The sequence below is a fragment of the Planococcus citri genome, chromosome 1, assembly GCF_950023065.1.
Source record: "Planococcus citri chromosome 1, ihPlaCitr1.1, whole genome shotgun sequence".
NCBI classification, from domain to species: Eukaryota; Metazoa; Arthropoda; class Insecta; order Hemiptera; family Pseudococcidae; genus Planococcus; species Planococcus citri.
Window position 1 is genome coordinate 18,034,450 of NC_088677.1, and position 144,179 is coordinate 18,178,628.

The 144,179-nt window shown below is 33.9% G+C and overlaps 8 protein-coding genes and 1 long non-coding RNA gene across 17 annotated transcripts in view; 5 read left to right on the forward strand and 4 right to left on the reverse strand.

The window, feature by feature from the left end:
- Positions 1-25,890: 25,890 nt before the first annotated feature.
- Dis3l2 (Dis3 like 3'-5' exoribonuclease 2) lies at positions 25,891-48,144 on the reverse strand. Of its 2 annotated transcripts, none has more exons than XM_065370087.1 (20): positions 47,317-48,144; positions 46,936-47,244; positions 46,723-46,863; positions 46,539-46,643; positions 46,299-46,451; positions 46,132-46,216; positions 46,010-46,060; positions 45,825-45,926; positions 45,715-45,750; positions 45,406-45,641; positions 45,159-45,326; positions 44,874-45,066; positions 44,599-44,772; positions 44,277-44,518; positions 43,932-44,202; positions 43,642-43,835; positions 43,359-43,551; positions 41,773-43,267; positions 33,820-33,879; positions 25,891-32,847 (listed from the first exon to the last, which is right to left on the reverse strand). In XM_065370087.1, exons 1-18 carry the CDS (start codon positions 47,874-47,876, stop codon positions 43,076-43,078), a joined length of 3,405 nt encoding a protein of 1,134 aa, XP_065226159.1. In that variant the 5' UTR covers positions 47,877-48,144; the 3' UTR covers positions 25,891-32,847; positions 33,820-33,879; positions 41,773-43,075. The 2 variants fall into 2 exon arrangements, with proteins under 2 accessions (XP_065226159.1, XP_065226158.1); XM_065370086.1 differs by having other exon boundaries at positions 25,891-32,919.
- Positions 48,145-48,305: 161 nt separating this feature from the next.
- LOC135849616 (uncharacterized) lies at positions 48,306-50,524 on the forward strand. Its single transcript, XM_065370096.1, has 3 exons — positions 48,306-48,844; positions 49,427-49,556; positions 49,678-50,524. Exons 1-3 carry the CDS (start codon positions 48,432-48,434, stop codon positions 49,825-49,827), a joined length of 693 nt encoding a protein of 230 aa, XP_065226168.1. The 5' UTR covers positions 48,306-48,431; the 3' UTR covers positions 49,828-50,524.
- A 3,065-nt stretch (positions 50,525-53,589) lies between these two features.
- LOC135849618 (uncharacterized) lies at positions 53,590-54,877 on the forward strand. Its single transcript, XR_010559597.1, has 3 exons — positions 53,590-53,912; positions 54,083-54,135; positions 54,648-54,877. It is a non-coding gene; the product is annotated as an uncharacterized LOC135849618 (long non-coding RNA).
- A 2,699-nt stretch (positions 54,878-57,576) lies between these two features.
- LOC135849617 (thioredoxin, mitochondrial-like) lies at positions 57,577-58,308 on the forward strand. The gene is made up of 3 exons (XM_065370097.1): positions 57,577-57,806; positions 57,889-58,012; positions 58,087-58,308. The coding sequence occupies exons 1-3, from the start codon at positions 57,577-57,579 to the stop codon at positions 58,201-58,203; spliced, it is 471 nt and encodes a 156-aa protein (XP_065226169.1). The 3' UTR covers positions 58,204-58,308.
- On the reverse strand, positions 57,626-60,499 carry LOC135849615 (dentin sialophosphoprotein). The gene is made up of 3 exons (XM_065370095.1): positions 60,210-60,499; positions 58,706-60,041; positions 57,626-58,625 (listed from the first exon to the last, which is right to left on the reverse strand). The coding sequence occupies exons 1-3, from the start codon at positions 60,212-60,214 to the stop codon at positions 58,389-58,391; spliced, it is 1,578 nt and encodes a 525-aa protein (XP_065226167.1). The 5' UTR covers positions 60,215-60,499; the 3' UTR covers positions 57,626-58,388.
- Positions 60,500-65,461: 4,962 nt separating this feature from the next.
- Positions 65,462-68,029, reverse strand: LOC135849611 (enhancer of split mgamma protein-like). Its single transcript, XM_065370085.1, has 2 exons — positions 67,657-68,029; positions 65,462-66,812 (listed from the first exon to the last, which is right to left on the reverse strand). The coding sequence occupies exons 1-2, from the start codon at positions 67,714-67,716 to the stop codon at positions 66,177-66,179; spliced, it is 696 nt and encodes a 231-aa protein (XP_065226157.1). The 5' UTR covers positions 67,717-68,029; the 3' UTR covers positions 65,462-66,176.
- A 13,664-nt stretch (positions 68,030-81,693) lies between these two features.
- On the forward strand, positions 81,694-91,367 carry LOC135849613 (vinculin-like). 6 transcript variants are annotated; one of them, XM_065370088.1, is made up of 23 exons: positions 81,696-81,925; positions 82,289-82,396; positions 82,478-82,623; positions 82,703-82,898; positions 82,980-83,124; positions 83,514-83,713; positions 83,806-83,994; positions 84,083-84,301; positions 84,510-84,646; positions 85,958-86,088; positions 86,204-86,533; positions 86,614-86,811; positions 86,906-86,997; positions 87,075-87,147; positions 87,845-87,901; positions 88,409-88,471; positions 88,879-88,932; positions 89,082-89,206; positions 89,309-89,548; positions 89,625-89,715; positions 89,817-89,855; positions 90,474-90,645; positions 90,987-91,367. In XM_065370088.1, the coding sequence occupies exons 1-22, from the start codon at positions 81,869-81,871 to the stop codon at positions 90,641-90,643; spliced, it is 3,060 nt and encodes a 1,019-aa protein (XP_065226160.1). In that variant the 5' UTR covers positions 81,696-81,868; the 3' UTR covers positions 90,644-90,645; positions 90,987-91,367. The 6 variants fall into 6 exon arrangements, with proteins under 6 accessions (XP_065226161.1, XP_065226160.1, XP_065226163.1 ...); XM_065370089.1 differs by lacking the exon at positions 89,817-89,855 and having other exon boundaries at positions 81,694-81,925; XM_065370091.1 differs by lacking the exon at positions 88,409-88,471.
- A 9,650-nt stretch (positions 91,368-101,017) lies between these two features.
- Positions 101,018-121,499, forward strand: LOC135849619 (ATP-binding cassette subfamily G member 4-like). Its single transcript, XM_065370098.1, has 12 exons — positions 101,018-101,443; positions 114,037-114,154; positions 114,332-114,521; positions 114,674-114,819; positions 114,941-115,179; positions 115,274-115,390; positions 115,487-115,614; positions 119,896-120,064; positions 120,149-120,249; positions 120,364-120,519; positions 120,615-120,800; positions 121,216-121,499. The coding sequence occupies exons 1-12, from the start codon at positions 101,305-101,307 to the stop codon at positions 121,393-121,395; spliced, it is 1,869 nt and encodes a 622-aa protein (XP_065226170.1). The 5' UTR covers positions 101,018-101,304; the 3' UTR covers positions 121,396-121,499.
- Positions 121,500-126,526: 5,027 nt separating this feature from the next.
- Positions 126,527-144,179, reverse strand: part of LOC135849620 (glucose dehydrogenase [FAD, quinone]-like) — a 24,141-nt gene continuing 6,488 nt past the window's right edge. The window contains exons 1-3 of one of the 3 annotated variants that reach the window (XM_065370101.1): positions 144,050-144,179; positions 137,895-138,138; positions 126,527-132,291 (exon numbers count right to left, since the gene is read on the reverse strand). The exon at positions 144,050-144,179 is cut by the window's right edge and continues 206 nt beyond it. In XM_065370101.1, the coding sequence (XP_065226173.1) occupies positions 130,573-132,291; positions 137,895-138,044 (1,869 nt within the window). In that variant the 5' untranslated portion in view covers positions 138,045-138,138; positions 144,050-144,179 and the 3' untranslated portion in view covers positions 126,527-130,572. The other 2 variants (XM_065370099.1, XM_065370100.1) reach the window with 2 other exon arrangements.

Here is a 144,179-nt window from a genome sequence, read left to right on the forward strand (position 1 = left end):
TTCAAAGTCTTTTTATTAGATACGATTTTGCTAGAAGAATGGCCATTTGTGCATGCTGGGCCACAGTTGATCAATGGGCGAGGGAAGATAGGGAAAACTGCAAACTATCCGCACAGTTGGAAATAACATGGCCCATGAACGTCGTGTACCAAGATCTAAGAACACCTATTGAAGTTGTCAAAGCACAAACCTAGGTATTGTAATTTATTATCTACGAGAGCTCAGTCTACATCTACCTGTGTAATAGTTCGCGATGACGTTTTGTTGCTAGAAAAATGAAAATACTACAAGGGTTTCAATTCATCTAGAAACGAATGCACCTTCATGTATAAAATAAATACCTACATTAATTATTATTGTTATTATTTAATATATTTCAATGAATTTTCTTGGTATATTTTAATTTTAATATGTTATTATTATTTTTATAAATTTGATAACTTTATGATTCATCATTTTCAATTTTTTTGTACAATAAACTAAATTTTTCAATTGCTAAAATTCTTAATCATTTTTTTTTTTCATCAGGGAACATAACTAAAGCGAAAGTCTGACAATTTTTGGCCAAATGCAAGACTTTAACATTCCTCAAGTCGAGGAATTACTGTATATAGAGGTATCATGAACCATGGGGTAATTTACCTATAACGTACCCAACACTCAAACAATACACACTACGAGTTTATCGACGATCCTTCACAACATGTGTGATTTCTTCAGATTGACGACGTTTACGAAATTTTTGGAAAAAACCAGTTACAAGCAATAAATGACTTCCCTCAGAAGAAAATTTTTAATGAGTAAGACATTTATAAGTTTTTTTTTTAAAAAGAAACTTATTTAGAAGATCAAAAATTGCTGACTTTTCTATTCGTAGCCAATTTTTGCTATGAAAACACGGTTTTTAATTTTGCACAAGACTTATTTTATTCAATTGTAAATTTCGTTTCATTATGGTTGTCTTTTTAATTTTTGTTTGATCTCAGTGTACCATCTCCCCCTATTATCGATTGCTATTCAAATCCATCAATATCCTTCGAAGCGCCTCCCATTTTGAACAATTTTTATTCCAATCCAAGTCAACAAATGGAATTAGGCCGAGAATCATGTACGGTTTCCGTCGGAGTTTTCAATACGTTTTCCGGTGTTTTCCGGTTACGTGGGTCTATTAGACCTGTTGGTTCGAAAACACCGGATTACAAATCCAACGATGATTACAGATCTCTTTCCAGCCCGAACTATATTTGTTGGACTAGAGGCATAGGAATAAATGGTGAGAAAAAATAGAATAAAGAATAATGTTCAAAAGTTGAAATTATGAATATTTAAATAAATACTGTTTACTATTTCAGCCGAAGATGTGACGTGTGTTTTACCTACTGCATCAATCTATGCTATTGACGTCGAAGTCCAAGACATCTATTGAGCGAGAGAATAATGCAATGTTAAAGTAGCCAGTGTGTTGTGTTAACTTGGATTATATAGAAATTTCGCGTTTTGAAAATGGGTTTTATTTGTATTTACATAGACTTTATGGCCGTCGATGACATTCATGTATAGAATGACAATATCAAAACTTATATATTTATTAAAGGAGTGGCCAATGGTGATCACGGCCCCTTAATTCAAAAAGAAGAATGGCCCCCATTAAACGCTCATTCATTTATCGTGAAGATCCCTATTTCCACCCCACAGCGAGGTAATGTTCTTGTTATGAGTTTATTGTCATTTTTGAAAGGATTAATTTGATCACATTTTCATGTTTGTAGTGGAACATGTTGTCTCACACCCCCATTCGGGGAAGTGTGCCCAGGGATGTCGATATTTCATCAATATTTCATGTACTCCGGTGCCTCAAATCGAATGTTTTGATAGGGAAACAGAAACAAAACTCGTAATGACACTAAGTACTGATTGGGGTGGGGTGATTCCAGTGCCCGACCAACCCCTGGTAAGTGTATATGTGAAATGCACAATTTTGCAGTTGTTGTTGTTATTGGTTTTTTGTGGTACATACCTAACGCGTAGTTTTTATAGGTCGTTTTAGAATCAGTGAGACCAGCGGAATGGACGTTGAATCAACTGGCATTGAACGAAAAGGCTCGTTTACACTATGACAGTACTGTCATGAAAGTGCTGTCATGACAGCAACTGTCACAGTATAAATTGCACTGTCATGTACTGTCACACTATCATGCATGCATGATAGTAGAGCATGACAGTAGAGACAGCGTGACTGATGCAATTTTGTGAATGTGTTTAAAAAATTGTAAAATCAAAATTTCAAAAAGAATAGAAAACATGAAGTTGATACGTATTTTCGCTTTCCTTCAAACGCTGGAAACGTTACCATATCTGTGGTATAAGAAAGATCCGTACTACAAAGATCGCACCAAGAGAGATGCGGCTGAATAGTACATGATGGAGTACTTCAATTTTCCCAATGTGAGTGAGCTTTAAAAATAGTACTGTCGTAGTAGAGACAGGTTCAATATCATTTTTGGCTGATGCAAAACTGAAATTTGCTGAATTTGTTTTAAAAAATTGCTAAAATGAGTAGAAAACAAGAAACAAAAGTTGATATTTTTCTTTTCTTGCGAACTCTGGAAACTTTGCCATGTCTTTGGCATCAGCAGGATCCAAATTACAAAGATCGCAGCAAGCGAGATGCTGCAGAGCAGTATATGGCGGACTACTTCCACTTTCCAGATGATGATTAAATTAAGAACAAAAAATCGAAGATTAAATTAAGAAAAAAAAATCGAAGATTAAATTAAGAAAAAAAAATCGAAGCACAAAGTAAGTACATATTACATAATGTGCATTTGTATATTATGTTCATTCATCATTTTACATTGCTTAATACTGTGCTCTATTTTTCAGAAATACATACAATCAGGAAATCAGACATGTAGCCCAGTCAATATGCAATTTGACCCAAACATAATTCACAACAAAGGTTTTTTTGGTGAATATTGTTTAGGGCGGTGTGCTGAATAACATACTAAAAGTCCCCGCCCCTACCACACGAGCTAACCCCGCCACAGTGGATCAAAGCCCCCCAAAATCAGTTTTTCATCAAGAACTCCTGAAATATTGAATTTTGAGTAAAATGAGCTCAGTGATCATTTCATCTCCTCCCCAATACCTATCAAATGAGCTATCGACCAACTCCCTAGCCTCAAGGGGGGTGGCGCTACGACCCCTCAAATGATCTGATTTCAATAATTTTACATTTTATGATTTGGGACTTGTAACCTGTTCTAATTGATAAAATGAAGTCAAACTTGGGGAATGGGATTCTTTTGAGAGCTAGAGTTGACCTTTGGAGTGGGGAGGGTCAAAGTTGAAAATTACAGAAAGGTCATTTTTTTGTAGGGGCATAACATGACCCCAAATGGATGAAAAGGGTCCAAAATCATACCATCGGACAGTACCCTATCTGTGATCAACATATCCAAATTTCAGCTTCCTAGGTCATCCCCACCCCATTTAAAGCGGAATTAAGCTAAAAATCCCCTTATTTTGCCCCTATTTTCGGTGTTTTCCATCTTAAAAGGAGTGGGAATGACCTAGGAAGCTGAAATTTGGATATGTTGATCACAGATAGGGTACTGTCCGATGGTATGATTTTGGACCCTTTTCATCCATTTGGGGTTATGTTATGCCCCTACAAAAAAATGACCTTTCTGTAATTTTCAACTTTGACCCTCCCCACTCCAAAGGTCAACTCTAGCTCTCAAAAGAATCCCATTCCCCAAGTTTGACTTCATTTTATCAATTAGAACAGGTTACAAGTCCCAAATCATAAAATGTAAAATTATTGAAATCAGATCATTTGAGGGGTCGTAGCGCCACCCCCCTTGAGGCTAGGGAGTTGGTCGATAGCTCATTTGATAGGTATTGGGGAGGAGATGAAATGATCACTGAGCTCATTTTACTCAAAATTCAATATTTCAGGAGTTCTTGATGAAAAACTGATTTTGGGGGGCTTTGATCCACTGTGGCGGGGTTAGCTCGTGTGGTAGGGGCGGGGACTTTTAGTATGTTATTCAGCACACCGCCCTAAACAATATTCACCAAAAAAACCTTCGTTGTGAATTATGTTTGGGTTCGGCCATTTTTTTCTGCTATTTGACTGGGCTAATGGATTAATTTTGAAGAAAGTTCACAGAGTCATACAAGTTTCCAATGTTTTCAGGTGCCGGGGTTACCCGTAATGGAAGGTATTATTATCATTTTAATGTTTTGAATTGTAGCGAAGTCGGCGGTTGAAGAGAGGAACAATCTAGACTCCATTAAATGTATCCTCAATAACCTTGAGAGTATCTGGGGAGTCCACGGAGCAAGAAGTGATAAAAACCAAATTATTCCAAAGTTACAAAAAGGCACGATCAAGGAAGCGTTGCTGGTATTGATCGCAGATGTCGATACGAAGTACTCTATCGGGTATCTGAATCGGCAACTGGAAATAGTGATCAATTAACGTGTGAAACTTTTTTTTTTTTTTCATTTCCATTTTCATTATTTTTTTGTATTAAGTATTGATATTAGAAATTCGTCAATTCATTAGCAGGTAATGGAATAAATGATAATGGGTTTTAATTATTTGCGATTGTCAATTCGAGGTTGTGGTCTTGTGTGCTGTGAATTTTTTTTTTGGAAAAATTGTATATGTAAAAAAATGGGTTTGCCATGTAACGACTATAATAATATTCAAGAAGGTGATGTATATTATGATAGCGAAGCTTTTCAACTACAAGATATGCTTGAAGGGGGTGCTGGAGGATACATACAACAGGCATGAAACTCACTATTTTATTTTTTTTTAGTGACTTTAGTGACTGAAAAATGGCAAAAAAGTGACCAAAAATTTCCGAAGTTTTGAGCCCCAATTTTTTAGAAAATGGTCAAAAAAAATCACTGGTATTTTCGTTTTTCTCGCGAAATTTCAACCCAAATTGATAGGTCGCGTGCTGATTTTTCAATTTATTCCAAATTTAATTAAATTTTGAGCACTAATTTTTTAGAAAATGGTCAAAAAAGGTTAATCATCGGAATTTTTGTTTTTCTCGCAAAATTTCAACCAACATTGAAAGGTCGTGTGTTGATTTTTCAAATTTCTTTCACATTTGATAAAATTTTGAGCCCCATTTTTTTTGGAAATAATCAAAAAAGAAAATTACTGGAATTTTCGTTTTTTCTTCGAAACTTTAACCTACGTCGATAGGTCGTGAGATGATTTTTCAATTTTGATGGCATTTTGAGCAACAAATTTTTTGAGAGTGGTCAAAACAGAAAATCGTTGCCCAAAAATCGCATTCAGAGGTCTGTAGCACGCAATTCTGCCCGGATCCCGCTCAAAATGGAGTGTGCTTTATCGAATTGAAAAAATCCCCCCCCCACCATCAATGAGAAGTTGAAAAGCTTTTATGACATAATCATATTTTTGTGGTCTGATTTCATTTTTGAATAAATCGACTATCTCAAAAAATGTTCACCCCCCTCTCACCTCATTTCCCTCTCGAATTCAATACACAGTTTAAAAAAATTACAAGATGAATTTCTCAACATTTTGACCGAATTTTGCCATCTGACAAAAAAATCAGAGATGGAAATTGGAAAAATTATCAATATAAAGTTGATATTTCGAGGTTCCAAAACGAATTTCAATCAAGGAAACAAAAATCACGAGTCTCTTTAATGCATCTCAAAATTTAAATTTCATCAGCTACAAAATGCTCAATTTTTTGGAGATATGTACATATTTGAAAATCCTTCCTTGGATGGGTGAGGAGGGGGGGTGGGGGTTAATGAGATAGCACATGACATCAACATTATTCTTAAGCATAAAAAAAAGGAAAAAACATTATTCAGATTACAATGATACTGTGGCACGATTACGCGTTGATACATTAGGGCTCTATGACTAACCATGCAATAGTACTTTTATTCTACCCTTAGGGAATATAATGATAAAAACTGAGTACTCAAAAAGATTCAAATGGATGTCAAAATTTGAATTAAAGCATTATTACAAACTGATGGAAGAGTTATACATTTTTGATGATTAATAACTTGTGTCTTTTTGGTAATTCACCCTTTGGTGGAACCCCCAGATAGAGATGACAATAGTGAACAGTATACTTGGTGAGTTTGAAACATGTACCGTATTTAAGTAAGTATTTTCATTATCCTAAATACATAGTTTGGAAATAGGTAAAAATGTTATTTATTTATTTAGTTTAAAGTCACTATCGACAGCATTAAGGTCATAATGATCTCGAGAAAAATATGTGAATGGCCTACCTGGCCCAGTTGACGTATTGTCCGCTAGGAGAGGTAGTTGAAAATAAAGATTTGTCATTCGAGACGAAATTTTTACCAGATAGTGGGGGCGACAGACCACTTTGTCAACGACCCTTATGGTTTGTTTAACGTATCGGAAAATATTCATAACATCAGGTGCGCGGGTAATATTTTTTATTAAATGTAAAAATGAAGTGTGATTAGAATACTGTTATTGATAACACAGATGTTGAAAAATTACTGAAAATGGCGCGGAAATTTTATTTAAGGCTAATTTAGCCAATATTTATGATCTAGTATCTGAAGAATCAATTCAATCAATCAATCAATATATTTATTAATTTCTAATAATATTGCGAAATTACAAAATATCCCCCCCTATGCGCAATTACGCGAGCGTTGGACGCTGTCCGAAGGCAACGTGTGGAGTCAAGAGGTCGAGAGTCATTTTTAGTAAGTGTATTTGAAGTTTTAAATCATGAACTAGACTGATCGAGTACTGGAAACGTTGTCTCGTAAATTCAATCGCCTCATTCAGTCATTCTGATCTGAACAGATCAATAGTAGGTAGATAATATGGTTTTTTTGTTGAAAAATAGTTTTTTTTTGTATTGTAAAATGGGACTCATAAATTTAGGGACTAATTCAGAAAAATGTTTCTGAATTTTGAGAGGGGTCTAGGAGGCACTGAATCTGAAAAATTTGTTAAAAAAGGTTTGATTTTTTAAAAGAAAAATCGAACCAAAATTGTTTATTGTGATATAAATGTAGGCAGTTGATTTGCTTTCTCGGTGACTAGTAGGTACATATGAGTGAGAGATCGTCAAGTTTATTGTGGCATCGGAAAATGGCACAGTAATCACTGAATTAACGAGTAATATATGAAAAAAATATTTTCATAATTCCAGAACGACGACGATTAGAAAATGAACGTCAACTACGAGAAGAAGAACGTCGTCGGAGAGTGAATAACCTACGGGAAGTTGCGTATCGAGATAGACAGCATTCTCACCCATCGCCGAATCATGGCAATAAAAGAGCCCGTATTTTAAACCCAATACGGGTTAGGGTATTCGCGTCTCCAGATCAAGTAATTGATCAAATGCTTCGATTAAATGTTCTCTTTTCCGAAGAATTCAAAGCCTTTTGAAGTATTATAGTGCATTCTTTATACAATAAACAGCGAATTAGACGACAAGGTGTCGAAAATTGTTTTACTTGTTGGAATCATATCAAAACTACCAAAATGGATTCGGTATACAGAATCGAGGAACCGGACGCTTCCGAATACTGGTTAAAGGAAGCAAGCAAAGATATTTATTTCCATTCAGCACAATAACAGAAAAATTACGAGGTCTGACAATTTGAAAACGAGACTTTTGCCATTGCGCGAGTTGTAGTTACATTAGAACAACGGACGAGGTCTCATTTGAAAAAGGAGTGGATGTTCTATTACTGTACAAAATTTCAAGTTGATTGGATGATTTTTGTGTGTTTTACAGCCTCTCAAAGTTGGCAACTTTTTTACCCTCGTCCTGAAAATGAGTGTTGCAAATTTTTTCTTGAAGGAATTTTTGCCTCCTCAAGACATCTCAGTGCCTCCTCAGCATTTCTACTCCCCAGATTCAATTCCTAGTAACCTTTACTTCGTTCTCAGAAAGTTTTTAGCTGAAAATCGAAATTCATTTCATTATTGAGCATGACTGAAGGGCCTCCACTCAAATTTTGAGGAAGCTGCCTCTGAATAAGGCCGTACAGATTTTTGAAGGACATTTTGGAGAATAATTGCGGGGCATTCTGTTGAAGGATGACTACGCTGAAGATATATGAGGTCAACCGCCTCCGAAAATTATTTTACACTCACCTCAGAGGGCGTTTCCTCACAACCATTAAGCAACGATTTCCCCATGACCTACTATTTGTGAGGTTTTGATTGAGTGAGCTTCCTCCAACAGTTCCTTATCTTTTTTAAACATCATTTTTGACTTTTTTGGACTTCCACCACTCCTCTAATTCACAGTCGCATCTCCCAGAATCGAAGACCCTCCTCAAGACTTCCCTCAAAGTTTCACGACGAGGGTAAGAAAGTTGCCAACTTTGAGAGGCTGCAAAACACACAAAAATCATCCAATCAACTTGAAATTTTGTACAGTAATAGAAAATCCACTCCTTTTTCAAATGAGACCTCGTCCGTTGTTCTAATGTAACTACAACTCGCGCAATGGCAAAAGTCTCGTTTTCAAATTGTCAGACCTCGTAAATTGAATTATTTATTTTACGCGTAAAGTGTCAGATAAAGTGCCTGATCTTAAAATTTCGATAATTGTGATATACTACATGTATCAAGGCTAAGTCAACACGGTCTTCTCATGGTAAGGATATAGAGACAGCACAATTCGTGTGTTAGAAATCATCAATTATTCTGATGTTCTAGGTCGGTTAGAAATTTGCGATCGTAATTCGGGAGAAGTTCTTATTCAATTAAAACGTTGAAGAATTATAATGAATGGGTGAGAGCTTTTGGCTATTCACCTGCCACCAAATGGATTTCAAGATCTATTGTAGTAAACCAAATGGCATTCAAATGGAATGCATGTAAGCGTTGGAAATTTCTATTCCAAGTTCAACTTCTCCGTTTTTTTTTTTTCTTAAAATGAAATGATTGAATTGCAAATTTTACGCTGTCTTAGGAAACAGTAAACATGTCAGCATAGTTCCATTTAATAAATTCATGACTAATGAGAGGCATCAAAAAAACGTTTGACCGAACTCAAAGACATTCAAGCTAAAAAACGCAAGGTAAGTATTATATAATTGTTTTCAAATAGTTTATCTAATAATTATAGTGACTTATTATTTCAGAAAGCCAAATTAGATTTAGATAAGAGTCCAGCGTGGACTCCCAAGTCGCGATGGTTATAGTAGCCTTAGCGATGGTGGACAGACATTTGTTGACCTTGAATCATCGCCGTTTTCATAGGATGATTCTCGCGTTGACTACTGTCGGAGTCTGTTGTAATTGGCTCTGAAATTTTTCATTTTTTGTCTTCCTCTTGTTTTTTTTTTTGAATTTGTAAAAAATGCGATCGTTGACAGATTGGGAGAAAATGTCGATAGGATATGGACACGGATAAAAACAAATTAAAACAACTAAAATAACTTGAATTAGTGTTACGTAGGTAAGTGAATACTTCTTGTTTAACCCTAAGACGCAACGCTCACCGCTTACCGGGCGTAAGCATGGCCTCAGCCTTAGGTAATTGAAAAAAAATTATACTTAAGTAACTTTCGTATTTTTAGTGTGCGTAGCACACTATTGGTTTCGTTCCGAAAGTTGAAAAATTCTTTGGCTCGAATGTTCTCTTAGAGGAATGGACCGATTTTTTTGAATCTTTCGTAGGTAGGTGAGGCATAACTTGAGGGAGGGAATGTCGTAATTATAATTGCAATTACTCAATTAGCTTCTCGAGTAATTGCAATTAATTACGAAAATTTGTACCAAAAAAAGAATAAAAAAGGGAAAAGGGCCATATCAAAAGGGAAGCCGACAAAAGCGAAGCCGACTTTAAATTTTCAAAATTGAACAATGAGAAAGGTATCAAAAGGGAAGCCGACATCGGTTTTAAAATGTAACACTGCAGGGGTCCTAAAATATTCTTATCTACAGTGTTATCTTTCCAATTGTTCAATTTTAGACTAGATGCCGAAAGCAGGTGGTTACCCTTTCGGAATGAAAACCCACCAGTCATTTGTGAAACACCTGCAGGTGTTTCATTTACACACGTAGATGCTGAAAGCAGGTGGTTACCCTTTCAGAATCAAAACCTCCAGTCATTTGTGATTTTGCTGTGCTCCCAAGAGGTTCTCTCAATCTCTCAGTACTGCAGTGCTTATGCTTTCCTGATATATCACGTTGTGCTCCGGAGCTTTCAGAATAGCATAGCATAGTGTATTCGGAATCGCGTTGTGCTTTTTTTTTCAAAATCGTGTTGTGCTTTTTTTTTGAAATCGCATTGTGCTTTTTTTTCAAAAGCGAGTTTTTTTTAAAAATCACATTGTGCTTTTTTTTCAAAGTTCACGTTGCGCTTCTTTTTTAAAATCGCGTTGTGCTTTTTTTTAAAAATTGTGTTGTGCTTTTTTTTCGAAATCTAGTGCTTTTCAATTCCTAAAGTTTGCATTGTGTTTTTTTTCAAAGTTCGCGTTGTGCTTCTTTTTCTGAAATTGCGTGGTGCTTTTTTTCGAAAACGCGTTGTGCTTTTTTTCTAAAATTCGCTTATTTTTTTATTTTGAAGTTCGCGTTGTGCTTTTTTTTCAAAATCGCGTTGTGCTTTTTTTTCGAAATCGTGTTGTACTTTTTTTTTGAAATCGCATTGTGCTTTTTTTTCAAAATCGAGTTTTTTTTTAAAAATCACATTGTGCTTTTTTTTCAAAGTTCACGTTGCGCTTCTTTTTTAAAATCGCGTTGTGCTTTTTTTTAAAAATTGTGTTGTGCTTTTTTTTCGAAATCTAGTGCTTTTCAATTCCTAAAATTTGCATTGTGTTTTTTTTCAAAGTTCGCGTTGTGCTTCTTTTTCTGAAATTGCGTGGTGCTTTTTTTCTAAAATTCGCGTTATTTTTTTATTTTGAAGTTCGCGTTATGCTTTTTTTCCAAAATGGTGTGGTGCTTTTTTTCAAAATTTTGTTGTGCCTTGATTTTTGAAGTTCGCGTTGTGCTTTTTTTTCAAAGTTCGCGTTGCGCTTTTTTTTAAAAATCACGTTGTGCTTTTTTTTCAAAATTCGCGTTGTGCTTTTTTTTAAAAATCGCGTTGTGCTTTTTTTTAAAATCTCGTTGTGCTTTTTTTTTCAAAGTCGCGTTATGCTTTTTTTCCAAAATGGTGTGGTGCTTTTTTTTCAAAATTTTGTTGTGCCTTTTTTTTGAAGTTCGCGTTGTGCCTTTTTTCCAAAGTTTGCGTTGGGCTTTTTTTTTAAAAATCACATTGTGCTTTTTTTCCAAAATTCCCATTGTGCTTTTTTTAAAAAAAAATCGCGTTGTGCTTTTTTTCTAAAATTTGCGTTGTGCTTTTTTTCCTAAAATTTGCGTTGTGTTCTTTTTTTTTGAAGTTAGCGTTGTGCTTTTTTTTCAAAATCGCGTTGTGCTTTGTTATTAAAAAATCTCGTGCTTTTTTTCCAAAATGGTGTGGTGCTTTTTTTCAAAATTTTGTTGTGCCTTTTTTTTCAAAGTTCGCGTTGCGCTTTTTTTTTAAAATCACCTGCTTTTTTTCTAAAATTCGCGTTGTGCTTTTTTTCCTAAAATTTGCGTTGTGTTCTTTTTTTTTTGAAGTTCTCGTCGTGCTTTTTTTTTAAAATCGCGTTGTGCTTCTTTTTCTGAAATTGCGTGGTGCTTTTTTTTGAAATCGCGTTGTGCTTTTTTTTTCAAAATTGCGTTGTGCGTTTTTTTTCAAAATCGCGCTGTGCTTTGTTTTTAAAAAATCTCGTTGTGCTTTTTTTCCAAAATGGTGTGGTGCTTTTTTTCAAAATTTTGTTGTGCCTTTTTTTTCAAAGTTCGTGTTGCGCTTTTTTTTAAAAATCACGTGCTTTTTTTCCAAATTTTGCGTTAGTTTTTTTTTTTTTTTAAAATCGCGTTGTGCTTTTTTTCTAAAATTCACGTTGTGCTTTTTTTTAAAATCTCGTTGTGCTTTTTTTTCAAAATCGCGTTATGCTTTTTTTCCAAAATCGCGTTATGCTTTTTTTCCAAAATGGTGTGGTGCTTTTTTTCAAAATTTTGTTGTGCCTTATTTTTCAAAGTTCGCGTTGCGCTTTTTTTTAAAAATCACATGCTTTTTTTCCAAAATTTGCGTTGTTTTTTTTTTTTAAAATCGCGTTGTGCTTTTTTTCTAAAATTCGCGTTGAGCTTTTTTTCCTAAAATTCGCGTTGTGTTCTTTTTTTTTGAAGTTCTCGTCATGCTTTTTTTTAAAAATCGCGTTGTGCTTCTTTTTCTGAAATTGCGTGGTGCTTTTTTTTGAAATCGCGTTGTGCTTTTTTTTCAAAATTGCTTTGTGCGTTTTTTTTCAAAATCGCGCTGTGCTTTTTTTCCAAAATTTGCTTTGTGCTTTTTTTCAAAGTTCGCGTTGTGCTTTTTAAAATGAAAATCGCGTTGTTTTTTTTTGAAATCGCATTGTGTTTTTTTCCAACGTTCGAGTTGTTTTTTTTCAACGTTCACATTGTGCTTTTTTTCTGAAATTGTATTGTACTTTTTTTTTCCAAAATTGCGTGGTGTTTTTTTTTCAAAATCGCGTTCAAAATCTCGTTGTGCTTTTTTTTTGAAGTTTGCGTTGTGCTTTTTTTCGACGTTTGCATTGTGCTTTTTTTTTCTGAAATAGCGTTGTGCTTTTTTTCGAAATCGCGGTGTTTTTTTCCAAAATCCGCATTGTGCTTTTTTTTCAAAGTTGGCCTTGTGCTTTTTTCAGAATTCACGTTGAGCTTTTTTTCAAAGTTTGCATTGTGCTTTTTTTTCAAAATCGCGTTGTGCTTATTTTTCACTAAAATTCACGTTGTGCTTTTTTTCCAAAATCGTGTTGTGCTTTTTTTTCAAAATCATGTTTTTTTTCAAAATAGCATTGTGCTTTTTTTTGAAATCGCGTTGTGCTTTTTTTCAAAGTTCGCTTTTTTTTCAAAATCACGTTGTGCTTTTTTCCGAAATTGTGTTGTGCTTTTTTTCCAAAATTGCGTGGTGCTTTTTTTTCAAAATCGCGTTCAAAATCGCGTTGTGCTTTTTTTTTGAAGTTCGCGTTCTGTTTTTTTTTCAACATTTGCGTTGTGCTTTTTTTTTCGAAGTCGCATTGTGCTTTTTTTCAAAGTTGGCCTTGTGCTTTTTTGAGAATTCGCGTTGATCTTTTTTCAAAGTTCGCACTGTGCTTTTTTTCAAAATTGCGTTGTGCTTTTTTTTCAAAATTGTGTTGTGCTTTTTTTTCGAAATCGCGTTGTGCTTTTTTTTAAATCATCATTGCGTTCTGCTTTCAAAATCCCAATTGCTTTTTTCCAAAGTTGCTTTGTGCTTTTTTTGAAAATCATGATGTGCTTTTTTTTCATAATTGTATTGTGATTTTTTTTTAAATCATGATTGCGTTCTGCTTTCAAAATTCCAATCGTTTTTTTTAAAAAGTTGCGTTATGCTTTTTTTTCAAAATCGTATTTTGATTTTTTTCGGAATCTTGTTCTATTTTTGAAATTTGCGTTGTGATTTTTTTCTAAATCGCATTTTGCTTATTATTTTGAAGTCGCATTGTGCTTTTTTCGAAGTTGCGCCTTTTTTTGAAATTTTGTTATGCTTCTTTTCCAAAATTGCGTTGCGCTTTCCAAACTAAAGAAGCTACGCACACTGTTACAGCGCCAATTAAGAAGTTATAATTTATTTATTAGGTAGTAAATATTCATTGGTGTTTTTCGAAGTACATAGTATAAAATTACTAGGTATTCAAAACATTCAATAAGTTATGTCTTAGGTACGCGTAGACATGACCCTCTGGTGGGCAGTCTGGAAATTCTGTTTCAACATCATTGACGAATTAACATTAAAACAACTTGAAGAACTTGAATTGGTGTTACGTAGGTAAGTGAATACTTCTTGTTTAACCCTAACAATAAGATGCAACGCTCACCGCTTACCGCGCGTAAAACTCATAACATGAATTTTTCAGTTGGAAGAACTTTGGGGCTCACCTTGTATGTAATTTAGGTGCTTATGCATGCACGTGAGGTTTTTTCAAAACAATGTTACATGTGGTAAATCTTAAGATAAGATTATAAGATTAAGAAGTTATAATTAATTTATCAGGTAGTAAATATTCATTGGTGTTTTTCGAAGTGGTATAAAATTACTAGGTATTTAAAACATTCAATAAGTTATGTCTTAGGTATGTCGTAGACATGACCCTTTGGTGGGCAGTCTGGAAATTCTGTTTTTAACATCATTGACGTGAAAAAAATAATTTAAATATGTTTAAGATGAGAAAAAAAATATATGTATTATGATGGCGAAAATGGTCCACAAATATGAGCCATTAGAACAAGTGCCCATTAAGATTGAGCCGGTGGCTGGGCCATCCAATGTTTTGCCGGAGACTCACGCAGAACCTGTGCATGACCGGCCTTCAACAGGCAGGGCCTGCTTCACAGAGGGATCTAGTTGGAGAAATAGTGATTTTCCACGATCAATAATTTTTCAATACTTTTCCACATTCTTATACCGAAATTTTTCTACATATTCAGTTATCGAATACTACGATTTCCCTGTCCTTCACACTGGTTGATTTCGAAGCCAGTACAACAGTAAGTGGTCAATTTCTCCGTGCATAAGTTTAAAGTCTGAAACATCTGCGTCCCCCAAGCCTATCAAACAGTCAATTCCGCTTTGCGACGATTATCAACTGAAAGTTGATTGAGGGCAGAAGTTCATGAAATTTTTTTCTAGTTTCAAGGACATAGGAACCACAGCAACGGTTGTGGCAATAATATATGTACACAACTACTAGCATTTTGGTAGCAGTTAGTTCAGATGATGACAAATACTGCGACTCGAACAAAGTTTAAACTTTTCTCACAAACCAGAAATTTTTGATTTTTGGATACTCTTATTTTGAAAAAAAGCTGGTCAAATGTGAATAAATTCGTTAAACACTTCGAGTAAAACATTCAACTCGATTTTTAGCTACCCAACTTCATATTCACGTATTCAGAAGCAAATTGAAAATTCTGTAGAAATTGAAAAATCACGCTGAAGCCTCCAGAATAGCTGGAAATGGCAAAATTCGCTCTCGTGGGTTAGTTCAATGGCAAATACTGCGATTCGCACAAAGTTCAAACATTTTCTCACAAACCAGAAATATTTGATTTTTGGATATTCTTATTTTGAAAAAAAGCTGGTCAAATGCGAATAAATTTGTTAATCAGTTCGAGTATAACGCCACCTCGATCATCGAATAAAACAAATGGGCAATCTGGCCCAGTTGAAGTATCGTCCGCTAGTAACGATAGTATCGTTTTGTTGACATGTTTATGATTCATGTTAACCGGCGTTTGGTGGCATAGCAAACCATATTGAATGTGGTACCAACGGTACCAACGTGTAGATCTCGCCGAGACGAACACAACGCGCTACCTACAAGCCCCTCTATCTATTCATGGAAGGAAACTACGAGCGTCTAAAGTGTACCAAATGAGCAAAAAATGAAAAATTGTCGAAATGAAAAATTCGACCTGGGGAGCTTCTAGAGCATTCTTTCAGCTAAAAATTGCAATTTTTGGCATTGACCTACCTTCATTTTTGAAGAATTTATGCAACTTTGAAGTTTTGAAACAGATCAATTTGAGTAAAATTTGATGAATTTTTTTTTGTTGGAAATTTTACTCAAATTGATCTGTTTCAAAACTTCAAAGTTGCATAAATTCTTCAAAAATGAAGGTAGGCCAATGCCAAAAATTGCAATTTTTAGCTGAAAGAATGCTCTAGAAGCTCCCCAGGTCGAATTTTTCATTTCGACAATTTTTCATTTTTTGCTCATTTGGTACACTTTAGACGCTCGTAGTTTCCTACCATGAATAGATAGAGGGGCTTGTAGGTATATAGCGCGTTGTGTTCGTCTCGGCGAGATCTACACGTTGGTACCACATACGATATGGTTTGCTATGCCACCAAACGCCGGTTAAGATCATCAACGAATCCGCAAACATTATTGTTAATAAGAAATTACATTTTCATTTTATGCAAATGAATTGAGTGAATCATGTAAATTGTCCAGAATTAAGTAAATTGTGTTTTTTTCTTTTATTTATTTAAATTACGTCTATAGTAAAAATTATAGTGTACATTGAACAATTAAAAAAAAATTCTGAGGAAGGCTGTCCACAAAGCTAGAAGAACGGCCATCTGTGCATGCTGTGCCACAGTTGATCAATTGGCGAGGGAAGATAGGGAAATCTGCAAACTATTCGCAGTTGGAAACAACATACCCAGCAGTGTAATGGCAGGCAAAAGTAGTGTACCAAGATTTAAGATCCACTAACTGTGTGGACTTATTCGTTTGGTATAGACATCTCAACGTACGCGCAAAAATGTAACGGTTACCTGGCAGTCCTCAGAGTTACCATGTTTGGGATGCGATTTGTATAATGCATTTGCGGCCGCTCGAAACAGCAAACATTTTCGCAAACAGCCCATCTTTGAGAGAAGCTCAAGTCATAAGATGGATCCGTTGCGAAATATGTGCAAACACCCTGATTGAAAGTTGGAAATGTGGTATTTTTCATGTTTAAATGTAAAAAATCATTGTTTTGTTGCATATCATATGAATAAGTTGTATATTTTTAGACTTTTATTTCGTTTTTTTAGCCTTTTGTACTTCATTTTGTATGGCCCTCCTGCATCCTACTATTGCTATGCCTTGCGGGTTTCTAGATAAAGTTTTGGATATAGTGCTGTTTTTATCGAATTATCGTCCTGAGCACGATTTCGATAGTAAAAATATACAAATCAGTGTATTTTTCATGAAATTTTCGTCAATGTATTATTGCATTAGCCGATATAAATTATAAGTACATGCGAATCGCGCTCCATTGTGTAAAATATCAGATGATATTTTCATAATTATTGAAAAACATTCGTTAGTGCCGTTATTTGTCCATTTTGCTACAAATCGAAAGTGAATTTTCACAAATCGAAGTGAAAATTGTGTGTTGTAATATTCGTGAATATTACATCAGCCAGCTACAATCGAATCCGAATCCGCCGCCGCCATTGTTGTTATTGTTGGTGAAATATTCGACAATATTTCATCATCTTCGAGTAAAAGTCCGTTTTATACCGAAAAAGTCCATTTTTAACCGTTTTCGTGTCAGTTTTCGCCGAAAATCGTTCGTAAGTGATTCCTATCAATATATGGGAAAACCAAAAACTCGTCAGTGTCACGACGAAGATAATTAAGAGATGAACGAAAACGTGTTGGCCAACCAGCTGATTGTGGCTACCAAATGACCGACATTCCGAATTTTCATGGAAACGTCTCTGTGCCGGAAGCCAAAGAGTGGCTATCCAGTTTCAAATTGAAAGCTCCTATAAATCAGTGGACCGCCGAAATAAAGTTAAACACCGCGCGAAGCAAGCCTCGAAGTGCCGCCATGAGTTGGTTGCTCTATAATCAGGACAATCTCTCTACGTGGGGTATAGCATTTGTGTTAAAATTTTTTTTTTCAGTTTGCCAAGAAGATAAAGTTAGAAAAAGAGGAAGAAGAACCAAAAACTCATAAAATACGTGATGCAAGGCGTAAAGAAAGCAAGCTGGTCACCCATAATTCATGTAGGGCTGTATGGCACGACACTCGAGTGGCCACATTGGTGAACTCAGCGTTACCAAGAAGTTCGACCATTACCGTGATTGTAAACAGAACTCGAATGAGCAATCATTCGCTAGAATGGTTGCCGAAAGGCATTCCGTCGCAGCAATGTCCGATGAATATACAAAGGAATACCGTGAACATTATTTTAAAATGGTAAATTACGGTAATTTCCAAAAACATACAAAGAAAGCAAGCTGGTCACCCATAATTCATATAGGGCTGTATGGCACGACACTCGAGTGGCCACATTGGTGAACTCAGCGTTACCAAGAAGTTCGACCATTACCGTGATTGTAAACAGAACTCGAATGAGCAACCATTCGAGTATGTTTATGATAAGTTGCGTTACGCAAAGGACATAGGCATCACGCCGAACAAAGCCTGCTGCAAATCGTCGAATATTATCCGGGCAGGAACTCTACCTCCACCACCAGTATAGGTACCTATTAAATGCAAGTGATCCATAAGTTTTCAATGGAACTGTGTGAAAGAGCGGATGGTGAGCCTGAGGCTTTCCTATGAGCTACCAGAATGTGCACCAAAACGGTTGAAAAAATTTCATGCCCGTCTTATCGGTGTCATTATTTCAACTCCTACTATTGGAGGACATTGTTAATTATAATATTCTGTTGTTTTTTAAATTTTTCGTCATTATTATTATCATTTTTTTTTTTTTTGTATTTTGCAGAACCATATAACCTTATTGGCACAAGCACGAGTAAATGGCAGCATCATACCACAGAATTTTATTTTTTCATATTCTCCCACAATTTTTCATTTTCAGATTTGAAATTTTATTTTCATCAGTATTTTTTTCTTTTCAAATTTGATTTGTAAATGAGAAAGCAAAATAATGGGACAAGTCTTGAATACCAATTTCCAAAAACTTGGCTTTACTCAAGTAATTGCAAGTTCGGATGATTAAAAAAACAATACATGGCGCTTTGCAATACTTGCAGAAAACTTTAAAAAAAAAAACGCCGCCCAAAGATTGCTTAAGCACGGGTACATATGCGGTAAATCTGGGGTAATAAGTATTTTTCAAAGTTTCGGACTCTTTTCTCTTGGATGACATTATCCATTCACCTCCGGGAACACTGAGATTAAAAACTCCGCAGCCGAATTGGCCAAAGATCCACCATGCGGTTGCTTTAAAATATGAATTCCCTTCTGGTGACGATCAGAAAGGGTGAACAGAACAGAAAGCCCAAAATGAGCCTGTACCAGAACCAGAACCTCAACCCGGACCCATACCACGGCAACAACTTGGAAATGGTTATACAAATTTCTTGTTTTTGTGACTGGCCAGTAGCTGTGTGCTTGCGGTAAGTACTTACCTAAATGTGTGTTTCAATATTGAGATTTTAAGTACATGTATATTCACTGTGTGTGATGTCAAGAAGGAAAAGAAGTGCAGAAAAATGATTCTCTAAACAAACAAAAAAATGCACAACCACAATTTGCATTTTCAAGTCCCAACTCAAAAAACGCAAATAGTAAGTATAATATTATAATCTTTTAACATGTCTTCATGATTCTGTGAAATATTATCTGATTAGTAGTATCTTTATTGTCTATTCATTTATTTAGTCAGAAAACAACAATAGCTCGAAGAAATCAAACCAATATTGGCAAAAGAGTTTTATTGGGAGTTCAGCGAAAAAACAACAGCTGACAGCCGAAAACTGGATCGTGTTCGTAGCAGCATTCAAAAAACATTTCCACACTTCACACCGTCCTGCCCTACAATACGTGCATTTGTTTCATGCAATTTTCGTAAGACAAACACATTTACAAAATTCATGGAAGGAGCAAAAAGATCGTTAAAACTAGATTAAATTTTAATATGTGATTTTGATAATAACTGTATACCTATACCAATGTGCAATAGTTTAGCACTGCTCATTGAAATTCATTTTTTACACTTTTGCTATATGCTCATATCCTGTTCACCTGTTGCAGCCAAGGGACGTGAAAAAAAGTGTAGCCCTGAAGTGAATCTGCCTCAGTGTTTGACATGCGGTTTCGACGTGAGCAGCAACTTGAAACCAAATATAGTAGAATATTTTCCAACTGTGGGTCTGGCAAGTGGTAACAGCCTTAAAATGTCTTTACCTTGGCTTTTGAAGAGCGGTTTCAACACACTCGACAACAACTTGGGGATCATCAAAACTGCATCTTTTACAACTGTGGATCTGGCATCTAGTTCCAGCACTGGTATGCAAATGCCTTGCTGTTCAACACATGATCTTGACACAGGTAGGAATTTGGAAACAACTCAATTTGCATCTTCATTTAATCAGGGTCAGGGGTCTAGTACTAGCCCTCTTGCAATTCTACTGCACGCATCAATTGCAAAATCTGGTATGCGGAATATTTCGCAACAATAGATGTAGGAGTTGTTCTGCTCATCAAAACCGTCAGTAGACATTCCTATGAAGGGAGTTTCGAGTTAAACATTGATGTCTCGGCCCAAACATTCACCATATTATGGTTCCGAGTTGGAGAACAACTCTAAAATGACTCCTATCAAATTGTTGCCCAATGAAGGGCCAGTATCTAGTGTTAGTTTAAAAATGCCTGTACATCAGCATTCAACACATGGTTCTAATGTGTGCAACATCTCAAAAACCACTTCAACTTCATTCGCCTCAAAGGAGCAGTTGCCATTTGATTCAGCTTTCAAAGAATGTCCACCATGGCTACAGAAAAATAAATTCAGCTCATTTGACTCAGACACAAAACCTACTACAAGGTCCCTCTTAAATAATCAAATTGCCAAAAGTCACAAAGGTGCCAAAATTCAAACCTAGTATTGATCCAAAACATTACCATGGTAGTAATACTGGGTCTAGGTTGTCGGATCGTTTCAAAATATGCCGTCGCATAAATTCCTCGACTTTAACCTCGCTAATCGCCCTAATTTTAAAGTAAAGTAGACATGATTTTGTCCTTGCGTGTTCCTATGCTTTTTTTTGTTTTTGTTTTCAATTTTTTAATTTTTACTATCGACCATATTGCATAGTTTAGTATACCTACACCTTACTAGTTACTAGATGAATACATACACATTGTTATTGAAACTAGAAAGAAACAATGATTAAGTTCATCACATTGTCTGTGTTTTGCTGTAATATAAGAAAAAACATTAATACTTAAGGGGAACATATCTTCCCACACTGCATTCAATTGATGAATTATTTCAATGGGGATCCAAACAAACCAACATCATCATCAATCACCGCAATACAGAGGAGTCCTGATTTTTGACACAAATTTGTTGCTTCTTTGTTCAACCATTACTTCCTGATTTTTTCAAAGAAGACTACTTTGATGACGTTGCCGTGGGGCCAGCCCCAAGGGAAGAACCTGATGAGCCCCAGGAATAACGTAATTGTTCGATTTTTGTTGGATTGTTTATTTTCAATTTTTCATCTGTGTTTTGTTTCGTTTTGAAAATAAGTAAATTGAATCCAATTTCAAGAAAACTTTCGTTTTTTGTTTTCAATTTTTTTTAGATAACTACAAACTGTTTGAAACCTTCAACTATACTTTTTTTCCTTTTGATTGGGAAATAAATGGAGTGAAGAGGTATATTACAGGTATGTTTTTTATCACATACTTGTAGATATTGAAAATTGATAATGTCGATTTAAAAAAAAAAGTTTATTTTATAAGTGAACATGTTCACATCACAGTTGGTTTTGCTTACACGAAGTGTGTTGGTTCGAAATTATTTAACGCTGATGCTGAATTGCTGATTCAGTTAATTCATAATCACATGTGCCAATTTAAGAATTTATCATAGACATCATCTAACAGTTGGTTCTTTGGTTCTTTTCTTTAATTACAGTTATTTTCAATCTGATTTTTTATATTTTTTGTGATATCCTATACATTGATGACTGATGTACATAAATAACTTGCATGTGTTTGCTATGAAACTTGAATTATCTACATCTAAATTTTGATGGGTATCTCAAAGTAATTTAGAAAATTTACTTCAAATTGTATCATTCAGTTGGAGGACGATAATGAAGATTTAGCATGTTATTTTGAGGTTGATCTTGTTGACATGTTGACGTTCTATCTAATTTTAGTTTGTGGAAACTGGAAAGTGGAATCTAATCTAATCAGATTCGGGTTCGGAAACTGGGAAAGGGAATGTGGGAATTGGCGGTAAATAAATCGGTATCCGTATGAAGTAATGAGTTGACTTGACTTGAGCTTGATGGTTACGATTTCGGTTTATTATTATTAATCAATAATCATGGAGAAATATTTAATAACGAAGAAACGAGTAAGTACAACTAATTGTCAATTGTCCAAAAATCGTATATTGCTCAGCTGTCAGCTCACTAATAAATGTTACACACTTACAATTCAAATAATTGATAATTGATTTATTTTAAAAATCGCAATCATCTGACATACCACCGTCCATTTTTTTTGTAATAATTTTTTTCTAAATTGCAGCAGTACATTCATGACTTCGCAAAACGAATGGGATCCGTCCGAGGACAATTCGTTTTCCCTCGGAGTTTCTTACGAGATTTCCATTATTTTCCGGATATGTAGAGATGTTGGATCTATTAGTGAGAAATGACATTATCTATTCACCTCCGGGAACACTGAGATTAGAAACTCCGCAGCCGAATTGACCAAAGATCCACCATGCAGTTGCTTTAAATTTTGAATTCCCTTCTGGTGACAATCAGAAAGGGTGAACAGAAAGCTCGCTATACAAATTTCTTGTTTTTGTGACTGGCCAGTAGCTGTGTGCTTGTAGTAGATACTTAAATGTGTGTTTCATTATTGAGTTTCAGGTATATTCACTGTGTGTGACGTCAAGAAGGAAAAAGTGCAAAAAAATGATTCTCTAAACAAACAAAAGAATACACAACCACAATTTGCGTTTTCAAGTCCCAACTCAAAAAAATGCAAATACTTAAGTAGTATAAGTATAATTATAACCTTTTAACATGTCTTCATGATTCTGTGAAATATTATCTGATTAGTAGTCTCTTTATTGTTTATTCATTTATTTAGTCAGAAAACAACAATAGCTCGAAGAAATCAAACCAATATTGGCAAAAGAGTTTTATTGGGAGTTGAGTGAAAAAACAACAGCTGACAACCGAAAACCATGGATCGTGTTCGTAGCAGCATTCAAAAAACATTTCCACACTTCACACCGTCCTGCCCTACAATACGTGCATTTGTTTCATGCAATTTTCAAAAGACAAAAACCTTTACAAAATTCATGGAAGGAGCGAACGAGAAGAACTTACCAACAACAACAACAACAATCAGCCCCAAATGCAACATATCATAGAAAATGAACACGTCCTCATTGAAAATATGCTGGAAGGATTTTTCCGGGAACACATGCAATCCTCTTTTGAGGAATTTGGTGAGTTTTGTGAGTTTTGTAACGGCATTGACTAATCCTCATCCTTGTGTAAGTATTTTTAATTTTTTTTTTAAATTTCTCAATACTTAATAATGTTTTTTTTTTTCAGACGGATCAGCTGCATTACTGATTCATTTTTACCAAGGTGCCAATGTGATGCCCCTCAACATCGATGTCTACAACAACAACAAAGACGACGACTACTATGATGCCACTATGACGACGACAACTACTATGATGCAATGACGACTTCAACTACAACTGTCGATTATGAATGATGGATAGACACATCAAGATTGTCCAACATACTAAAAGGGGTAAAGTTAGAGGACCTATCCCGAAGGAATGGTCACTTCGTCATTAAAATGTGTATACAGCATGGCCATCAATCGTTGATGCTGACGCCCAGGGTTGTGATTCTAATTTATTATTAAAAAATAAAATTTGATTTTAGTTGATTAAATTGATGAAATAATTTAAATTAATAAAGAAAAAATATTTAAATAATTGAATTTATTTATGAACTAGAATTAAATACTCTCACGCAACACACAACAACCAGTTTGTACAAGTACCAGAGTTTGTTCCGTATTTCCCCCCCCCCCTCACCCTGGCAAAAATAATTAATTTTTGATTTCGATGTCGTATTAATGATTTTTATTTTGTTTGTTTAGATCCATCCGAGTCGGAAATCGCCGATTTGTTTCCACACCTGTCTGAAAGTATTCCCCTTGAGCTGGTAAGATTTTTCCTGCTGCTTTCATAGATTTCAATTTAAGGCTATTTTCGTGCATCGCCTCCTCCGCAGGTATTGAACGACTATTTTTTCACATTTTGTCTCGTCCATACAAAACTTCGAAACAGACTTGGTACTGAGAAATGTGGGAAATTAGTAACAACGTTTGAGGTTCTTAACCCTAAGAAACACGATAGGAAGAAGAAGAAATCTATTGAAACATCTCAAACATCTGATTCTCGATTTCACAGCGACTTTGAAGAAGATGACGAAGACGAAGTGTTTTATTTTGATCCACTTGAGTCTTGAGTTGATTTTCGAATTCGATTTTTTCATATTATTTATTTTTTTTCAATTTTCTATGAATGAGGAAATTTGAGATTGCAGATTGAGTCAAATTCAGGCATCGCAATTGAATTTTGAAAAAAAATAATGACTTTAATGACCTTTTTTCACCAAAAAAATGACTAAAAAATGACCTTAATATTTTCGATTTCTAGATGTTTAGACCCTATATCAACCAACACAATTCATTTTATTGGCTATGAACTGATAACATTTCAAGCTAAAAATGTACGCGGCAAAAAAGCTTTGAAATTACAGTAAAAGCTCGTTATAACGCTCTTCAATTGATCAAAAAAAAAGAGCGTTATAAGCCAAAATGCGTTATAAGCAAAAGTCTCATTTTAACGCTGATGAGCGTAATACCGCGAATTCTCGTTTTAAAGCAAAAAGAGCGTAATAAAAGAAGTGAAAACGTGAACTTCATTTTGAATTTGAACAACTGTTCCAATTGAAAATGAAAAAAATCTGAAATTTTACTTTGATTTTGAGGTCTGCTATAAATAATAAATGAATATAGTAATGTCAGTTTCACAAAATTGTTTTCTGTGGTCAAAATTTTCAGAAAGCCTTGCATTCTTGTTCAAAATTATCCAAAAAACTAAAAAGTAATCAATATAGCTTACCAACGTTTTGAAAAATTTCACTTTTCAGTTTTTTTCTCAAGATTATGACAAAAAATTTAGAACTCTACTCTTTTGTAAAAATTCTAGATACTCAACTGCCTTTTTTGTAAGAATTGTAATCAAGCTTCTATTAAAGTTTGATAAGGTTATTGAAAAATCTTACTTTTTCTGGCCAAAATCGAAAGTAATTTTACTTGTTTGTATAACTGCAACTGTTGCAAAATTTTGCCATATAAGTTTTTTTTACTGTTTCTAAAATCAAAACTGTAAAAATTGCACAAAAAAACTGTTCTTGCGGCCGAAATTTTCAGAAAGTGAGAATTTTTTACATGAAAGTAAGCTTTTTTGTCACAAAAAATTGGATTTATGTTGTCAAAATCATTTTAAAAATGTGATTTTTCTTAAATTTTAGAGCGTTAAAACGCGATTTATAATCGCTCATGAGCATTATATCGCGAATAATTTTACATTGGTTTAAATGGGGTTGTCTAGGGACCAGAGAAAATCAGCGTTATAACCGAAAGCGTTATAACGAGCTTTTACTGTATTTTTATTTGGAATATTTTCATGAAACTAACAACTAATAGTAACATCAATTTCCATTAAAGTATAAAAATAGAAAAAAATGATGAAATATTTGGAATAACTGTTACATTTTTCTTTTTTTTTGTGTAAAATTAAAAAAAAATTTAAAGACGAGGGAAAACCATGAAAATAAGGACCTAAAAATGACTTTCTCGAAAAAAATGACTTTTAATGACCAAGATTGAAAAAAATGACCAAGTCATTATTAAAATGACCACTTGCGATGCCTGGTCAAATTTCAAAACTATTTCAATTGTTTCTTGTTTGATTTTTTATGTTGTAAGTTTGAGCCAAAAATGTTCTGAATTCTCAAATGAGCATTTATTTCATTTTTTTTCCAATTTTCTATGAATAAGTTCGACTTCTTTCGAAACTACACATTTTAATTGTTTTTTGTTTGATTTTTAACATTGTAAGTTTGTTTCAATTTTCTATGAATAAGTTTGAGTCAAATTTCAAAACTATTTTGATCGTTCTTTGTTTGATTTTTAATGTTGTAAGTTTGAGCCAAAAATGTTCTCAATTCTCTAATGAGCATTTATTTTTTTTTTTTTTTCAATTTTCCTATATGAGTAAGTGTGAGTCAAATCTCAAAACTATTTTAATTGTTCTTTGTTGAATTAAATTTTGATTCAAAGCTGTCATTTACTGCTTTTTTTAGTTTAAAAAATGTTAATATTGCCATAATTCACAATAATATGATGAATTAAGGTAAGATGAATTATGAGGATATTGACAGTTTTTTTTTTGGTTAAATTTGTGTTCGACTTCAATTCTAATGCGTTTCAAGTCGAATTTAGACTGAAAGTGAGAAAATGAACTGAATGAAAATTTTTAAAAAAACACGTTTTTTTTTCAAGTCAAGGAAAACAACGTTTGCTGTCCTTGTTTTGAACACCTCAATTTTTTTTAAAAGCATTTGTGATTTGTTTCATTTTTTTTTTCAATTTCCTATGAGTAAGTTTGAGTCAATTCAAAACAATTTTTTTTATTTTGAATGTTGTAAGTTTGAGCCAAAAATGTTCTCAATTCTCAAATGAGCATTTATTTTATTATCATTTTTTTCAATTTTCTTACATGAGTAAGTTTGAGTCAAATTTCACAACTATTTTAATTGTTCTTTGTTGAATGAAATTTACATTCAAAGGTGTCATTTGTTGCTTTTTTAGTGCAAAAAATGTTAATATTGCCATAATTCACTGTTTAGGAATACATATTCTACTCTGTTATTATTCAATTACAGTCCACTTGGACGCGTGTACGTTTTCGTGTATTCATTTCGTCGTAGATCGTACCGTAATAAACATTCATAATAATATGATGAATTAAGGTAAGATGAATTTTATTATGAGGATATTGACAGTTTTTTTTTTTGGTTAAATTTGTGTCCGACTTCAATTCTAATGCGTTTCAAGTCGAATTTAGACTGAAAGTGAGAAAATGAACTGAGAATTGAATGAAAAATTTTAAGAAAACCCCCTTTTTTTTTTAGTTAAAAAAAAACAACGTTTGCTTTTCTTGTTTCAAACACTATAATTTTTTTGGGGCTGTTTAAAACACTGTTTAAAACATGTCTGTTTTTTTGCCAACCCTAATATTTTCAAAATTTTGTTCCCATATTATTATAAATTTGCTTTTTTACTTTGTGGCTTTAATAGGTACATAACATATGTATGTATATCAGCAGATTGCGGTACATTAGCGATGTTACGTCGATGCAAGGTGAAGCCTTTGTTAAATTACTTATAAGAAATGCGGGGAAGATTAAGGTGTTTTGGCGAGTTTAAGAAACCAAGGGGGGGGGGGGTTCCATTTCCCATTGTGCGTTAATACACGCCTGCACATTTAAACTACTTATACCTACTACGAATACGTATAAAATACTCATCAACAGTACAAAAATCGATGCTCAATCAAGCAAAAATCAAGTATGTACTTTTAATGCTATTATTATTTATCAAACTCAACATTACAAATCTATTTAACATTTTACATATTGTACAAGTTCTTCATTTTAGCTTTAGGTAGTAATGAAAATGTATTTAAAGCAGTGTTATAGCCAGTAAGGTTCGCCTTTATCATACCTAGGTGTCGTCATGTCAATAAAATAAGTAAAGATGACGATACAGAAAAACAGTAAGATGACAGTTATTTTCCCATCTTTTTACCCCAAACCTTACAAAAAGCTCCACAATATCCCTGAACTGAAAAATATTGACTTCGAGAAGAAAAATACAGATATTCAGGAATGCGAGATCTGTATACATGGGTCCAGTTTCGCCATTAAGCTTTCAATTTGGCAATAGGTATACATTAAAACGTATACAGAGGATGCTACTCGATATACCTATTTGAGCTTACCCATTACCGGATAGAAGATCCGTTCATATTGCCGTTTCTAAGCTTCTCAATGATATCGGATCAATAAAAGGTAAAACAGCAAGTATGTACATATTCACGAATTTTGTTTAGATAATGGTACAGTTACAGAGTATCTTACAGAAGATATCAAAGAGTTAGGTTAAAAGGAAAAATTTACTCTAAAACCAGTATCAGCTTATCTCAATGTTAAATTTTAGTCTTCAAAGGTTAATCAGATGTTTAATAATAGATTCAGGTTTTCCAAAAGAAATGTGGGCATGGGCTCTTCAGTATGCTGTTGACATACACAATCTTACACCAAAAGAAAACTCTGAGAGGAAAGTGCCCTTATACCATGTTTGTTAAAAAGCCACGTACTGTAAAATACAATATACTCGTAAAACGGTTTGGCTGTTTGTCACATTTTGTAACAACTTTGTTATTGGCTAAATTCGATGAGAGAACCATGTTCGTGGGTTTCTTGTTGGTTGTAATGGATACTAACACGGTTTTTATTCCAGAAACTGGTAAATTTATACTCGTAGCAAATATGTAAATTTTATAGAAGGGAAAGTGTGTTGATATTAATTATGCTAATGCTCATTGTTCAATTCTGCACTGAAAGAAATTCTATTTTGAAATTAGGAATGGTTCCCAAGGTAAAGTAATGGTTCCATGACAACTAAGCAAAGTGCTAGATTCCTATTCTTTCAAAAAATCATTACTATGGGATTTTGTATTCATTTCTAAACATTCTGTAATGAATTTTTTAATAAAAGTTTAAAAATGATTTGGATATACAAAATTAATGATTACTAAATAGAAAGGGTTGATTCCAAAACTACAAATAAAATCATTATCATTCCAAATCACAGTGATTTCACTTTAGCATCACAGCTGACGCCTCCAATGCGATCCATCATCGTTCATTTAGCGATTACCAAAGAGCGAGAAATTGCTCTGATAAATTTGGAAAATTCAAAATCACTCCAGAGACGTTTGTTCATCTCAGTAAAGAAATCGTTGCCTTATTCCCAACCGAATACGAATCCATGTACTATGTGCATAATCGAGACAAAGCTGGAAATAAAACACTTGCCTGTGGTAAATTAGTGGACTGTTACTCCTGTACAAAAAAACTGGACCAATGAAAGCTGAACAGCAGTTTTCTTTCATAATACATGTGGAGGTTAGTTTACTATTTAAAATACTTTTTTTCTCAATTTTAGGCGATAAAGTGAAATTTTCCACAAATTTTGGTAAAATGTTGGAGTTTTTCCAAATTTTGAGAATTTTTTTTTTTAGAAATTATTGTTTAAAAAAGTGAAAAACGAGAACTAATTTTGAAAAAATACGTGTTTTATAAAAAGTGAGACTTTTTCATTTAAAAATACTATAGATTTCCGCAAATTTTGGTAAAAATAATTTTTTTCCCAATTTTAGTTACAATACATTATTAAAGGGAAATTTTTTTAAAATTTTGAATTTTTTCCAATTTTAACACGTTTTTTTCTCAGACATTTTTGTTGAAAAAGTGAAAATGCAATTGAAAGGCAGTTCTGGGCTAAAATATGAAATTTTTAGTTTTTTTTAGCCAAGAAGTCAAATTTTATGTGAAAATTCAATTGAAAGGCAGTTCTGGGCTAAAATATGAAATTTTTAGTTTTTTTTTTTTTTAGCCAAGAAGTCAAATTATTTCATTTTTTGTTAGGAAGCTCAACTGTTTGATAAATATTTGACAAAAAGTGAGATGTTTAGCTCCAAGCAACACTTTATAGCAATGTGAGGTACCTAAAATCGAGAAAAATATTGATTTTTTGCCAAAATTTGCCAAAATGCTGAATATTTATCTACTAAAAGTTTTGTTTTTTTGGTAAAAAATCACAAAAGTTTTGCTTCTTATCAAAAAGTTGAGAAAAGTATCAATTTCTAGACAAAAATAATTGTTAAAATGGTATCAAGCCTTGCAACAAATGATTTAGGTACTTATTTTTTTATTACTGAAATTTGTTTCCTTTTTGTTTCAGACTGCAAATGACTTAATGACTCTTATACAGTAATTATTACTTTTTGTTCTCCAAGCGCTACGAACTCAATTCATTGAAAGAGAAGCATATAATGGTGAATGTTTTAATTTCTGATGTTAAAAAAATTGCAATGTTACATATTATGTTTTTTGTACTTTTTTAAAAACTTTTTACTTACTTTTTTTCAAAGTTTTAAGTTTTTTTTCAATTTTTTCAATACTATAATTACAATGTTTTTTGTACTTTTTTAAAAACTTTTTACTTACTTTTTTTCAAAGTTTTGAGTTTTTTTTCAATTTTTTCAATGCTACAATTACTTACGATGTTTTTTGTACTTTTTTAAAAACTTTTTACTTACTTTTTAAGTGTTTTAATGATTCTTACATACTATGATTAAAAGTCGTTTTTCGTTTTGAAAAATTTTAATACAAGGACTCATTGTTTGAATTATGTTTAATTTCATTGAATTATTGTCTTGAGTTCTGTCAATCAGTGATTTATGAGTTTCAGGTAATTAAAAAATTTGACAGAGTTTTTAATTGCCTGAAACTCATAAATTACTCATTCCCAATATGTTGAATAATGATTTTCCTTCGGATAGCAATCATTGTCAAACATACTGAGAATTATTTCATCTTGGGAGAGAAATCATCACCAAAATGGTTTGAATTGTTCTCAATTGGAATAGGAGCTATTTCATTGCATATCATAACAATTTCCACTCAGTGAAGTAATTATTCCAATACTGTAAAGTCACTATTTATAATCAGTAAAAGAATGATTCCTTAACTGAATATAAATAGTGACTTTACAGTATTGGAATAATTACTTCCCTGAGTGGAAATGGTTATGATATTGCAATGAAATAGCTCCTATTTTAATTGAGAATAATTCAAACTATTTTGGTAATGATTCATTGACAGCAAGACTTGCATTCCCTCCCATAAAAAAAATCATTCCTTATCTAAAATTTCAACAGTTCATAAAATGTATGAAATCATTGCTATATTTTGCTCATGTCCCACTTTTCCTATTCTGTAAGGGAATAGTTAAGAGTTACTAAATTTCTATTGAATGATTACCATGTATTTCTTTGAGTGTGGAATCACCCGAAAGTATCAACAACTCGGTTATTTCAACAAAAATCAAGAATATAACTATTAGTCAGTGAAGGTGATTTGAAGACGAAATTTAATTCGGTTCTGAATTTGGCGAAAACTAAAGATAATCAAAAGTTGGTAATGAAATATTTGAACAAGGTTCAATTATGCATTGAATTTGATATTTTTTTAAAATCTGCACGGATGTCTGTAAGAAAGATAATAAATCAAATGGTCGTGATTATGTAAGGAATACATATACAACCTCGAGAAAGAATTTATTCAACTAAGAAAAAACGAGCTAGTGCAGCTAAATTTCGAGCACCACAGGCAGAAGAGAAAAGTGTCATTCATAGGATTAGATGTTATGCCATCACCTCGCAACTAAGAAGTTGCTATATAAAAATCGGACGTTATCAGTTGATATCCATAAAATATGGAACATGTGTCACGTTTCAACCTCCGATATAGGTGAAAATAATTAAAATTGATAATTTATCATAAATTACATGTTTGTAAAAATCTGAAATCATCTGGTGCATGTAAAGGTTTGGCATTTATCAATGAATTGGTCGCCAACATGATAAAACGCAGAGATACTCTGATGGAAAATGTTGCCATGCTCAGTGCAATTTATTTAGACTCGCAATTATTCTCTTTTGAATTGACCGCAGATCAAAAACAGGGTATCTAACGGATTTTTTTGTGAAAAAATCACTACTTTTTCACTACTTTTTTCACTACCTTTTTTCAAACAAATTTTCAGAATGCCATCCACTCGACCCCCCCCCCTCCCCCATACACACAAAAAAATTGACAAAGTCGAATTTTTCACCTAAAATTTTGTTTAAAAATTGAAACTGGAAGAAAATTTGTAATTTTAATCAAAATTATTGAAAAAAAAACAATACAAATAAACGAGCTTATTACATTCGTTATAAGACAAGGTGTCAGACAAAATTTCAAAATAAAAAATCAGGACTTTAGCAGGACATTTTTTAAACACTGGAGATTTTATTTAAAAAAGGAGCCGGGGGGAGGCAAAACTTTACATTAAAATTTTTCACTTTTAGTTTTCCAATGTCTTCAACATCCCAAGATTTTTTTCAAGCAAGCGGATGTCAAAAATATAATTTTATCATTTCAATTTTTGATTTTTTTCACGTTAAAGGTTCTTGCTGATGTAATGAAATTGGGCGAATAAAAAACTTTTTTTTCAACAAACCAAATTTTTTATTTCAAGAGAGAGGCACATAATGTAAAAAACGATGATTTTTAGAGTGATGAATTGGTGAATTATAAGAAGCTTATTACTTTGCTTCAAAATTTTAAAATTCAAATTTTTTTTTTTTTGAAAAAATTTAAAACTGAAAAAAAAGCAAACGAGCCCGAGCGAAGCGAGGGCAGAAGCTTTCAAAAATGTGTAATTCAAGCTCTAAAAAAGTCGACAAATGAGCTCTTTTCTATAGAATAAAGATTGAGAAAAAGGAACGAATTTGAATTTTTCATTTTTTCACTACCTTTTTAACAAAATTCACTACTTTTTCACTACTTTCACTACTTGCACTACCTGTTAGATACCCTGAGAAAGAATATGCAGTGAAACACATTTGTGATGTTGAAGCCAGAATTTCAGGTAAGGTAAAATAAAATTTTAAGGATAAATAAAGGCTATTGAGGCAGTAATCATTGGTTTTCTGTGAGTGAATTACTCATAAATTACACATAATTAATACTTAAATTTAAAACGAACACAATACCTAAAGTAAGTATGAGGTAGAAAGTACGCATATTCTAGTACGTCGTAATTGTCATAATAATTATTAATTACTTATGTACAAGAGCAGGATTTCTTGAATAGCAAGTAATTTTCATTTTCTCATAATAAGTAATGAGCGAGGTGGTTTAAAAGCAAATTGATCAAGTAATTCTTGCATTTTACAGGACGTACTGCCATTAACTGTTCGTCATTCATCACTGAAAATGAAAATACATCGTCGTTGATCGCTTTATCACCGGCTAGCCATACAATATGCACGATTCTTCCTCCTAATACAAGTCATTTTTAAAATAATTAATTCATTCATTTCGTAGGTGTTGAGAATAATTGTGCATCGATTGAAAATTGATCATAGTAATGGTGATTTTCGGGTATTGGAAGTAAAAATGTAGCCATATTTACAGAATCAGAATCGTTAAGAGGTCATCGCTGATGTTGGACGTAATATAAAAAAAACAATTTTCTATTAAAAGAAAAAGAATGGAGTCAACTCTTAATCAAGCATATTCATGGAATCTGACATAATTTTTTTAGTTGAAAAAATCACTACTTTTCTTCTACCAAAATTTATAACCTTTCTACTCGACACCCCCCCCCCCCACCACAAACAGAAAAATAAAATCAGGCATAAAATCAAATTTTTCACAGGACAATTTTCAAAAAAAATTGGGTAAATTGGAAGAACTCAACACGATGAAAATGGGGTACTAAGTAACTTTCATTTCTACAGCTCAATTGGGTAAAATTTTGTGGAAATTTCAATTTTCAAAAATCTGCTAGGGTGCTTCAGAACTACTACTCGAAATGATTCGAAACCGTTCCCAATCGATTTCGAGGGTCTAAAACAAGGTACACGCCAAATTTCAGCTTTCTTGGTCTACTTGATAAATTTTGATTTTTTTTTTTTCATTTTTGACTCAAGTTCGATTTTCTAAAAGTTCAATAAAAAACAAAATCGTTTGTTAATAACTCAAAAATTTGATTTACTGTTTCCAAATTCGTGTTCAGAAAATCGGATCACCTCATTTTAAACCTGATGGACAATTATTTCAGCTAATTTTTAAATTCCGAGATTTTTTTTTGATTTGCCATTAAGAATAAAAGGTCATTGGTGTAGAAGTGACTTACGTAAGGTAACTTTTATCATATAATAAGGATTATAAGATTACCTGCTTATTCACATACGCGAGTTCATATCCCATCATTTTCGGAAGGAAATTTGTACTAACCTGAAACGCAAAGAAAAATGAAGGTGGATTAGTTAAAATTATTGATCAATCAACAGATTTCAAAATACAGGGTGACCATAACATAGTTGAAGTAAAAATCAGCATTTCCGTTTCTAAGAGTAATAAGCACAGTGAGAAACTCGGAGGGTTGCATACATGCAGTACATTTCGGAGCTACACAAGCAACGTCATTGAGTTTTCTTTTCCGAAGCAAGGCTTGTTTTGGAAACGCAGTGCTGCCAACTTAACTCTGATTCGGATTTCAATGTTCAAATTAATGAGTAAATTGTCTCACTACAAATTTTAAAACAACAGCAATTTTTCAAGATGGTAGGTGTTTGAACAGTAATGGACCAGGGTGACATGGCAATTTGGTTTTTTTGGATAACTTAATTGGGGAATTTTTGACAAGCATTTTTCTACTTTAACTAGGTACTTGTTGGTCACACTGTTAGGTAATAATGGTCAAAGACCAAAGTAAAAATTCTGACGATTGAGCCAGAAATGAATATTCACAAAAATAAAGCATCATAAACATGTTAAAATTGATTGTGAAAATCACTCAAAATCAAAAATATCAAAAATTGACGGACCGTCAAAAAACGACAAAAATTTGACAATGACAAATTCTGAAAAAAAAATTGAAAATCATTTTTTTTAAAATTGTAATTCAATTTTTTAGTTCAAGTTTTATACAAAATTTTTTAAAAAATTGACATTTTCAATAAAAAAAATATTAAAATTTGATCAAAAATTGACAGATTGTCAGAAAACGACCAGAATTTGAGAAATTCTCTCATTCGGGTGTTTGCACAGACTGCTTAGATTATTTATTGAAAAGTACCAAGAATTAATCGGAAATTCTCAAAATTGAATGACAATTTAGCAAAACTGCAGAAAGTGTCATAAAATTTGTCAAATTGACCCTAGTCGGGGAGCCTGCGCCATTTTGATTGACAGGTCAGCCGAAATCGAAGATTTTGCGTTCCAACATAGGACTTGCTCGAAATTTTTTAAACCGTACAAAGGGAGATCGAAAGATCAGGCAAAAATTCATTACCTGTCAACATTTCAAGTCCTAAAGTGCCTTTTTCGATTTTTGGTGAATTTTTGAAAATCAAAGGAGGAGTCCCGATAAGGCCACTTTTTGGGCTCCAGGGGTTCCCAAAGTTGTGAATAAAAAAATAATTTTTGGAACCACTGAGTATTATTTTCAAAACCTTTTTTAGCGTAAGATATCTGTTTGAACCCGATAAACATTATGCGAGGTAATTTCCCCATTTTCGACCCTCGGGGGCGAAATCGGGGCGGGGGTGAATTTTTAGAATATTTTGAAACCACCATTTTTAACTTACCCCTTCGAACCTCCCTAGAAAGCTTTATATAGTTCATTAGTATCTGAAAGACCTCCATCCTACCAAATTCTGAGCTGAATAAAGTTTTGCGGTGGTACTCAAAAATTCAATTATTCAATTTTTCGTAATTTCGATATTTTGGGAACCCCTGGAAAACTAGAAACCTGCGATTTGCGCCAAACGTAACGTCTTGAGGTATATATTCAATTATCTAGATGAAAAAGTTGAATTAAGCTCTCTGTATATTTGTAATTTTGAACCCCTTTTTCAGAGCCCCTCATTTTAGGCACCCCTAAAAAAGGCGTTTATGCATATTTCTTCAAATAAATTTAAGAATTTACATTTGAAACACACCAACCAGCAACAGCTCGATAATTTTTCATTTGATTTTACCTGAAACTTTCATAATTGAGCTATTTTGGGTCTAATTCTGAGATTTTACGCTTCGAAAAAACAACGAAATAAAATCTCAGAATTTGATCCAAAATAGCTCAATTATGAAAGTTACGGGAAAAACGAAGTGAAAAATTATCGAGCACTTGCTAGTGTGTTTCAAATGTAAATTCTTCAATTTATTTGAAAAAATATGCATAAAGGTCTTGTTTAGGGGTACCTAAAGTGGGGGGGGGGCGCTCTAAAAGAAGGATTCAAAATTACGAATTTAAGGGGAGCTTAATTCAACTTTTTCATCTAAATAATCGAATATACACCTCAAAACATTACATTTGCCGCAAATCGCAGATTCCTAGTTTTCCAGGGGTTCCCAAAATATCGAAATTACGAAAAATTGGAAAAGTGAATTTTTGAGTACCAGCGGAAAATTTTATTCAGTTCAAAATTCGGTAGGATGGTGGTCTTACAGATACTAATAACTGTAAAAAGCTTTATAGGGAGGTTCAAAGGGGTAAGTTCAAAACGGTGGTTCCAAAATTTTCCAAGAATTAACCCACCCTCCCCATTTCTGCCCCAGAGGATCGAAAATGGGGAAATCACATCGCATAACGTTTATCGGGTTCAAACAGATATAGTTTTTGAAAATAATAAGGTAAAGTACCAGTTGTGGATAGGGGTCCCGGTTGTGGATAATCGTTCCTATGGGCTAAAAAAAAAAATTATCGCTCGTATCTTTTTCTGTAACATTTAATCATTTCCTTGCATTCATGACAACATGAAAATTCACCCATGAAGTCTATGTACAAAAGCATTGAAGTTTCAAAATGACAAGAATGCAGATTTTAAAATTTTTTAGAAGGAAAATTTCAATGATGGAGAAAAGCGAGTCAAATATGTAATTTTTCATAACTGCGGAAGTTTTTGGATAGTAATAAGATGAAATAACCACCTCTGCATATTTTTGAGAATTTTTGATTTCATTTAGTACTATTTAGAGCAGTCTTTGTCCGCAACCGGGCCAGGGGGCCCGGTTAGCGGATAATTGGAAGTTTTTAAGATTCTCTACTAAGAAATGAAATATTCTTGATTTTTTTTTTTCCTCCCAAGTATTATGTAGTTCAACAGTTACACTACACAACAAAATCAAAAAAACTTGAAAAAAGTTGAAATTTGGGCTTCTCAGAGCATGTTGAAAAAAGTATAACCACAACTGGTACTTTACCTTACTCAGTGGTTCCAAAAATTATTTTTATTCACAACTTTGGGAACCCCTGGAGCCCGAAAAATGGTCATTTTGGGTTAACTAACCACGAATTCGTATTTGGGAGATTTATTACAACATTTTAAGAGTGGTCGAGTCGATAACTGGCCTGGGGCTAAAAAGTGACCTTATCGGGACTCCTCCTTTGAGCCAAAAATGAGAGAAAAAAATCAAAATTTTACCGAATTGACTAAGAAAGCTGAAATTTTGGATACACCCTATTTTCGAAATGCCAAATCGATTGGAAACGGTTTCAAACAGTTGTGAGTAGCTCTGGAGCCTCCAGCAGATTTTAGAAACTCGAAATTTCCCAAAATTTCATAAAATGGAGATGGAAAGCCGAAATTCAGCCTGCGAACTTATTTCAATACGCTATGAAGTCTACTGCAGGCGAATTTTAAGTCGTTTTGGAGCCTCCAGCAAATTTTTGAAATTTCAAATTCCCACAACATTTTATCAAATGGAGTTAGCAAGCTGAAATTTACTTCGCAAACTAATTTCAATACGATATGAAGTCGACTGCAAGGTGTTTTTAAATGGTTTTGAAGCTTCCAGCTACTTTTTGAAGCTTTAATTTTGTAAAAAACGGCATACAACCTTTCAAAAAGTCGCTGGAGGCCCCAAAACGACTTGAAATCCACCAGTAGTCGACTTCTTAGCGTATTGAAATTAGTTTGCAGAATGAATTTCGGCTTTTCATCTCCATTTGATGACATTTTGGGGAAATTTCCAGTTTCAAAGACCTGCTGGAGGCTCCAGTAATTTACGAAAAGTCGCCGGAGGCTCCAAAATGACTTGAAACCCACCAGCAGTCGACTTCATAGCGTATTGAAATTAGTTTGCAGAACGAATTTCGGCTTTCCAACTCCATTTGATGGAATTTTGTGGAAATTTCGAGCCTCTAAAATCTGCTGGAGGCTTCAAAACTGCTCAAAAACGGATTGAAACAGACACAGTTTCTAATCGATTTGGCATGTCGAAAATAGGTTATATCCCAAATTTCAGCTTTCTTGGTCAATTTGGTAAAATGTTGATTTTCCCCTAATTTTCGGCCTAAATTTGATTTTCAAAAATTCACCAAAAATCGAAAAAAGCACTTTAGGACTTGAAATTTTGACCGGTGATAAATTTTTGCCTGACCTTTCGATCTACCTTTGTCAGGGATGAGGCCCGGCCCAGGACCAGGACCCGAAACGGCCCCGATTATTTCCTTGAAGCCCGAATGTCCAAGCCCCAAAACCTTAAAAACTGTAACCTACAAAGCTCTGGCCCAAAGCCCGAAACCTTTTCCTCTGAAAACCAAGCCCTGAATGTGAGCCCTGAAACCCAAACTGTGATCAGGGCTTTTCGGAGCTTGTGTAAATTTTGTAAATTACTATTGTATGTAATTACCGTTCTGTGCATCTCAAAATTTTATAAGTCAAAAAAGATGATTTTCAAAAAAAAAAATTACAACTTCAGCAAAAAGTTTAATATTTCAAGAAGGGGTTTTTGGTACCTACATCATTAATAATATTCTGTAGGTAGTTCATTGTTCTTTGAAAAATTATACTTAAAAAATTTGGACAATAATTAAAAATTCCTAAAAAAATTAATTCTGATTAAAGAAAGAAAAAAAACTGGTTCCATTCAAATAATTTTGAAAAAAACAACCGGAATCTGCCCTTAAAATATTTCCCCCCCCCCCCAGATTTTACTTTATTCTTCACTGAAATTGAAATTGAGGGGCTTCATGGAAAAGGGGCCTTAGTCAATTTTTGTTCACTGATTTTTATAAGTTCAAATGGACTTGAAAATTTTTTCTACGAGCTAACATTTTCCAATTTGAATTTTTTTTTCATGGAAGAACTGTTCAATATCACTGAATATGGTGAAATTGATGAAAAAAAATTTAATACATATACATTCAAAATATTGTAAAAGCAGGGATGAGACCCGGCCCAGGACCAGGACCCAAAACCCGAAAAAGCCCCGATTATTTCCTTGAAGCCCGAATGTCCAAGCCCCAAAACCTTAAAAACTGTAACCTACAAAGCCCTGGCCCAAAGCCCGAAACCTTTTCCTCTGAAAACCAAGCCCCGAACGTGAGCCCTGAAACCCAAACTGTGATCAGGGTTTTTTGGGGCTTTTCAGGGCTTGTGTGAATTTTGTAAATCACTATTGTAATTATCGTTCTGTGCATTTCAAAACTTCAAGAGTCAAAAAAGATGATTTTCAAAAAAAAATTACATGTTCAGCAAAAAAATTCTGATTTAAAAAAAAAAACTGTTCCATTCCAATAATTTTGAAAAAAGCAATCGAAATTTTTCATCACTGATTTTTATAAGTTCAAATGGACTTAGAAAAATTTTTCTACAAGCTAATATTTTTCAATTCGTTTTTTTTTCATGGAAGAACAGTTCAACATCACTGAATATGGTGAAATTGATGAAAAAATTTTTTTAATACTTTCAAAATCGTAAATGAAAAAAAAAACAAAATCAATAAGGCCCCTTTTCCATGGAACCCCTGAATTTCAACTTTCAAGCCCTGAAAAGCCCCGGAAAGCCCTGAACACTTCATTCAAGCCCTGGACACAGAGCCCTGAAACCCAAACCCAACGTTTCCTGGGCCCCAATCCAAGCCCAAGAGCTAATAAATTGTTGATTGAAAGCCAAAGCCCCAAAACCCAGAACCCGAAAAAAAATCATTCAGGGCCTCATCCCTGTGTATAAGAAAAAAAAACAAGAAAATGTCTAAGGCCTCTTTTCCATGGAACACCTCAATTTCAAGCCCCGGAAAGCCCTGAACACCTTCATTCAAGCCCTGGACACTGAGCCCTGAAACCCAAACCCAAAGTTTCCTGGGCCCCAACCCAAGCCCAAGACCTAATAAATTTTTGATTGAAAGCCCAAGCCCCGAAACCCGGAAACCGAAAAAAAAATCGTTTGGGGCCTCATCCCTGACCTTTGTACGGTTAAAAAATTTCGTACAAGTCTTATGTTGGAACGCAAAATCTGCGATTTCGGCTGACCTGTCAATCATAATGGCCGCCACTTTGTAAGTGGGCCACTTTTTTGTTGAGGACAATGGCTAGAAATGTTCTTTAGGACTCCCCCCCTTTGGATCGGCCAAGGGGGGGTGCAATAGATCCTTAAGCGGGCTCCCCGATTACCTTGATGGCCCCAATAATTGAAAATGACCAGAATTTGACTATATTATTCATCGGAATATTTTGTTGTTGAAAAAAATCACTACTTTTTTCACTAGGTAATACATAGGTGGGTCAGGTCTAGGTACTGTTACGAATAGATTTTACATAAATACCGTTAATGACTTCGATGCGAATTTCTTGCTGAGGTAACGTTGTGTCGAATAGGTAAAAAGGCTGAGTTTGCATATGAACAATCGCGTGATATAACGGTACATCAAAAATATGGAAGGGAAATATTTGGCGAATTATTAAATTACCATTATCGAGTAAAATAGTCGAGAAAGAAAAGACCAACGTTAGAAATTCACACCTCTGATTTTTTAAAAATCCTTCCATATCTCGTTTTCAACGTATTATTAGAGTTATGGTATTTTCGAAGTGATTTTTTTTTAAAAAATAGTAGAAACAGATAAATTTTATTATGTTGCACCTGTGGTAAATTTTAATGAATCGATTTGAAAGTTTGTTGTGTTAAATGAGTTTTATTTAAAAGCTGTAAAGATATTTATCTTTAAATGGTGTCGGAAATATTACGTTGTATTGGCTGTATTTTATTGGAAGAAAATCAATTTGAATTTTATTGTGTCGTTTTGAATTGATTCGAGAATTTTTTCATTGGTTTATAATTAATCGAATTGAAGAAAGCAGTGTCCTATTCGTCAGAGGTTTAAATACTCAATTACAGTTCAAAGATTTCGTCTGAGGTTTGAATATTCAATTACGGTTCATTGATTGAAGATTTGTTTTGATTGGAAGTTCCAAGGGGTCCAGACTCCCCTTACAGAACCTGCTATAATTTTTTCAACCAAATTTTTAGAAAGCTTTTCCCAATGGACTTAGATAATATAATTTCAACTTTTGGCTTGGGCTCGTCTCACGTCCGTACCTTGAATAGAATAAACCAGCGAAGAGGGGTACTAAAAAAGGTGACATAATCAGAAACCGCCTGGCTGGCCATCTTTGTTACCAAAGATTGTGTAATCAGTTGGTTTATTTTACGTATACACATAAACAACTAGGGCCCTATAGTTAGCTAGCCTATAGCTGACTTACATAAACTGTATAGAAAGGTAGAAAGAACAGCGGAAATTCATTGCTTATCTTACCTAAACAAAAGATAAAATAGCTCCGGTGACAAAGATGGCGGTCACTGAGTTTACCCCCCCCCCTCCTTCAGTACCCTACGGCGAACAAAGAAAATTGGTCTCGTAACTATTCTGATCGAAAAGAGTCAATTTCGCCGTGTTTTGGAGATCGATCCTCGCATGAATTCAGCACGTTGTCACGTAGCCACGTTTTCTCGTTAGCAGCATTAATTATTAATTAAAATTACTCAATAATACGTCACCTCACTCCACATTGTTTGGAAAATTCGATAAAAATTGCGTGTCTTCGCACTTCTCACAAGTCACAATTTTGTTCGTACATTATATCATTCTGAAAATTGGTTTCATCAGAAAGATGATGACATGTAAAGGAGGGGTCCCAAAACTGTGATTACCCAAATTTTCAAACGTAAACATTTCAACGTCACAGTAGAAGTTGAACTTTGAGCACACCTTATCGTTCATTCAATAAGACCGAAAACGTATAAGTGGTGCCCTGTTCGAAAAGCATCCCACAAAAACACGATAATAATACACACAACATTGCTAAAAATAGATAAAACACTGAAAAGTAAGTTCACATACCATGACGTTCGTAAACACAAATGATGCAGTACGATGGATTCCTCTGTGACTGCATAAATAAACCTTTTCGTTGAAAGACCGCAGTTCTTGATTCTTGAAACACACTTGGAACTCTGCATTGCCTTACTGAGTGACCAACACTTTATAAAAGTCCAAACATTAAACAAATTACACTACACGATTACGCGAGAACGAAAGAGCGATGAGCGAGTAAAAAATAATACAACCGACACCAGATGGAGGATTTAAACTTTCACGATGAGAATAGTAAAATACCGAAATACGACGCAATAAGGCAACGAGCAACGACTATTAATAATACAATACATCATCAGCACCGGCACCGGAGGCGCTATTCGCCTGATGGCAGTGATGGCTGATTCGCTCCCCTCCACTTCGATAACCGGTTTCGAACGATTCGTTTTCTACTGATTCCAACTTGAAGCATTCCAACTAAAGTGATAATTCCAACAAGTGAGGGATGATGAAATTGAAATGCAATATGTTGGCATAGAATCATAGAAATAATTTCTTATTTTCAGATATTTTTTTCAATCTTAGCTTTCTCGTCTTCGTTTCAAACTTCAACGTTTTTATAGTGAATCCGGAATAGTTTTAGTTATTAAAAACACTTCGTGTGATGGCAATATCACCGCTAGATAGTGCACTTTTTCTACGTGACAATTATTAATTTTCTTCATTTTTTTTGTTTTTAAAATAAATTTATGGTAAACATAAAACTACCAAGTCGTATTATCGAAATTTTTTATTACAATTTTTTTCTGAGAAACGGAAGAATCGAATTTTTGAAAAACAATAATTTACACTGTAACGTTAAAAAACGAACATAAAAAATTTGTCAAAAACTTGTTTAAAAATAATCAAAATATTTCACCCTTGTAAAAAAACAATAAAATAACTCAATCTTCTTCTCTCCAACTCCGTCACAAAACTTCTTTCACGTCGGAATAAAAAAAATTAAATAACAACACGCATAACAATAAAAAATTTTACACGTATAACGCAGGTCAAATAAAAAGAAAAAATTCGATAACAAAAATGTTTTATCAAAAATGAAAAAATTGCAAATTCACAATAATAAATAATACGTCACGAAAGAAAAAAAAATACACAAGATAACAAATTTGTCACTCGACATTATCGTAATATTACTTTCAAACATAAAATAAAAAAATCGTTTTTAAAAAAAATGTATACAAGGAGCGAAGTTGGGGAAGGAGTTTCACAAAATTATACCACGTCAATAATTGGAGAAATATACGTACAGAGATGGGGTTAAAAATCACGATGAAGGTTTTAAAAGCGTCACGGTTAGTTTGTTCAGTGGTTTGTTGTAGGCCATTTGGATGTTGATAATGGTAAACATTTGGATAATCTGATCTATTGTGGGGTTCACGCCGTCTCCATTCCACGTCACCAGTAATGAATTCGTACCTTCGTTATTTTCGAATTTCACTTGAGCTGGTCTTATTTTCTGTTCAAAGATGATTACAAAATTATACATATAAACGTCGAGAATTTTTAAAATAATGATGATATGATGTTCGTTCAGTTTTTTGACTTACATCTACATAAACTCGATTAGCTTTCCTGGTTGATAGGTCGACTACCTCGAAAAATCGTTCTTTGACTTCGATGACCACAGCTCGAACCTGCATAGGACCATGTTTCTCTAGATAAAGCCTCAAATATAAATCGGCACTCGCTTCGGAGGCTCTCTTTGAATCGTTCTTCTTTCTATTGCAGTTATCAGCGATGCTGTACGATTTTTAAAACAAAAATTAAAGATGTAATTAGTTTACGAGATGTCTAAATTAGAATACGAGATGGCAAAATTATTATGGATACCTTTGAACGTCGACAGATGACCATTTGGGTAATTCGCAGTATCCTAGAGAGCTAGCCAATAATCTATGGACTACGATATCGGCGTATCTTCTTATAGGCGACGTAAAATGCGTGTAAAACGGTACGTTCAAAGCGTAATGCCAATATTTCGCATCATCTTCCGTCTCGCTACTCGAACAGACGTATTTAGCTTTCTAAAAACAAAAAAACGAACAATTTTTTACAATTGGAAATTTAATTAAAGGCTAAATATTAAATTTTCGAGCTTCTATGATTACTGGATCACTTACCAACATCGGTTTAACGAGTAAATTAACAATCACAGCCATTCGAGCGATTCCAATCTCGTCACAACCTTCGTATCGCATCATCGAATGATAAATCGAACCAGCATTCGAAATGTCAATATAGATGCCTATTTTCTCCAAATTATCGATAACCGTCGAAAGTGATTTTTCCAACGGAGACGAATGCAGCCTAAGTAAGGCTAAATCGGGGTACTTTTCTCGAATACGATTCGCGGTCAGAATATTTGCGATCAACATGAATTCTTCGATGAGCCTGTCAAAAGTGAATTTCAGTCAGAGTCTGATCAAGATCAAAATTCAATTTATGTAATGTTAAATAATGCTAACCAATTGCTCTCCTTAGGGACAAATAAGGAATAAGACGATGGCACTTGATTATCATCGAAACTGAATACAATCTTGGGCTGATCGATTTTCAAAGCTCCTTCGTCGAATCTTCTTTTTCGCAGTTTTCTGGCCAAAAATTGTAAACTCGTGATCGTTTCGGCGCAGTCGTTCAAAGTGAATCCGTTCTCGATGGGAGGAAAATTCGCCGGATCCAGTTCGTCGAAATCTTTATCCATTATTTCCTGTAATTTTAAATCGAACCATTGATTGTGTAGAGAACAAAATTATAAGATGATTGAAAGTTGGGTAGAGGAGTATTCACCTGAGCATTTTGATAAGTGAATTGACTGCAAGACCGTATCACAGATCGCGAAAATCGATGATCGACTATTTGAGCATCTTTGTTGAACTCGACGAATAATGAAAATGCCAATTTATCCGCACCCGGCGTCAAAGAGCAGTACGAGCAAAGTTCATTGGGTAACATGTGGAATACCTATTGAAATCAAATAGTTGAATTAGACGAGAAGTCTTTACGAGCTTTACGATTGGTTCGGTTTCATCGAACTAACAATTAATGTGTATTTAAATTCGTACTTTTTGGACTAAATAAACGCTGGTGGCTTTTTCTCGAACGTTTATATCCAAAGGTGTATCCGGGGTCAAGTAATAACTTACGTCGGCGATATGTACACCGACTTCAAAATTACCGTTGGGTAATTCGGTACACGATAATGCGTCATCCAGATCTTTAGCTCCGATTGGATCTATGGAAAATATACATTGCGTCCTGGGGAAAAAATTATGTTTCAGAATTTAAATATAGACGTCATTTGAAGGAAAAAAATGAAAAAATGCAGAGAAAGATCTCAAAAATCGAACCTTAAATCGAGCCTATTCTCGAATTCATTTTCACTGACAGCTTCATCGATCGAAGGCAAATATTGTTGATAATTTTCTATATGTTCGACAGCTAGATGATTCTCCAGCAAAATACATTTGGTCTCGGTTTCTGTATCGTTTTGTTGTCCTAGTTCTTGAATCAAAATTCTGTAACGGAAAATTTAGTACCAATTAGGTGAAAAATGTCCATTCGAAGAAGCAATCTGCGAAAAAACAAGGCGTTTACCCTTCGGCGAAGTTGACCGTATCCCATTTGATTATTTTAGCTTCGTAGAGGATATTTTCGTACTGTTTTGGATCTTTTTTCATATTAGGCGGACACAGATTGACGGGTATTTTGATCCTGGGCAGTCTACTGTCTCTGGGACAGAGGATGAATTTATCTATTTTATTTCGTTTGAAGGTTATCTTCAAATGGCCTACGGCTGTTCCTGGATGATTCCTTTTCGATATATAGACGACCTGATAAATCCACAATAAATATTAAGCCAACGAGTACGATAAGTTTGTAGGGTAAAATTGTGTATTGATTTACTTTTCCGCATTTTTGTACTGATTCGTCGTTGTGAACCTGAAACGAGATACAAAGTTGAGTTATGACTTGAGAATGATTCTAATGTCATTTCTGAAAAACGAGATACTAACCTTCCATTTCTCTTCGGGATGCAAAGCGACGAATACTTCATCGCCATCTAGAGCTCGATTACGATCGTATACACCATCGATGAAAATATCACGACCATCATCCTGCACAAGAGATTACAACGAGGTAAAAAAATGACACTTTTAAAAGCTCTGAGTTGAAAAAAAAAACAACTGAACGAGAATACCATGGAGATGTAAGCTTCTTTGTAATTTCTCTGGTTTATCCTGATCACTTCCTGGAAAAAATTCCGAATTGAGTAACTTGATACAGGAAGATGAGGAGAAATGAGCAAGAAATCGTACGTACTTTGAACAGGGTGCCTTCTTGTAATCCTTTCAACGCTTGGTCTTCGGTGTAGAATTTCTCGAATGGTAAATTTGATTCGGATTCGCTATTGAAAAAAAAAAAATAACGATAATAATGGATAATTACAGAGTAGTCTACCGATAAGGTATTTCAGGTATTTGTAATACCTTTGAGATTTAGTCCTCGATTCGTTAGCTTCGTTCTTCCATTTTTTCTTCTTTTTCGATTTCTTTTCGGGAGTGATTTCGTTAGATTTCAGATCTGGTCTTTCTTCTTCGAAATTATCCGCCAATTTTCTCAATTTTTCGTATATTTCTCGACTAAAAAAATCAATTAACGTCGAACATAACTAATTAGTAAGTTTAACGGTTTTCGATAAACACCATTACTGCGTTTGAATCACGTACCTGGTTCTTTCTTCTACGTCATCGTCTAAATCATTCCAGGAAGATTGTAAATATTCTTTAATCTTCGTATCGGGAGCAATTGAGATATTTTCAAGCGTAGGTTTCCTGTAGAATATTTCGAAATGGTTCATTTTTCAGAATTCTTTTTATCGCGCAGACGAAGAAGACGAAACGAAATACGTACTTCTGAGGCTGGAAAGATCTGAAGGAAGGTGGTTGTATTCGATCTACGTATAGTCTGAGATCTTTCAAACGTTCTTTCAAGTCTGCTTCCTCAACTTTACTCGGATCACGAAGTTTTAATAAATCATCGGGTGAAAATTTCCTGTTATTAGAGTAAAGGTTTAATATTCAACTCGTGTAAATCAAATTTATGTACTTCAATTTAGGCACATACTTGAATGGTGTTGTAGTACTCGAGGAAGAAGCTGGAGTGGAAGAATCGGTAGGTTGTTGGTTTGTAGACGTACTCTTCGAGGTATTGGGAACTGCATCGTTGGTGGGTAGTTGATGAACGTTTTGGTTGGTTGTTTTAACCGAACGTTGGGCAGGAACTGGCTCATCTTTGAGCTTTTTGGTTCGTTTTCGTTTCTTCTTCAGTTGAATATTTTTCTCTCTAGTGATCCGTAATAAATGAGCGACGTGGTAAGAAGGACATTCCCGTACATCTTGCAGAGCTACGTTCGCTGGTAAAGCTACTCGAATTCTAGAAAATGAGATTATTTCAGAACTGACGTACGAGTAACTCGTATACTCTGTAGATAGTTCCGTTACTTACTCGTCGTTGAAGGTAATACTGGATAGACTTCGATTATAATTTATCTCCGATGCTAGGCGACTATTAGTGATAACCAAGGAGTTGGTGCTGGTCGAAGGAATACCGCCGGATAAACAATGATTTTGACTTGAGTCCTGTATCAGACGACTGTTCGTTATCACCAAAGAATTTATACTAGTTGAAGGTGCAGGCAGGTCGTCGAAATGATTCGAGTTCGATAAGCTGCGTCTCCAGGAAGTCTTGAAATTCGGTTGAGAGTAATTCGAGTTGATCGTACACGTAGACAGTGTTTCGGAACTAGCTCGAGTTGACGTCAGGTCTTCGAAATCGATCAATCTGATTGTATTTTTATCACTAACGGAAGAGCTTTTCGATCGATTACGAGTCGGAGTACTTGTACGAATAGTGGCCTGATTTTTCACCGAGTTGTGCTGCGAGCGGTAGACTTTGGATTGAGGTCGATTCCCGTTATTCGACGTAACGAAAGGGACGCTTACGTGAGCTTCGTTGTTGTTAGCTGCATTCTTAGCTGCCTTCAGCATACTGGACGTAGGTAACATGGTGTGACGATTAGATTGAACGGTGGTATAGCTAAAGATCGATTCAATCGCTAATATCAAGTTCCAAAATATGCTCTTCTATACATACGATTACATTTCAAATACGACGATTTAGTACGGTTTGAAATCGTTGTAGGCATCGTTACGTTATCTTGCGACTTTCGACGATACACATTTTCATTTAAACGTAATTTACAGTCGAACTATTCCGATTCTTCAACGAGAAAAATTGCTTCATTTGCTGTTTTTCTCTGAATTTCTTATCACGTCTAAAATAGAAAAAAAATTTCCAACGTCGGAGTTCGCCAGGTCGTTTGTTCGCTTCCTGATGAATAATGCTGTCGAAAATAGTTGATCAGCGAAGCCAAAAAGTTATGAAACTTGGGCAGACAATGGGCGGGAGGGGAATGGAGAAGGTAAATGGAAAATTCATAGGAAAACTAACGTTTCTTTTTCCATTTCCTTTTCAAAATGGGACCATTTACTCGACTCGTCTCCTGCTGAAATGTTAATTCGTGTTGAAGCGTGCAGTTGAGTGGTGAAGTTTTGGAAATTATGCAGTGTGAATTTAAATTTAATGCGAAGTTATGTTTTTGCACTTTGATTTTGGTTGTCCTTCTACAGAATTTAGTTCAAGTCGTCAATCCGGCGTCTCCTCCACCACCACCACCGGCACCTAAACCACCTCCAGGTCCGGCGCCTAAACCACCTTCAGGTCCAGTGCTTAAACCACTTACAGGGCTTAATAAACAATCTGCAGTGCTTAAACCACTTCCACTGATGGAACCACCCCCAAAGCTTAAACCTCCTCCAGCGCCTAAATCACCTCTGGTGCCTAAACCACATCCAGTGGATCCAAAACCTATCGAAGGTCCGAATATTGTTAATATTCAAAATAAAAAACAATTTGATGATCGCGTTTTAGGTGCAAGTGGGAAAAAACCTGTAATCACCCAGTTTCATGCGCCGTTAGTAATACCTACATTATTTTTATAATCTTCAATTTATACTTACTTATTAAGTCATAAGTAGAACTCAGATTGAAATTATTTCCCCTCGTTAGGTACTCGTACTTACCAACTTACCTACCCTACACGTTCCAAATTCCAATCTAATTGTACTGAGCAGACAAATTTTGATTATTCGTTACTAAATTCTAAAGGAGTAAGTGGTAAGTGGGTACCTAGTTACCTACCTACAAAAAAAAGTAAAAAGCAACAACATTTGACTTAAAACTGAACTAGAGAAAGAGGAAAATAGGTAACTTTGAACTTGTGCAGTTGTACTTGTACTTGTACATAAATGTGCAATTGGATTGGTAGATTGGGATGAAAATTGTGCTTTAAGTAAGTGAAAGGAAATTGATCTCGATTCAGATAAATTCGTTGTTGAAAAATAAAATAACAACAAATTGGTCTACTCAGTATTGTTATTCGTATGTATAGTCGTACTACGGTACTACTGGTACTTGCACTGAGTTGCACCTACACCTAGCTACCTAGTTCAGAGTTCAGATCTTATTTATTTACACAAAATACATCAATTTTCAGGTGGTGTGCGCCCTGTAACTCGCTTGGCCCAAATCTAGCAAAAGCCGTCAATCCGCATGATGATAAAATTACATTAGCCAGAGTAAATATAGTGCCGAAGGAATTACATAATGTTGCCGTGTCACAAGGAGTAAGTAACCATCTTTTCATATCTCTATTGGGCTTTTTAAAATTTACTCTGGACTGGCTACTGGCTTTTGAGTTCAATTTGCGTTTGTGGGGATCTATTTTAATCTTGCACTTCTTTGTAGGTTTTTAGTATTCCGATTGTTGCTTCTTACAAGGATGGTAAAATAGTTGATAAAATGATAGGAGCACATGATGAGAAAGAAGTTAAAGCCTTTGTTAATAAACAAGTTGATAAGTTTGTTGAAAGGAAGCCAGCGCCGAAGCCTAAATAGCCCATCATTTGCCCACCATATACGATGACAACCAAAGCAAGGATTGATCGAGTTGATTGTGTGATTGAACATCAGTACACAACGATGACAAGAGTTTATTTACTTAATTTAAGAAAAATCTTCAATTTATTTACCCGTTGTTTTGTTTTAACGGCTATATTGTATATACCTAGGCTATATATACCTAGCTTAGCTCACAGCAGGTGGGCTTATCCAAATCATTTGCAGATCATTTTAGCTATAATTTTATGATGACTGATAACTTGATGAGCTATTTGTCTAGCTAGCTAATTCTGCAGAAAGTGCTGATATCTATTTTTGCATTTTTTTTTCGAACTCGAGAACTTTTTCATAATTTATTTTTTGTACTCAATCTTTTTAATTTTTTTGTTTTTAATTATAAATCAAAAGCTCGTGTAACAAAAAATGTCAAGTTTTTTCATTTTTTGTGATCCGTAAATAAATGTTAAGAGTGTCGAGCCTACAGCTTAAAATGATGTAGGTACTTAGGTAGGTATTAAAATTATTAAAAATAAAAAATCTGAATGAGTGGTTGCTATACAGTGTATCATGAATGAGGAATAGATTTAAAGCGTTATAAGAAACATTAATTTGTAAGATAAATATGATAAGTAGGTATTCAATATCTATACCCTCAGGTATATATGTATAAACGTGTTTACGGTGTTCAATTTTATCTCATGTATACTTACGTTTAGTTTATCTATTTAAAATTGATGATACTTACTCAACTTTTTCAGTTAGGTAGGTATGAGAAATGATGAGTTAAGTAATAAATACCTGATAATTATTCATGTCGAAATTCCAAGATTGACAAATATACAAGGACGCCCAAAAGTCAGTTGACGCCATCAAAAATCACATATAATTCAAGAACTAAGCCTCCTAAAGAAAAATTAATGACATTGATCTGATGGGAAATTTTATCCTCTACAATTTTAGTCATGGTAATTTTTCTCTAGGATGCACCGTTCGCCGGAAAAATCAACTTTTATGTCAAAAAACGTGAATTTAAAAAAAAATAAAAAAAATTGGGGGAAAAAATTTAAAATTATTTCAGCAGTTAATTTAAGCTTTTTTCAACATGATTCCTGTAATTTGATGAAATATAAATGAGTTTTTCAAAAAAAAACACGTCAATTTTTTTTTTACAAAAACGGCAGACCCTTGGGGGGGGGGTGCTACCAAAATCAAATTTTGTAAAAATGAAAAAAAAACTCGAGTGATGTCAAAATATAGGTTTTTCGGGTCGAGAAACACGAATCTGAGGTCCTTTTTTCTCCCAAACCCTTTGGGGAGGTGCTACCAAAATCAAATTTTGTAAAAATGAAAAAAAAATCGAGTGATATGTCAAAATGTAGGTTTTTTGGGTCGAGAAACACGAATCTGAGGTCCTTTTTCCCTCAGGTCCATCCGGGGCCATTGAGAAGGAGCTACCAAAATCAATTTTTTTTTACTAAGTATGTAGAAATCGTGAAAACGTGATTTTAACGTCTTTTCGAAGAGTTAAACCTCAGAATTTGACCCAAAATAGCACAATTTTGAAAGTTACTGGAAAAATCATTCGAAAAATTATCGAGCACTTGCTAGTGTGTTTCGAATGTAAATTCTTAAATTTATTTGAAAAACTATGCATAAACGCCTTTTTTAGGGGTGCCTAAAATGGGGGGGGGGCTCTAAAAAAAGAATTCAAAATTACGAATATACTACATTGGAGCATAATTCAACTTTTTCATCTAAATAATCGAATATATACCTCAAAACGTTACGTTTGGCGCAAATCCCAGGTGTCTAGTTTTTCAGGGGTTCTCAAAATATCGAAATTACGAAAAATTGGAAAATTGGATTTTTGAGTACCAGCGAAAATTTTTATTGAGCTCAAAATTCGGTAAGATGGAGGTCTTTCAGATACTAATAAACTTTGAAAAGCTTTTTAGCGGGGTTCAAAGGGGTAGGATCAAAATGGTGGTTCCAAAATTTTCAAAAATTGAACCCCCCTACCCCCCAATTTCTGCCCCCGAAGATCGAAAGTAAGAAAATCACCTCACATAACGTTTATCGGATTCAAAAAGATATTTTAAGCTAAAAAAGTTTTTGAAAATCATACTCAGTGGTTCCTAAATCATTTTTTTATTCGAAACTTTTGGAACCGCGGGAGCCCAGAAAATGGTCATTTTGGGTTAACTGGAGCCCAGAAAATGGTCATTTTGGGTTAACTAACTATAGATTCGTATTTCGGACATTTATTACAACATTTTTAGAGTGGTCGAGTTGAAAACTAGGTGGGGCCAAAAAATGGTCTTATCGCAACTCCTCCTTTGATTTTTGGTAGCACCCCCCCCCCAGGGTCTGGCATTTTTGTAAAAAAAAAATGACGTGTTTTTTTTTTGAGAAAAGATCATTTATATTTCATCAAATTATGGGAATCATGTTGAAATTTTGAAAATAGCTGAAATTAACTGCTGAAATAATTTTAAATTTTTCCCCCCAATTTTTTTAATTTTTTTTAAAATTCACGTTTTTTGACATAAAAGTTGATTTTTCCCGGCGAACGGTGCATTCTAGAGAAAAATGACCGTGAAGAAAATTGTAGAGGATACAATTTCCTATCAGATCAATGTCATTATTTTTTCTTTAGGAGGCACAGTACTTGAATTATATGTGATTTTTGATGGCGTGAACTAACTTTTGGGCACCCCAGTTAGGTATACATTGCCGATTTTCGTAATGAATTAAAATGAAATAATCCTACTGTTGAAAATTTTTTCATGATTTTTAAATTTTGATACCTGTTTGTACCTACTTGACGGAATGTTTCTACGTAAAACATAACCAAAAAGCTCTTCTGAGGAAGAGCTGCTCTGTGAATAAAATTAGGTATGATTTTGAAGAAATTATTTTTAAAAATCTCACTTTATTGTACTGAGAATGGGTGCCCTCCCATAACCTCTCCTCTCCCACAAATCATGATTGGTTCTTATCTAAAACTGACCCCTCGGAATATGAATTTTACCATTTTGAGCAATTCTGTAACCTCCAGCCCGATGAAAATAAATATGACCATATTTTACAGGAAGGAAAAGTGAAATCAACTTCAATCTGTTCGATAATCTAAATCCGTATACCTATTTCGGAATTCTGATAATTAATTCTATGATTGGAATGGATACATAGTACACAGACGAACTCGAATACCTATAAAAGTACCTACTTTCCTGATAAAATTACAATTTTAGGCCTATAGGCGATAAGTGATTACGCAAAAATTACGTTATGATAGTCAGAAATACTTCCCTTTCTTCAGTTTCTTCTAAAGGCTAAGGAAAAATATTTTGTTCAAAAAAATTTCGATTTTCATCAATTTTTTTAAAATTAAAATACGAAAACTGTAATTCTTTTAAACATCGTGTTGTTAAAAGTTGAAACGTTCGAACTCTGCTCCTCTCTACCTTTTTTACCCAAAGAAGATGTTTATTTATTATTTCTTAATTCCTAATTTTTGCCCCTTTCAATGATATCAGACTTCAGAGTTTCATAACTAAGGGTCAGAACCTCAGAAGATGTCAAAAGCTATGATTTTGTATAATGTAACTATGCTGACTGATATAATTATGATGAATAGATCTTTGATAGGTAACTTGACCAACATGCAATCGATCAAAGATGTAGGTAGTGTAGGTTATCTACTGAGCTTTGAATGAAACTTGAAAGTAGGTAACTGCCCAGATAATAACCGAAGAATGCGTAGAAATTTGTGATTACTCTTGAGTCATCATCACTAATACGTATATCATTTCCAACATCTATAAACTAAGAGAGGTTGTCTCATTTTAGAAGATAGGTAAAAAATTTTTCAATCGCCCATCGACTCGTGTGACGTCACTGGAGGAAAGAAAATAAGTAGGTATTGTTTGTTTACATAATTTTGCACTGTGATAATGGAGTTAAGCGGTGTTGATTAAATTTTTACGAATCATTTTTTCAAAAATCCGTTGCATTTAATTAATTAATGTATTTAATCGAAGAAGAAATGAATTGAAGCAGAAGAAGAAACATTCTATTCGGTACGTAACATCAATTTGGCTTAATTATATTCATAAAGTAACATTCCGAGCAGTTGTTTATAAGATTGAGATCTGATTTTTTCATTGGATATTTTCTGCTTCAAATTATTATTATTGAACGTGATGTAAATTGTTAACTGAGCTGTTTTCTTACTTTTCTTTCGTTTCAGTTCCATTCGTTCGTTCTGCTGAACTGCTGCTGAAGATGCGGGAGTTTCTTTGGGTAAGTGTAAGCTGTGTAAGTTGACTGATAACACAGCATCTCTTTTTAGCTCTCTTTTGGATGGACAATTAAGACAATTTTATTAAGTTTTTGCAGCTCACTTTTCAAGTCATGTTCAAAATCTGTCTCTACTAAATGAGCTGAACATATTCGTGCTAGAATAAAATTGAACGGGCTCGGGGCTTGGTTGTAATGACACTATCATGATTCACATTGCATTTTTATTACTGCTTATTTGATTCTAAATTGATTTTTATCTAATTAATTACATTTCTGGATCCAAATTTTGCTTAATGTCTCATCTTTGGGAAATCTGTGAAAACTTAGATCTGTGTTTTTCCGTAATTATTGGTACAATTCCGTATGTAGTTTTGTAGAAAGTGGTGACGGATTTTCATAATATTTCAGTAAAAGATGAAAATGCATTTTCGTGATGTGATTTATTTGATATTATCTTGAACAACACTAAATAAATATTCTAAACCTGATGATGTTTTTTTGCTTTGTTTCAGTGTGATCGGCAGTATCAACGTATGCAAATAAAAGACTAATTAATAGATACAGAAATATAATATCATCAATCAATATCATATCCTTTTTCCTTTCTTCAGAGTTCAGTGATTCGTTGGTTATTAATATTTATTTTTCGTTCAACTTTTTGTATTTCCTGTGTTTTTGTAAAAGTATCTTTATTTCTGTATTTGAATTCCTGATTTTTGCTAATAAATGGATGAATATTGAAATGAACTATTTAATTATTAATCATAATCTCATTCTATAGGATTTTTCTAACAGATGAATTGCGTTTTTCGAGAGAAAAAAACTAAAAAGATCGCTGAGATTCTCTTTTTTTTTCATTAGCTGTGTGTATAATAATTTGAACATTTTGAACCTTGAAGTAGCAACTTTTGAACGGTAATTGCTTAGTTTTCGAATGAAAAACCACGCTACAGAGAATAAAATTATGGACATTATTAATTTTTAAAATACTAGTGTATCCACTGAAAATTTTGTGCATTTTTGATTCCAATCCAAATGTCTATAGTGCACATCATGTTTTTACTTCTTCAAACTTTGAAAACTTTTTATTGTTTGAAGCTAGGGCTTTTAATGATAGACCGTATTAAAGAGCACAAAATTCTGAACATTTTGGATTTTTAAAATACGTAGGTGTTCACTGAAAATTTCGATTAATTTCAATTTAAATTGGACACTTGGTGAAACTTCACGAATGAAAATGCTCGTAAAATCGTCATTATTCCACGAAATTCAATAATTTTTACACCAATCGATAGAAAATTTGAATATCTTGAAATTAAGTTCTATAAAAATTTTACCCAAACCCCTTTGTTTGTCCAAAAAATCGAAAAAACCACGAAATATGGGCTATTACCGCTTCAGTAAGAAGTTGGCTTCCTCCAGTGACGTCACGCGCCGCGGTGCGGAAAAGCGGGGACTGTCAATACCACCTATAGTAAAAGGCCTGAGCGCTGAATCGTTATCACCTTCTGACGTCACCACTAGTAGATGGCTCGATTGTGTTTACCATTTGAATTTTAACGTACATTTAAATGGCGAGTTCGTGAAATAGAGTAAAACTTTCGTTAAAAACGTTATTAAAATGATGACATTTTAATTAATATTCGTTCTAAAATGTGGTGTAGTGATGAGATATTGTTGTTTTCAACTACTGGTGGTGTTGGATTACTTTATTTTTGTACAAAAGTGAATTTTTCGCGATCTGTTTGTGTTGTGACATTGTGTGATTCGGATGTGTAGATATCTTGTGAAGTGAATAAAAATGAAAACTGATGTGTACTAGTGCCTGTGTTTTACTGGAATAACATCGCAGTGAAATGAATAGTGAACCATATAATCTAAAATGCGTTTTAAATCTGCATTGTGAATACAACCATCCAACTACAATGGATGGATAAGGTTATCTAATCAAGAATCAAGAAACCATCAACATCTCAAACCAATTAGATGATTTTAGTGGGATTTTGACAAGATTCGACGATTATTTAATTATATTTCACCAGTGAGTGTTGTATTATCCGCCAAAAGGTATAATTTTGTCAAGTTTATGTATAACTTTCATCTTTAATGTTGAAAAACAGTGTTGTTTATAACCTAATTTCTTCATTATTTTTCATTAAAATCATTCCTACATGATCATAAATTCATTATTCATGTAGATAAAATATGAAAAATAAAATTTTCGCAGGATTTAATTCGTTTGAGTGCATTTTTCATTCAATTCTATAGTGTATTATGATATGTTAGATACGTAAGTACTACCAAGTAGCGATGACGTCACAAAACAGCGCTCAGGCCTTTTACTATAGGTGGTATTGGGACTGTTCCCAGGCGCCAACGCCGAATACGGGTTTTGAGACACTAGACGTTAAAGTGCACTAGTTTTTTTTTCCGGTGCAAAAACTCGGAAGCCGTCGGGTATTGTCGGAGGTACTTCGTTCAACTTGTATTTATCATTTCATCGTAATTCGTAAGGTGCGATGATTTTATTATTTTTATCAATGATGATCTTCCCTGACACTGGTTTTTCAAATTCAAATTTTTGATGTCAAGTATTTTTCCACAACTAAAGCATACTAATGATGTTCATATGAACTTACTCGATAGTTGATGTTGATTGAAAAACCACTGTCACTGTAGATGCGAAGATTATTGACATAATCACCGCGAACTGAGAATGAAAATATGAAAACACAGTAAACAAGTTGAATTAAGTAGATTATTACGTATTTCCGAGCTTTCAACAATTGTTTTTCAACTCATATAATCCAAATTTGCGTACTTATGTGATATGATATTATGTTTTGTGGAGTATGTACAGTTGGTGAACGATAAGTATCACCACTGTCGGGCTTAACTTTATTAAAAAACTACCTTGAAGTGATGATAATTGAACCATCTAACGATTAATATTATGGAAATGTAGTACGTAATGGAATGTTATATAATTTCTTTTCATCTTTATAAAGCAGAACAGAGTTTGAGTTATCAGTTATCACACTAGAAAAATAGAACAAGTCGAACGAAGTATTTCCGACTGTACCCGATGACTTCCGAGTTTTTGCACCGGAAAAAAAAACTAGTGTACTTTAACGTCTAGTTTATGAGACAACCTCTCTTAGTTTATAGATGTTGTATCATTTCTAATTTAATTTAATCGTTTACGTTGATCGATCTCATTTTCACATACCATATTAGCCCTATCTTTCACTCACCTTCAGTCATGTGAATTATCAAGTGTCGACTGGTGTTAGTGTCGTGTTACGTTGTTTGAATTTTCTGAATGAAACGCCATCAAAAATCTCGTGTTAAAAAAGCTCAAAAAATCACCACAATCGAACACCTACCTGGTCAACTTTGACCTTTGCTTACCTGATCTAATTACCTGCAAAATTGTATCATATGTATCATAAAAAATTCAACCAAGGAGTCTGTATTTTGGTGATAATGGCTCTCGCAATAGTTCGAAACCTCGTCAGAACGAATCCTCTGCAAAGTAATTTAGCTCAAGCGATCGCGAAACCGGCTGTTCGTTCTCTCGTTAGTAATTCTTTCGAAGTTCAAGATCCAGAAGATTTTCAAGAAAGGGTTTTGAAAAGCAAGAGCGCTATCATCGTTCAGTTTCACGCACCGTTAGTATTTTTCATTTCGTATTATCTTATCTTTTCATTTAGATTATTCAGCGATAAATTACCACGAGACGTACTGTTTCAGATGGTGTAAACCTTGCAAAATACTCGCTCCCAGACTTGAAAAAGCTGTCGATTCGCTAAATGGAAAAATTAAGATCGCTAGAGTGAACGTTGATCATTGTACCGATGTCGCTTTCGATTACGAAGTAATTATTTATTTTCTCCTTCGGTCACCGAAATATTCGTTTGATTCTTTACTCTAAACCATAACCCATTTCAGGTCGAAGCCATTCCAGTCGTAGCTGCTTTTAAAGATGGTAAATTGAAAGAAAAAATGGTCGGTCAGCAAGACGAAGATAAACTGCTCGCATTCGTTAAAAAACACACCGACGATTAAAACTTTCACCAACACCAGTATCAAGTTGCCAATATATAAGATTACGATGTGATTTACTTAATTTACCTACACGAATAAAATTGCTCGATTTGTTTAGTTTTTCAACGATGGGTTGGTCGATTGTCTGTAAATAACGAATAACTTTATATTACAAAAAAATTATATTATAAAAAAAAAGAACCATCTTATTGTTTATCTTGCATTTCTGGGATAAGTTGTTGAACTGCTCGAGCTCTGGTATAGGCGGTTTGTAGTTCTTTATTCTCCTCCTCCGCCGGTTTCTGCTCCATTTTCTCTTCTTCGATCTGTTTCTGCTCCATGAACGATATTACTTTATTGCACAAATCAATTACTAGTTTTCGAGCAGCACCTTTTAAATCTACGAGATATTCTTGAAAATACTCGAACTCTTCGCCAGGAACCTGAAAACAAACGAAGTAATTTAATATCATCGTTGCTGGAATATCGATGGAATTAAAGTGTAAACACCTGTAAAACTCACCATATCTTCTTGCAGCATGTTTTTTATTAACCATAGTTGAGTAAGTTTCTCGAATTTCCAATTCTGTCTATCTTCTTTCCAACATTTTAAATAAGACGAAGCTTTGACTTTCTTACGAGCATTGGCTGGCGTAGCTGGTGTCTTTTCGATGACTGGTTTCGAGAGACAGTTCTCGATCAATTCGATCTTGACGTTATTATCAAAACTTACAGATCGGTTTGCTAATTTCTTATCGTTATCGAAGCTGTTCTCGCTGCTTTGTTGGCCCGATTGATTTTTCTTTTTCTTCGTTTTACGTTTCTTCTTCTTTAAACATGATTTTAAAGGTATCGCCGATGAATCCGATCCAGGCAAGGTATTTTCCGAAGGCTCGGCGAATACTATTTCTTTCGAGACGTTGGAATTTTTATCAATTTTGTTTTTCTTCTTTTTACTTTTTTTATGAGATATTTTTTCTGGAGATTTAGTAATCTCGCCGGCATCGTCGGATACAGGATGTGAAGGAAGATCAGCATTTGTAGTATTCGCAGAATCAGTACTCGGTGTTGATTCGGATTCGTTGACGTTTTCGTCGATTTTATTCTTCTTAGCTTTTCTAGGAGATGTTCTTAAAGAAGATTCGATCGGTTTGCAGGAGTCTTCGGTAACGTTACTAATATCAGAACGTGAATCAGGAACATTATCAGTAGAATCTGTAGATTTATTACTCGACGTTGATTTAGATTCGTTTAAATTTTCGTTACTAATTTTATCAATTTTTTTTTGTTTCTTATTCTTTTTAGGCGAACTAAGTTCGGATTGTAAAGTGTCATTTTTAGTATCGACGGTGTCAATTTTTTCGTCATCATTTGCCGACGTACTGGCAGGAAAGTTGAGAGATTTGTTACTTGAAAGAATATCGCTTTCTTCAATACTTTCGCTCTTTTTCTTTTTCTTTTTTTTCTTCGGAGATATTCTCTGGTCGCAGGGTTCGGATGGAGTATTTAGAATAGTGGAATTTCCGTCGTCGCAACTACCGATCAATTCGGTAAGGTTTCTCTTCACAGATTTAATATCTGGTGACGTTTCGTTGATTTTCTTTTTAGTGGAATCGCACGGCGACTGCAATCTAGAAGTATTGTTATCTTTAGGCTGATTCTTATCACCTGGTGAGACCTTAGAAACATCTTGTTCGGCAGCAGTTTGTTTGGTTCTTTTTGATGGAGATCTGGTATTTAAATCGTCTACATTTTGATCCGATCTATCGCCTATGGATACTGATTCTCGTTTCCTTTTCTTCGTACGTGTTTCTGTACTATCTAGCTGTTCGGATAATTTCATCGTAGCTACAAGGAAGCTGTGAAAAAAAAAACAGAACGTCGAAAGATGAGTTCGGGGCACATTCATTTTTGAAAATACCAGCGATAAGATGTGAAATGAAATCAAAATACCGAAGAATCTACGAACATTGTTAGAATAAATGATCGCAATGCGTTTAAAAATAATCTCTAAAGGGTAAGCTTACCTCATCACTATCAGCGATTGATGTATTCTTCGAGCTATACCAGGTGTTGAGTGGAAATAATTTTACAGACGGAATAAACCGATGAAACGGCGAGATTAAAACAACATTACTCTGGAATATCTCGAAAAATGAAAATATTATCGCGTTCCAAACTTATGGCAGTATTTACGCAGAAAAATATTCGCATTTGCTCTACATTCGATTGTGTACATCGTAGAGGGGTCTAAAAGTCGCAAAAGGAGCAGCTCAGATTCGGTCATGTGAACTATCCCAGCCATTCCCAACCGCTCCCGTCGGCGTTGCTCAGTTTGTGTTTTAGACTGAAAACACGAGGTGCGCAGTCGCGTTCTGCTTCTCAGGCGCAGATGAATTCTATAAATTTGAATTTTGATTTAGGTACTCAGGTTATAAACAAAATTATTAGAACATTTTGCGCCTTATTAGTTATTATTTATTGAAGGATCGCGAATTCTCCTTTATGTCAGAAACTAATAATTGCAATAATTTTTAAACAAATATTTTTGCACTTACGTTGGCAAAATATGCAGGAGAAATGGATAAAAAATTGATTTATTGAAAATAATTTAAACCTACCTACCGTAGGAAAAGAAATTTTATCCTCATTCCAACGTTGTATTTTTCCGGCTTTAAAAAAAGGAATTATTGATGATCAATTTATTTTATTTGTACTATTATCATTTCATCATAAGTTTTTTGTTAGGTACCAATGCTTTTTTAATTGTCATACTCAATTTTACATCTCGTCTTGTGATAAGTATGTATGATATTCGAAACGAACAAAATAGAAAAATTGTTACTCTTAAAATTGGTATTTCATACCTAGTTTTTTCGTTTTTTTTTTAAATTTCCAATTACTGTAATTTCATAATTTGTTCAAATGTATATTGTACTAATATTGATTTCCCCCTCCCGGCAGTAGTCCAGTGTGTGTGTTTCTTTTTGCAAAAATAACATCAGATTCGTTTTTGTGGGGTTTGTAAAAGCTCGTTTTGAATTGTTGCATCTCTTTCCCACAAGCCTATTCGGGTTTTTCGCAAACGTAACATCAAATTCGGGCTTATAGTGGACTTAAAAACATATTTTGATATGTCACAGGATTGATGTAAAACTCATTTTGAAATTCTGCACCTCCCCCCCCCCCCTTCGAGAAGTCTTTTTGATGGTTTTCGCAAAAATAATCTCAAATTCGTGCTCAACAGTCAGCGCACTCAAAAACGTGTATTTTGATAACTCACACGTCCCTACATCTCATTGAGTTTCCCTACTTAGTCGGGGAGCCCGCTTAAGGATTTATTGCACCCCCCCCCCGTCGATCCTCTGGGACAACTTTTTTCTTAAAGGAGGAGTCCTAAGGAACATTTCTAGCCCTTGTACTAAAATAAAGTGGCCCTACTCACAAAATGGCGACTTTTTTATAGGTAGGGTCACTTTTTTTTTAGTTCAAGGGCTAGAAATGTTCCTTAGGACTCCCCCTTTAAGAAAAAAGTTGTCCCAGAGGATCGACCGGGGGGGGGTGCAATAGATCCTTAAGCGGGGTCCCCGACTATACGATACTCTCTGTGAGGAACTGCTTTTGAGTACCTACATATTGATAAAAATAACCTCAAAAATGAATTTGGCGCCTCAAAAAAAAAACGCATGCTCAATTTGGGCTTTTTCTCTTTAGCTCTTGTAAAAAATTTGATATACAACTTACATAACAAAAAACGAATCGGAAATATCAAAAACTGAAAAACTCCTGCAGAAGTACCAGTTATGCAACTCTAATTACTCGTACAAAAAACTCCGTGCTGTATAAAGACAAGAAAGTGCACCAACTCTACCCTTGGTGACTTATTTTGCTATACATTGTATGTAGAGACACGAACATGCCTAGTGAGGATTGCAATGCAAAGAGACATAACTTCTCACTCTCAGTAAAAAAATGAGCGACTAAACATAGCCCTACATTCTAGGTATAGGTACTACCTATGATGAGTTCGGTGTTGTAAATATCTTCCAAGGAATTGTGCTGGATATAGACACCTTCAAAATACACCTTTTTTTTAGAATTTTGACGCGAACGTCATCTATAATTTCGTAATTTTTCAGACCTCAAGAATGATTGAAAATAAGTAGGTACTAGGTAGCCAATAATTCGAATCGTCCAAATTAATATCTCGAGTTTTCCACCATGTTTTATGAGTTGCATACCCATATTTTCGCAGGCATGTTTAATTTCATCGTTTTAAAAGCTAAATGGATCGTAGGAGGGGTCAAAATAGGGGTTTACCGATACGAGGAATTTAATGGAGAGGTTATTTTCTACCTCTAAAGGAAACATTCGCTGAGTTAACGCCATCCTAAAAATTTTGTCTCAATTTTTTTGAACGTTCATAATTATTAATTAATAATACCATTATTCGGCCACTTTTAAGGTCAAATTGACCATACGAAGGGTCAAAATGGGAGTTTCTCGGTACGAAGAATTCAATAGAGTTAATTGTATGTGTGAGAGGTCCACATACTTACATATCAACGTTCCTAATGAAATCTAAAATTTCATTTACATCAATCGACGATTATTCCCATCTGTAAAAAAAATCCACATTTCGAATAATTTCTGCGCCTCTAGTGTAGACAACTTCTGTGACACTTGTTCAATACTCGACCGTAGGTAAAAGTATATTAATAGTTGTCCAGAGCGATTTTTCAAAGCAATTCACTCGAAATTGAGTAGCTACGTTTGGATACGATCGATTATCTTCGATTCTCGATTATCATGGAATAACCGACATTCGTAAATTAAAATTATTGAAACGTACTTCTATCGTCGTAGGTGAGATGAGGCACTTGTCGGTTGATTTACATAGATAAAATTTAATCCCATTCGCAAAATTATGAGGGTGAGCGGAAAGGGGAGGAAGAAGCGGTGCTAACGTCCTGAAATTTTTAAAATCAAGATCCAAATGTCGAAAAGAGATTTGTGAAAAATTACGAAAAGTTAAATGAATGGCCAGAAGACTTCAGCAAATGTTTTTTTAAAAAAATAAACGCATAAAAAATTTAAATGAAAAAAATTAAGAAAGCAAGTATCAAAATCAAAATTGTATGAAAATTGATCTCCTTCAAACGTGTAGGAAGATTCTCAATAAACAGAACTGCCTTCAAAAATATCCATTTTTTTTCTTACCTGAAATCATTATGATAATATTGTTCATATTCAGTTTCAAACTCGTAAAGAAATCCAATTGAAATTTCGAAGGTTCGTACTCTAATCCGCTAAGATTCATTTGTCTCAAAGTTTTAACGCAATAACTGAATAACTTCTGGACCTGTAAACAATTGAAAGAAAAAATTAATAAATAAGCACCTGCGTCAAAAGAGAAATAAAATAAAATGAAATAAAAAAAGGAAAACTAAGTAGGTATGTAATAGTATCTATTGTTTATTAAAACAATTGAAAACAGCCATAAAAGGAAGAAAAACTTTGAAAATGGCTGAAAATATGACGAATGATTTTTGAAAATTGATGCCAACGATTTTTATTTTTTTCCGAAAGAAAAAAACATTAGGTACCTATCCACTACTTACCCACAAATTGAAATAAAAAGTTCAACTATGCATTTTGCAACTTATTAAAATGAACAAAAGATGCGGCTGCACGCATATAGGTGTTTTAGAGTACCAAAAATGCTCAAAAACTTTATCTTTTCAAAATGGATTTTCACCCAAAGCGCCAACGTTTACCATTCGGGAGTACTTAAAGCTCAAAGTTGTGAAAACCAGCGAGTAGTTCAAGAGCCTTCAATGTTTCTGGCACAAAAATAGAGTACATACTTGTAAAAAAAAAAAAAAAAAAAAAACATTTTGGCGAAAACAATTTTTGTGTTGAACCGTTCAATCCGGAGATGTGATGGTTCAAAGTTTTCTTTTGTCAATTTTACCCCCACTAATATGATTGAAAATTCTGAAAAAAATCGTGATGAAAGAACCAGGCTTCCCCTACTTATTCCGCGTAGTACCAGAATTTTCTCTCCTCTACTCATAGAGGCAGAATTTTTCTCGCAAAAAACACAATATGTCTACATTTACATCAAAATCCGCATCATCGTCGTTATACGGGAAACTCCTAAATATGAAAGGGTAGGCAAATTGTTATTCATCTATAGTTTGAAGGTAGCTTACACCCTTACCGTACATACAAATGAAGGAAAAACCATTAAAAACGGATAATATTCAATCTTTTATTTGTTTGTAGGCATATGAAACCAGCCAAACAGCAAATGGTAACCCTGCTAAAAAAGAAACATGCACAAAACGCACGTGTATGTTCTATCTCACTCTTTCTACTCGTATATTCTCTCTCTCACTCTAATACAAGAAAATATTGCCTTTAATATTATTAGATTATTACGATCATCGATGCTCCTTAATTCTTCGTTCATTTTATTTTATGTGGTATTTCGATGCTATGACATTAGATTTTTATTTGTATGCAACGATTTCATTTCAAAGTTTTTTCTATGCATTCCTTTGTTTCAGAAATTCAGAATAAGGTATTGAGTTGCATAAGTATTCATTAGTTCTAAAAAATAATAATAAATAATAAAAATGTTACTTATTAATATTGTGCTATCTAATTAAGTTTTCCTCTTTTTTTCAAATAAAATTTTGTTTCTATTTTTATCACACTTGGTGTCCAACAAAAAAGCATGGTCTCATTTTATTTTCTTCCTTCTTCTAGTGTTCACAATCACAAAACCCCTACATAAGTATAATGTTTGTAAAATTTGCCTCAAAACTAAAAAAAAAAGTGTAGAAAATTTTTGTAAAACTCTACTTACTTGATTGTTGCAAAAAAAAAACTTCAATTTGCTCATTCCATTATTTTGCGATGACATTTTTATTTGCAAAAATTGTTAAAAAAATACTCGAAGATTATTTTGGCTCTGTCAAAATTGTCAAAATAACTTTGAAATGACTAAAAATAACTCAAAATTTCGAATATTTTATCATAACAAAACTCACTCGTGAGATCTCAACAATTATTTTGTTTCTACCAAAAACTGTCGAATATCTTCAAAACTACTCAAAATGTTGAATACTTCGTTATCACAAAATTTGTTCGTAAAATTTAAAACAATAGTTTGGCCAAATCGAAATTTTTGATTTCATCCATTCAAGTACTTACATATGTATTTTGATTATTTACCCAAAGTTGGGCTACATAAGTAAAAGACGACAACAAATTAAGAAACGAAAATAGTATTTATTTTTACTATCATAGAGTGAACGTTGTAGATAATCATTACCTACATCTTACGCTAAGAAATGAAAAATAAAAAAAAATGCAGAAATGCGAGATCATTGGAGAAATTTGACAAAACGTACCCTATACTTACTAATAAAATATCACAAACACAGAAAGACCTAACAAATACCAACTAACTTATCAATTATTGAGAAAAACACATTACATCAGTCATATGTACCGTACGAGTAGAACACGAGTTTTCGTCATTTTTGATGCGATTTTTAGATTTTTAAATGCACAACTATGAGAATATCTAAATCACGATTTAAAAAAAAAAAAAAAAAATAGCAACGAATTATAAGAATTTCAAAAATAAATTACACATATTGTAACAACATTACCTACATACAAAACTTAAAACCTCAAATTACTAATAAATATACTCGTACGTCGCAGAAGGATACAAAATTAACTTATAAAAATGAAGATCATAAAAGTGAGAACGATTTCCACGGGATGATTAACCATATCGTAGCTAATTCGTGAAAGAACTAAGAATCAAACGAAGCGAAACAGTCCGACGAAATTGCGGAAAACAGAAATGGATTATTTTCGCTCATTCGTTGCGAGAACAAAAAATGAAAGACAAAGGTATTTTGGTAAGGAAATATGGGTAAAAAGACCACAGGACAGGAGCATCATGAGGGAATTTACCACGGTCTCCAGACCATCGGCATCGTCGACGTAGTATTATTGGTGGTACGCATATCCACGACTGTTGGCAGGAATTGCGATTGCGAATACATTTCCGGATGGTAAGGGTAAGGCGATCTGTTTCCAGAGCAGTGATTTCGGCCCGATGAGGTCATCGAAATCGGCGTCAAAGGCATAGTGTACGATTCAGTCGAAGAAATACTAGAAGGCGAACTGGGAGCCGGCGAGTATCTATCAGCTGAGGTGACATGAACGTTGAGGGAGAGCGGTGTGGTTTTTTCCATTTCGTTTAAACGATGACCTAAATGAGTCATTAATTTCGTGCCCAAATTTACATCAACTCCGGGTGTCGAAGCCAGACAACTGGATAATTCGGAGGCGCAATGCGTGAATCCGGCTCGGAATCTGTCGGCGGCATCGGCATCTGTAGTGGTGGCCGGACTGTTGATGAGGCGGTTTTGGCGGCGAAGTTTGCGCAAATGTTGTACCGTGAATTCCAGGATATCGGCTTTTTCCAATTTGTTGACGTTTTCGCCTTCGGCTTGCAGAGTTGATAAGAGGAATTCTTTCAGTTCGTCTAGGCAGCGATTGATACGTGCTCTGCGTTTTCTTTCCAGCATAGGTTTCATCACCTGGATAAAATCAAAGGAGAAAAAAACGATTTCGATTAATTCGCTGTTCGTAATAATTCGTATTAGGCACATTATTTTTGAAAAACGGTCACAAGTGTAGTAAATTCGAGTTTATAAGGAGTGAATTTCATTTTGATCCTATTTATGGTATTTTTTTTTTTTTTTTTTTTTTTGAAAACTGGAGAACTTGAAGATCTGCTAGATGCCCCAGAACAGCTCAAAGCCACGAATGATCTACTCTGGAGGTGGAGAATAGGATGTCAACCAAGTTTCAAATTTTGACGTCAATTTGATCAAATTTTAATTTTTTTTTTCAAAGAAAATTGGCCAAATTAAAAATTATAAATTTTCGTAAAAATTGAGAAATGAATTTCAGCACCTAAAATTTGATTAGGTGGTGTATTTTAGGATCCTGTTTTAATTCAGAAAAAATGTTTCCCTAGTAGTAACATTCCAATCGCACATTTTGGGATTTTGATGTATTTTTTGAAAAAATTTTAACCTCAAAAATAACCATTATCTGCACTTCTTTCAAAATTAGGCCTCTAAATGCGATTTAAATTCAAATGTGACCAAAAATGTACCTTTTTAGAATAATCATATCGTCATTTGAATGATTTTTGCCAATTTCGAACATTTAAAAAAATTGTAAATGGGAAAATGAAAACATCCTGAACCAGTTTCAGTGTTTAAAAGCGACATAAAAATACACCAAAATGAAATTCACAATAAATAAAGTAAAAAAATTGATTTAAAAAATTCGCGAACACGTAATACTCGTAATATTAAGAAAAAAACACAAAACAAACGTTTAAAAAATGTGTAAGAAAATAACGATACTAACCTTCCTATATTGGTAAGTTCTGGAGACTGGTTGCAATTGTTCAACATCGACAGCAGACATAATTATTGCAGGTAAATTGACTGGTACAGAGTATACTGAATAATTACGAAGAAATTCGAAGAATAATAAACTCGACAATGTAATCGATCACGCACAAACACAATAAAATGATACAAAATGTACGAAAAATAAAACGAATGTAATTCAAATGATGCACTAAACAGCGATGAAAAATATTAGCAAAATTATCACTCGAAATTGGTGAAAATTCAAAAAAATAACAACACGTAAAACGAGAAAAATAATATAAAGCGAGAGCAAGAGACTTGAGCACAAACGCTCGGTACGAATGCAATAACAGAATGAGTAAGATTCCGATGGTTAATAGGGGTTTTATAATGATAGCGGTATGCGGCGTGCCAGCGAGAAGGGGAAGGCAGGAGACCGGCTCAGGTGTACGTTTTTGTACGGAGGATTTACGATTAGGTGAGTGATAAAGAGTATCGGATCGTGAGAACCTGAGTGAGTCCGGCGTTCCCACAGAAGCCGGCAGCAGCTGGCGACACGCGTTTCATGGACCACGTGCCACCTCGGCACCGCGCCTCGAACCGCCTTCGACCCTACGACCCATTAGACATGAAGAGTAGGTAGAGGTACATGGGAAGAAAACAACCAGACGAGTCATTTTTTCAAATTTTTGTGTTATGGCGCTTTAAATATGTATCACTGTATTACATAGAATGATCCAACTTTGTATAGTGAATTTGAATTTCATCGAAGTAATGATAATGACTGGAAATATGTATAACATAACATCCCACAAATACAACTCGAGGTATAGAGTAGGAAAAAAATTGAAGAGATACGCCAGTTACGAGTTGAAAAGTCACTATTTTCGTGAAAAAAATCAAGCAAAAAATCGAAAAATTAGTGTTTTGTAACAACTCGAAATCGATCAAAATTGATTAAGTAAGTATTATATGACATAAGTAGGTACCTAATGAAAAATTTTCGTATTCTAAAACATGGTATATCTAACGGATTTTTTTTGTTGAAAAAATCACTACTTTTTTCACTACCTTTTTTCAACCAAATTTTCAGAATGCTATCCACTCGACCCCCCCCCCACACATACACAAAAAAATTGAAATTGGAAGAAAATTTGTAGACAAAGCATTTTTTTATTTCAATCAAAATTATTTTCATAAAAAAACAATACAAATGAGCTCTCATTACATACGTTATAAGACAAGGTGCCTTGACAAAATTTCAGATTAAAAAATTAGGACTTCAGCAGGAAATTTTTTTAACACTAGAGATTTTATAAGAAAAGGGAGCCGGGGGAGGCAAGATTTTACATGTCTTTAAACATCCCAAGATTTTTTTTTCAAAAAAGTGGATGTCAAAAATATAATTTCATCATTTCAATTTTTGATTTTATTTTCACTTTAAAGGTTCAAGCTCATGTAATGTAATTGGGCGAATAAAATCATTTTTTAACGTAACAAATTTTTTAAAAATGTGCAAAAATTTAAAGGAAAATTTGAACGACATTTGGGGGGAAAATATACTTAGATAACAATATTTCGAATAAAACGGCTAGTTTCAATGATTTCTCCTTTTAATTGCGGAAAGGAGAAACAAACGGGTTCGGGCAAAAACTCTAAAAATCAGTATTTCGCGAGGGCAAAAGCTTCGGAAAATTTATAATTCGAAAAGTAGAACAAGGTCAATATTAATGGAAGGATTCGACTTTTCTAATCTCCGCATTTTTCAAAATTGGTGGGATAGCTTCAATTTTTCAGAGATTTTTGATATGAATTTTTCGGAAATTCTGAGTTAGTTAATTATAAAAAGTTTATTGGGGTACTTTGCTTCAAAATTTTGAAATTCAAATGATTTTTTTATAAAAAATTTAAAATTGAAAAAAAAGCGAACAAGCCAGAGCGAAGCGAGGTCAAAAGTTTTCAAAAATTCTTAAATTCATCTCTCGAGAAGTGAAAAAAAAATTTTCATCATACAGAGAGCATTAACTTTCCCGCAGGTTGAAAAAGAGAAAATAGCCCGAACGAAGCGAGGGCAAAAGCTCTCAAAAATGTGTAATTCAAACTCTAAAAAAGTCGACAAATGAGCACTTTTCTACGAAAAAAAAAATCGCGAAAAAAGGACGAATTTGAATTTTTTCATTTTTTCACTACCTTTTTAACAAAATTCACTACTTTTTCACTACTTTCACTACACATTTGAAAAATCACTACTTTTTCACTACTTTCACTACTTGCACTACCTGTTAGATACCCTGTAAAATAGTCGACGATGTTGAAATTTCTTTCCTTGTGCCTCAGATTTGGTCTCGGCTCATTTTTCTCCCCTCCTCAATATGTTAAAGGCCATTTTCACCACTTTTTTCAAAATCTAAAAATGGACCAAGTACATTTTTCCACCCTTAGTGTGAATTTAATAATTCGAGCCTAAACTCATTTTTGAAAATTTTCCACTTGTCTGTGCTTTTTGGTGTATCGTGTTAGCAATTGGTGGATCGAATGTATACTAGGTAAAATGCCATTTTGTAATTTGCAAAATATAAATCAATTTGGTTTTTCACATTTTTAGAGAGAGGACTTTGAAAGGGGTAAAGGGGTGGTTTCCTTGGAGGTTAGCATACTGACCGACACAAAAAAATTAGATCTGGACAAAAAGGAATCGAAACAGGATCCCAAATTATACCATCACCGAAAATTTCAATTAGGTACTCATTTTTTGTTTTCTTTTGAACCGGTTAACCTCCAAAATTTTCCGCGGTGATTATTGTTGAAAAAAATTGAAAAATGCGTCGTTTACGTTGTAATCAGTTCACTCGACTCCATTCGGAAAGGGAGTAAGAAATTAGGTACAAAAAAAATTTCAGTTTTTTTTTCGTTTTTCGCGAACGATGAATTGTTTATTTTTTTCACAAATAATCGCTGAATGAAATGTTTGGATTGGAACCGACACAAATAGATTTTGAAAATGTGTGCCTAAGCCTAAATCGATCGAAAGGTCACAAAGATGGTAAATCCGCGAGTTCACATGGAGATGAATTCCATTTTCATTCGTTTTTTTCCAACACTGCAGAATACGAAAATCAGCTGCTGGAGGCCCCAAAACGACAGTTCGAAACCGTTACAAATCTACTCAAAAGGTCAGAAATGGGCTACAAACTGAATTTCAGCCTTTTACACGAATTTACATGAATTTCGATTTTTTTTTTTCGCGAAAAATAGGCCAGATTCAAATCTTTTGTACAAAGGGAAGCCCAGTTTTTTGACCGCGAATCACGACTTCATTTGTGTACCGATTTACTTGAAATTTTTGAGAAACACGAGTGTGATTTTCTTTAAAAATGAATAATTAAAAAACGTTGGACTCCAATGTTACCAGAATGAAAAACGTTGCAGGAATTTACAGCATCACGAATTGCTATAAAATTATTCAATCTTTTTTCAGTTGGTCAATTTGAAATTTTTACTTACTCCTTGCATTATGAAATGAACCAAAAAATTCTTTAAATGATATTTGAAAATAAGTATACATAGGTATAAAATTTTCATCTCCAATTTAACTTTTGGAACGGAATAAAAAAATATTTTAATCGAATTAAAAAAGAGTAGTTTCGAAATAAATCAATAAAAAATAAGCTATGTGTAAGTACCTTCAAAGTAGGTATAAATAAGTATTGAATATTTTTTGAAAAAGTGCATAATGCACATAATTTCACATTTTCAAAAATGCTGCAATTTATAAATTGATCTAGTTTAAACTTTAAATCTTGAATGTTGACCAGTTTGGCGAATGTAGAAATTTTCATCAAATAATTAAATTTCTAATTATTGGAAAAATTTTCAAATTGTCAGGTCATTTGGTTCAAATTTTGAAATAGGATTGGTTTAGCGAATGCAGAAATTGAGATTAGGTTTGGTTTCAAGTTCAAACTCAACGACCATCCCTGACAACCTTTCTGAAATTCAAAAATTCATAACCCTTCTAAAAAACACCTGCCTAATAAACGAAATCTAAACCTCTCTTTTCATATAGGTGTAATAATCCAGCAGGCATCGTGACCAAATTTTTCTAAAAAAATGTGACTTTCATCAGTGAAAAAAGTACAACCAAGAAAGTGACCATTTTTTTTTTTATTCCAGCGGTCAGAAGAGCAAAAAATCGAAAAACAAAAGTAAAAAACGTTCAATAAGAAATCCCCACAGAAAAATCCGTTTTTTTTAAAATATGAAAACGAGTAGGTACCTAGTTCATTTTTTTACTTTTAAAACTTTATAATTTAAATGATGTTTTTTTGTGAAAATTTGTATTTCGAGATGCATAAAAAACAATGTTTTTTTGTGAGAAATTTATTTTTTGACTTGCAAACTTGACTTAAAAAAAAAAACAAATTTCCATATTGATTTTGAAAAAGAAAAGAAAACAACCCCGAGCGAAGCGAGGGCAAAAGCTTTCGAAAATTGATTGAAACTGAGTAAAAAAATATATAATTTGGATAAAAAACGATTTTTATAAAAATTGAATGATGAAAAAAGTAACCAAAAGTGACTTTTCGTGAAAAAAGTGAGAAAGTCACTTTAAAAGTGACCCGCTACGATGCCTGTAATCCTGCAATTATAAACATCCTAAAAACAAAAGCCCAAAAGTTTAAGTTTATAAATTATAATTGGTTAACTTGATGCATTGAATTTTTCAAAAATGGACAATGGAGAAAGTAAAAACGTAAATTACTCGTAGCTTTGGTCCCTTTCGTTTACAGTAAAAAATGATTCGGATTGTCAAATTAAAATTTAGGTAAGAATTAATTTGAACTTTAAAGTTGTTTGGGTTTGGTTCGGTAAAATGAAGAAATTTATTTAGATTATAGGTTGGTTTCAAATTCACAATTGGGCGAGTTTGTCAAATGCATGAAATTTGAAACTTGACGGGTTTGACAAATGTAGAAAAAGAAAGTTTTATGATTTGCTTTCAATTTTCATAATTTATTTATTCAAAAGACATAAGTAGACAACTTTCACAGCTTCACACATTTTTTTCAACACATTGATAAAAAAAAATTGAAAAAAGAAAAATTAAAAACCAACCGGAGAAGGATCAATTAATTATCCAATAACACTCTCCCTATATCTTTTTTTATAGGTAAGTATAGAGCTCGGATTTTTATGATCTGTCATATTTTCATTCATTAGAGAAGATCGTGCACATCGTGTAGATTTTTGCGATTCATAAAATTCTGAGTAGGTAAAATGAGCCCAATTTGTTGACGCATACTTATTTTGCATATTTTGGGTATAAATGTATATTTCAGGCGTTTTAAGGGCATATTTGCCATATTTTGACCATTTTTTCCATTTTGTAATCATATTTTGGAAACTTTGGCCAAAAAATCCTTTGTTGGTTTTTTTTTTCATTGAAAAATAAAAATGGGAAAACTTGAGAAAACTTTTTAAAAAATTAATTCGAGTAATGTTAACCTAATTAAGCAAGTAGGTAATTATTTAAAGTAAGTAAACTTGAAGGCTTCAACCTCTTTCTTTTGATTTGCTTAATTTTTCTAGCTTTCCTTTGACGTTCAAAATGAAAAATTCTTTTAATAGATAGGTACTCATTTCGATGTTGCTTATAATACATAAGTGCATATTTTATTATATTTTGACAAAAATAAATGCATATAGTGCATAAAACAATTTTTAAGTGCATAACAATCCGAGCTCTATTTATACGACTTGATATGAAGGGTTTTCAATGCGTAAAAACCACATTTTTGGTCATTTTTTTTTACCAATTTATTGTAAGTTCCGAGCTTTTATGCAAGAATGCCGTAATTTTGCTCCCAAATTAGTTAGCCAATCAGAGCGTATATCATACCCTTGTGACGTCACATCGATAATGTCTATTATGTTATCTGAATGTAATTCGTCAAAAATCTGAAAATAAATCTCAGCAAAATCTTGGACGGCAATGTTTTTTTTTTGGTTTTTTTTTTGGTTCGAAAATGTTTGTACCGATTGAGATTCTTCCCTTGTACATTTGTATAGTAAACGTGAATGATGTAAATAAAATTGCAATCTCAACAATTTTTTGTTTACACATTGTCAAATGTGTTTTTTTTTGGTCGATTCTCGAAGCAGCTTTTTGTGAATTTGTTTTTCAAACCTTACAGAATGTTTTTATTCTTGCACCATCCTAGCACGCGAGAGAAAAGTAAACAAAAAAAAAGCGATCGTGGTTAAACTTACGTACCTAATTAACATGACATGTACTCGTACCTCCACACCTGAACCTACCTACACGTAATAATTGAACGAAAACAATCTTTACCTTCCTTACGCGTAGTACGAGTATTATAATGGTTTTTGCACGAGTAGAGTAGGGTCATCACACACACGTAAAAATCTACGGACATACCCCCGCTAGGTATAAAATATAAAGAGTCAAACGAATTAAATAATGGTAAAAAAAAAAAGAAAAGAAAAGAAAAAAAGACGAGGATGAAAAATACGGATACGAATCGATAAAGAATTTCTCCTTCATGGACCATATCTTACACATTACGCATCACATAATAGGTAAGGTAAGGCTGAGGGTAGGGTACCGGGTGGTATACTTCTAAATTCTAATACATAATAATATTACTAAAGCAGAAGGAGAAGGAGAACTAGGAGAAGGAGGGCAAACGTGGTCATGGGAAAATAGGCAGGTGGTGATTCACTCGCAGAAAACTAACATCAACACGTATACACGTATACAGTTCCCGATGCTACCGTCTAGCGATTTAACATTATAAGGCATACCTCTATACCTCTATTACCTACTTGAAAAGTGCACATGGTGCCAGAAACGAGCAATGACGACCGTCTTGTCTTGTGTCTTGTACGCGTACGATACACACGTGAGCCTATTATTTTACTCGTCGGGGTCGTGTATTGTTAATTCCGTGGGAAAAGATCAGCGATCGCGTTCGCGTTCCTTGATCGTGTCAGACGGGTGCTCGGCTACAGCCACATATTATCATTTATGCTATTCCATTTCATTTCGAATCTTTTACCTGCTTTCCATTTTTAATTTTCCAAACGACCGATGTCCCATATCTATCAATAGGTAGTTTAAGGTAGAATGGGCAACTTCACTATGAAATTCTTCGCAATATCAGACCTAAGCATTGTTACTAATTTCAACAAAGTTGAAATAAATACTACACCAAATACAGCATACATGAAAATTGCATCCTTTTATAATGCGAAATAGTTAGGCGTTTATTATTTTCTAAACATTTTTCAAACCACATACTCGAAAGAAAAAAACAACCTGTTCGATTGATTAAATCATTCGTGAAACTATCGAATCATTGCTGCTTGCAGATTGCTTAATGAAAGCGAATGCTAGAATCCGATGATGCGAACCCTTTTCGCAATAAGTGCCAAACTTGTAATTTTTTTTCTCGAAAATGAAAAAAAATGCCAGTCCAATTTTTTGATATGTTATTTTACATGAATAGGACTAAAACTGAGAATTTTTTCAGAATTTTTACTCGCGGACATCGTGGTTATATTTAAATTATAAGTTTTTAAATCAATTTTTTTTTAGGTTTTTGAAACTGGCAACACTGATTTTGACATCATTTGTCAATTATCCTATCAAAGTACTACAATTTGAAAAAATAGTTCAAAATACTATACCACTTACAACCGGAGCGATTTGCAATTGAAATTTTCCATTTTCGCCCATTTTGGAAAACTTTGAAGCCCCACAGCTCCGCCAAAAAAAACTGAAAAAATGTCCAGTTTGCGTCATTCGTCATCGTTTGGTGACCTCTACACATGATCTGATTTTGAGAAAAATCGAAGACCTCTCGTGCAAAAATCCACCCATTTGGCATGGAATGTCCCATTGATGTTTCAATGTTGCCATCTCTAGTAAATTAATATTATGTATCAAATTCAAAATTATGGAATCGTTTGAAAATAGCTGGTTGAAAATTGATAAGTAGCTTCAACGAAAGAGAAAGTTTTCGAGAATTTTCGAAACCAAAAATTTAAAACTAGAATCCGTCAATACGATAAGACGTAAACCCTTCTTCAGTATCTTTCCAACTCCCATATCCTGTTTTGAAAAATATATACGTAACAAAAGAGAAAGGAATACTGAAAGCTCAAAAAAAAAAAACCGAATTGATCTAAGAACTTATAACGACTTTGAATTATGTAGTTTTATAGTTGACATGTCATCAGTTCATCACATAACTATTTCCACATCGTTTTGAACTTTTTTTTAAAATTCAAGGCTGGAGAGGAGCAGAGGGAAGAGTCATTTATCTGAAAAATGACAGAATTTTAAAAACTTGTTGCAGAAAATAATTGACTCACACGTTATAAAATTGTTTACGATGTTTTGGCAACGTCTATAGAGGGGCAGGTGGGGGAGATAGGGTTACGTAAGAGTAGAATCGAAAAAACGAACTTAAACAGGGTGCCCGGGGAATGGTAGTACAAACTTCAGATTTAGATATAACGTGGTACGGTACGTATAAAAAAAAGTAAGATAAGCAAGTTGTCTATCTTGAAAATTGAAGGGGCAAAATACCTACGTTTTCAAATTCTAAGAGCCAAAAGCCAAAATCCTGTTTTGACCATAATGAATACCATGTCAATAAATGAACAAATTTTGTTATGAACAATGAACTCATCACAAAAAAATCAAAATTCGAAAGAATTCAATTTTCAATTTCAAACATCAAAAAAAGTTTAAATTTATTCAGTTGTCTTATTTTGACCACTTTCTGACGTATTTCATGAAAAAGTTGATAAAAATCTCACTCACAATAAAAAAAAATAAAATTGGTTTTTTTTTGAATTCTTTCGAATTTTGATTTTTTTGTGATGAGTTCATTTTATTGAGTGAAAGGGGTTTTTTCAACTTTTTCAACAGATACGTAAAAATAGGGGTCAAATGGGTCAACTTTACCAATCAAAACTTTTTTTCATGTTTTAAATCAAAAAATGGCATTTTTTCGCAAAGTTTAAATTTTTTTAAATCGACTTTGTTACAAGTTACCATCCCAATTTTTTAATACATATGTTGTTCTGCATGAACAGTTGTCCATAATATATTTTTTTTTAGAATTTTTGAGAGTCGGAACGATATGAAAACTACGTTTTGAATCTTTTTGAGCTAATTTTTTGTACAAAAAAAAGTGGCAACACTGATTTTTATGATATCACCTAAAAGCCTTTCAAAACCTCTTTAACTATGGGGAAAAGTTCCATTTTGGTAGGTATCGCGGTTATCGAGCAATCCACTGCTGAAATGGATGATATTTTAGGTTCACTGAAAACTTTGACACCCCCTGGCTGCCGTTAAAAATGGGCTAGAGGGCTGCGATTTGCGCCATTGGTCATCCCTTCGAAAGGTCTTTCTACGAGAAAAATTTCAAAAAAATCGCCGCACCCACCTACCACTTCTTGGTCCAATTGACGTGGAATGACCCTTTACTCTCGCAAGAACCCAGCTGGTAAAAACATTTCTTAACTGAACGAAGCCAAATCAAAAGAGCATGGCAAAAACCGTCACCAGCAAAAATTCAGTAGCTGAAAAGCATTTTTGATTTTTGATGAATTTTCAAAATTTTTTTGTTCAAAAATTAAAACACTAAAATTTGGTATGTGGCCTATTTTCGACTTTTCGATTCTACTAGAACCAATTTCGATCGTTTTTGAGCAGTTGTGAAATCTTTCGCAGATTTTTGAAAATTGAAAATTTCATAAAATTGTAAGTATTGCTAAATGAATCGGAGATGATTTCAAGACGTTCCAAAGCCTACAGTCTTGTTTGGGAAATTCGATATGTTCGAAAAAGTGCCATAAGAATCGTTTGAAATTAGCATTATCTCGCAAAATCACCCAAAATGGCCAAAAAAATGACTAGGTAAACTTATACGAAGGCCGCAAAAATTCATGAAAAAAATTCAAGAAGAATTTCATGCATTCAAACGATTGAAAAAAAAACGAAATTGGCACCAATCTATCTATCATTAATAGAACTTTTGAAACACGAAAAATATTGAAATTGGCGTAGGTAAATACCTAGCCTATTTTTTAAAATTCAATTTTTAAAAAGGAAGTTATAACAAGATCTATTATACAGGGTGTCTGATGAGTAGATGTCAAGACTTCAGATTTGGATAATGGATATAATAGAACCGGGTACGACTTGAAAAAAAAAAAACGTTTATGGACAAGTTGTCTATCTTTGAAATTTAAGGGGCAACGAAGCTTTCAAAAAAACATCGCGAAAAACGTATTTTTTACATCGGGAATGAGTGTTAAGTGGTACTTTGGAAAATAAACAAATTTTGTCATTTAGAATTTTTGATCAACTTTAAAATTAAAGGAGATAGAAATATCTATTTTAAAAGAAAAAATTGAAAAAACGTACGTTTTTGACCTTGGTAATGTATTAGTAGGTACAGCTACTTTAGAAAATCAACAAATTTTGTAATTATGAATTTTTGCCCAACTTTGAAATTGAAGGGGCCGGAAGTATTTCAAAAGAAACGGGCATTTTTGACCCCTTCAATTTTAATGTTAGGCAAAAATTCATAATGACAAAAAATAATTTTCTAATTCTAAAGTAGCTCCAGTTATTTTTACTGCATTGCAAACTACAAGAAGAATGAGAGTTGAACACTGAGGTTGGAGTCTGTTCATGTTACGTAGGTTGTACCTAGTAGTAACTTTTGTTAGCATCATTGAGCACTACTGCCATAATTTTAACATCCCTTCCAGTATCGGTATCCATCTGATCCAAAAGTTAAGGCAAAATTATACTTCATTGTGACTGGGAAGACATCATGGACTCAGTTCCACTTCCAGAAATTACCTCAAGGAGAAGCATTAATTCAGACGAATCCGAATCTAGCAAAGATAATGAAAGAATCGAATCTCTTTCCAAAAATTTATCTTAACAATAATTGAGAAAGTAAAGTAAAACCAAATGTAGCGTATTACCGCAATGGAATCGAAGCTTTTAACCAGCAACAGAACTCGCTATTTCGATCAATCATTCAAGCCAAGCTGAAATTGCTGACGTACCTGGCATTAATTCAGAGTTTCAGACGAATCCGAATCTAGCAAAGATAGGTATAAAGAAAGAATCGAATCTCTTTCCAAAAACTTATCTCAACTATAATCGAGAAAGTAAAGTAAACCCAAATGTTGTGGCGTATTACCGCAATGAAATCGAAGCTTTCAACAAGCAACTCGCTACTTTGATCAATCATTCAAGCCCAGCAGCTGTATTAAACGGAGTCTGGTTTTACTGCTAGACGCAAAATGCGTTTTACTTTTACAGAAAGGATTGGAGTAAATGCAGCAGCATGTTAGTCGAAGAAGAAAACCAGAAGCTGGATCACAAATATAATAATGTGAAGAATGCATCGAATGCACATAAAATTCCTCACTCCCTGACCTACAGATTCCATTTTTGAAGTAAAGCTGCTACCATTTTTCGCTTATTACCGCATACCGCCCTACCGGTTATATAATTTTAAGTAGGTACCTAGGTACATATATCAGTATAAGTGAGGAGCTTAGTTACAAAGACAAACGCCACAGGGTTGATTTTGAGAAAATCTATGTTTTTTGTTACAAAAATATACAGCATTGTAAAGGTGGGGGATATTTGACAAATTGTAGTGATGATACTGAGTAACAAAAATACAAAAAATATCCTTCCACCATCACCCCCCACCACTAATAAAAAGAACATGAAAATGCACTTGTCTGATTTTGAAACCAAGATGAAGATAATTTGAAATTGAAGCTGTCTAGATCAGTTAGGTTTTGATACGTATTGGATTTTTAACCCTCTTTCCATTTCTGAGGTCCCATTGGTTTCAAAATAGTACATAAAAGGTCAAAAAACGCGATCAAAGTTGCGCCTTAGTTTCAAACACGGACATGTGAACATTATCTTAGTTTCTTTCAAAAACAGACATATCCTGGATATGTCTGTTTTTGAAACTAACGTAAGACAATTTGCATATGTCTGTGTTTGAAACTAAGGCAAAACTTTGAGCGCGTTTTTTACCCTTTTATATACTATATTGAAAATAACAGACCTCGGCAATGAAAAGAGCTTTAAAAATCCTATAAGAATCAATATCTAACTCGATTTTTGTAGAAGTGGCGTTTGTCTAACTTTGTAACCAACCTCCTCAAGTTATTACTTTTGCTTCAGTTTTGTTTTGTTTTGTTGTACTTACTAAGTTTTCATTTTTCAATCATTACTATACGAAAATAATTCAATTTCTGCCGAATCATTTCCTGCTATAATTTTATATTTTATTTTTCAGCGGAAATGTAAATTAAATTCAAACTGTATGCCTGCTGCGATGATTTGAAATTTGAATGAAAAACAAATCGAGAAAAACTGGTAATGGTAATTACGTGGTAATGACGGTAAACGTGATAAGGTTGCATAATTATTTTTGTTTTGATAGAGCATTTACAAAATTGCTGCATACCCTAGCGCCTGTGCCACGGGATGACAACTTGGCCGGCACTACTATAGACGCATACGATTTCTCATGTAAAAAATGCAATTTTTTCGATTGTACGCGGGTTCGGGTGAACTTTCATGTAGTCTCAAATTAAAGGCAATAAAATTCTGTATCGATTGATCTTAAATTTTCATCATTTCGCGTAAAAATAACGATTTTATGAATACTTCTATTTTACTGATTTTTGAATAGTACGTACGTCATCTTTAAACTATAAACTACTCGAAATTTTCAATGAGCACATATGTGTTTTTAATGATTAAAATGTTCAGAATTTTATCCTCTTTAAAATGAGTTTTTCCCGAAAGCTCTACCTTTTACCGTTAAAAAGTTCTCGAAGCTTTAAGTTGCAAAAACCAGCTGCAGGCAGTAATCATTGAACTTTGAACTAAAATTAATCGAAATATTCAGTGAACACATAGGTATTTTAATGCAGAAAATTGTTTGTAATTTTATTTTCTTTAAAATGGGGGTTTCCCGAAAGCTCTGCCTTTTACCGTTCATAAGTTCTCGAAGCTTGAAGTTGCAAAAACAAGGCGAAAACCAGCTGCGAGCAGTATAAGTATTGAACTTTGAACTGAAATTAACCGAAATTTTCAGCGAACACATAGGTATTTTAATACAACAAAACGTTCGTAATTTTATCCTACTTATTTGTACCAAAAGCTCTATCTTTTACCATTCAAAAACTCTGGAAGATCAAAGTTGCCGAAAGTGGTCAAATTGTATCATCACTGAGTAAGTACCTACCTATAATACCTATCAGTTCACTTTGGTATTGATCAGTGACAACTTTTGGCAACTTTGATCTTCAAGAACTTTTGAACGGTAAAAGGCAGAGCTTTCGGGAAACCCCCATTTGAAAGAAAATAAAATTACAAACAATTTTCTGCATTAAAATACCTATGTGTTCACTGAATATTTCGATTAATTTTAGTTCAACGTTCAATAATTACTGCCTGCAGCTGGTTTTTGCAACTTAAAGCTTCGAGAACTTTTTAACGGTAAAAGGTAGAGCTTTCGGGAAAAACTCATTTTAAAGAGGATAAAATTCTGAACATTTTAATCATTCAAAACACATATGTGCTCATTGAAAATTTCGAGTAGTTTATAGTTTAAAGATGACGTACGTAGTATTCGAAAATCAGTAAAATAGAAGTATTCATAAAATCGTTATTTTTACGCGAAATGATGAAAATTTAAGATCAATCGATACAGAATTTTATTGCCTTTAATTTGAGACTACATGAAAGTTCACCCGAACTCGCATACAATCGAAAAAATTGCATTTTTTACATGAGAAATCGTATGCGTCTATAGTAGTGCCGGCCAAGTTGTCATCCCGTGGCACAGGCGCTAGGGTAAACTATCCCGCATTGCGCCATATGACAATGCTCTATTGATAAGGACTTGTAATTTTTTAGTAGAAAAAAAAAGAAGCAAAATTGCAATTATCGCCAATTATCGTATAATTACTAATTAGTATTCGTCGTCAGTGATAATTCACCAAACTTGTGTTCATTTTTCATCGTTCGAATTCGAAATATTACGTTGCTTTTCTACCAAGTGTTTTCTTTTCTCCGTTCTACCAGCAGCATTTAATCAGCGTTAAAAATGCCTGTGTTTCATACAAAAACTATCGAAAGTATTTTGGAACCTGTCGCTCAACAAGTACGTACATGGTGTGAAAATTTTACTACGGTCATTGTTTTCATTATCTTCCAAAGCTTGATGAAAAATAAAATAACACGGAGAACCTTTTGAAAAGCCGACTAGTTTACTATCTGAATTATGTACATACGAGAGGGAATAAAATTTGGGTGCCAAAAATTGTCGAATTTGAGATAGTGTTTTCGAATTATCGTAATTCTCTCATGTCCACATACGGTAATCCCTGTCTTATCACTGTTGAGTCAACGTTCTTACCTTAGATCCGTTCGTAATTAATTGGAAATGTCATCGAGAACACCATTCAAAGAAATTTTCATCGTACTATATGTAATTTGATAATGCATCGAGAAATTTTTTCACCAGGTTTCACGATTGGTTATCCTTCACGAAGAAGCCGAAGATGGAAACGCTATGCCAGATCTATCTCGTCCAGTGCAAGCTGTCAGTAAAGCGGTCACAAATCTCGTCAAAGTAAACTTTTTCAGCCTTTCCAGATCCCATTGTTGAGGTATCGATGAAAAAAATTTTCTCATTCATCATCTCTGTTGATAGGTTGGAAAAGACACGACAAACAGCAGCGACGATACGATTCTAAAACAAGATATGCCGGCTGCTTTGCATCGGGTTGGAGACGCCTCGAAATACTTGGAAGAAGCTTCGGCCATGTTGAAAGCTGACCCTTATTCGGTTCCAGCTAGGTAAATTTTCGTCTCACGTACTCTTTGGTTTTGTAAAATTTAACAGTATAACTTTGTCTGAAGTAGTATTCTCGTGCAGAACAAAACTGATCGAAGGATCTCGAGGTATTTTACAAGGAACATCGTCTCTTTTGCTGTGTTTCGACGAATCCGAGGTTCGAAAAATTATTCGAGAATGTAAAAAAGTTCTGGATTATTTGGCCGTAGCCGAAGTTATCGAAACTATCGAGGATTTGGCTCAATTCTTGAAAGATCTTACTCCGTGTTTGAGCAAAGTAAGTTTCTAGAAAAATTTCCAGTCAATATGATGAGAAGAAACTAATTTTTGTATATTTTTTTACGATTTATGTGTGCAGGTTTCCAGAGAAGTAGGAGATCGAGAAAAGGAATTGACTCATCAAGTTCATCGTGAAATCTTGATCAGGTGTTTGGAACAGGTCAAAGAACTCGCACCTATTTTGATATGCAGCATGAAAATATTCATTCATATTATGTACGAAGGTAAGACCATGATGAAGTAAAAAAAAACACAAAATTTTCTGTAATTTGATAAGACGTGAATCTCTCAAAAACTCCAAGATCATCCCTTTTAGGAGCATCTGTCTCAAAAATTGGGACATAATTAAATGGTTTTATCTCTATAATAACCCTAATCCCCCCTCCTCTACTCTCAAAAAATTATTCAGACTTCGGGATTGGAGAAAAGTAAGCTGTGTTTAATGAATTTCTCATTTCTGAAATTACAATACGAATTTCATCAGGGCCACCTCTTCCTTCTCCTCCTCATCCTCGTTCGTGATCTCGGGCTAAAAACCTAATTATTTTTAACATCCCCCGCGCACCACCACTCCTACGAAACTAATTCTGTAACCGATTGACGCGGCGCACAGGTGGAAAAGGGGCAGCCGAAGCGGCCGAAAATCGTAACTACTTGACATGCCGCATGACCGAAGAATTACACGAAATTATCCGAGTACTACAGCTGACTACGTATGACGAGGATGAATGGGACGCGGACAACTTGACTGTGATGAAAAAAGCGCATAACGCTATTCAAAGTAAAATCAGAAGCGCTCGCGATTGGTTACTCGTAAGTGTCGCGCTGGTCTAACTATGCTCGAAACGTATTCGCGACGTGTTGAATATTCGCAGTCTCAACAATGGTACTCGTACTCCTCTCAGGATCCATTGGCAGTACGTGGAGATATCAGCGAACGATCTTTGCGTCAGATTTTGGAACATGCTGTCCAAGTGTCCGAACGTGCGTTGCCCAGCGATCGCGATGCTATCAAGAAAATGGTCTCGGAGATTACCACCATGGTGGATACGTTGTGCGAACTCAGGGATTATGGAAAGGGTAGTTCGCCTCAGGTGAGAATACCATACGATATATATATTGAGTGAAAATTGGCGGATCGGATATCGATTCGAAGTGATTTAATACGTACGTTTTTATTAGGCTGAAGGTTTGGCTCGAGGTATCGAAGAGAAACTTCAAGAGCTGAATAAAATCGTATCGAATTCGGTGAGCAATTTGGAAAAGTGGGGTGGTCAACAACCAGCTCATACCGTCTCCGGTAGATTGGAACAAGCCCAAAAATGGTTATCGCATCCAGAACGCGATGATAAAGGTCTAGGGCAAAGAGCCATCGCTCTGATCACAGCTGAAGGAAGAAAGGTAACCTCAAATCATCATTCACCTTACACAATCAGTCTACTCTACATTGTTTGTTACCTATTTTAACCCCCAACAATTCGCTTTTATTTATATTGCTTTCGTAAATGACACAAATAGGATGAAGCAATAATCGTAAGTGCTTCGAAGAAGGAAAAAAACAATATTTCTCATTTCGGAAAGTTTCCTCATGCGATTTAATCATTTTCAGGTAGCCGATGGTCTTCCAGGTGTCCAACGTGCGGAAATCTTATCACTTTGCGATGAAGTCGATTATTTGTCGAATCAATTGAGTGATTTGTGTAAAAGAGGTCTTGGCAATACTCCAAAAGCACGAGAAATAGCGAAGTAAGAAAAAACGCTTGTTTAACCTTGTTTACACATAATGGCCCGCGTTCCCTAAAATAATACGTTGCCACGCCGACTTTCCGTTTTAAATTCGTTATATTATTATTTTACGTGCGTGTGTTTTGTCTGCGCAACCTTACATAAATCACGATGATATAGGGATGGGTATAAATATACACGTATAAAAAGGCCCACAAAAATTGGAATCGAGTCTAAAAAAATTCGTCACACTGAAACCACGCTCTCGATGAGATCAAAACAACTGACAAACTCGCTGATATTACGCGAATCAGCGTTCGCGTTACAAACAGCGATGCCAAAATGCGAAAATAAATTTCACAAAATTTTACGATTCGATGAAAATTGATCGGAATTTATTTTCGAGGTGGTTAGGTGTGATTTTACATACTTACAAGCTGTGTTTGAAATTAATAATTAATAATGAAGTGATATGATAACGAATAATACGAATGATTTTCAAATTTCAATCAAAACGAATCAATCGTAGTCTAGGATCTGTTTTTTGATTGATGTCGAACTCTACGAATCCAGTTGAGATAATTCTTTGTAATTTTGAAGATTTAGTGGTTTGTAGAAAGGAAAAAATGAAAAATTATCTTCTACTCTTCGAAAACAATTCAAAATTCACGACCGTGACCGAACGAAAGACGCAGGGAAAGTGAATTTCAATTTCAATCATCATTTGGCACAATTCACGAGCCTAGATGAGGCCAATAATTCGATATCGTTGAGTTTGGAAATCGAAATATGAATGCTTTGATACTTCTAAAATTAAAAATTGACCTTGAAAATGAGCTGTATAATTTGAAATCTGTTCTAAAATAACATTTTGACCGGTTTAAGAATTGAGAAAAATTTTGAACAAGTGAGTACCTACTTAATCCATCGTCTCTGTAAAATAAAATATTACAAATTCAAAAAAAATAAAAATAAAAAAACATGAAAACCGAAAAAAGCTTCACTTACACACTCGCTAGAAATAATCAATCATTCGTATTAGGATAATGTTACGTAGACGATGCTACGGTATTATATAACAAAATCGAACGTAAAACCGTTCTGTATTATCCAGTGACACACCAGTCCAGTAAAATTGTGATAAGAGTTCATTTATATAATATAATGAGAACAAAAATTAATTTTATTTTTGATTTTAAATTCCCCGAACGATGACATCCAGGCATTTGAAACGTATCTCGTAAATAATCGTTACTTTACTTTACTCTCTTACTAATTTATTCGGTAATTGTTTTCATCTATTAATTTAAAATATGTATTTTATTAAATCAGGTTACTGTCCCAGAAACTACTCGAATTGAAAGGTAAAATACAAGATGCCGTAGTAAACAGAGTAGTCGAAGACTTTGTCGATATCTCTTCACCATTGAAACATTTCACCGAAGCTGTCCACGCTCCAGAAGGTAGGTTATAATTGCATTAAAACCTTCGTATACCTACTAGACCTACCTACCTAATAAACATTCAATTCTACCTTATATTCGAAATTAATCTCTGAAATATTATTGCTCGATAAAGGTACACCAGGACGCGAGGCTAACTTCGAAGACCGAGCCAATACCTTATCAGATTGGTCTCGACGAGCAGCTAAAACAGGCAAAATGGTAGCAGCCGGTGGAAGTAACGGTAACAAGAAGTTAGCCGAAGCTTTGGTCAACTCTGCCAATCAATTGGAGTCTTTAACGCCGCAATTAGTGAACGCCGGACGTATTCGTATGAATTATCCTTACAACGCAGCTGCCGATAAACATTTCGAAAACTTACGTTCTCAGTACGCGGATACGGTTGGAAAAATGAGGGATTTATGCGACGAAGCTACCGATGCGGCGCATTTCGTTAAAATATCAGGTACCAAGAAAACGTGCTCGGTTTTCAGTTTAGACGGTGGAGATGGAATATTCTACGGTTATGATTTTGTTGTTTCGTAGAGGAACAAATGAGAAAACACGCTTTGATGTGCGAAGATGCTATTTTGAAACACGAACCGAATAAAATGGTCGACCATACCAGTGCCATAGCTCGACTTGCCAGCAGAGTATTACAAGTAGCCAAACAGGAGGCTGATAACTCCGAAGATCCGTTATTCATCGCTGATATTACTCGAGCTGCTGATGCTCTTCAAGCAGGTATACAGTGTGCTTTTAGTCTACGTTAGTAATGAGAATCTGGAATTGATAAATGTCAAGTATTCGAACGAATCGTCTCATTTTATTCTTGTAGCTGTCGCACCGATGGTCCAAGATGCCAAAGCGGTTGCTCTCAATATCGGAGATCCGGCTGCTGCTTCGAGATGGCGTGAATCAAACAAACGAGTATGTTTTGTAACAGTATACCTATTCGTCATTTTTGTAATTTATAATATTAATTGATTTATTTGTATTCGTTTCAGTTACTCAATGCTGTGGGTAATATTAGGAAAGCTCTAACATTACCTGGAGATTTGAACGGATTGCATATTAATGGTACGATTCCGTTTGTATTAATCGCGTTGCTATTTGTTATTTTACTTTGCGGTTTGTCTCGGAAGTTCTTCTTAGTTCAGTTTAATAAAAGATCGGTGAAGAATGACGAAGGAATGATTCCTAACTACGTTGTATTTCTTACGACGACGAGTGATTTGTCCAAGTCTACTCGCTCTGTAGAGTGTTTGAAAATCGTGAAATGTATTTTTTTAATTTAGAAATTCGTACAAAAGTCGTATGTATATTTTTACGTATTATCGAAATTGTTCGTCTTGAAATGATTCTAAAAATCCGTACGGTTTTGAAATCGGTTTAGTACTTTTTATTCCTAGTCAGTGACCGAACTACCGTTGAAATGATAACGAAAGTTACAAAAGATTTCATTCTCTTCTACTACGATTGATTTGGAAAACTTTTTTATTAAATTTATAAAAGAAATGGAACTCGTTTTAATTATTTGTTCGAATGAACTGATATCCGAAGAGTTGAAGTTGAGAACGTTCGTCGTATGAAATCCGAACATTGTACGAATGGTTTCATTACTTCTTCATTCATTCATTCTGATGTTAATTGGCCTAGAATGAAATGTTTTTAATTCAATTCCTTTCTATTCCTCTTCCTCGAAGGAAGTTTCATGAAACTTGATTTATTCAACGAATCGTACGAGTTTTCATTTCAAATTACTCGTGTTTTTTAGATTCTGGTATTACGATGCGTTTTCTCCATTATCGAGGTTGTTTTCTTTTTGAATCGCGTAAGTCGTTCAATCTCCTTTATTTCTCAAATACCTCACTTCCTGTAATACCTCTCGTTCCTGTCACTTTCATCTCCCATTATTGAACCTCTAGATCCTATAGGTACCTGTAAATCACAACGTTTTAGAATTGAATAGTTATAGTGATTTTGCTGCAGTAGAAAATTAGCTTGATGATTGCAATCGTTTTTATTAGTAGTTGTTTGCGTGTTCAGTAGTCTTTTTAATTTAAAATACCGAAGTCTTCGTAATCTTTACTTGATTACTCACGCTAGATGGTTGATTATCAAAGACCATTGTAAACATTATTCTAGTCCATCTTTTATCGATCAAAACTCTAAAAAGTAATCATTTTGAACCTACCTACTTATTGTAACATTCTTCCAAGTTACCTAAAATATGATATTAATAATGAAATAACAGTATTGCTCCGATTTATTTACTCTTCATTTACTAATCAACATAAAAACCCTTGGTGGCGGTGGATATTGTTTTCAATTTTTATAGATGTCGAAGAGTATCCGAAATACAGACCGGAACCAGTAGTAAAAACTCATCCAATTAATAGAGGTAGTAAGCGCTTTTGGCTTCAATTTGTGATAACTCTGTTATTCGTAATAATATTAATAATAAAATGAAACCTGGAGCAAAACGCAGATCTTTGATAAGTAGATCGATGAGAGAAAAGTAACATCTCGATGATCTACGAAATCTAAAATAAATATAGGTACTGAGCTTATTAATAGATCGATGAGAGTGGAGTAACATCTCGATGATATTCTGCTATCATTTCACATTCTTATTATTTTCTAACGAAGAATTGATTCAGCAACGATACTGCTAATCTTCATTAATATAAATTACAAACACGAAGAACGCTTTGCACTTTAAGCTTCGGTATTCGAACTTCAATATAAGAAGAAATTTAGTACGTGTTAATTAGATTTAGTTATAATGTAGTGGAATTACATTTTCAGATATCGAAAACCAAATCTCTCCGCCTAAACAGTACAGAACCGATTTATATCAAGGTACCTACTAACCATCGCTAACTTTAGTTTATTCTTCGTTAGATATGTAGATGATACTAAATTCATATCATTATAGAACAAACGAGATATTTCAAATATTTGCTCGAATGTTTAGTTCGTTTAATGATGGAAAAATTATGAAATTTCAGAAATCGCTCCACCTAGACCACCATTGCCAGGCGTTGAAGTTCCTCCCGCTCGTCCTCCTCCGCCAGAAACTGACGACGAAGATGATATGTTTATGCATGCACCTTTACCAAACCAACCGATCATGGTGAGCTTTAATAGTCAGAGAGAATTCGTTCTCGAAAGATGATCAACTACTCCATATTAGATTTACAATTTTACTAATCTGTCGAATAATTTCAATGTATAGGCTGCTGCTCACGGTTTACACCAAGAATTACGCCAATGGTCTAGTAAAGATAACGACATCATCGCCGCTGCTAAAAAGATGGCTTTACTGATGGGTCGATTATCGCAACTCGTTCGAGGAGAAGGTGGCACTAAACGTGATCTAATCGATTGTGCCAAAGCTATCGCCGAAGCTTCCGAAGAAGTGGCACGTTTAGCTAATAAATTAGCTAGAGAATGTACCGATAAACGAATGCGAACGGTAAAGCTAATTCGATAAAATATTCGATCAAATTCTATCGTGCTTGTTTCATCACGATGAACTTTTCTGGTTTCAGAACTTGCTTCAAGTTTGCGAACGTATACCGACCATCGGAACCCAATTGAAAATCTTGTCTACTGTCAAAGCTACCATGTTGGGAGCTCAAGGTAATTTATTCGTATTGTGTTTACGTTGGAGTGTAATTTTTTTGAACTGTATCTTCATGTTGGTTTCTCTTTTAAACAAATTCGTTTTCTATTACCGATAGAAATACTGCCAAGAATGGAAAATGCAGAATTACAAGGCGGTAATGATTTCGTCTCTTTTAGTCGCGTCGTCTTTTTTGCATGGAGTTGTTTTGGTTTTTTGATTTTTGTGATCTCATTTTTTTACGTTTTTGGATTTTTTTTGTTTTAGTAAACGAAGCAGGTTTTTTGTTTTTAAATCATCGAGTGTTCTAGGTTCTAGCTGTAATTTAGGTTTTTGTTGACGATTTTTTTGGATTTTTTTTTTTTTTTTTTTTTTTGATGAAGCGAAGCTTTTTCTAATATTAATTTCTAAAAGCTTGTATGTACATGAAAATTCATAAGAAATTTTCAAATAGTAGTAATTAATTTTCTACGTTGGAAAGGACTTTTGAAACGCTTCATTTAATAATGTCATAGTTCAAGTAATCCTAATACGTAAACGTTAACTCATTTTTCTTTCCTCATTTGTTGAATGCTTACTTATCGTTAATTCAGGATTAATGATTGGCGCTAGTAAGTAATCAATTATTAGACAAATTTATACTTCGCTGTGTATACCTATTGATTTCTGTGTGTTTTTAACAGCGATTTGTTTTATTTTTTTGTATGCGAATTTATAATATATTTGAACTGCGTCTTATTCTGATTGTAATTCGAGCCTTTTTTGTATCGACTAGGTTCGGAAGAAGACCAAGAAGCGACCGATATGTTGGTGGGTAATGCGCAAAACTTGATGCAGAGTGTCAAAGAAACCGTACGAGCAGCTGAAGCAGCTTCCATTAAGATTAGAACAGACGCTGGTATTCGTCTAAGATGGATCAGACGTCAACCATGGTATCAGTACTAATGGTATGTTTTTCCTAGTCTTATGAGAAACGTCGACACAATCAGGAAGTTTGAAGTGATTTCATGACTGAGCTTTCCTATCAGATTTTAATAATTAGGTGAACAAAAAATTTTCGAATGGAGTTTTTTTAAATTCAAGTTTCATCATAACTTTTCACAAAAAATTTCCCCCGGGGAATTTTTTCGACTCTATTGAAAAATTGATCATTGACCAAGTTCCTCCTAAATTTGTCCTCAAGAGTTCGATTCAGTCATAAAATCGCTCGCGACCTTTTTATTTTCCTTTTGCCTCTAAGTATCCTATTTTCACTAGTTGACCTCTCATCTTTTTTTATTGTTTTCAGTGGATCAAAATTCGTAATTTATTATTGAAATGCCGTTACAACGGGTCTTTGATGACCTTTGGAGCTTAATTTATTACTTCCATTACCTACTGCCTTGTCATCGAATATGTCGACTACAGTGGAGACTTTATAATGCGTTTTTGCAATTTTTAACTCAATAAGCAAATTAAAATATTTAATTCTTTTTTTTTCTACGCGATTGGCTTTTTAGTAGGTATTTAATTATGTACGTACTATACGCCATCACTCTGTAACGTTCTGTCTAATTGTGTTAATATTCGATACTAATTGCAGTATTACCTATTGTTAAGCATGCCCTTGTATAATAATTACGTGTTACCAAATTTTAAATAATTAAAGTCTTGCCTTTCAATACTCTTATTTCGACTTGATAGACTTTTGGTGATTATTCCCATCCCATAGAGGATGAAAAATTAAGTGACATATCTCCTCTCAAATACCTATCAAATGAGCTATCGATTAACTCCCTAGCCCCAGGGAGGGTCGCGCCACGACCCCTCAAAGTGACGTGAATTTAATAAGTATATTTTATGAATTGGACTTGGAACCTATTCCAATTGATGAAATAAAGTCAGACTTGGGGAACGGTGCTCGAAGTCGAAACCTGCACTGGTGGCTTCCACTGGGAGGGAGGCTACAGCCTTCATGACTATTGACGTATTGACTACAACAGGCAGTGTATATTTACGGCGAACTAGTTAGGCAATTTTATTCACGTATTCGCATACGGGCAGCCTACAACGCGATTGCGTTATCTTACAAGCGCTGCAACGTAATTTCGCTGACCTTTGTGATTTGCACCAAGGTTTACACAAAATAAGGGAATTTAGAGCTTCTTTTCGACCTTCGAGGACTCGAGGCAGGTACCCAATAAAATTCGGCAGACGTTCCGAGTAATTTTTTCAAGATGTGAGAGAAATCAAAACTGCCAAAAAATGAACGAAAAAATCTGAAAATTAGAGAAGCTCTTCCTTAGGACCTAAATAAAGTCCTCTCTTAATTTCAGTCCTCTAGGACCACCCGGAGGGATTTAAAAAATTAGGCCCCCTAGGGAAGAGAGTTGATTTTGGATTTTGGGGCTGAGAAAAATCGAGACATCATTCCTAGCCGTCAGGTAGCGCTGGTAAAAATTTCAGCTACGAAGATGCATTATTTTTAATTTTGAGATTTCACATTTCGACAAAAAAATCAAAATTTGCAAAACCGCATTTTTTTGTGAAAATTCAAAAAATCAAAATTGCAAAAATGATCGGAAAATTCTGAAAATTGGTGGAGCTCTTCCTTAGGACCTAAACAGTGGCCTCTCTTAATTACAGTCCTCTAGAACTCCTTGAAGGGGTCTAAGAAATTAGGCCTTCAAAAGGAAATTATTTGAAAAAATTTACTTCAATGATTTCCTCACATGAGAGGTATCCAAACTGATGGGAAACTGTTTGAACCGGACAGCGGTGAATAGAAAGATCGTGCAAAAATGTATCATCAATCCAATTTGGGTCAAAAAAAGGGGGGAAACCAAATTTTTTCAAATTGGTCCAGAACGCTAAAATTTTCAGCATATGCCCTATTCCTGACCTACTCAAATCGATTGGAAACCATTTTGAAACGTTTGAGCTATTCTGGAGCTTCCAGCAGATTTTTAAAAGTTGGAATTTTTTCACCCAGTGAAGTTTGAAAGCTGAAATTTACGTTACACCCAAATTTCAACATACTGAGTTGACTACAGGTGATTTCATGCCGTTCTGGAGCCTCTACCTTATATTTTTCAAAATTCCACGTTTTTTAAAAAGGGACATAAAAACTGCCCAAATTACCTTGAGCACTGCACGTTAATGCGATTCGGGTGGTTTAATAATTACCAAACGCCATCGCATTATCACGTACAAAACTTAATTTAGACAATCTTTCTGCCACTTATTGAAAATCTGGAATCTCCAAAACACGGCTAGAGGCTTGGAAAAAGAATTGAAACCACCCTCATCAATCAACTCGACATTTTGAAATGGGATACTGCTCAAGAATGGCTTGAAACCGTTTCAAACCGATTAAGGATGAATTATACCGAAGCTAGCAGCATACAGATTAGTTTGTTGGGCGATCCAGTAGCGTTTGATTAGGACTTTCGAACACGTTCCAGGTAACAAAAATTGTATTGCGGATTCGTTATCAAGACTACCAGTTGATGGTATCAACCCTACATCCTTCGAGTAGGAAATAAGCTAGCGTCGTTATCAATCAAATAGTTTCCGAAACTATTGAAAATTTATTTAGCATTGACATCCAATTTACCTACTTTGTTCTCATACATCGTACAATCAAATTTTACAGCAGATTGTTCGGTTTATTCTACACTACAATCTTAACCTTTGAGAAAAGATGTATCTGCTGAAATGTTACCGGTTTTCAATTGGAAATATCTGTAGTCTTACAAACAAGGAATCGTTAGGAAGTCAAGTCGTTATTCCTTCCACCTTACGTCAATCTGTACTTGAAAAACTACATTTCACGGACCCCATAGTATCAATGCTGTGAAGTCATTAGCTCGTACTACAGTCTGGACTCTGGTGGTCTACTTGAGACAGTGATATCAAAGAGTATGTTGAACGTTGCGATCACTGCCAACGTACAGGTCCCAGAAAGCCATCGACACCTCTAACTAAATCTATAGAATACCTATAGGTACCTGAAAAACCAATACTATTATATAAGATTGTCTATCTTCAAAATTGAAGGGGAAAACTTGATTCAAAAATTTCCAAATTTGTCGTGCCCTAGATTTTGTAAATTATGAATTTTCAAGTACTCGAGTCTCGACTCTCGAGTCGAGTACTGATGAATTATGAGCATCATTTGAATGATTCAAACATTTCCTTATTTTTGATGAATTTTTCAAAATGAGTAAGATTTCTAGTTCTGCGAAGAACGTGGCTCCTTCGATTCACAAGATAGGCAACCAGTCCTATGTCCTAACAACGTTTATTTTATTTGTTCGTCTCCTCGAGTCTATCTACAGTTGAATTTCGCCAATTTCGGCAGGCAATTCCCATTCCCGGAACACCCTGTAACTATTTTATGTGGTAAGTTTGGCAACATTCTTTTTGAATATCAATGTTCCTTTTGTATTTTCTTTAGTATTTTCGTCATTCGTACATGGTATTAATTAAATGGTTCTAAGTGTTAATGTGTTTCCATACATTTGTACATTGTTTCATTTACAGGGTGCCCAGAAATATCGTGAACCCCTAACAAAGTTTTTGTCTTTCATTAAAAACATAGGTTGGCAACGTGAAATAGATGCATATGGTTGGTGGAATGTTATCATTTCAGCCCAACAACCAATCATGTGATATCATTATTATCATTCACTGTGACCAACCAAAATTTTGCAGAATACCTATACTTTGTTAGGGGTTCACGATATTTCTGGGCACCCTGTACTACAGCCTACATCTCAAGGAAAGTGCTACAGTTCGTCAAAAAATCGGCAAAAAAATAGATTCTGTAACACATAATGTTCTTCACAGTGTAGCTCAGCCTCAGAGACGCAGGTAGCCTATCAGTTTTTTCATTAATTTCATTCATTCATTGATCAATGTAACGTGTTCAGAAAATTACTTCATCTATAATATCATTTGCAGGAATGAGAAAAATGCGGATCCTTCAGAGTGCTATCCAAGTAGAGTGTCGCGAGAAATTGCATCAATTTTGTAAACTAAACAGAATAAAAAAACTCTTGGGAGTCTTACCTGAGCTTCTTCACATGCATAAACATGCAGCCAATAATGAGATCGGAAAAATGATTAATAACACATTACTAGCAACTAGTAAGAGTAAGATGAATATTTTTTGATTTTCGTACACAACGTTTCTCACAAACGAGATCAAAATGCCCAATGTAGAATAAAAAAGCGACCGCACAAAAATACAGATTATTATGGTACGTTGACAGTTGCACAATGAATTTAGATCATGCGAATTAATCCGAATGATGGAGAAAAATACTTATATTGAAATACTTGTACTTCCGTCAGTTCGAAACTGAATTACCTACAACAAGGAGACGCGAGTAATTTAACCGAACAACGATCTGAAATTCAGTTTTATGGCGTCGAATGAACATTCTAGAACACATAAAAGAACAAAAGAAGCGCAAGAAACCAAAACACGAACGAACTGAGGAACCACGCACGACAAAGACAAACAGAGAACTGGCTGTATTCTAACTTGATTGTAAACTTGACCTTGACAAACGAAAAACTGGAGGCAGACGAATCGAGGTACACGACCGACAAACATCACCTGCACCCCCACCACGCCACTATTACAATAACTAAACAATAACACTACAGCACTACGAAGCTCACTATCGCATCTTCCCCACCACTCAGAGCTCATGACCGTTTGTTTCCGCCGGCATTTCACACACTCATGATCATGACTCATCACCAATCTCCAACACAAAAACAACGATACGATACCACACTTGACCACTTAACCTTGAAGTCAGTCATATTGTTTACGCTAACGACACTTTTATTTGGGTGCTCGGGTCCATTCTGGAGGACATTTAATTCCCTACAAAAACAAAAACATTACCTTATCTTCAATTTTTGCCTAACTTCTACTTATATTGAAGGAGCTACGAAAAAATTCAAGCGGGCGTAGCTCCTTCAATATAGAAGCTAGGCAAAAATCGGAGATGACGTTTTTTGTAGGAAATTAAATTCATGCATGTAGTTCCTTACACTTACAGTGAAGGAATTTGAGGGCTTGTAGGTAGTGCCCCTTGTTCCCCGCGACGAGAGCTACAAGATGGTACGAATTTGCCATGTCACCCCATCAGGCAATTTAGGCGATTTTCCAAACCAAAATCTGTGAGGCGAAGGCTCATAGACGTTAGGTATTTAGGAATCACTTGGCTGATGGCTGAGTGATGAATTTTGAATCCATTTTTCTAGGAGTGATTGAATTGTTGAAAAAATCTTTATTGATAAATTGAGAGATTGGACTTCGAAGTCCAAGGTATCGATTTATCATTTAAAAAAAATAAAATGTTCATTCATTTATGAATAAAATTTAATCAAAATTAACTAATTACCCAAGTGATCCCTCAGCCGTTTCTGATTGGTTGTTTGCAGTAATTTTATTTTTTTCGTCATTTTTATTTTATGTTACCGGTGACGTTAGTCGATAATTTCAATAAAAATGCAAGTAATTACGAAAAGTATTACAACAATTGCAGATTTACAGTCTTCTGATTAGAAATTTGAAGGAAGGGGTGGGGAGAACAACAATAATTAAATGAACTGATCAGGCTATTAAGGTAGGTAATTTAGGTAAATATGTACTTAATTAACAATCAGGTAACCGATCTCATTGAGTAGAAAATGAAAATATCAAGTACCTAATCGTCGGAATTATACTTAAAAGGTAACTTATTTTATAAGTATAAGTAGGTAAGTAATATTTCTGAAGCCTACATATGCTTCCTAAAGCTAATCGAGCAATTTACAATTACATACTTACAATTAGTAACAATTCCCTCCCTATCTACAGCTGAGTTTTGTCGTTTGTCCTACTACATATTGTTGAATTGATTTCAAAGTATCTGGGAGGACTGAGGAGGCATGGATTTGTAGGCAACAGGAATAAAGATAATATCGTCCGCAGTAATTAGATTCTCATTATTAAGGTATAATTCACTTATGATTATGTTAAAGGTTTGCAGATTTGAATTACTCGTTGATATATAGGTACCTACATGTAAGTATGTACCTACTCGTACATATGTATTATTTAGAATTACTCTTTCTTATCCGCTGGCGTCGTATACTTAAACATCCTAGATGGCCCTGTTTTGGAAAGCAAAAACAAAGAATGAATGAGCCAACCTACCAGGACAATGTGTGGATATCGTATTCAGCAATACATACGAGCGATGTACCTCTACCTACTACTACATACAGGGTGCCCAGAAATATCGAGCACCCCTAAGAAAGTTTTTCATTAAAAATATAGGTTGGCAACGTGAAATAGATGCATATGATTGGTGGAATGTTATCTCTCCAGTCCAACAACCAACCATGTGCTATCATTATTATCATTCACTGTGACCAACCAAAGTATTTTAGTAGAAAACTTTTTTAGGGGTGCTCGATATTTCTGGGCACCCTGTACTTAGGTAGATAGGCACTCATGAAAAATAGGTTAGGTTAAGATATCAAAAATAAAGTATGGAATTGGAGGAAACGCCAGAAGTCAACGGTGTTGTTTTTCATTCCTATTATTCCTATAAGTATTTACTTTGCTTTCCGAGTAATTAATTAATTTTTGGTCGAAAAATAACTTACTTAATTGGTCGTGTCGCCGTAATCGTCGACCCCTAAAAGTTTCTTTGAAAAGAATCTTCCATACTATGCGTCCGAATATAAGTACGCTAGAATTTATTTATTTCGTGGAAATTTTTAATTTGAATTGTTTCAACGACAATATAGGTACCTACTTATTGTTAGTTTGAATTAAGCATTTCTACGAAATTCATCTTAAGCGACTATTTCCCCTCTTTTTGCGAAGTTCAAACCGGAGTTAAATTAATTAAACTGGAGGATACTAGATCTATAGGGAAATTCTCGAAAAAATCATCATTTTCGCACAATGTGTACTTTAGTACTTACATACATAAATAGGCTGTATTTTATTTCATTATACGTTAATATCTACTCGTACATCTATACATCTGTGTTGAAACTGTTGTAAATGAGTAATTAGTTTTGGTGATTAAGCTCGTTTTGATAAACTGCATTAATGAAGCGTAATTTGCGTTTATTCCGCAAATATAAATACATAGATGTAATTATTATCATTTCACTTTTCTTCGTAAAGTTATCGTGAGCTTAATTGGCCGCATCATTGATAAGAAACAGTTGTGTCCATATGTTAGTTTTTTTTTTTTTTTTTTTTTTAAATCTTAGAATAAGCCTACCTACAATTAAATTTTGAAATTTTAAAAAATGAATATTCATTGTTCATCGAGTGCAAGTAGTAATTCGAGCTCCAGTATAATGATAATGAGCGCTTGAAAAATTAAACTGTCAAAAATGTTATAATGGGTGTTCTCTTTGTTTACAGCTCAAAATAGAACTCGGTAAAAAATTCATAAAAATTGAACGTTTTTCCGACATTTTTGTACTTATATACCCCCCTCCCCCTCGTCTTTACCGAGAACTTATTCCTCTATTGACTTGAATTTTTCTGTAATTTCTCATCTTGAACGTAAGATTACTCATATTAGGCAGGGATGAGGCCCCGAACGATTTTTTTTCTGGTTCCGGGTTTCGGGGCTTGGGCTTTCAATCAAAAATTTATTAGGTCTTGGGCTTGGATTGGGGCCCAGGAAACTTTGGGTTTGAGTTTCAGGGCTCAGTGTCCAGGTCTTGAATGAAGTGTTCAGGGCTTTTCGGGGCTTGAAAGTTGAAATTGAGGGGTTCCATGGAAAAGGGGCGTTGGTCATTTTTTTTGTTTTTTTTCAATTTTACAATTTTGAATATACATGTTAAATTTTTTTATCAATTTCACCACATTCAGTGATATTGAACTGTTCTTCCATGAAAAAAAAAACGAATTGGAAAATGTTAGCTTGTAGAAAAATCTTTCAAGTCCATTTGAACTTATATAAAAATCAGTGAAAAAAATTGACCAAGGCCGAGGTTCCTTTTCCATGAAGCTTCTCAATTGCAATTTTAATGAAATGAAGAATAAAGTAAAATCTTAGTTGATTTTCTGTTGTTGAAAAAAAAAAAAAAAAAAAAAAAACATTTCAAGGGCAGATTTTGATTGCTTTTTTCAAAATTATTTGAATGGAACAGTTATTTTTTTTTAAAAAAATCAGAATTAATTTTTTTGGAATTTTTAATATTATTGTCCAAATTTTTTAAGTAGATATCGTTTTTCAAAGAACAATGAACTACCTACAAAATATTATAAATAATGTACCAAAAGCCCCTTGAAATATTAAATTTGTTGCTAAAGTTGTAAATGTAAATTTTTAATTTTTTTTGAAAATCATCTTTTTTGACTTTTGAAGTTTTGAGATGCACAGAACGTTAATGGTTAATTACAATAGGTAGTAATTTTACCAAATTGAAAATTTACACAAGCCCCGAAAAGTTTTGATCACAGTTTGGGTTTCGGAGCTCACGTTCTGGGCTTGGTTTTCAGAGGAAAAGGTTTCGGGCTTTGGGCCAGGGCTTTGTAGGTTACAGTTTTCAAGGTTTTGGGGCTTGCACACTCGGGCTTCAAGAAAATAATCGGAGCTTTTTCGGGTTTCGGGTCCTGGTCCTGGGCTGGGCCTCATCCCTGCTCATAGGCACTTCACTTGGTAACCAATTACAAATTTCATTTTGAAAAAAATTCGACGAATTTAACTTTTCGAGATTGTACTTTGTTCGCAAATATGTACGAGTAAAATATTAGGTCGAGAAGGCATATTCCTCTTACTGAACATTGATTTTGATTCAGATTGCTGTTGAGTGACCTCAATTTGGTTCGATAATATAACGATTCCCGATACATATGCTGTGAAAATGTTCCATTCAAATGCCGAATTCATCTCACTGCTGTAAATGATCGCCAAGTTGAGAATCAGATAGATAGGTATTTCAATTACCTATATATACTCTCGTACGAACATTTTGAAGCACGTTTTTCCCTAAGCTCAAAGCTCACTCTCAGATGACATTTGTATTTATCGAGAGTCAACCTACTTACTTAATTAAACGAAATATTTTCACACAAATTCCACACGATGCACAAAAAACACGAATTTTCAAAGCGATAACATTACTCGCCCGAGGTCATAGTTCTTTGATAACGATAATATACGAATTTATTCAAATGCATTGCCAATATTTGTGCATTCGAACAAAGCGGATTTTTTAATACATTCTGATGAAATATGTAGAGTATAAATATGTTACAGGAAAAATGAAAAATCGGTATGTATATGTAGATTTGACGATCACGATATCGGTGATTCTACGAACCCATCATCGTCGCCGTCGGCGTCTACAGATTCAGCCTGAGGCCCAGGTAAATAACCTGAGTAACCTACTGGGCCACTATACGTACCTCTATCCTTCGGCTTCGGCTGGAATTGAAATTATGGTCGTCGGTATGCCACATTTCAATGATATGGGTGGGTATGAGTGTTACAGAAGCGTAACTATACTCGAGAGGGGATAATAGCTTCATCAGTTATCATGCGGCTATTTGTACGAGTATACAAGGTGGATTAAAAAATACATTTAACGAAGGAACGGTTTCCAGTTTTCACTTTTTCAGTAGGTAATCTAACTTGGATCATGGATGAGTTTTTTTGGGTTGTAGATTTTGACCTGATTGATATCAAAGGTCAACGCCCAGCCAAGTTTATTTATGCTGTCAGCTTATTAGCTTTATTACTCTCTTCGTCTTCCTTAGTGGTACAGCTGTTTGAAATTCTATTTTCTAGACCTCATTTTTGATTTTTCGTTGAGTTGAGTATTGAGTGGTGGTACAATCAAATTGTTCGATGATAATGACTGTAAATTGAAACAAAAAAATCAGCTCTTCGAAGACAATTTTATCCACATCGAAGAATAATTTCTTCGGACTATAAATAAATTATTTGAAATGCAGAAAGATACGTAGTACGTACATCTAACTGTATCTATAGGTAAGAACCATCAGTACCAAGTCATCTGATATGAAATTCACAACTGTCAGCGCATAATGAGTTGAAAAATATAAGTTCGGTGTATATTTTTCCGACAAATATTTACCATATTTCTTTATTCATTCGATATATCGTACTTATTCTTATCATCACAGAATATCAAATGAATGAAAGAGCTGATAGAGGAAATGCCCTGCGAGATAATATGTACTTGAATTCATCTCGATCGTCGATTCAATACGAGTATCCAGTAGCATCAGTCACAGTCTTTGTCCTTCCTTCGGCGCGATTGTAAACAATTCTGGACACCTTGTATGCGAACATCATTGAGTCAGAGTCGCATGCGCCGCACAGCTGCGTTCGTTCGCCACAATAATGAAGTCGTTAAGCAGGGCCGAACGTTTCAGAAAACACAGTGTTAGCGTACATAGTTATGTATAAGTCTTATTATCGTCGCGGTCGTACAGTACGACTTCTGTGTTTGTTTTTTCATTACGAGTAGATGTGATGAAGATGCGAAGAATTCGGTAAAAGAGTAAATATTTGACCGCCGGTAGTTGGTGAAGTGTTGTTGGGTATTAACGTAAAATGTCGTCGATTGATTTGGATTGTTTTAACGATGAATCGGACCGAATTAAGTTACCCAAGAAGCAGGAGACTGTTGATATACATTTCGAGGATATTTCTTATACGGCTGTGAGAAGAAGTTTCGATTTTTGGAGATGTGGTTAGTATTTTTCAAAGAGCTTTTTGAATCGATAATCACGTACCTACCTATGATTTGTAAATTGTGCTGATGATGCCTACCTGACTATTAATAGTATTCGTAGCTTTGTTTACATCGCGGTTATTGTTATGATGAGGGTCGCGCAACGTGACGTCACTTTCACTTTCGGTGATAAGATTTCCTCGTCGTAACATTTAAAATAGGAACTTGATAGGAAGTCGAAAATGAGAATGGCATTGGCAGCCGAAATTTGGAGCATTTTTTCGTCCATTGCACAGCTGATCATGAGGGCTTTCGTGCTTTGGTTTAGTGAAAGTTATATTATCTCCAATTGATAACGTTTATTTACTCAAGGGTTTTTGCTTCAGCTTATCGATTTTATTCGAGTACCTACATACCTGTTCATTTCTTATCACGTGATGACGGTTATCAATTTTAGTTGATTCGTTATCTTCTTTAGCTGAATTATTTGCATTGGCAAATTAAACGAATTAGAATAATTTAAACATTGGATTCGATTTTTAGCTTCTGTTTCTTTGTTTCAATTTCGAAAATTAGTCACGATACCATCCAAGATTACCACTGAAGAGTCATTATTTCTTTTTCGACTCGTAAACTTTTATTATTCAGAATATTCATCCATCCTTTTTAAATTTTTTATCCACCTAATGAACTTGTACAGGGTGCCCAGAAATATCGTGAACCCCAAAGAAAGTTTTTTATTAAAAATATAGGTTGGCAACGTGGAGTAGATAAATACGATTGGTGGAATGTTATCACCTCAGTCTAACAACCAATCATGTGCTATCATTATTATCATTCAGTGTGATTAACTGAAACATTTAGCAGAAAACTTTTTTAGGGGTTCACGATATTTCTGGGCACCCTGCAAATTTGTAGTAGATATTGTGAAGATATCAACATTTTCAGTTATTTGTCAAAAGTTTTCTTGAAGAAATACTTGAGGAGGTTGGTTACAAAGTTAGACAAACGCCACTTCTACAAAAATCGAGTTAGATATTGATTCTTATAGGATTTTTAACGCTCTTTTCATTGCCAAGGTCTGTTATTTTCAATATAGTACGTAAAAGGGTAAAAAACGTGCTCAAAGTTTTGTCTTAGTTTCAAACACAGACATGTGCAAATTGTCTTAGTTTCAAAAACAGACATATCCAGGATATGTCTGTTTTTGAAACTAAGATAATGTTCACATGTCCGTGTTTGAAACTAAGGCGCAACTTTGATCGCGTTTTTTGACCTTTTATGTACTATTTTGAAACTAATGGACCTCAGAAATGGAAAGAGGGTTAAAAATCCTATACGTATCAAAACCTAACTGATCTAGACAGCTTCAATTTCAGATTATCTTCATCTTGGTTTCAAAATCAGACAAGTGCATTTTCAGGTTCTTTTTAATAGTGGTGGGGGGTGATGGTGGAAGGATATTTTTTGTATTTTTGTTACTCAGTATCACCACTACAATTTGTCAAATATCCCCCACCTTTACAATGCTGTATATTTTTGTAACAAAAAACAAAGATTTTCTCAAAATCAACCCTGTGGCGTTTGTCTAACTTTGTCACCAAGCTCCTCACTTACTTTCATCTGTCGTTTCAAGAAAGATATTCTACTGTAAATTTTGGAGCCAAGACGAAAAAAAAACAAAAAACATTATTCTTTGAAAACTATAGAGCAGGGATGAGGCCCGGCCCAGGACCAGGACCCGAGGCCGAAACCCGAAAAAGCCACAATTATTTCCTTGAAGCCCAAATGTCCAAGTCCCAAAACCTTGAAAATTGTAACCTACAAAGCCCGAAACCATTTTATTTGAAAGCCAAGCCCCGAACGTGAGCCCCAAAACCCAAACTGTGATCAGGGCTTTTCGGGGCTTGTGTAAATTTTGTAAATTACTATTGTAATTACCGTTTTGTGCATCTCAAAACTTCAAAAGTCAAAAAATATTATTTTCAACAAAAAAATTTACAACTTCAGCAAAAAGTTTTATTTCAAGGGGTTTTTATTTGGTACCTACATTATTTATAAATTTATAATATTCTGCTGGTAGTTCTTTGTTCTTTGAAGTTTGAAAAACGATATCTACCAAAAAAAATTTGGACTAAAATTAAAATTCCAAAAAAATTTAATTCTGATTTAAAAAAAACTGTTTCATTCAAATAATTTTGAAAAAGCAATCGGAATCTGCCCTTGAAATTTTTTTTTTTTTGTTTTTTTTTTCATCAAAAATCAAATAAGATTTTACTTCTTCATTAAAATTGCAATTCGGGCCGAGCACTGTTATTGTGCTACAGTTTGCGTCCTCGTACCACACACTGATAAGATAAGGCAAGCGGGAGACCCCGTAAAATTTTAACATTGCTTCTTATGGAAGGAGCTCAGTTTTCATACATTTTTCGATAAAATCTTCAAAAGTGTTGATTTTCGGAAGAAAATCATCTGAATTTTTGTTTTCCTCGTGAAATTACCTTTAAAATGACATATTGTAATTGTAATTTAATGGGCTCTGAATGTTTCTTTGATCATAAATGTGATGAAAAATGGTGATAAAAGTCTAATAATATCACGAATCACGAGTGATAATTAACGATTACGCATCACATAACAAACAAAGCAAAGAAGTAAGTACATATTCTGGTACTAAATTTCACGAGGAATACAAAACTTCTACTCAAATTGGCTGAAAAACTAACATTCTTCAGCATTTTATTAAAAATCGAACAGAAACGGTAATGTCCCATAAGAAGCAATGTTAAAATTCAAGCGGTCTCCCGCTTGCCTTATCTTATCAGTGTGTGGTACTAGGACGCAAACTGTAGCACAATAACAGTGCTCGGCCCGAATTGAGAGGCATCGTGGAAAAGGGGCCTTAGTCAATTTTATTTAATTTTTTTCACTGATTTTTATAGGTTCAAAATGGACTTGAAAATAATGTTTCTACAAGCTAACATTTTCCAATTTGTTTTTTTCATGGAGGAACAGTTCAATAATCACTGAATATGGGGAAATTATTTTTTTTTTAAATTTTAATACATTCAAAATTGTAAATGAAAAAAAAACAAAAAAATGATTTAGGCCCCTTTTCCATGGAACCCCTCAATTTCAATTTTCAAGCCCTGAAAAGCCCCGGAAGGCCCTGAACACTTCATTCAAGCCCTGGACACTGAGCCCTGAAACCCAAACCCAAAGTTTCCTGGGACCCAATCAGGGTTGTACAAAAACGTGTTTTTTTTGAAAAAAACAAAAAAAACGTTTTTTTTTGTTTAAAACGTTTTTTTTGTTTTAAAACAGTTTTTTTCTCATGTTTAAAACTATGTGTTTAAAACGCGTTTTAAACGCGTTTAAAATGTGTTTTAAACACAAATTCATTTGTTTTGGGTTCACCAGACATCAATTTTTGAGATGTGACGTCATAAAAACGCTATAAAGCTCAAGAAATATTGAAAAATTGTAATCAAAACACAAAATTTGTCTCTAAAAATACAGTTTGTTCAATTTCACTTTTTTTCAACAAAAAACTAAAAAAAACGTGTTTTTTTAGGAATTTGGAGTTGAAAAAAAACACGTTTAAAACAAAAAAAACACAGTTTTAAACGGCTATAAACTTTTTTTTTGTTTAAAACATCGTTCTGTTTTTTTTCACTTGTTTTAAACGTGTTTTAAACATGTTTAAAACATTTTTGTTTTAAACATGTACAACCCTGGACCCAATCCAAGCCCAAGACCTAATAAATTTTTGATTGAAAGCCCAAGCCCAAAACCCGGAACCCGAACAAAAATTGTTTAGGGCCTCATCCCTGCTATAGAGCAATTCTTATCAATTTTCTAGTAATGAAGATAATTTTTTTGAAAATTTTCTGACTGAAATTCAAGTTTTTGAGTTGGAAAATTAACAAAGTCTAAGTACTTCAGACGAAAGAGATGTCTTCTCCACTCCACCTTTCGATCATCGGTTTCACTCTGAGTCTGAACAAGAAGATGATAATATAATTTTCAATCATGAAATTTTTTCTCCTTTTTGATGTCGGCATAAACAATGCAGAAGAAATGCAACCACGCTCTGCTACCATATCTTGGACCTGAGGTAAATAAGGAGAGAAAATTCCGTGCTTGAAAATTAGAAAATTTAACAATCATGTAAGAAAAATGAGCGTTTGAGTGATTGTTTTGTTTCGATCAAACACGAAAGAATCTTTCATTTCGCACCGAAATAATTCAAAAGCACATTTTCTCGATTGTTATTCCATTTCTCAATTTTTACTTTGGGAAATTTTTTCCCGTTTTGGCTTATCACTTACAGGGTTGTACATGTTTAAAACAAAAATGTTTTAAACATGTTTAAAACACGTTTAAAACAACTGAAAAAAAACAGAACGATGTTTTAAACAAAAAAGGCCATTTAAAACCGTTTAAAACAGTGTTTTTTTTTGTTTTAAACGTGTTTTTTTTCAACTCCAATTTCCTAAAAAAAACCACGTTTTTTTTAATTTCTTGTTGAAAAAAAGTGAAATTGAACAAACAGTATTTTTAGAGACAAATTTTGTGTTTTGATTCCAATTTTTCAATATTTCTTGAGCTGTATAGCTATTTTATGACGTCACATCTTAAAAATTGATGTCTGATGAACCCAAAACCAGTGTTGGCGTCCCGTAACAGTAACTGTAACGAAAAACGAAAATAACGAAATTTTTTTCGTTACAGGTAACGGAACTGTAACGAAAACGTTATTTTGATCATGTGATGTTGTGTAACTGAAACGTAACGTAACAATATTTTTCTTGATGTAACGTAACGAAAAACGAAAAAATTCTGTTACCTTTTTTGTTATTTTTTTAGTTACAATATTTTCAAGTTGAGTCAAAAAATGAGATTTTTTACCTTCCAAGAGTTCCAAGCTTGACTTTTTCAAAAATTCCCTTTTTAATAAACGTAATTGTATCATGATTATATCTGTAACGAAAAAATGTAACGGTATTTTTTTCGTTACACTGGTATTTAAACCTTTTGGTTCCGTTATTTTAGCCATTTCTGTTACAATTTTTCGTTACAAATGCATTTTTCTTTGAAAATATCATCAATTCTACGTTGAAAAAACGTTTCTGTAACGAAAAAATCGTAACGGAAATAACGAAAATAACGTAACGAAAAAGTTCAAGTACCGGTGTAACGAAAAATACCGTTACAGCATTTTTTTCGTTACAAGTACTGTAACGAAAAAACGTAACGAAAAAAATGCTAATTTTGTAACGTAACGAAATAACGGAACGAAAAAAAATATCGTTACGCACAACACTGCCCAAAACGAATGTACCTATTTGTGTTTAAAACACATTTTAAACGTGTTTAAAACGCGTTTTAAACACATAGTTTTAAACAAGTAAAAAAAACTGTTTTAAAACAAAAAAAACGTTTTTTTTTGTTTTTTTTTTAAAAAAACACGTTTTTGTACAACCCAGAGTTGGGGCGATTCTTTGATTTATCGAATCGAACTCTTTTGCCCGCGATTCTTCTGAAAAAAGAATCGGATTCTGAGAATTTCGATTCTTTTTGTAAAAGAATCGCGATTCAGAATCGTGAGAATTGCGATTCTGAATCGCAAGAATCGCGATTCTTTTTTCGATTCTTTTATCACTGTTTTATTTTACTAAGTACTCCGTACTCCGTCAGTAAATAAATAAAATAAACATAAAACGGTCCATGTTCTATATATGTTCCCTTTTAGTCCGGCATATGACAATAGGAATAATTGCACCCCCCCCGCCGATCCTCCGGGACAACTTTTTTCTTAAAGGGGACATCCTAAGGAACATTTTAAAGCAAAGTTGCCAAAAAAAGTTGGCCTTACTTCCAAAATGGCGACCATTTTGATTGACTGGTCAGCCGAAATCGCAGATTTTGCGTTTCAACCTAGGACTTGCACGAACTTTTTCAAACTTTACAAAGGTAGATCGAAAGATCATACAAAAATTAATCACCTGTCAAAATTTCAAGTGCTAAAGTGCGTTTTTCGATTTTTGGTGAATTTTTGAAAATCGAATTCAGGCCAAAAATGAGGGAAAAAATCAAAATTTCACCAAATTGACCAAGAAAGCTGAAATTTGGGATACACCCTATTTTCGTCATGCCAAATCGATTGGAAACGGTTTCAACTCGTTTTGAGCAGTTCTGGAGCCTCCAGAAAAATTTTGAAACTTTAAATTTTCACAAAATTTCATCAAATGGAGATGGAAAGCTGAAATTTACTTTACAATTCAATTTCAACACCCTCTGAAGACGACTTCAGGTGGGTTCAAGTAATTTTAGGGCCTCCAGCGACTTTTTTTGAAAATTACTGGAGCCTCCAGCAGATTTTTGAAGCTTTAAATTTTCACAAAATTTCATCAAATGGAGATGGAAAGCTGAAATTTACTCTACACTCTAATTTTAACACCCTCTGAAGACGACTTCAGGTGAGTTCAAGTCATTTTATGGCCTCCAGCGACTTTTTTGAAAATTACTGGAGCCTTTTGAAGCTTCCACCTACTTTTAGGAAATTTCAATTTTCCAAAAAAAGTCATACAACCTTTCAAAAAGTTGCTGGAGGGACCAAAACGACTTGAAATTCACCAGCAGTCAACTTCGTAGCATATTGAAATTACATAGTTTGCAGAATAAATTTCAACTCTCCATCTTGGTTTGATAAAATTTTGGGGAAATTTCAAGTTTCAAAAATCTACTGGAGGCTCCAGTTACGTTCAAAAAAGTCGTTGGAGGCTCTAAAATGACTTGAAATCAACCAGAAGTCGTTTCCAGAGGGTGTTAAAATTGGAGTGTATAGAGTAAATTTCAGCATTCCATCTCTATTTGATGAAGTTTTGTGAAAATTAAAAGCTTCAAAAATCTGCTGGAGGCTCCAGTAATTTTCAAATAAGTCGATGGAGGCCCTAAAATTACTTGAACTCACCTGAAGTCGTCTTCAGAGGGTGTTGAAATTGAATTGTAGAGTAAATTTCAGCTTTCCATCTCCATTTGATGAAATTTCGTGAAAATTTAAAGTTTCAAAATTTTTCTGGAGGCTCCAGAACTGCTCAAAACGAGTTGAGACCGTTTCCAATCGATTTGGCATGACGAAAATAGGGTGTATCCCAAATTTCAGCTTTCTTGGTCAATTTGGTGAAATTTTGATTTTTTCCCTCATTTTTGGCCTAAATTCGATTTTCAAAAATTCACCAAAAATCGAAAAACGCACTTTAGCACTTGAAATTTTGACGGGTGATTATTTTTGTATGATCTTTCGATCTACCTTTGTAAAATTTGAAAAAGTTCGTGCAAGTCCTAGGTTAAAACGCAAAATCTGCGATTTCGGCTGACCAGTCAATCAAAATGGTCGCCATTTTGGAAGTAAGGCCAACTTTTTTTTTGGCAACTTTGCTTTAAAATGTTCCTTAGGATGTCCCCTTTATGAAAAAAGTTGTCCCGGAGGATTGGCGGGGGGGGGGGTGCAATTACTCCTATTGTCATATGCCGGACTATTCCATTTAAATTGAATCAAATTTTTCATTTCTATACCCCTTTTTATCACTAAAAAAAAAAATATAAAGAATCGCAAATTGGAAAAGAATCGAGAGCCGCTAAAATTGCGATTCGCAAAAAATAAAAGAATCCGATTCTTTTCAAATGCGATTCTTTTTCAAAAAGAATCGGATTCAGAATCGGATTCAGAATCTCGACCCTTGCGATTCCTCACGATTCATTTCAGAGATTCTGAATCGCCCCAACTCTGGTACAACCCTGATTTCACTTATCAGAACATTCACTGATAACGACAAACATAATATTTGATTCATCAGGTTGAAGTTATCACCAAAAAAGAGTAACCGTTGATTTTATTCGTAACTAAAATTTACTACGGTTCGGTTACTTATTTTATTTCATTATTTTCGTTTCTAGCTTCAAAATTCCATTCAGTTTATGCGAAGATTTTAATTGCAATTCGCAAATACGCGAAAAAATATTAAAATAATATTTCATACGAATAATGGAACATTAAACCGGATTTATATTAACCTACTTCGGTCACCTACGACTCCACGTACAGTATCCTATCTGTACCTTTTTTGCTACATAGTTGGCCTGCTGCGAGCAACAATTTACGTCAAATTTTATCTTCTCTCGATCATCAAAAATTTTAAAATAATATTTCAAATATTATTTGGATTCACGCCATAAAACTTCGGTATCCTGCCTGCCTATTCAATATTCATACGATGATACACATCGACACAGTGATAAATTATCAAACTAGGAACCGTATAAGTCTCTACGTCATTCGAAAAAATAATATATAATAAATGATATTAAATATGTGAAAAAAAATTTTCACTCGAGATACCTCTACCTAATAGGTAATTCTAAAGTTGTAATTTTTATGTCGAGTCATGTTATAATGTTTTATTCAAGGCCAATTGTTGAATAGTTTTAGCTGCGTGCTCGCGTACCTATATATACCTACTTACGTATTTCATATACTTTGGTAGGTATACTAATTGCGGGTTGGTTGAATTTTACAATATTTTTGCTCCGTTAATGAGATTTTAATTGACAGCTGTTGAGCTGTGTAGTCCTTATTATTATGTTAGTAAATGTAGTGTAGTATGTATATTTTGAAATGGTATTATGAGGAGAAATACGTAGCATTTTTCCAAAAATTACTTATATTTCGTATTAATTGTTATGGTAAGCTAAAATACGTCTAATTTGCTAAATTTTATAATGATATCTGAGAGAATATTTTACGGTTGAATTCGTTAGATAATATTCATCGTTTGAATTAGAAAGAAGACGCGCCCTTCTATAGATTATTTTTTAATTCGCGAATCATTTGGAAACATAATCCAAATTATCTGTAGGTATGAATCTTGTAATCGATAGGCTATTAAGCTTGCTCATCCATCTGCGAGTATAAAATTCCCTCGATTCAATTAGTAGATATTCGTAGTAAATTATCATATCCTAAACTGGTAAATTTGATACCACAATACCGCAGAAAATGGTTTAGGTATCTATATGTTGGAAACATCACGTTCACGATGAAGTCAGAAAAGTTGACCTTTGACGTGTATAATTAATATAAAAGTACTTCCATATTGCAAGTTATTTTGGAACGTTAATGACTCAATTTATGTAGCATAATTTGCTGTTTGTTCTCGAGTATACAATGCACGATGGTTTCATCTTTCTGACGTTGGTAGGCTAGGCTAGATCACATTTTTTTCTGTCTTGTTTTAATGCTAAATTTGTACGAATACTGAAATCATTTATATTAATTCATCTGGTAGTATATAATTTAGATAGTCTATCTATGTAAACCATTCGTTTCATGTATAGTATAAAATTATTCGCTTGAAATTCACCCGTATATTTTCACTTTATATAATATAATGTACGCGTCATTCTTATCAGTTCTGAAAAAATTTACACGTTTATAGCGATGGAATGCCCTGAAAGGGATGTGGAAAAGTATCTCATGCATAAAAGATAGTGTTCTCAGAAATGATTATAATCTTTGATTAAAATTCTGAGCAAAAATTGTGATAGGTAATGTACGTATAGTAGGTATAAAAAAAATTGGATATCGAATACTTATACCATATTTTTATTCTACCTTGCAAGGGAAAGGAATTCTGCCCAGAGGTTGTGGAATAAGATTATCAACCTACTTATATATTTCAATTCTTCGAACACATTCTCTTTCTCTTTCATTTTTCAAATCGATGTTGATAATAGAAGATCATTTTTATCTGTTGAAGTAGAAGTACCTACCTTAAGACTGAAGATATTATTTAGAATTCAAAAGAAATTGCAATGTCCAAGTGATAATGTTAAGACAATTGTTTATACTTACATTATGACATGAAGGTCGATAAGATATCGTTGAAATGGCGCATAATATTGCAAAAATTATTCAAAATATTATGAAGGTCGCTGAAACGTGATAATATATGGGTTATAAATTCGTAAAGAGACGTTGAAAATTTATCAGATGCGTTTAAGTATTTGGATAATATTGAAAATATTGTCAGTGTATTTAGCTGTTCTGGTCTAGGTATACATAACAATACATAAGCATTATCAATCATCTGTCAAAGAGAGAAAAACATTTTACTTCTCTTTGACCGGTTTCAAGGATTTTTGAGGAGTTCGTCAAAAAAAATAATCGGATTGGATCATATTACATCCAAACCATGACTCAAGTCTTCACTTTTCCTTGTTGGATCTTTATCAAATCTGAACCAAATTTTAAGGTACATTTCAAATTTCAGTTTTGCTCATTTCACTTTTCAGTTTCAATTTTAGTTTTAGTTTTAGTTCCACCCCCCCCCCCCCATCAAATTCGTATGCAATATTTTGGAGATTTATTGGAAAAAATGAACTACTGTACCAAAAATTAGTTTTGATTGTTTCAGTTTTCAGTTTTTATATACTTTTTAGTTTCAGCTTTGCTTTTTTCAGCATTGCTCATTTCAGTTTCAATTTTATGTAGTTCCGGTTTCAGTTTTCCATTCATTTCCTTGGAAAACGCGTTAAACAGTCGAACATCCATAGTCACTAAAAATTAAGTACTCAAAACTTACGACATTTCTGAAAAATGTTCCCAAATTGAACGAAAAAATGACCAAATGTCTAAAACATTCAAACCACCTAAAAACGCTCAAAAAAATATTAAAATCACTAAATAGCTAAAATCTTAATGAAACTGCCCGAAATTCATCAAAAAAAGTGTTACAGACTGTTCAAAATGATACAAAAATACTCAAAAAAAAAAAAAAAAGAACAACACTAAAAATTACCAAAAGCATTAAAATTTTAGTAAAAATTGCAAAAAAAAATATCCTATACATTGAAAAAGTGTTTGAAACATGTTAAAATAATGTAAGGACATTAAAAGAGCATCAAAATCACTAAAAACTACAAAAAAAAAGAGAGATGAAATTGTAAAATTTCCAAAAAAATTCTTAAAAACGTGTTAAAGTAATGTAAACACGATCAAAAAAAAACATTGAAATCACTAAAAATTATCTTAAACTGAATAAATGCACCAAAAAGTGTTGAAAACATGTAAAAATTATATAAAACAATTCTTAAAAGGCAACTCAATGAAAAATACCAAAAACTGCTAAAATTACATTGAAAGTTGCCCTAAGGGTGCGAATAAGTGATGAAAACGCGGTGAAGTGATGTTGAATTGAAATTGAGACACTCCCCCAAAAAACAACAACCAAAAAAAACAAACATAAAATCATCCAACCAAAAGTATGAAGCAAAGTGGAAATTTCAGTTTTGCTAAAACTGTGTAAAATGATGTAAAATCTTATTCAGAAAAAAACATTAAAATTTAAAAATTAGAATTATTACTGAAAGTGTCCAAAAAGTGCTTACTATAGCATTTATAGCTACCCAAAGGCCAAATTACAAAAAAAGTGTTGAAAACACATTATCTAAAATTTCCCAAAACAGGATTTAAAAAAAATAAAAATTACCAAAAAAAAAGCTAAAATTGTAATGAAAGTTACTCAAAATGTCAAAAACTTGTCAGAATGATTCAAAACACAGGAAAAAAATAATAACTTCACCCAAAGGTGCTAAAAGTGGGAAAATTTGAGTGAAAATAGCCCCCTCTCCCCTCCAAAAAGTGCTCGGAAATGCTAAAATCATGTTTGAAAAATGAGAGAACACCAAAAAAGCATTAAAACAGAAAATTAAACCAAAAAATGATAAAATTTTGATAAAATTTGCAAAAAAAAATGCATGAAAACATGTTGAAAATGATGTAAAAACTATAAAAAATGGATTTAAATTAGTAAAAATTTTTATCAAGAAAAGTTTCAATAAAATTTTTTAAAAGATGCACAAAGCTGAACATTTTTTCAGACAGATGAAATGTTTGCCAAATTTCTCTAAAATGCAGGAAAAGTGCTAAAAACTCTGGAAAATGCTGTTGAAAAAAAAAACGAATAAGCTTGAAAGTGGCTGAAAATTGCCAGAAAAAAGTGATGAAATTTCAGTATTGTCAAAGAACCATGAAAAAATTGCAAAAAATGTTTCAAGATGCTGTAAGAACCCCCCCCTCCCCCTAAAAAAGCAACAAATAAATCTCTGAAAATTACCAAAAATTCAAAGATACAAATACCTACAGTAAAATTTTTACAAAATGCTTGAAAAAGTCTTAAAATCGCGTTAAAAATATGCAAAAACACTAAAAAAAAAAACATTTGCGTAGAATGCGTTAAAAAAATGTTAAAAATGTATTAAATTGATGTAAAAATACTTTTTAAAACCCCTGAAATCTTTGAAAATTATCAATCAGTGAAAAAATTTCAATGAAAAATTTTCAAAGTGGATGAAAAAGTGTTGAGTGGTGTAAAAACTGTCGAAAGTTGTAATGGATGGGTTGCTGTGTTGTTTTTCTCAGAATTTTTCAATGTATTTTCCCTATTCTACCTAACATCATAAGCAGATACAATTTTTTTTTCTAATATATGTAATTTGAAACACTAAAATAAAACTAATCGATCTGTACAATTTTTATTCTGTTGCAGAAAAAAAAGACATCCTGAAGAATGTAAACGGCGATTTTCAAAGTCGTAAATTGACCGGAATAATCGGACCGTCCGGTAGCGGCAAAACCACCTTATTGGATATCGTTTCCGGATACAGGTGCGATACTCTACTCCGTTTTTTTTTTCATTTTGATAACTCGATTTGCAACAGCGGTGCGGCGGTCGTCCGCCGTCGCTGAATACACGTTAATCGAACATTGGCCTTGTATCGGAGGAGGAATTCCTTACCGTAGGTGGATTATTTATCACGGATGATTTGATTGCATGCTTTCAGATTACGAGGTGTATCGGGTTACGTGTATGTTAACGGCGGCCAGAGGAACATCAAAAAATTAATCAAACAAAGTTGCTACATTATGCAAGATGATAAACTACAACAATTAATTACCGTTCACGAAGCGATGACGTTCGTATCCAACGTTAAATTAGATGTTAGCGTAACAAGAAACGAAAAACAAAGTAAAGTTAGTATCCCTATATGCTACAAATTCAGTATTATTACTAACTTACGTATGTAATCGTACCTACCATGTTTCGCACGAGTACCTATAGAGACCTTGAACTTACACCGGAGATTGATCTAACCTGAAAAATGTTCTGGTTTTTTATTCCGCAGATAGCAGAAATATTAAAAAATTTATCGCTATCCGAATGTCATCAAACTCTAACCAAAAATCTATCCGGAGGTGAACGAAAGAGACTAGCTATTGCTTTAGAATTAATTAGCAATCCGCCCGTGTTATTTTTGGACGAACCTACCACGTAAGTTCGAATCACGTGTAACGATTTATATGCTAAATATCACTATCGTATTTGAATATTATCTAAATTATCGCATATCGATGTCTACTATAAAAGCTATGTAATGTTTGTTTTTATTCAGCGGTTTAGACAGCAAAGCAGCCCGACAGTGTTTAGAAGTGCTGCAGAATCTGGCGTTCGAAGGCAGAACTGTGATTTGCACCATTCATCAGCCTAGCGCGTTGTTGTTGAATATGCTACATAATATTTACGTACTTTCGAACGGATATTGCATTTATCAAGGAACTGTTAATAATCTGCTGGCGTATTTGTCGTCGAATAATTTCATCTGCCCGGTTTATTATAATCCTGTCGAATATGGTAGGATATTAACTACCTACCGTTGATTTAAATGCTGCGTTGAAATCATTTTCAAACTACAAGTAAAAGTAAAAACGTTCGTTTTATATTTCAGTGATCGAATTATGCGTTTTGGGATCAAGTGATTACACGGAGACCTTGAAAGACGCAATCAGAAACGGAAAATCACAAGAGTGGTTAGATTCTCCAGCATGTTGGAGTAATATACCTCGTAAGTTAACCACTCAAAATGTACCTAAGTATTATATCGAGTTGGTAAAATATCCAGGAAATCGACAAAATGTTACCTATACTATTTTTATTCCAGTGAACACCTTGAACTTGAGAGCAATTCAACGAAACGAATTGGAGAACGATTTTCGTTACGCTACCTCGCTTAGAACTCAAATCAGTCATTTATTGAACAGAATTTTAGTAACTTCTTTGAGAAATCAGGTAAGCTTGTAGATATTAACATTTTAATATTCAATGATGTATTATTATTGGATACCTCCGAAAATTTTTTCAAGCGGCATTTCCGCCCCTCAAGTCTCAACCCCCCCCCCCCTGGACAGTAAGTATAGCCAAAAAAGTGTTTTTTGTGAGAAAAATTCTGTATTCATGAGTAGTGGGGAGAAAATTCTGGTACCAAGTGGAATGTGTAGGGAAAGTCTGGACCATTCAACACGATTTTTTTCAACATTTTTTATCATAGTGGTGGGAATAAAATTGACAAAAGAAAAATTTGAACCGCCGCAGCTTCCTATTGAAAGCCTGGACACAAAAATAGTTTTCGCTAAAATGTGTCTTTTTACAAGTAGATACTTTCTTCCTACCAATCCATAAAATTAAAATTTGGTCTGCAAAAGGCTCATATTGGCCAAAAAGAAACAACTTAAAAATACCAGTTTTTCACGTTTTTTTTTTTTTTTGGAAAATTACCTGTGCAAAAAATCAAAAATGTTGAAGGTTAAATTTCACCCACACACTCTCAGGAATTTGTTGATCTTAGGTTGTGCATCGACCTCTCCTTCATAAGATAGTTAGCATCAGAGATACTTAAAGCTCCTCACTTGTTCTACTGGTAGTCCATTTACAACAATTTTACTGCTTATTGGCTCTTTCCCCTCAAAGGCCATTATACCTTTGTTTTTGAAGACAAGATTTTTATTTGGTATTTATCTGCTACCTACTTTCTGAAGATTGTTCATTGCTCTCTGCAAGTCATCTTCGTTGTCAGCAAAGACCACCTGATCTTCAGGGAATAGCAGAGTATTGATGTGGGTGTCAAGTGTCATTGATGTCTAGCTCTTTTGGCTTGGTTTTCAGCCATTCTTCAATCATGTCGTTGAAGTAGATGTTAAACACAGGCTTGTAGGACCACTCAGGTTTTGCAGTTGCTCCAAAATCAAGGTCCTAGCTTGGAGCTTTCAAACGGTCCAGTCCGGTTATTTGGTTCTGCATTTTTTGTCTTTGTAGGTCGGTCTGGTCCGGTCCTGACCAGAAATTTTCATCGTGGTCATGGGTCAGCCCAGGTCCAAAAAACCGTCTTCATTTTTCAGAAAGAAAAAGGCTTTCTGACACATAAGATGAGTTGAAAAATGCGATTTTTACTTTCAAAACATTGAAACTTTGAAAGAAATTAAATCACAATGGAAATTTATTCGAAATGGACATCTAAAATAAAATAGCGTTATAAATTTGAAAAATTGGTCATAACTGAGGTCCAAACAGCGGTCATTGGTCCGATTATTTAGAAAGGTCTTTGGTCTTGGTCTGTTCCAGTTATCTTTTTTGAAAAGGGTCATCTGTTTGGTTAATATTTACCTACATAATTTTTTTTTAGAGGTCTAAGGTCTGGTCTGGTCCGGTCCACTCGGTCTTGTGTGCATTTTTGGGTCCGGTTGCGGTCATCAGTCTGGTTTTTTGGTCTGATCCAACAACCCTGGTTGAACAGACTACAGGACATTGGGCATCCCTATCTTACTCCTCTTCCTATCTTCTTTGCTTCTGACATGTTTCCGGATCTTACTCTTATTACATTATTTGTGTATATTTCTTCAATTAAGCGTACTATTTGTTCATTCACTTTGATTTTCCTCAGGATTTCAAACAACTTCTTCCTTTGAACTCAATTGTACACCTTCTCCAGATCAACTAAACACATGTGGGTTTCTAGGTTGTACTCTCATCTCTTCTCCATCAGCAGCTTTGTTGAGTATACTCCATCTGAAGTCCGTGCAATTTAGTTAGCTGGGTGGTGTGCACAACCAATGCAAGCTGGAACCAACAAGAAGCCCATGTTTGGCATATTTAGCTGCTGACTTGGGGCCCTCGTTGGTTCCCAGTTACATTGGTTCAGCACGCCACCCACCTAACTAAATTGCATCAACATAAATGCACAATCTTACCTTTGAAATCCATTTTGGCATTCCAATATTATTGGCTCTGCATGGCTCTTGATTCTTCTCCCTAGCATCTTTGCAAGTATTTTGTTTGGGGGCAGCATTTTAGTAGACTTATTCTGCGGTAGTTTCCTGGGTCATTATGGTCTCCTTTTTTGAAAATGGGTATTACAATTGCTGCATGGAAGTCTTCAGGTATGGTAGCACCAGGGCTTCAAACCCGTACCCGTACCCGTACCCGTACCCGAATACCCGAATACCCGAACGAAAATCCAACAATTTCTGTACCCGAACCCGTACCCGTACCCGTACCCGTACCCGAAAAATGAAATGAGGAATACCCGAACCTGTACCTGTACCCGTACCCGACAGAGACTATTTTGAACCCAAATACCCGAAAATACCCGATAGATCGGGTACAGTTCGGGTATTTCACCTAAAATACCCGAACCCGTACCTGTACCCGAACATTTAAAATTTTCATACCCGTACCTGATACCCGTACCCAATTCTCTGAGAAATAAATCTGTACCCGTACCCGATACCCGTACCCGAAAACGTTTGGGTTTGAAGCCCTGGGTAGCACCTATTAGTATTCTATTATAGAAAGCTAGCAGTCTCTTCTTAACAGTTATTGTGGCGTTCTCGGTTCTTGAATAAGCCTGTTGGTAACTTATTGCATGCTGCCTGGGGCTTTTCCATTTCTGGAGCTTTTCAAGGCTTCATTTGGCTCTTCCCAAGAAAATGGCTCATACTTACTTGATTTCTTCATGACTTGTTGCTTCAACTTCATTGTCGGGATCACTCCATAGGTTCGCGTAGAATTTGACCATTTTTTCACAGTCTGGTGGGGCAATGTTGGCTCTGTGTACCTTGTCTTCTGATATTGGTTCTTTTGATTATTTTGTACACTTTTGGGTTTAGTTTATTACATATATCGCTCTCCATGTTTGCCACATTGATTTTAAAAATGGAAAAAGCAGCACTTGACAATTTTTACAAAAGCTGTACTTTCAGACTATTTTGGCTAACAATAAGATTTTACTAACCATTTCGGCATAAAAAGAATTTTTTGGATAACTTGTCAAAACAAGGTCCTTGCAGTTTGCTTATAGTATCTTTTGTCAAAAAAGAAGAACTTGCTGACAATTTTGACAAAAAAGCAGTAGTTTTCAAAATTTTGGCTAATAGCAGAAGTTTTTTTTACAATAATTTCTTTATTTTGGCAAAAAAACAGGGTTTCTTTGATAACTACGTACAAAACAAAAAAAAAATTTGACAATTAAAAAGATTTTTTGAACATTTGGCAAAAAGCAGGAAATTTTTTTTGGCAATTTTTACAAAAGTCAAGAGTTTTTTATAATTATCACATAAGCGAGATTTTTTTAATAATTTATAGGCAAAAACAGAACTTTGCAAACAATTCTGAAAAAAAAAACACAACAAGAACTCCTTTGGATAGTTTTGGCAAAAGCAGTTTTCGAAGTTCTGGCTACTGACAATCTTTTTTGGTCATTTCTACAAAAAATATAGGACTTTTTGATAAGGTCAAAAAAAATGTATTTTTTAACAATTTTGGCAAAAAACAGGACTTTTTTTTGGCAATTTTGACAAAAGTTGGGATTTTTTAATAACTTATTCAAAAAATAAACTTCTGTACAATTTCGGCAAAAATGAGACTTTTTCAACAATTATTCTGGTGATAAGATTTTTGGAACATTTTGGCAAAAAACAGGTAATTTTCTAAAATTTAAAAAAAATTTAAGGTTTTTTAATTATTTTGGCAAAAATAGGAATTTTTGAAATTTTGGCCAACAACAGGGTTTCTTGTTAATTTTTACAAAGATATTAGGATTTTTTTGATAACGTCAGAAGAGAATGTATTTTTCTAACTTTTTTTGTTGCAAATATGAGCCTTTTGCTGACAAAATTTTAATTTTAGCGAAAATAGTTTCAGTGCCCAACCCTTCAATCCGTAGCTATAGCAGTTCAAAGTTTTCTTTTGTCAATTTTACCCCCCCCCCCCCTTATGATAAACAATTTTGATAAGAATCGTGTTGAAAGGCCCAGGCTTCCACTACACATTTCGCGTGATACCAGAATTTTCTCCCCACTACTCGTGGACACAAATTTTTCTCGCAAAAAACACGTTTTTTGGCTATACTGTCACCAAGGGAGGGGGGGTGAGGGGCAAAAATTCCGCTCGAAATTTTTTTTGGATGTACTCAACTAGAATCCATCATGATTTTTCAAATCTGGGAACAAGGTCATTTCGCCTGTTTCACCTGTGAATACCTTTTCAAAAAAAAAATGTTTTGAATTATTTTTTCAGTTCCTGACTCGTCTCCGAATGAGTATAAATATTTCAGTCGGCGTAGTATTGGGATTATTTTTCCGTAATATTGGAAAAGACGCAGCTCAAACGTCGAATAATTTTAATTTATTATTTTTTTGTCTTTTATTCGTCATGTTTAACGCATTGACTTCGAAAATAATCACTTGTAAGTACATACATGCATAAACCTACATTCGAGTAAAATCCATTAGCATGTTCGCGAAATTACTCATCGTTGTTTATAATTCAGTTCCAGATGACCTGCCTGTGATCAGACGAGAGCATTTCAATCGATGGTATTCTCTCAAAGCTTATTTTATATCGACAACTCTTGGCGATGCGCCTATTCAAGTAAATACATAAAAATAAACACATGCTAATTATATGTATTCCAACAGTGCAAAATACCTATAAACGTACTGTGACGTATATTTTCGTTTTTTTTTTCTGTACCTACCTATATAGGTTATAAGCACCACGATTTTCATAAGCCTGGTGTACGTGTTATCCGGCCAACCGTTAGACTGGTGGAGAATTATTATGTTTTTGACCATAATAAATTTAATAGCGTTATTGTTTCAAGATTACGGTATCTTAGTCGGTACTTTATTAAGTGTCGAGGTAAGTGTACCGTTTCTCGATCGAGAACTGCGAATCGAGCACTGTAATTAGATGATGATATGGGTACAAATAAAAGAAATTATATTTTGTTTCAGAACGGATTGATATTTGGGCTGTTTACAATATCACCGTGGGTCATGTTTTCCGGATTCTTTTTGTATTATAGGGATGCAGAATGGTATTTTCAATGGCTTTATGATATATCGGTGCTGAGACATGGGCTCGAAGGGCTTAGTATCGCGGTGTATGGATATGGACGTAGAAGACTGCCATGCTCAAAAGTAGGTTATATTTTGATACCTAGCTTAATTATGTTCATATCACTGCGTGTCTCAAGAGTTATCATTTCGGTGGTGTGATATTACCGTTGCGAGGATGATTGAATATTGTATTCGATTTCGGTCGATTATCGTTTCCTTCTTTTCCCCTGAAAAAGTACCAACTCCGGTGAATTTTCAAACACTTATCACGAAATGATACTCAAAAAATTCATCAGGTCGTAAAAATTTTGAGAAATTGATGAGAGCTGAATTCAGCTACAGGTACTAAAACTTCTCGTGTTTTTTCATTTTTTGTGAAAATTGAAAGACCTATCATAGTAACGAAAGGTGATTTTGAGACTACCTACTTATTTATAAATGTAATTGAAAATAATTTTAATAGGTATATTTTTAACCTTGCGTTATGTTTTTTCAGATATTCTGTTATCACATTTCTCCGAAAGAGTTTCTACAATTCGTTGATATCAAAGAATGCACATCAATTTTAGGTTTTAATATCGACAGATATCTGATAAATCTTGTCTACATTTTGATTTTATTTTTAGTCGTAAAGATGACATGTTACTTTGTACTGAGACGTAAACTTCGTTCGTAAAAAATGACGAATGAATCGAACTAGTCATTAACATTACCAAATTTTCCATTGATTTCTTTTTTTTATTACTTGTTACGTGAATACATGTTCTTTCATTTTGTGTACCTGAGTGTTTTTTTGGTTTTTATTTATTATCCATATCTACGAATGAAATTATTATGATAAAAGATCGTGGAATTGGAGGGAAAATTGAGAATTACCAAACCCAAAACAACGATTGAAAATGGTTACCTACTTTAGTTCGAAAATTTAGGTTTTGAGTTTTGAAAAAATACGTAGGTAGTTGTGTTGAATTTCATTTCGAACGAATATTCAAATTTGAATTTCTGATGTAATTTTTGGTATTTGTATTACGTCATCGGCGAAAAGATAGAAATATTCGAATCGTATGTTATCCTTATCTCGTTTTAGCGCGCCAAGTTGCGCACTCGCGTAATTTTACAATAGACATTATAAGAAAACCTTATCTCTTGAAAGGTATGAGTCAGATGACTCATTCTGTCGCTATACGTACGCCTTATTATTTGCTTCGAAGAGAGCACTTCATTTTTTTTCTGGCAGTTGTACTGTGAAGATCAAATAAAATAATTCAAACAGTTTTTTATCAATTTTTTCGTTAATTTTGAATTTAAACAAAAAGACTTTGTTTGTTTTGGATCCGGAATCCGGTAAATGAAGCGAAAAATTCAACTCGAGCACAGTTACAAGCTTCTTCATTTCCAAATGTGAGTATTTGTCATCACATTTTTTTTTTGTTGGTAAAATTGCTGTTTTAATTTTTTTTTTTTTGAATTTTTGACTCTATATCCTGTAATTTTTCAAAGTTCCACTTTCGTTCACTTGAGTACTTTTAAACCTCAAAGTGTGAGATAAAACACTATAAATGAAGCGACGACGATGTGAAATGGCGTTATAATTAGTATTTTCCTTTAAAATGTACGGATATGTAATTTATAACACAAGTACGAAATTACTTACTCGTATTCTTTTCGCCATCATCATTCGTGTTTGCTAAACTTCTGTTTGTTGTGTGCGTGCGATTGCCTAATACTGTGCTTCGCAGGAGTCTTCGTACTTGAGTTCAAATTTATGTTGGAGTGCTGCGATGGTACAACCTGGTTTACAAGATTGCCATGCTTTTTCAAGAACTTTCACATTTTACATTTTTTAGAAATCTAACCACGATTAGGTAATTATAAAAAATTTGATTACCTAATTAAACGAAAAAAATGGAAATTTTTAGAATCAACGTTTTATTACACTTTCTATGACACATCCGAAAAAGACGTTGAAAAATACGATTATTGATAAGAAATGTAATCCTCTGTAATCATAAGGACATGGAAAGTTATTGTTCAAAAAATGAGGGCAAATTCTAACACATTCTGATTGGTCGAAGTGTCGAAGTAGAATTAAAATTTCCTGTTCCTGACGACTGTCGACCAGTACCAAATTGATAATTTTCAGGCAAACGGTGATGCAACTTATTTTACACCAATTGCTCTAACGAATAAGGTATGAAATGCTTGGCCAGTTTTAAAAAAAGGTCGTAGCAGTCAACCGTTGCTTGAAGAGTCAAATTTTTTTACAGAAACCTTTGTGGGCTTTTTAAATACAAAAATGCAAAAGCTCAGCTGCTAACGCGATGATTTTCCTTCGTAAGCGGTAAGAGTACAAAAAAGTGAGATTCAATGGTACATATACAACTTACTACGATGCTGTCGAAATCCCTATCAAAAGCTCTCAAAGGATTATTAATTTCTACCAGGAGAAAGACGTCTTTGAATCATCAGGTGATAGGCATGTTGTAATGTACGTTCTATGTTATTTTTAGTTATTCTAAAAGGACAACTGAAAAGTGGAGTTTGATTAGCTTGGAATATCCTCCCTTGAATGAAACCAGGTCATTCGGACCAAGATGGGATGATTTACAAAAAAAAAAAAAAATGATTCGGATTCAATGGACTCGCAAAATTAGGGCACTATAACAGGGGTATGCTGGTCCGCCATTTTCTTGCGAAAGCGAATTTTCCATAAGTCAAAAACTGTGACATTTAGAGAAATTTTACCAGAAAGCTTTTTTGTAGAGAATGAACAAATATGACCAACTGTGCAAAAATCTTGAAATTTCATGCAGGTGTATGAACTTAAAATTTTGAAAAAATGAAAAGTTTATGGAATTTTTTTTGTTTTTCATTTTGTTGGATTTTTTAGGTTCAACTGCATGAAATTTCAAGATTTTTGCACAGCTGATCATATTGTTTCATTCTCTACAAAAAATCTCTCTTGTAAAAGTTCTCTAAATGTCATAGTTTTCGACTTAGGCCTATAGAAAGTTCGCTATTGCAGGAAAATGGCGGGCCAGCAATGCCAGCATACCCCCTGTTATAGTGCCTCACTCGCGGTATTCAATGTTGCTATAATTTTTGAAAAACAGAAGTTTCTAAACAGCAAAATTTGACAAATAAAATCATAAAATTTTTCGGACAGATTTTGTGCCATTTTTTGAAAAACAGAAGATTCTAAACAACCTCTTGCGGTTCCAAATAAAACTATAATTGAAACTACCTACCTTCATTCCATCTCGGAAGTACATGTCGAAAATTGTGGAACAATGAATTTCATCTTTCTACCTAAAATAGAGGGGGAAGGGTAATTTTTCAAATTTTCAATAATGTATGAAAATATGATTCACATTGGAATAGGTACACCCATTTTGAAAATAGTTACAGTTACCTCATCGACCACGATTGTACAAAAAGTAGCTGGAAGCTTCAAAACGACTTGAAACCACCTGCAGTCGACTTCAAAGCGTACTAAAATTGGTTTGCAGAGTGAATTTCAACTTTCCAACTCCAGTTGTTGAAATGAGAAAATTTCAATTTGTTAAAATCTGCTGAAAGCTCTGGGAATTTTCAAAAAGTCGCCGGAGGCTCCAAAATTACTCGAATGTGTAATTTTTTGCCAATTTTTAAATTCCAAAAAGTCCTGCGTTTGCTATAATGTGCCACAGTCTTGCTTTGTGGCAAAAAAATCGTCATTTTTTTCACAGATTACAAAATATTCTGCTTTTTGGCAACGCAGAGCTGAAAAATCTTTATTTTTATTCATTTTTTTTTTAAGGACTCCAAAAAATCTTATTTTTTCAAAAATTAATCAGAAGTCTCGCCTTTTTACAAAATTGCGAAAAGGCCTTTTCTTTTTATAGAATCGTCAATGTATCTCTTTTTGCTGTAGGTATTTTTTTCTTTTTTTTTTTTTTTTTTTATTGCAAGAAATCGAATTGCAACAGTCTCACCTATTTTTAAACTAAAATTGCCAAAAAGTCTTTCCTCTAGCTAAAATGTTTAAAGTAGGTACTATCGCGTTTTGCTAAAAATTGAGTTTTTTATCAGAAATTGAAGAATTCTCGCTGTTTTGAAATGGCTACACAGTACAAATTGTAGTCTTCTTAAAAAGGAAATTCAAAAGTCTCACTTTACCCGAAAAATTAACTAAAAATCACGTTTTTTCAGCAAAAATTTCTAAAATTGTATCTTTTTCGTAAATTGATAAAAAATCAACATGCTCTTTTGCAAAAAAAATTCAAAACTTCTCAATTTTTCAAAAATTTACGTATAGAGTTGTGCTATATTATCTATTAGAATAACTAACAAATAATTGTCGTTGTTTTGTAAAAAAAAAAATTCCAAAAAAAGTCCCATTTTTTCCAGAAATTATGCAAAGTTTTCGCTTTTTTGACAAACGTAAAAAATTTCACTTCTTCATGAATTACAACAAAGTTTCGTTTTTGTACCAGAAAGTATAAATTTTTGCGAATAATTGCCGAAAAGTTGTGCTTTTTGCCAAAAATTGACAAAAAAACGTATTTTTTATCAAATGTTCTTAAAAAAATGATTCCCTCCAGCCACCCTTCCAAAAGATTGTTCGAAGATTTCGCTTTTTTTTGACCAAAAATTGATATTTTGGAAAAAATTGGGAGCCAGCTCTGCTCGAACCATCCACCTGCAGTAGACTTGACAGCTCGTTAAAATTGAAGTGCAGAGTAAATTTTGGATTTCCAACTCTGTTTGGTAAAATTTTATAGATATTTCGAGCACTGAAAAATCTGCTGGAGGCTCCAGTAATTTAATTTCCAAAAGGTAGCTGGGGCGTATGCGTCTCGCACAGTTTTAATTTCCTTAATAAAATTAAGAAGTCGAATTGGGTTGTACGATATAATTTATCCTGCACTTTATTTCTTTGTCGAAATATAATTCTGAAATAAAAATGATAATTTAATTTCGAGTAGGTATTAACGAGCGATTAAATTATCACACATTAGTTCGTATTCGATGAATCCAACGCAACGCGTGAAAGTACAATCATCTCGTAATATATTTGAACGAAGCTCCACACTCTTCACGAGTGCGTATTATTTTCGATTTTATCGATCACGAATCCAATAAAGGGTTTGAAGTACCTATACTTACGTACGAGAATTTTTGTAAAAAAGTGGTAATTTTATTGGTATAATTACTGTTATTTCAGATACTTATGACCAACCGTGCTTGACATAAACAGTTAATATACTTTCTACGAGTTTGGATACTATACGAAATATTTATCTACTTTTGTTATACTTATTACGTACAACTGTGCTTATACTATGATGTTTGTATGTTTTCTTGGTCAACCTTATTTAAACATAGGTACCATTGTTGTAAGACAAAAAAAACTACTCAAGTACATTAATATGAAAACAAAAGGTATCATCGAGTCGGTGTGTGACTCTTGTGATATTTTAAACATGCCTACTCACTCGTGACTTATGACTTATGTTACCTACCATGAAAGTGAAATATTGTCGCGAGGATAGCTGACGAGTGATTTTGGCTTCTGTCTTGTTTCTTTTTCGTACTTACTATACCTAGGTACTAGGTAGTAAGGTGTACATCTGAACAAGTTTTTTTTTTTTTTATAGTGTTGAAATGAAATCAGAGTAGGTATGTTTTATAACTGAGATAGTTGTCTCGTCTTGGTAAAACAGTTGTTACGAATGTGTTTCGTAATACACTTACTTTGTCCGAAGATGGCAACAATCTATTATTACATTTTTAAACCAAACGTTCCGGGTATTAAATGGCAGTAATAAGTGTAACAAAAAACGCAACAATTTATTAGGTAAACCTTAAGAAAGAAATAAAGAAGAAAAAAATACGCGTTTAAAATAATTATAAATAAATTACATAAATTGTACGAGCACGGTGAAAATAAATCGGATATTTACAACAAATAAATAATTTGATACAATACATCTATAAATACCTACATAATAATACAGAAAAGTGATATGGCTTTCCAAATAATTGGGAAAATAAAATCCTCGTTATTTGAAATCTTTTTCGTACCTAATCTAAAAATTTGATTGATTCTTTGATCAGAATAATTTGTATTTACACCCAGATCAATTTTAGGTACAGTACATAGAAAGCGAAATCACTAATATACAATTTATTATAGTCTAGTAGAATATTACCTACATATGTCACTACCTACTGATTAGTTTTGCAAATCGTTGTAGCAGCTAGTGATTTTTTTCTAATAGGTATCTTCACTTACCTATGGATTTTTGTTATTTGATTTGCTTAATTGTATAGTTACATAATGATTTTTCAAACATTTTGAAAATATTTCATTTTTTTAAACGAGGAAAATGGCTGAATTTTCGATATACCTATTTCTTTCATGTATTTCACCTCATGATATAACTTTTTTGTTTCATTTCAATTTTTTAAAGTTGAATTTTTGGAAATTTTTTAATGATATTGAGCTAAGGTAAAGTACCAGTCATGAACCACTTTTTTACAATTAATCGCCAAGACATCATTTATGACCCAATTTTAATATTAATATTTTTTTTAATAATCCTTGAAGCTTCCTCTTTCACTTCAAGGTGTTCAGTTTTGAAAAAAAGTAATTTTCATTTCTTTAATTCCTATTTGAAATAAGGTCTAAAAAAAGGCAGTTTTTGAAGAAGTACCAATTACGGATCATGTAAATATGAACGGAAGCATTCAATTTTTTTTTATTCTGAGACCAGTTATAGTACCCTGAGAACCACATTAGAAAATTTTCATCTTCAAAGTTCACAAATATTGAAGTTGAAAAACTACCAGTTGTGCACCGGTCCGCAATTGGTATCTGACAACCCTTTTGAAATTAAAAAATTCATAGAAAAAAAATAGCTACTATAACAATGGATCAAACCAATTGTGGACCAAAACTGAATTTCACAATTTGAATGTTTATTCACCAGAACATGAAAATATATGCGGTATGCTACGCAACATAAATACATAAGACTTGGCTTATAATCATCAATTTTGAAAACATTACAGCAATTTCATGTTTGAACATTGTCATTCTACCAAAAAGCGTCTAGGTAACATAAACCTAAAATTTGCAAAAAAGTTTGAACATGCAAAAAAGTAGTTCTTGGTACTTGGTAGAGCTGAAAACGGTTACACTACCCGCTAACTGGTATCTGGTTAAAATACTGGCTGAACCCGCTAGTGGTTGTATCGGGTTGATTCGGGTATAGGTAGATAGTTGCGTATAGCGAGCACAACCTGAATGTTTTCAAACTTGGTCTGCGCACGCACCCCAAAATTTGATAATGCGTAAGTGGGAGGAGTTACAATTTACAATTCGACACCTGTCCTTTGTATGTGTGATTGACGTTTGACATGATTGATGACAATGATGATGTCATGCCAGTACACTGGCTACTCATTCAATGCGCTACTACTGCTACTAGTTATAATGTGAACCGGTATGACATTTTTTCAACTCGCTACCGGCTACTAGCGAGAAGCGAGAATTTATGATACGGGATATGGGTACAGTAGTTACCCACTGTCAGCGAGTACCGTTTTCAGCTCTAGTACTTAGCTTCACACATAGAAATCAAATGTTTGTCAAAGACAGGATGATCTGGGGTCATCTGGTTAAATTCAAATGTAGATAGTACTCGAGGAGACAAACAAAAAACTCTATTATGATAAGTTGCCAATCTTGTAAAAGGAAGGTGCTAGGTGCTTCGCAAAATGGGAAATTTACTAATATTGAAAAATTCATCAAAACTAAGAAAATGTTTGAACATGGCTGTTAAATTACCATAATTTATTCGCTGGTAAAATACAGCGGTAAAATACAGTATTTTACGGTATTTATGGTATTTTACTAATTTGAATATGAAGAGTTATTTTTTGTAGTTTGACTTCAAAGTTCTAAACTTCTGATCTGCCTCTGAAGTAAATTTTCATCTGTTTTAGAGATTAAGATTATAGAAAATTTTCCATGGACATTTTTTGGAAATTTATGGGAAAATTTTTTGGTAACTTTCAAATCATAAATTTCCATAAAAATTTGGAAATTTATGAAGGAAAGATAAGAAAAAAGTGTTAATTTGGCTTTTTGGTAAATTTAAATTATGGTAAAATACGGTAATAAACTTTTGGTAACATACCGTAAAATACGGTAAAATACCGCCGTAATTTACCAACATAAATTACCTTACAGGCTTACAGCCCTGTGTTTGAATCATTCAAATGATGCCTCTTGCCCACAGTACTCGAGTGGACGAACAAAAAATGTTATTATGACCAATTTTGCCTATATTCAAAATTGAAGGGACAACCCTGATTCAAAATTTCCAAATTTCAATGTAGTGCCCTAATTTAGAGTGCCCCAAATTTAAATTTTGAAATTATGCTTACCCCTTCAATTTTGAAGATAGGCAATTGGTCATATTAACATTGTTTGTTCGTCCACTCAAGTACTAAGGGTTAAGGGCATCAATAAAATGATTCAAACACCTTCTTATTTAAAAAGAATTTTTCAAAATAGGTAAATTTTAGTTCAAAAATGGGGTAATTTCCTCAATTTGCAGACAGTAAAAAAATGTTTGTAAATACCCCTAGCTCATAGTACTCGAGTGGACGAACAAAAAATGTTACTATGACCAATTGCCTATATTCAAAATTGAAGGGACAAACCTGATTCAAAATTTCCAAATTTCGATGTAGTGCCCTAATTTAGAGTGCCCCAAATTTAAATTCTGAAATTATGCTTGCCCCTTCAATTTTGAAGTTAGGCAATTGATCATATTAACATTTTTTGTTTGTCCACTCAAGTACTAAGGGTTAGGGGCATCAATAAAATGATTCAAACACCTTCTTATTTAAAAAGAATTTTTCAAAATAGGTAAATTTTAGTTTAAAAAATGGGGTAATTTCCTCAATTTGCAGACAGTAAGAAAATATTTGTATTATTCAAATAAAATAATACCCCTAGCCCATAGTACTCGAATGGACGAACAAAAAATGTTATTATGACCAATTGCCTATCTTCAAAATTGAAGGGGCAAACCAGATTCAAAATTTCCAAATTTCGGGTGCCCCAAATTTGAATTTTGAAATTGTGCTTGCCCCTTCAATTTTGAAGATAGGCAATTGGTCATGATAACACTTTTTGTTCGTCCACTCGAGTACTATGGGTTAGGAGCATCATTTGAATAATTCAAACATTGTCTTATTTTTGATGAATTTTTCAAAATTGGTAAATTTTCGGTTTTGCGAAGCACGTAGCGCCTTCATTTTACAAGATAGGCAACTTATCATAATAACGTTTTTTGTTCGTCTCCTCGAGTACTATCTGCATTTGAATTTAACCAGATGACTCCGGATTCATCCCTCTTTGGATCGATGTAATTGAATTAATTGAAAACCCTTGTACAAATTTAACAAAATTTTTGCTGTAAAAATTTTTACTTTCTGATTACAAACACGCTAAGCACACTACCCCGGTCCATAAGTGGTACTTAAGTAGTTTACCTTATTAAAAAAAAAAAAAAAAAATACATCACACTGTCTTTTTTAACATTAAAATCTTCATGAAAGGAAACAACCAACCATATTGAAAACGTTGCTTTTTGGAAATTTGAGGTATTGGGAGGTTATTTAGGATGCAACAAGTGATCCATTACGCCAAAATCATCTCGCCTGTTTGATTTTTCTAACAAACCATAGATATTTTTTAGGATATTATTCTACTAGACTCATACATACAAAATGGAGAACTCAAATTCTCATCGGTTATCAGTCTTAAAAGGAACCAAAAAAAGAACTACCATTTTTACCTCCACTCTTCCGCTATCATATCTGCTCCCTTTTCTCCGATCATAATAACAGGTGCGTTCGGATTACCGCTGACGATAGTGGGCATGATACTAGCATCGATGACTCGTAATCCACGTACACCTCGTACACGTAGTCGAGGATCTACGACAGCATCCTGATCTACTCCCATTTTACAAGTGCCAGCTGGATGGTAAATGGTGAAGGTGAAATGTCGCATGGCGCATTCCCAATACGCGTCGGAAAACAATTCGTATTTACGACAACCTGGCATCGGTGTGAGTAATGGTCGCGAATTAAAGGTGCGAAAAGCGGAAGTGTTCGATACGTTGAACGCGATACGTATACCTTCGATTAGAGTGGCGACGTCTTCTTTGTAGGCGAAGTAATTAGGCTCAATGATGGGATAGACGAATGGGTTCTTGCTCTTCAGTCGTATCCATCCGGAGCTCTTTGGACGCAACAGGAGCGGTAGAATTGTCCAGGTTTCGGCTTTAATCAAAGGCTTGTACATGGTGTTGTATAAGCTGTCTCTGATACCGGTAATTTTGCGTATTTGTTCGCCGTCCGAATTAACCGAACTGGGAGCGAAGTGGAACTGTACGTCGGGATGGAGACCGTGCTTAGGAGCGTATTTCGTGTTAACGAAAGCTAATCCTTCGACTCCGCCCAGAGAAGTTAACGGGCCTCGTTCGTTCATCACGTATTCCAGCGCGACCGAGACTGTTTGAAATCGTGACTTTTTAAAGGTGATAGGTTCGTCGATGAGGAAGGTGAGGCCACCCAAGCCAACGTGATCTTGCAAGTTGTGTCCGACCTTTAGATCTCTGACTACATTGATTCCCATTTCTTTTAGATGGTCTGCGGGTCCGATACCGGATACCATGAGTATCTGCGGCGATCCGATGGCGCCGGCTGACAATACGATCTCTTTACGGGCTCGAACGGTATAGGTTTTACCATATTTTTGAAATTGAACGGCTACAGCTCGAGGTACTGCGGCTGTGGCCAGCGACGCTTTATCGAATAATACTTTCATAACGTGACTATGTAACGATATGTGTAAATTATCTCGTAATCGTACCGGTCTAAGGAAAGCTTTCGCCGTACTGCAACGGTTGCCTCTTCGGATGGTACCTTGAGCCAGCATGAAGCCGGTTTGCTTTTCGCCGTTGATGTCTCGATTCTCGTATCCCAACTCGATGCCAGCTTTTACAAAAGCTACCGCTAGAGGTGTACGCCAAGGTGACTCTTGCACGGTCAGGTAACCTCCTTGGCTATGGTAAGGCGTTCGCACCAAGTAAGGGTTGCGATTATCTTCGGATTTCTTGAAATATGGTAGTATATCGGCGTAACTCCAACCGTCGTTTCCCAAACTGGCCCAATGATCGTAATCGTATCTGTTGCCTCGGACGTAAATCATCGCATTTAGTACGCTCGAACCGCCCAGCACCTTGCCTCTGGGCCAGTTACATCGGTCTCCTATCATGCCCAAACAATACGAACTGTCTCCCGATGGCGGCGCCGTCTTGTATTGCCAGTCCAGCTCGGATAGTTGTAAATATCCGGCCAAAGATGGTATATCGGATATTTCCGTCTCATCTCCGCCCGCTTCTAGCAATAAAATCGTCCAGTTTTTGTGCTCGGATAAACGATTCGCTACAACTGCGCCGGCTGATCCGCCGCCGACTATTATGAAATCGTACTCTGGTAATATCTGCAAGAAAAACGTGTAGGTAAGGTAATTTTACAGATAATCTAGTAATTTTTTGTGTACGTTGCAGGAGGTGAGTCTCATTCGCCAGAAAATTTGCGTAACCCTCAAGTAGCCCTAGTAAGTTACTTTTACGTACTCCGTTTTAATGGGCAGAATATAATTTTTTGCTCAGGTACCAAAAAAATCACGCGACAAAATGTAGATAGGACCCCCCCCCCTCACCCCGAAAACCCAAAACGCATGTGCTCGGAACCGAAAAAATGAAACGTGGTCGAGCAGGATACCATTATCTGTTTTTTTTTTAGTTGGGACTGTGCACAAACGGATTTCATTGCATTTTGGATGCAGTTTTTATGCAGTTTTGATGGTTAAATCGTTCTGTAGTCGTAAGAGTATGAGCGGAAATCAAAAGTAATTCTTGTAAAATTTAGTAGTCAAGATCATTTCCAATCAACCTGGAAAAAACGGCTGAAAAATACCTACACAATGACGAGTGATGACGCCAAGAAGTCGTAGAGAGGTTACCCCCACTCCAAAATTTAATTTGACATCCCCCCCCCCTCAAAGTACCCGTGCGACCTATCAAAATATATTAAAATTTCGCGTAAAATCCGAATGTACCATCAAGTTTGAATTTCAACCTTTCTGTGCCCCCTCCCTAAAGGCGCGTGAGAAGACCGACGTTTCTTCGAACGATTTGATTCCCTTTTTGTGAAACATTTTGATTTTGCATAGCAATAGCAATATTAGCAATTGACTCGTAGAATCAAATCATTTACAAATTATTGGTGATGGTGAATTGGCGATTAAATAAATTAATTGATTTCTAGGTGAATCATTCGCGAACAAAATTTTCGACTTTTAGTGACCATTCGCAAACGAATTGAAAGAATATTTTTTGTTGGTGAATCATTCATGCGCGAATGAATTGAAATATTTTCCTTTTTGGCGAATCATTTGCGAACAAACTGAACATTTTTTGGCAAATCATTCGCGATCGCGAACGAATCGATTCATTTGATTAATTTTTGTAGAATCATTCGCGAACGAACTGAATAATTTTTGGTGCATCATTCGCGAACGAATTGAATAATTTTTGGTGAATCATTCGCGAACGAAGAGAATAATTTTTAGTGAACCATTCGCAAACGAATTGATTATTGAATCATTTTTGGTGAATCATTCAAGAATGAATTGAATAATTTTCATTTTTCATTGGTGAATCATTCGCGAACGAAGTTGAACTGAAATTTTTTGGCAAATCATTCGCGATCGCGAACGAATCGATTCATTTGATTAATTTTTGGGGAATCATTTATCATTCGCGAACGAACTGAATAATTTTTGGTGCATCATTCGCGAACGAATTGAATAATTTTTGGTGAATCATTCGCGAACAAACTGAATAATTTTTAGTGAATCGATCGCGAATGAACTGAAATTTTTTTGGCAAATCATTCGCGAACGAATAGATTTGTTTCATTAATTGTTGGTGAATCATTCGCGAACGAAATGAATAATTTTTGGGGAATCATTTGCAAATGAATTGATTAATTTTTGGTAAATCATTCGCGAATGAACTGAATACTTTTTAGTGAATCATTCGCGAACGAATTGATTATTGAACCATTTATTTTTGGTGATGGTGAATCATTCATGAATGAATTGAATAATTTTCATTTGTCATTGGTGAATCATTCGCTAACGAACTGAATAACTTTTGGTGAATCATTCGCGAACGAATTGATTGATTTGATTAATGTTTGGTGAATCATTCGCGAACGAATCGATTCATTTGATCAATTTTTGGGGAATCATTCGCAAAGAATTGATTGATTTGATTAATTTTTGGTGAATCATTCGCGAACGAATCGATTCATTTGATCAATTTTTGGGGAATCATTCGCGAACGCACTGAAATTTTTTTGGTAAATCATTCGCGAACGAACAGAAATCAGAATAAATAATTTTTAGTGAATCATTCGCGAACGAATTGATTTTTGAACCATTTTTGGTGATGGTGAATCATTCATGAATGAATTGAATAATAATAATTTTCATTTTTCATTTGTGAATCATTCGCGAACGAACTGAATAACTTTTGGTGAATCATTTGCGAACAAATTGAATAATTTTTGGTGAATCATTCGCGAACGAACTGAATACTTTTTAGTGAATCATTCGCGAACGAATCGATTCATTTGATCAATTTTTGGGGAATCATTCGCGAACGCACTGAAATTTTTTTGGTAAATCATTCGCGAACGAACAGAAATCAGAATAAATAATTTTTAGTGAATCATTCGCGAACGAATTGATTTTTGAACCATTTTTGGTGATGGTGAATCATTCATGAATGAATTGAATAATAATAATTTTCATTTTTCATTTGTGAATCATTCGCGAACGAACTGAATAACTTTTGGTGAATCATTTGCGAACAAATTGAATAATTTTTGGTGAATCATTCGCGAACGAACTGAATACTTTTTAGTGAATCATTCGCGAACGAATCGATTATTGAACCATTTTTTTTTGGTGATGGTGAATCATTCATGAATGAATTGAATAATAATAATTTTCATTTTTCATTTGTGAATCATTCGCGAACGAACTGAATAATTTTTGGGGAATCATTTGCAAACGAATTGATTAATTTTTGGTAAATCATTCGCGAATGAACTGAATACTTAATACTTTTTAGTGAATCATTCGCGAACGAATTGATTATTGAACCATTTATTTTTGGTGATGGTGAATCATTCATGAATGAATTGAATAATTTTCATTTCTCATTTGCGAATCATTCGCGAACGAACTGAATAACTTTTGGTGAATCATTCGCGAACGAATTGATTTATTTAATTAATTTTTGGTGAATCATTCGCGAACGAACTGAAAATTTGTTGGCGAATCATTCGCGAACGAATCGATTTATTTGATCAATTTTTGGGGAATCATTCGCAAACGAATTGATGAATTTTTGGTGAATCATTCGCGAACGAACTGAATAATTTTTAGTGAATCATTCGAGAACACAAATCAATTTTTTTGATTTATTTTTGGTGAATCATTCGTGAACGAATTGATTCATAAATTAATGGGGAAAAAATCAGTTCGTTGTCGAACGATTCGCTAAAAATTATTCCATTCGTTCGTCTACTAATTACAGAAAAGCAGCGTGGCCGGGGAGTGGGGGTACAAACTTCAGATTTTGATTTTTGATATAACCAGGTATGATTTGAAAAATACGTTAGATGGACAAATTGCAAGACTAGATATTTTTAAAATTCAAGAGGTAACCGAGCGGCGAGCTTTGGGGAAAAAAATGAAAAAAAAGTATGTTGACAGTACTTACTTATTTTAGAAAATAAACAAATTTTGTCATTATGAAGTATATTAGTCCCAATTTAAAATTGAAGGAGCTGAAAATATTTCAAAAGGAAAAAAATTTTGTTTTAAAATTTAGGTAATAGGCCTACCTATGTTCCATTTTTACTTTTATTTTGGAATAAACTTCTAACAGTTTTTTTGTCATCTTTAAACTAACATTGGGCGAGGAGAGGGGCATACTAGGATTGAAATTCAAAATTAATGAGATATTGGGATTCTACGCAAAATTTTAATAAGTACATTTTGAATTTTCAAAAGCTTTTGTTCTCGCTTGGCTCGGCTCAATTTCTGTCTCCTTTTCTAATCCAAAAAAATCAATTTTCGAAACTTCCATAAGTTCAAAAAAAACATACTTAACTGCAACTTTTTATAAGCCTTACTGCGAATTATCGATAAGTTATATCAATTGTCAAAATTGTTACTCCGTCCTTTATTTCACTTTAAAAAACTCGTCAGTTCATTCGACAAAATTGACATTTTTTTTCTCATGGAAAATTTTTCGCCCCCCTCCCTCCTCTTCACCACAAAACACCTCCAGTTTTGTTCATGCCAGGTTGACTAATTTTTGCGAATGGTACAAGAGAAGGTAAAAACAAAATTCAATTGTACAACTTGTAGTTGTATTTAAGCATCCTAATTCCTAGCCTCAAAAAAAATTAGGATGAGAAAGAATCTTATGGGGGGGGGGGGGATAAAATTTTTAGGGCTCCATATCGATGCATCCGCCAGGGGCCCTCTAGGTACCAATTTAGTTCTCACTAAGTTCTCATTTTCAAGAAAAAGTTTCAACTTTTCAAGTTTTTATTTTTCAACAAGTGTAATTTTGTATAAGGTTGAGCAAAATTAGAGAAAAATCAGTTGAAAAATTTTTCGTATCTCCCCTTCCCTCTTCATAGCATAAACATTCGTACAAAATAAAAGAAAAAAAAGATCAGTCATCTGTCGAAATGACAAAAAGACATACCTTGTCTATTCTACTTTTACTTTTTTTAATGTACAATTGGAGCCAAAATGGAATTTTATTTTTACAAAAATTCAAAAATGATGGTAATGCAGGATGCAGAATCTTAAAAATTTTAATATCATATTTTATGGATGGGGGAGGGAGGGAGGGAGGAATGGGTGGTAATTTTTTTAGAGATGATAGCGAATTTTCCAAGGAAAGTTCCTGGAAATTTATGGAAAAATTTTCGAAAAGTTTCAAATCTATAAATTTAAGAAGAAAAAGTGTTACAAATGTCGAGAAAATTGCAAAAAAAAATTTTAAAGTTTGTAAATAATTGGAAATTTTCATTCTTGAAATAATTTTTGGGATTCTTTCCTGCTTCTAAACTTCTAATCCCATGTTTAGAATTTGTATGGTTCGAACAATGCCTATAGGAGTCAAAATCCTCAATACCAGAAAAATATACTCAAGTGTAGGATGAATACTTAATCAAAACAAACAAATATTTGTATAAAGGAAGACAAAAAAACACCATATTTTTTCGTCAATTTTCTCATCTGCTTAACTAGTATCTGGTCAAGCTGGAATGATCTCACAATTACAATAGCAATGATTAACCGAGAGAACGCGAAACGTGTGTAAATCAACATCCGTAACCACAAATTCATTCTTCTGCATGATGGCATTTTTAACAACGAACGTTTATAATAATGATGAAGGAAAAAAAGAAAGAAAAAAAACACGGAACCTCTCGTTTATTTCCGGTTTTCAAATTCATCTCTATGATGAAACGTGTTCTTTAAATTATTTTCTCGGTATTGTCTGTGATACGTTGGATTGAATTTTGTCCGAAAGAAGTATGTAAGTTGAATTTTATAGTTATTTTGTTTTTATTCTTCAGATTGGTTGCCCTGAAAAGTTGAAATTTTTCGAATTTTAACGAATGCGAGGGTGGAAGGGATTCAGAATTTCAGAACTTGAAGAAGTTGTTCTCTTGATAAATTTTTGCCTTAGGTATATACCTATCGCAATTTCAGTGGTATGTTCAAATTGAAAAGAAAAAAATAGTCTTGAGAAACGATAAGAAAAATGTGAGGGGGATTGAAACATTATTCTCCACCTGTCTGCAAAGGAGCTGGGTTGGATTTTTCTAGCAAATTCTCCTCAACGCATTGTCATTATTTATGTATGTGTACATAGATAAGTACCTATCTAATTAGTAATTAAGTATTTTTCAAATGTATATTTTATCATTATCATTTACCTGTTGTATATCGGATATTTTGGATTCAGGGTCATAGGTGGTGTATCTCATGTAAGTCAGTGCTATCAGAATTATCGGTACGATGCTAACAGAAACCAAACCAGAAGTAGTTATAGCGCCAGTTAATAAAGAGAGTAAGGTAGAAGGCATGCTTGACGTCGCTGACAACAGTTACATACGGTTGACATAGGCCTTCCATTTTTTTACCTTCATTAGTTGCTTCTTTGTATTGCGATTACATTACCTGTAACATAATATATAAACGACGCATGGTTAAAAATAAAAGCAAGCGATGCACTCGGTTTTACAATAAGAGTGTATGTATGTAGTTGACCCATAATTGTTTTTTTATTGTTACGAAGACAGCATCATCGTGCGTACTTCGCAATGAATGTGTTGTTACAACATCTTTCTGTAGGTATATTAATAATTGAGTTGTTGACTTGCGCGAATGCTTTCATTACGAGACAGTAGGTAGGTACACAAAAAAAGAAACACGTGTGATGTATTTGTCATGTAGGTACTTGTATTTGTGCAAGTTGGTTTCGATTTCGTTTTCTGGTGTAATTCTTCTTTTTTTACACCGACTTTCAATTATTATGTTGCGATTCTCCTTTGAGAAACATTTTTTTATTTCGTATCATTATAACGTTATTTGTCTCGCAATCTCCTTAATACATACGAGTAAGTCTTGGTTGAGAAGACGATGCCGAGGAGAAGAAGAAGTTACCAGTGTAAAGAATAATTGTGAACTTATAATTATTGAGACATTCCATGATGTTATTGTTGGGAAAAAAAGTTGAGAAGTTGATTTTTTGTTGAATGAATGCAAAAAAAAAAGGTAAAAAAAGAAACAGAAGAAAGTTTTATACTTCAAAAGGTTCAAGGTTGGGTTGCAATCTTTTTGAAATGTTTACTCTCGTTTTCTTTTCAAGTTTTTGATTTTAGTTACCCCCTGTCACTCTTTTAGAAAAATTATATTTGTAAATTTGAATTTTTATAGATCCCCTTCATTCAAAATTATTTAAAAATGAAAATTTATAAAAAATGGTCGTTTATCTGGGGATTTCTGGGACCAAAATGTTGCTGTTATTTAAAATAAAAATTTTCAGACAGCACGTAAATACATAATTATAGTCGATAGCTGAGCCGAAAATCAGACATGAAATCTAATCTGAATCTCATTGTCAGATCAATTTTTGGAATTCAATTAATTGATTTTTGAACCAAAAGTCAACTTTCGAAGTTGAAAGCATTTTTCAAATTTCAGGCGAGTTTACCTACTTAATCACGTAAGATCGAAAATCGCACTTGGGTAAATCGATTTTGATATTCGATTAATTGATTTTTGACCATGATCGATTTTTGAACTGAAAGTCAATTTTTGAAGTAAAATCATTTTTTTCTCATTTCATTCAGGAAAGTTTAATCACGTAAGATCGAAATTCGCACATGGGTGGGTAAATCGATTTTGATATTCGATTAATCGATTTTTGACTATGATCGAATTTTAAACCAAAAGTAAATTTTGAAGTTGAAATCGTTTTTTTTTAAATTTCAGGTAAGTTTTTGATCTCATGAAATCGAAAATCGCACGTGGGTAAATCGACTTTGATATTCGATTAATCGATTTTGGACCACGATCGACTTTTGAACCGAAACTAAATTTTTGAAGAAAAATCATTTTTTTCTCATTTCATTCAGGAAAGTTAAATCACGTAAGATCGTAATTCGCACATGGGTAGGTAAATCGATTTTGATATTCGATTAATCGATTTTGATATTTGATTAATCGATTTTTGACCACGATCGAATTTTGAACCAAAAGTAAATTTTGAAGTTGAAATCATGTTTTTTAAATTTCAGGTAAGTTTTTGATCTTATGCGATTTTGATATTCGATTAATCGATTTTTGACCACGATCGATTTTTGAACTGAAAGTAAATTTTTGAAGTAAAATCATTTTTTTCTCATTTCAGGTAAGTTTAATCTCGTAAGGTCGAAATTTGCACGTGGGTAGGTAATCGATTTTGATATTCGATTAATCGATTTTTGACTATGATCGAATTTTAAACCGAAAGTAAATTTTGAAGTTGAAATCATTTTTTTTTAAATTTCAGGTAAGTTTTTGATTTTATGAAATCGAAATTCGCACGTGGGTGGGTCAATCGATTTTGATATTCGATTAATCGATTTTTGAACCGAAACTAAATTTTTGAAGTAAAATCATTTTTTTCTTATTTCAGGTACGTTTAATCAGGGAAGATCGAAATTCGCACATGGGTAGGTAAATCGATTTTTGACCATGATCGAATTTTGAACCAAAAGTAAATTTTTGAAGTTGAAATAATTTTTTTTTCATTTCAGGTAGGTAAGTTTGATCACATGAAATCGAAAATTGCACATAGGTAAATCGATTTTGAATATTCGATTAATCGATTTTTGACCATGATCGATTTTTGAACCGAAACTAAATTTTTGAAGCAAAATCATTTTTTTCTCATTTCAGGTACGTTTAATCACGAAAGATCGAAATTTGCACATGGGTAGGTAAATCGATTTTGATATTCAATTAATCGATTTTGATATTCGATTAATCGATTTTTGAACCAAAAGTAAATTTTTGAAGTTGAAATCATTTTTTTCTCATTTCATTCAGGAAAGTTAAATCACGTAAGATCGTAATTCGCACATGGGTAGGTAAATCGATTTTGATATTCGATTAATCGATTTTGATATTTGATTAATCGATTTTTGACCACGATCGAATTTTGAACCAAAAGTAAATTTTGAAGTTGAAATCATGTTTTTTAAATTTCAGGTAAGTTTTTGATCTTATGCGATTTTGATATTCGATTAATCGATTTTTGACCACGATCGATTTTTGAACTGAAAGTAAATTTTTGAAGTAAAATCATTTTTTTCTCATTTCAGGTAAGTTTAATCTCGTAAGGTCGAAATTTGCACGTGGGTAGGTAATCGATTTTGATATTCGATTAATCGATTTTTGACTATGATCGAATTTTAAACCGAAAGTAAATTTTGAAGTTGAAATCATTTTTTTTTAAATTTCAGGTAAGTTTTTGATTTTATGAAATCGAAATTCGCACGTGGGTGGGTCAATCGATTTTGATATTCGATTAATCGATTTTTGAACCGAAACTAAATTTTTGAAGTAAAATCATTTTTTTCTTATTTCAGGTACGTTTAATCAGGGAAGATCGAAATTCGCACATGGGTAGGTAAATCGATTTTTGACCATGATCGAATTTTGAACCAAAAGTAAATTTTTGAAGTTGAAATAATTTTTTTTTCATTTCAGGTAGGTAAGTTTGATCACATGAAATCGAAAATTGCACATAGGTAAATCGATTTTGAATATTCGATTAATCGATTTTTGACCATGATCGATTTTTGAACCGAAACTAAATTTTTGAAGTAAAATCATTTTTTTCTTATTTCAGGTACGTTTAATCAGGGAAGATCGAAATTCGCACATGGGTAGGTAAATCGATTTTTGACCATGATCGAATTTTGAACCAAAAGTAAATTTTTGAAGTTGAAATAATTTTTTTTTCATTTCAGGTAGGTAAGTTTGATCACATGAAATCGAAAATTGCACATAGGTAAATCGATTTTGAATATTCGATTAATCGATTTTTGACCATGATCGATTTTTGAACCGAAACTAAATTTTTGAAGCAAAATCATTTTTTTCTCATTTCAGGTACGTTTAATCACGAAAGATCGAAATTTGCACATGGGTAGGTAAATCGATTTTGATATTCAATTAATCGATTTTGATATTCGATTAATCGATTTTTGAACCAAAAGTAAATTTTTGAAGTTGAAATCATTTTTTTTTTTTTCATTTCAGGTAGGTAAGTTTGATCACATGAAATCGAAAATTGCACATAGGTAAATCGATTTTGATATTCGATTAATCAATTTCTGAACCAAAAGTCAGTTTTTTAAGCAAAAGTAATTTTTTTCATTTCAGACATGTTCGAGCATTGAAATCGAAAATTGCAAATGAATCGATTTTTGGACCGGAAGTCAATTTTTGAAGTTGGAGAATCACCAATGAATCGACCTCTGATATTGATTGAAAATTGATCTGGAAGTTTACTTTTGAAGGCAACCATGTTTTTTTTTCATATCCAACGTAATTGATAAAATGGAATAGAAAATTGCAAATATGTAAATCGATTTTTGAAGTTCGGTTGATCGATTTCTGACCTGGAAATGTAGAATAAATCTGGAATGGTCCAAGTTTTGCTCAATTTCAAAGACGTATTGTACCTAGTTCTTTCATTATTTTTCGGTTATTTTCAACAACCAATTTTGGTTTCATTTTCATGAAATTTTATGCAATTTTCACCAATTTTTTTTTTACTTTGATTATATTTGGGTTCATATTTTGTACCTTTAATAATGACCACAGCAATTTCTGCAGATTTTGTCTAAATTTTTGAGGAATTTCAATAATTTTATCAAAAATTTTCATAAATAGGTATTTTTGGTAATTTGAATTTTTTTCCTATTTTATTTAAATTCGGAAACATGCTATCATTTTCAGTTTTTTTTTTTTTAAATTTAATCAATTTCTCGTAATAGTTAGTGACTTTTTTTTTGAAACCTCAAAACATTTTTGATAGATTCAAATTTTTTTTTGTTGAAATTTCGCACGAGTCGCTGTATTTCTCCTCCTTTCCTCCCTCCCTCTCTTCTCGTATTCGCCATGTTCACAGTTCAGACATACCAAGATGTACCTTACATAAAAAAGAAGCATCTTTTTTATCGCCATCATTATCTACCTCTTGCATTGTAATGAATAAGAATACAAAACGCTAAACAATTTTCTTGCCACCAGAAACCGCAGAATTCATTTAAACGTAATTGAAATGAACCTACTATTTTATTTCGTAACCACGCAAGACAGCTTATGTAATTCTCGTATCTACAACGTTCAGAATCAAGAGTGAAAAACGAAAGGAAAATTCTCATTTGGTCAAATCAAATCAATGAGTACCTAATGAAAAGGAGTGAGATGCTTCGGAATTCATTCGGTAATTTAAAAAAATACGTATAATCGAGTGATCGAAAAAATTGAACAAAACACAGCCAGTGCCGGTTTTAAGGGGAGGGATTTTGAGTGAGAATCCCCCCCCCAAAATTCAAGTTTTTTTTTTGGAAAAAAAATTTGATGGTAAAAAGTGGGTATTTTCCAAGCATTTTTGCGCTCTATATTATAGTTTTACTGAGATGGATGCCGATTACAAACCTATGTTTGGCTTGTTCTAGAATTATTGTACATAGAATTAACAAACTTGAAAATTCTTTAAAATTTTGTGTCTTTCCTATTTTTTCATATTTCTTTTAGAGGAAGAGGCATTTTTCTTCTTCTCAAATCCATCATTATAGGGATATTTATTTATAGGTACATTATTTACTTTAAATACCACTTTGCAGGAAAATTTCAGTTACTGAAGTCCCTCCTTTTTAAAAAATAAAAATAAGTGACATAATTTTTTTGGTTTCCACTCTCCAAAAAGCTTGATCCCCCCAACCTAAAAAAATTAGATGACACAATTTTTTGGTTCGCACTCAATTATCCCCCTCCAAGGAAAAATCCTGGCACCGGTACTGATCTCAGCTGAATCGATTTTTACAAAATTTGAGGGCTTCATTATTTTTTACATTTTATGAACAAAAAAAATTGCCGGTTCTTTTTGAAAGCTTTTGAAATTAGAAAAAATGCACTTACGTGAGATAGGCTAATTGTTGATATAGGTACTCGTAGAACGCACGTAACCGAAATTGATTTAGCCATCCGATAAAATAACACAAATTGATCACTGAATTACTCACGATTATATTCGTATTCAGTCAAGAAGACCTATATCCGACACTATACGTGCTAATGTATTTATCGGTCTGGTCCTAAATCATCGTTTTTCTTAACTTTTGGCTTATTTATTCTGTCCGTAGATGTACCCTTGCACTTTGGTGATAATTGGTTATCAATGCTGCATTAAGAAATGGTTGTTATTTTAAAGACCACACTGTTAAATGAATAATCGCATCGTCGCCGTCGTAATTGTTTTATAGTTTCGGTGCAAAATTTTGAAAAAATTGTAAATTTTCCATCTCACCTTTTCACCACAACATACTGAAAAAAGATCACATTCGCGAACTCGCGACGCGCGAAAATATAAGTAGGTAAGCGCAGAACGATCAAAATAAAATAGGTAGTGAAAAAACCACCGAAAATAGTATTTCGAA

Bases quoted from the DNA above. Each gene is read 5' to 3' on its own strand.
- LOC135849616 (XM_065370096.1), top strand. From the start codon at position 48,432: ATGCAGTGTGAATTTAAATTTAATGCGAAGTTATGTTTTTGCACTTTG. The intron at 48,845-49,426 runs GTTAGTAATACC...ATCAATTTTCAG, and splicing joins ATCACCCAGTTTCATGCGCC to GTGGTGTGCGCCCTGTAACT. The intron at 49,557-49,677 runs GTAAGTAACCAT...ACTTCTTTGTAG, and splicing joins ATGTTGCCGTGTCACAAGGA to GTTTTTAGTATTCCGATTGT.
- LOC135849613 (XM_065370088.1), top strand. From the start codon at position 81,869: ATGCCTGTGTTTCATACAAAAACTATCGAAAGTATTTTGGAACCTGTC. The intron at 82,624-82,702 runs GTAAATTTTCGT...ATTCTCGTGCAG, and splicing joins CCTTATTCGGTTCCAGCTAG to AACAAAACTGATCGAAGGAT. The intron at 84,647-85,957 runs GTAAGAAAAAAC...TTATTAAATCAG, and splicing joins AAAGCACGAGAAATAGCGAA to GTTACTGTCCCAGAAACTAC.
- LOC135849611 (XM_065370085.1), bottom strand. From the start codon at position 67,716: ATGTCTGCTGTCGATGTTGAACAATTGCAACCAGTCTCCAGAACTTAC. The intron at 66,813-67,656 runs GTTAGTATCGTT...GATTTTATCCAG, and splicing joins GAACTTACCAATATAGGAAG to GTGATGAAACCTATGCTGGA.
- LOC135849617 (XM_065370097.1), top strand. From the start codon at position 57,577: ATGTATCATAAAAAATTCAACCAAGGAGTCTGTATTTTGGTGATAATG. The intron at 57,807-57,888 runs GTTAGTATTTTT...GTACTGTTTCAG, and splicing joins ATCGTTCAGTTTCACGCACC to ATGGTGTAAACCTTGCAAAA. The intron at 58,013-58,086 runs GTAATTATTTAT...AACCCATTTCAG, and splicing joins ATGTCGCTTTCGATTACGAA to GTCGAAGCCATTCCAGTCGT.
- LOC135849615 (XM_065370095.1), bottom strand. The intron at 58,626-58,705 runs GTGAGTTTTACA...GTTTGTTTTCAG, and splicing joins ACATGCTGCAAGAAGATATG to GTTCCTGGCGAAGAGTTCGA.
- Dis3l2 (XM_065370087.1), bottom strand. From the start codon at position 47,876: ATGTTACCTACGTCCAGTATGCTGAAGGCAGCTAAGAATGCAGCTAAC. The intron at 45,642-45,714 runs GTAAATCAATAC...TGGATTTATCAG, and splicing joins CAGTACAAAAATGCGGAAAA to GTCGTCTATATATCGAAAAG. The intron at 43,836-43,931 runs GTAAGTGATCCA...TTTTGTTTTTAG, and splicing joins TACTCGTTAAACCGATGTTG to AAAGCTAAATACGTCTGTTC.
- LOC135849619 (XM_065370098.1), top strand. From the start codon at position 101,305: ATGTCGTCGATTGATTTGGATTGTTTTAACGATGAATCGGACCGAATT. The intron at 101,444-114,036 runs GTTAGTATTTTT...ATTCTGTTGCAG, and splicing joins TTTCGATTTTTGGAGATGTG to AAAAAAAAGACATCCTGAAG. The intron at 115,615-119,895 runs GTAAGCTTGTAG...TTATTTTTTCAG, and splicing joins TAACTTCTTTGAGAAATCAG to TTCCTGACTCGTCTCCGAAT.